The following is a 144,179-nucleotide window of genomic DNA, read 5'->3' as shown; positions in this document are numbered from 1 at the left end:
TTTATAAAACAAAGGGTGGACTCAATCAATGAAGGTTTATTAAAAATAATTTAAAGATCAGGGGATCACAGGATGGAATGCAGAAATAATGTGATTATATTACAAATATATGAAATGGTCTTTCCACTGGGTAAGGAAAAAAACTACTGCTCATCAGGGTTACTTTGGAAATCAGTGGAATCTGGAACAGTGAATATAAACATACTATACATAATAATTACTCTCTAAAGTTGTTTCCCATAGAGTATGAATTAACAATCATTAAACATGTATATTGGTAATTGAACAATTAAATATGTGGATGGAAAATAAGTTTCTAAATTTTGAAGTGGGAGGTTAGAAATGAACAAAGGATGGAGCCTAGAATGATCTATGTAATAATGATATAGAATTTTGGACATCCGTATGAACTTATATTTAGCTTAATATTGATACAGCTGTGTATATATATATATGCATATGTTAATAGAAATAAATTATTAATTGACAGAGAATAGACAAATATCCTCCTGTGCAAAACAATTCCAAACAGTATGTCTGTATACTCCGCCTTCAAAGTAGTAGGCAATAATGCTCCTCTCATTTCAAAGAGTACATTTTGAAAAGCTATAAAAAAAGAGGGACTTTGCAATGGAGAAATTTGAAAACCACTACCTGGGCCAGATCAAAGTCAATACACCCATGAAGAATCCTATTGATAACTTACACCCTTGACATGATGTGATGCAAATGGCACTTAATCTTGATGTATTTCCTCACCAAATCCAATAATTGTAGTCTAATCATGAGGAAAACATTAGACAAATCTAAGACCTGAGGCCATTTTATAAAGTACCTAACCGGTACTTCTCAAAACCTTCAAGGTCATAAAAACCAAGGAGAATCTGAGAAATGGCACAGCCAAAATTAACTATTTGTGATATGGGTCTTTTGTGTTATAAGGCTTACATGCATTATATAACAATAGCATGCATTTAATCTTTTAAATAATGATATTTGGAACATTAAAAATTTTGTCTATGAAGCTTAAAAATTACTGCAATGCAGGAAACCCAAGTTCAACCCCTACATTGGGAAGATCTCCAGATCCCCTGGAGAAGAGCTTGGCAACCCACTCCAGTATTCTTGCCTGGAGAATTCCATGGACAGAGGAGCCTGGAGGGCTACAGTTCATGGGGTCATAAAGTGTTGGACACAACTGAGCAACTAACACACACAGATAAATTATCTGTTCTTATGCACTGGAAAATAGGTTGAATTTTTCTCCTCTTTATATAAATCTCCTGATTCCCTGGTTGCTCACTGATGAAGAATCTGTCCGCAATGCAGGAGACACAGGTTCAGTCCCTGGGTTGGGAAGATCCCCTGCAGAAGGGAATTTCAATCCACTCTAGTATTCTTGCCTGGAGAATTCTACAGACAGAGGAGCCTGGAGGAGTACAATCCATGGAGTTTCAAAGAGTCGAACATGACTGAGAGACTGTTCCTGTCATCTGTTTCATTAGGAGTTATGTAATTTTAGTATTTTTATGGCTTTTTTGAAGATAGATTTCAAAGAGTTTACTTATTTCTCAAAATCATGTTTTTTTTTTTCTTTTCCCCTCCTTGGGATTTACTTATCCATTAAGTTACCATATATTAATGTATTTACTTGGAGAAGGAAATGGCAACCCACTCCAGTACTCTTGCCTGGAAAATTCCATGGACTGAGGAGCCTGGTAGGCTACCGTCTATGGGGTCAAAAAGAGTCAGGCATGACTGAGCGCTTTCACTTTCACTTTCTTTCAATGTATCTACTGAACATCTACCACGTACTAAGCACTGGGCAAGGCCCTGTGAAGACACAAATGTAGAGTTCCAATGTGGCCCCATGTTCTTTTGAATATTAGACACTGTTGGAGAAAATAGATATTAAACAGATACTTAAAACCATGGCAGATGACACAGTGAAGAAACAGCATTCTCTTTTGTGGAGTCAGAAAGTCTTTCTGAATTAAAAGTGATATTAATGTGTAACATAAGAGAATGAACAAGATTTGACAAGGGTAAGTAATTTAAAACACATCAGACAGAACGTAATGAAAGAAAACCAGCAACCAAAAATATTTGAAGTTGCTGGTGTGACTTAAGGAGTTCGAAGTGATTCAGGGAAAGTTAGGGTGCTAGGGCTCAGATTCTAATGGGAAGAGAATAAGAGCATGCTAGATGAGATAGAGATTAGAACTTGGAGTCTTGGAAGCCATAGCAGTGCTGTTGGAGTTTTCAAAAATCAAAGAAAAACAAAAAAAACAGAGGAAACCACTGATGGATTTCAAATAATAAAGTGAAAGCATTAAAACTAAATATTTAAGCAGATCAACTTAGATATCCTTGATGAATGGAATGAAGGAATATAATTTGGATACAAATTGATAATTACTCATCCTTTCAGAGCAAGGGTGTGTCTTTTCCAGAGATCCTTAGGCATCAGGTGGTTCTATTATAATCATGTGTGCAGTGAATTATAAGTGCTGACCTGTGGATCAGGGTAATATTTTGTTTCTTATCCCTTTGATAGAACAAGATGGAAGTCCTTAAAGCTCATATGCTGTCAAATTAAGTTTATTCCTTTTTTTTTTTTTTTACAATCACAGGTCACAAAACATATTTCTGAATAATTTTTTAAATAGCAGACATCAATCCCATAACAGAGACAGCTAAACAAATAGCAACTGTGGTGCCTGGAGGGAGAATCAGAAAGTGTACAGATGAAGACTGTGCACTATCCATCAAATGCTTCTACTGAAAAATCATGTTGCTCACTGAAGAATGCCTCAAGTGCCCTTCAGCACAATCCAAAGCTCTAGGATATAAAAATATAGCTTAGTTTGGTAATTAATGGACAGAATATCCATAGTCTTTGGGGGAAAGTTATAATTAAAAGCACAATGAATGTGACCACTGACATAACTACTTAAAAAAAATTCACTTTGCAATACCTTTGAAAAGGAATCTAGTTCATACTTTATAATTGCTTGGATTCTCCATGTGTGAATTTTCACTCAACTGTCTCATATCATGTATGAAATTCTGTATATTATAACAGTATATGTAATACTTTTAATAATAATAGTTGTCAATGTTATGTGGGTTATAGTGTTATCTGAAAGAGATCACATGGTTTTTTAACGTGGCTTTTATTTAGTTATTTTGGCTGAAGATACAGAACTTGAAAGAATGGTAACTCTGTAGGTAAAAACAGACTATTTCTTCGTATAATTGTTCTCTTCCCCTTGGTTCCCTTGACAGGATATTGCTTTAAGATTACATTGTCATATTCTTCCTATGTCACTGTACTTTAATATTGATGACTCTGTACTCTATTTAAAATAATGTTTATAAATATTAAGATTTTCTGGTTTTGAAACAATCTCTATGGAAGTTAGCTAATTGAGGTAAAAAAACAGAGGCACCACTAAGTTATCCATGAACAGTATTCCTGCCTCCTGGTTTCAAGTCATATCCCACTCTTTGTGACTTCATAGACTGTAGTGCACCAGGCTCATCTGTCCTCCACTATCTCCCAGAGTTTGCTCAAATTCATGTCCATTGAGTCAGTGATGCTATTTAATCATCTCATCCTCTGCCACTCCTTCTCCTTTTGCTTTCCATCTGATCACAGTCCATTTCCCTATGCTGTGTCCCTAGCTCTTGGTTTGTAACTATATTCAACCGACAAAAATTAATACTAATAATTACTTTCTATATTTGATCACCAATCAATTTCTGCCTATTGTCCTTAGTGGATTTTACTTAGCCTATTTTATATTATTGCCCCTTTTAAAACATTATCATGGAATCATGAGGTTTCACTGATTAAGCTTTCTTAAAAGATTCTAATTATTGTTACATATACAAACATCTTACATGGATGTTTACAGCACGTTTATTCATAATTGCTTACACTTGGAAGCATCCAAGTTAACCTTCAGTAGATAGATAAATTAAGATGCTCTGGTTGATACTTCCTCTTAGTGCTATCAAGCTGTTTAAAGTACATGGAGACAACGTAAGCGCAAATTGCAAAATGAAAGCGGCCAGTCTGCAAAGTCTATGTACTGTATGAGTCCAGCTGCATGATGTTCTGGAAAAGGCACAACTAAATAAACAGTAAAAGTATCCGTAGTTTCCAGGGATTGGAGGGTGTAGGGATGAATAGGTGGTACTCAGTGGTATTTAGGGCAGTGAAACTATTCTGCATGATATTATAATGGCGAATACATATCATTACACATTTGTCTAAATCCATAGAATATACAAAACCAAGAGTGAATCGTAATATAAACTATGGAGTTTAAGTGAAAATTAGGTGTCAGAGTAAGTTCATCAATTATAATGTACCATTCTGGTGCATGACAGTGATGAGGGGAGGCTATGCATGAGTGGAGGCAGGCAGCATATATAAAAATCTCAATGCCTGCTCAATTTGCTGTAAACTGGAACTAAAAGACAAATTCTATTAGGAAAAAGTGAATTAGAGAAAAATGTTAGTCTCACCAATACTCTAGAATTCAATAAAGGTTTTACTTTCTCAACTTTAATGATTTTTATACAAAGAACTTACAAATATATATACTAATGCATATAATAATATTAATATTAATAGAATCAGTTATGAAACAGCAAATGATAGAATGGTCTTGTGTGTATTTTAACAATAACCATATTCAGCATATTTACTTAATGGGTTCCTTTTAAGCAATAAAAATGAATGTGTTAGAGCCATTTGTTTTTATAAGTTTATAATTGGATGTTTTTTACAGTGACAACTGTAAAATATTTTAAAAGAAGGAGACAGAATAATTAGATACATACACATGCTTTGATAATCATTTGAAAGAGTAATCATTCATAAGAAAATGTGAAGAAATGCAAGGAGAATGATAATATGTTTTTAGGAAATCAGGAGGGTTATGTAATTGGAAAGGGATTAATAGTATTGCTAATAGTTTATATTATGTTGGCTGTATGACATAGTTGTTTTTGTTATATTATATCTTGCGTCTTATATAGTTAATCAGTGTTGTACACTATGTTTTAAGGTAGATGTTTTTAGTTTTATTATGTTTCTTTTAATGTGGATTGGCTTAACTATAAATCATGTCTAAAAGATTTAAAAATCAGAAACAAATATAGAAATTACAAAGTGAAAAGCATATAAAAATTCAAAGAGAATGATGAAGAAGACAGTGGAAGAGAAAGAAAAAAAGAGAGGAAAAAAAGGCAGAGAGTGAATCCTGAAAGATTAAGTAGTAGTTTCCTTCACATGAATGACAGAGAAAGACAGTTTACTACTTGAAAAGATTTCCTTAAGAGAAGTCTTGTGTGAAAAAAAACATGTTTAATTGAAATTGCCAGAATCAATGTAAGAAGCTAAAACAGTTGCAATACTGACAGAACCAAAATTGCAGAGCTAGAGTTAAATTCCTTAGCTATGAAATAGTTCAGTATTCAGCCATTATACAAAGACTATGTTTTTCTGAAGCAATGGAATGGGAAATTGGTGCAAGGAAATACTAAAAGGATCATTGCATACAACCTATTCTGGCTTTGAAGTCACCATTAAAGTACTCCTGCAAAACATCTAAATAAAAATATAAAATTTAAAATCTAAACAGTTTTAAAATGGAAAACAAATCCAAACTCAGCAGAAGTATCTAAAATGGTAATATAGTGGGTCAGGTCAAATAATATTTCAACTCCTGAATGCATTTGAAATGGTATGCATTAAAATAAATCTTGATATGCAGTTACAGTTTTAACAATGCCCCTGTTCTAATACAAGAGGATTGAGTTTAGCTTTAGGCTACCCTAGAATTGAAGGTTGGATTGAGGCTATAGAAAGCATGTCCTCTGGAATATGCTCTTATTCATTGCTGGTAACTCCAAGAAGTTGAGATCTTTTCAGAGTGAAAACTGTATATAACTGAAATAGAAAATTGGGGATCATGTAACCCTGAATCTCAACTCACACTTCATACAATCTTAATAAAAGGATGATCTTAGGATCAGCTTTCTAGGATGGATAATTTGTGTAGCAGGGGATTCCTTAGTGGCTTAAACAGTAAAGATCAGCCTGCAACACAAAAGACCAGGGTTCTACCCACTCCTGCCTGGAGAATTCCATGGACAGAGGAGCTTGGCATGTTACAATCAATGGGCTTGCGAAGAGTTGGCCATGACTTATGTGTGTCTAAATTTGTGTGTCTAGTTTATGATTCAGTTCAGTCAGTTCAGTTGTTCAGTCAGTTCAGTTGTTCAGTCATGTCTAACTTTTTGCGACCCCATGAATTGCAGCACATCAGGCCTCTCTGTCCATCACCAACTCCTGGAGTTCACCCAGACTCATGTACATCGAGTCCGTGATGCCATCCATCCATCTCATCCTCTGCTGTCCCCTTCTCTTCCTGCCCCCAATCCCTCCCAGCATTAGAGTCTTTTCCAATGAGTTAGCTATTCGCATGAGGTGGCCAAATTATTGGAGTTTCAGCTTTAGCATTAGTCCTTCCAAAGAACACCCAGGACTGATCTTTAGAATGAACTGGTTGGATCATCTTGCAGTCCAAGGGACTTTCAAGAGTTTTCTCCAACACAGCAGTTCAAAAGTATCAATTCTTCAGCACTCAGCTTTCTTCACTCTCCAACTCTCACATCCATACATGACCACAGGAAAAACCATAGCCTTGACTAGATGGACTTTGTTGGCAAAGTAATGTCTCTGCCTTTGAATATGCTATCTAGGTTGGTCATAACTTTTCTTCCAAGGAGTAAGCATCTTTTAATTTCATGGCTGCTTTCACCATCTGCAGTGAGTTTGGAGCCCAGAAAAATAAAATCTGACACTATTTCCATTGTTTCCCCATTTATCTGCCATGAAGTGGTGGGACCAGATGCCATGATCTTAGTTTTCTGAATGTTGAGCTTTAAGCCAACTTTTTCACTCTCCTCTTTCACTTTCATCAAGAAGCTCTTTAGTCCTTCTTCACTTTCTGCCATAAGGGTGGTATCATCTGCATATCTGAGGTTATTGATATTTCTCCCGGCAATCTTGATTCCAGCTTGTGTTTCTTCGAGCCCAGCGTTTCTCATGATGTACTTTGCATATAAGTTAAATAAGCAGGGTGACAATATACAGCCTTGACGTACTCCTTTTTCTATTTGGAACCAGTCTGTTGTTCCATGTCCAGTTCTAGCTGTTGCTTCCTGACCTGCATACAGATTTCTTAAGAGGCAGGTCAGGTGGTCTGGCATTCCCATCTCTTTAAGAATTTTACAGTTTATTGTGATCCACACAGTCAAAGGTTTTGGCATAGTCAATAAAGCAGAAATAGATGTTTTTCTGGAACTCTCTTGCTTTTTCGATGATCCAGCAGATGTTGGCAATTTGATCTCTGGTTCCTCTGCCTTTTCTAAAACCAGCTTGAACATCTGGAAGTTCACAGTTCACATTTTGCTGAAGCCTGGCTTGGAGAATTTTGAGCATTACTCTACTAGTGTGTGAGATGAGTGCAATTGTGTGATAGTTTGAGCATTCTTTGGCATTGCCTTTGTTTGAGATTAGAATGAAAACTGACCTTTTCCAGTCCTGTTGCCACTGCTGAGTTTTCCACATTTGCTGGCATATTGAGTGCAACACTTTGACAGCATCATCTTTCAGGATTTGAAATAGCTCAACTGGAATTCTATCACCTCCATTAGCTTTGTTCGTAGTGATGCTTTCTAAGGCCCACTTGACTTCACATTCTAGGATGTCTGGCTCTAGGTGAGTGATCACACCATCGTGATTATCTTGTGTGTGAAGATCTTTTTTATACAGTTCTTCTGTGTATTCTTGCCACCTCTTCTTAATATCTTTTACTTCTGTTAGGTCCGTACCATTTCTGTCCTTCATCAAGCCCATCTTTGCATGAAATGTTCCCTTGGTATCTCTAATTTTCTTGAAGAGATCTCTAGTCTTTCCCATTCTATTGTTTTCCTCTATTTCTTTGCATTGATTGCTGACACATCGAATTTACACTTGTTTGTGTGTGTCTAAATTTGAACTAAATGAATTGAACTCATATCATGCAAGGACAAATCAGTTTAAAAATATAAGTACCTTAGTTCTCCATGTTGAAGAAAAAGGACAAGACCTTATTTCCCCCTTTTCTAGAGCATCTGGCTTGGAAGATTGTGTTTTATACATTTTTCTTTCCCTATAGCTTCAAAATGTATATAAATCTTTTTAGGAGCTAAATTAGCCAGTTTTCAGTTTTAAGAAATGTCTTCCTCAAGGACTTGGGACCTGTCTTTTTTTGGGGGGTGGGGGTAGGTGGAAAATATAATCATAAGGAAGCTAATGTCTCATCTCCTACTTTCTGTGAAAGAGTAGGAGCCTACTTTGGTGGGACCTCACTCCAAATTGCAAACCCTCCTCTTGTCATAACAAAAGATAAGTTAATTTTTCTTTAGGATGAATTCAGTTAGCTAACACAGATAGTCACTGCAATTATCAAATGAAGGATGAGCTATCTGTGACAAATGGTGCTTTATGCCCTGTTACTTGAGATCAACTAGATGACAGGTTATATCTACTTAGATGTATAAACAGTGGACTTCCCAGGTGGCTCAGTGGTATAGAATCTGCCTGCCAAGCAGGTGACATAGTTTGAATCCCTGCGTTAGAAGATTTCCTGGAGAAGGAAATGGCAATCTAGCCAGTATTTTCTTGCCTAGGAAATTCCTTACACAGATGAACCTGGTGGATTATGATCCCTGGGGTCTCAAAGAGTTGGGCATAATTTAGTGACTAAACAACACCAATGAACTTTTTTTTTTTTGCAATCTCTTAGCAGATTGTCTGTGATGCATATCACCTAATAGTTTAGTGCTTATTTAGTAATAAATTTATTTTATTTCTCTTCTGCCTCTGTGGAGAGATTTCCTGGTTTGAGTAAAGATTTGATTTTTAATTATATTTCCACAGAGGTCATCACTATCAAGTATGTCTTCTGAAACTAATTGAAAAATTAAAAAACAAATACCTCCAATAGTCAAATTGCTAGTTCTAATACTTATTGTGGAGAGACTTCCCTGGCTCAGACAGTAAAAGCATCTGCCTACAATGTGGGAGACCCAGGTTCGATCCCTGGGTAGGGAAGATCCCCTGGAGAAGGAAATGGCAATCCACTCCAGTACTGTGGCCTGGAAAATCCCATGGACGGAGAAGCCTGGTAGGCTACAGTCTGTGGGGTCACAAAGAGTCAGACATGACTGAGTGACTTCACTTCACTTCAATACTTATTGTAGACCTTTAGAATGAAATAAAATTTAAGCATGGCTTACTTCTAATAATACCACAGGGCATTGACATAGGAGGTACTTGTTAAAAAGCCGTCTATCTTTTATTTAAATCCATCTTATAAAAACTTCTACTCTGTGAAAATTACAAATTTCTATTTAAAAAATTAAGTCACATAATATTTCAAAAAGGTTAGTTGCAGTTTCTAACCAAAAGCCAGTGTTCTCCTTTCACAGTATCCATGGCAGGAAAATAACTAGGACTAAAGCTGATGTGTAAGTTTTTATTCTCAGGCTTTCTTCAGAATGGCCACTAACTATTAACATGCTATTCTAATACAGCCGAATTGTAGGCTGATGCCTATTTGATGGTAGCTATGTTTATCCTTCTGGGTATAAGCTGCGTAAAAGAAGAATATTATTCCTCATCACTGTGAGAATTTGGAAAGAAAATGGAAGAGCAGACATGAATACTCTACCACAGAATGAAAGGGATGTAGAGTGATGCTTCAACTCTTTACAGAGAATGGCTACAAGGATTAGAAAAATTTTCAAAGATAATGTATCTGGATGCCCAAATTACATCTAAATGTAGTTTGGTTGCTTAAATTTAAGGTATTCTATCAAATACTAATGCAATATAAACTATCAAAGTATAAATGAAAACATTTGAACTCGCTGCCATTCCCTTGCTAATTCTCCCTATTTAAATGATTTTTAAATGATTTCACCCATTTCTAATTGTTTCAGTGTCTGAATAATAAAACTAGCAAAACCATAGATTTGTGGTGCAAAAATGATTTTTATACTTTATTTCTTGAATGTGAAAATTAGTCTTTCTTCATATGAAAATGGCAAGAATAAAGAAGCAAGTATAAATGTACCATGATATACAATTATTTTTAATTTTCATACATATTTTACGAAATCTCAGGAGAAGGTATACTTATGCACAGGAATCTGAGACATTGATTTTTTAAACAAATTTTCTGCAGCACAGCTGTGCGACTAGAATATTTGTATTCAAAAATCATGAAACACCTAAAATAATATTTAAAATGAGAAGCTATATCAAATCACCCCTGCTCCTTTAACCTTATGTATTTTGTCTTATCAAACCACATATTAAAACCATATGCCTCTCATTTCTATTACCTTATGATATAGCAAGTTCTCTAAACTATATTCTAAATATTACTTATTTTGCTATTTTATCCCCATGCAATTGTATCAGTTCAGAATGAAGTACTATTTCTGATATATATCTACATGGGAACAGCTGTACAACTTAGGTGCTAAATTGTTGCATTTATTTTTAGCCATGTAGTAAAATGAATAGCTTTTGTATATTTTTTATGAGTTTTTCTCTTGACCTCATCTAAGAATACCTTTATACAAAATAAAAGTGTTGATCAAAGTATAAAAATAAATTAGTATAAATATATTTACTTTTAAATTGCAAGGTAGGTTTAGTTAAGATGAGAAAAAATATATAAAAAAACAAAATAACAATCTTCAATTTAAAAGCTCATTTGTCATTAATTTTGCCAATACTAAATATGTATTAAAGAAGAATTAAATCAGCATTTTTTTAATTAAATGATTATATGTTCTAAATCTCAGAAAATTTAGTGGTCATAAAAGTTAAAAACTTGTTAAAGAGTCTGATCATTTTGTATAAGACACAATAGCTTCTAGAACAGTTATTTTCATTATTACTATTACTTTATATAAACATACATGTGCTTATATATATTGCTGTTTATTTTGATATATAATGCATATATTTGTGGTAAAATTAATACATCCTATGCATTCAAGCACTGTGTTAGATACTAAGCCTGCAATTTTATTTGAAAATGTACTTTAAAACATTAATATTGAGACTCAGAGCACATGGAGCTTTTTTAGTTGTTTTTTGAATTATAGTTTCTTAGTTTTCTTTACCTCTCTGATTCTCATACCCTTTGCGTTTGAAGATACTCTCTGTTAGGAAATTCTGTGAATATTAGAATTTTAAATCTGTCACAGAGATCCTATTTACCAAATATCTCCTCATAATATAGCAATGTTTTCATTCATCAATTTATCAATTATAAATAAAATAAAAACTTCTAGACACACTGAGTCTGAGCCCTGCCAAAGGAATTTTTTTTTAAATTCTTCCCTCAAATAATTAAAAATCTACCATCTGTGGTTTAGTGAATCTATTAAGAGCAACAAAAAACCTAGTTTAAAATACAGACTAGGCTGACAGAAGACGAAGCATGCCTTTTACTAAAGTAATAATTACTTCAGTCGCTATGCACTATATTTTATTTACATGCATTTGCTAATATTTATTTTTTTTAAAAAAAAACTTGCAAAACATGGAAGAGGCAAGAGAACTTGATACGTTGTCAAGAGGTTAAAATATTTGAAAGAACTAGACTCAGAGATCTTGCATATGTTGGAAGGATCAGAGGAGGATTTTTGCTTTAGTGGAAAAATATTTCTAGCTGATGTAATGGAAGATGCATGAAAAATATGTGAACAAGTGGAGAGCATCAAAGAAAGACAGAAGCTATTAAAAGAAGCCCAATAGAAATGGAGAAATTGTGGTAGCAGAAATAAAGGTATGATGGATGTATCAGAAGACTGGAGGGTACAGAGAAAATAATTAGTTTGAAGACAGGTCAGTGGAATTTATCCACACTGATTTGTGAAGAAAATAAAAACTTTAAAAAGAAGAAAGAAAAAAAATTTAAAAATAAATAAATAAAAAGAAGAAGGAAACCAGGACATGCAACATTTAAAACAAGGTAAAATGGTCAAACGTATATATAATTTGAGAAGAGAGGAGAAAAAGATAAAAATATAAGGGAGAATGAATGGTGGAGCATGAATATTAATATTTTAAAAGATAATATTTTTATAATAGTTGAATAAGTTCCTTTTATACTGATTCACAGATAGCAACCATAAACTTTGGATTGATATACAATCAATAAATCAATAAAATGAATTTTTAAAAGAAACTTTGCAATAATCAGAAATTCTTAATGTTAATAGAGTCTCATTTACCAATATTTACCCTTAAGTCATTGCTTTTTTGTGTTGTTCAGGAAATTTTTCTACCATCTAGATTATAAAAATATTGTCATATAATATTTGTCACTGCTTTATTAATATTCAGCCTTATGAAAGTTGAGTCTATAATTTTATATACAGATGCTTTTTGTCTCAACTATTATTTGCCAAAATGTGCATATTTTGCTAATTGTCCTTTTCAGTTATTTTATCATAAATTTATGTTTATATATTCACAAAGTTCTTTTTAGATTTTCAGTGTAGTTTCATTGTTTGCTTGTCTCATATATTATGCCAGTACTGCACAATTTTAAATATTGTCCTTATATATATCTTTGTATTTCCATATGAATTATATAGGCAATTCAGTGCTGTCAGTTTTAACAAGAACCAAAAAAAGAATGATGGGATTTTGATTTAGATTGCTCTGCATCTAATAATATAGATGACTGATATCTCTACAACACTGAGAACAGACTCTGGATAGGTTAATAAGGGGGAAAAGCAGATGGAATTACTCACTGGAGGGATTTTAAATTGTATAAAAGTGGAAGAGATGTTTAAATTTTAGACCGACGATTTGGAACAACTATCAGTGACGACACATCCTGGATATGGCTGTTGGAATGAGTGGATAAGATGAAATTCAGGTAAAAGTAGTTCAAATTCAAAGCTATCAAAAAGAGGGAAAAGGGAAGAGTGAAAGAGAATTTGAGACACTCAGTGGAATATGCATTAAGAATACTTTCATCAAGGCAGATAGAAGACCTGGTTTGGAAGCACATGAGCCAGTTGCAAAATCTTCAGCAAATACAAGACTGGATTGGGTCTTATCTATCCCATGTAGTTACAGAAGTGTTAGAGGACTAATGCCCAGCAGGGTGAGTACAGTTCTTCCACAAAAATATGTTCTTAAGTCATAAAGGACTGCCTGTATTATAAAATTATTGCTTTATTACTACCATGCTGAGATGTTCGATGTCACATGGTGAAGGATTTTTACACATTAGTCACAAGAAATAAAAAAGTAACACCTGAAAAAAAAAAAAGAAAAAGAAAAGAAAGAGAATATGGTTAGTCTCAAAGCACAGTGATGTTTCAGACAAAGGGAAAGAACATTTTGGATGTAAGAAGGGAAGTGAGTATCAGTGAAATATACAGTGTGGGAGATAAACTAACAATTCCTTCAAAACCTGATTCCTGTTCAGAAGGCAAAAAAATGAAGGGCGTTCTCAGTCACACATTCCAAGAGGTAGAATAGATTAACCATGAAGTAAAGGGAACCATGGAAGATTTTGTAGAGGGTGGAGTAGTATGAGAGTGAGTCAGAAGACTATAAGCAGTTGATAATAAGTGTGAGGCAAGGGAGAGGATAACTTGAGCTAGAGAACAAAATACCAGGAAATTTAGATTTCTAGGGTTGAATTGACCTGAACTTTCTAGGCCTTATGGGTTCTGTTGTGGCTGGGTTTGTGTGTAGTTCTGAGAAAGCTGTATTTTCAGTGAGCAGGTGAGAAACTAGATAAGTTATGCCCTAGGAATAATATCAAATTAAAAGAAAACCTGGAGTTGTTATGCTAAATTTAAGTTGTGAGTCTTGCAATGTCATTTTTAAAAGCAAGATTGCTATGTTTATACATTTTCTAAAGGTGAAATACTAAATAAAAATGCATATATATGTGTGTATATATATATATATATATATATATGAATATGTGAGAATTTTACTATAAAAACTTAGATTCCAAGCTGAGGTTTCATATGGTAAAACAACATATTCAAACTATTTATTGCTTACCATAATTGAAAATTATAAAGTGTTTTTTCAATGGCTGTTAACAACTCTTACTAGAACAAGCAATCCCTTCTCCTCACAAACTTGAAGAGGTTAAAATCCAAACCAAAAATAAAACTAGTGTATCATTGTACAAACTGAAAAATAAAAAGACATAAGGAAGAACTAAAGAGATAAGTAAATTAACTATATTTTAACTCTAAGCCTTTTATTGAACAATAGAATAATTAAAATTATTTGGGAATAAAATATACTAGAGGGAAATAATAAATAAGCATGAAAGAGGGATGTTTAGAAGAAAGAATGAAAATCTGGTGGGGATAGGTTTTGAAATAGGCCACTGTTACCAAAGGAGAGGAAAAACTAACAGAACAAAACATAACTTTTTTGATGAAAAAAAGTGAAGTTGCTCAGTCATGTCCAACTCTTCGCAGCCTCATGGACTGTAGCCTACCAGGCTCCTCTGTTCATGGAGTTTTCCAGGCAAGAGTACTGGAGTGGGTTGCCTTTTCCTTCTCCAGGGGATCTTCCCGACCCAGGGATCAAACCCGGGTCTTCAGCATTGCAGGCAGATGCTTTACCATCTGAGCCACCAGGGAAGCCCATTTGATGAAAGTGTTGTTTTAAAAACAGGGAGTCATTAATTGAATCTGTAAAAGAAGATTATGTTGGAGAGGTGATAATTAGAAATAGACTGCTCATTATTTCCCTGTTAATTCAGATATTAGTATTGTCCTCATTTGCATGTTTATGACTCTGTAGTCATTTAATCTAAGTTCTGCCTCAGTTCAATTCAGTCACTCAGTCGTGTCCGACTTTTTCAATCCCATGGACCCCAAGACCGCCAGTCTTCCCCATCCATCATCAACTGCCAAGGGTTGCTCAAACTCATGTCCATCGCATCAGTGATGCCATCCAACCATCTCATCCTTTGTTATCCCGTTCTCCTCCCACCTTCAATCTTTCCCAGCATCAGGGTCTCTTACAATGAGTCAATTCTTCACATCAGGTAGCCAAAGTATTGGAGTTTCAGCTTCAGCATCCGTCCTTCCAATGAATATTCAGAACTGATTTCCTTTAGAATTGATGAAATATATCTGGAGATCTGATTGGATCTTCTTGCAGTCCAAGGACTCTCAAGAGTCTTCTCCAACACCACAGTTCAAAAGCATCAATTCTTCGGCACTCAGCTTTCTTTAAAGTCCAACTGTCACATCCATATATGACTACTGGAAAAACCATAGCTTTGGCTAGATGGACTTTTGTCGGCAAAGTAATGTCTCTGCTTTTTAATATGCTGTCCAAGTTTGTCATAGTTTTTCTTCCAAGGAGCAAGCGTCTTTTAATTTTGTGGCTGCAGTCACCAACTGCAGTGATTTTGGAGCCCAAGAAAATAAAGTCTCTCACTGTTTCCACTGTTTCCCCATCTATTTGCTATGAAGTGATGGGAATGGATGCCATGATCTTAGTTTTCTGAATGTTGAGTTTTAAGCCAAGTTTTTCACCCTCCTCTTTCACTTTCATCAAGAGGCTCTTTAGTTCTTTGCTTTCTGCCGTAAGGATGGTGTCACCTGCCTATCTGAGATTATTGATATTTCTCCCAGCAATCTTGATTCCAGCTTGTGCTTTATCCAGCCTGGCATTTTGCATGATGTCCTCTGCATATAAGTTAAAAAAACAGGGTGACAATATACATCCTTGATGTACTCCTTTCCTGATTTGGAAACAGTCTGTTGTTCATTAGAGGTATAGGGATAGACTATATGGGCATATATAGACTAATATAGGCATTTTGTCATTTATTTTTCAATGTAGAAGAATAATTATCTCCATTAAAGAGCTCGTATATAGGGTATGTATTTTAAGATAATCCTGTTTATGTAAGCTTAACTAGACGGTAATTGAAGCCATGAAATTAAAAGATCCTTATTCCTTGGAAGGAAAGTTATGACCAAGCTAGATAGCATATTAAAAAGCAGAGACATTACTTTGCCAACAAAGGTCTGTCTAGTCAAGGGTATGGTTTTTCCAGTGGTCATGGATGTGAGAGTTGGACTGTGAAGAACGCTGAGTGCCAAAGAATTGATGCTTTTGAACTGTGGTGTTGGAGAAGACTCTTGAGAGTCCCTTGGACTGCAAGGAGATCCAACCAGTCCATTCTAAAGGAGATCAGTCCTGGGTGTTCATTGGAAGGACTGATGCTGAAGCTGAAACTCCAATACTTTGGCCACCTCATGCAAAGAGTTGACTCATTGGAAAAGACTCTGATGATGGGAGGGATTGGGGGCAGGAGGAGAAGGGGATGACAGAGGGTGAGATGGCTGGATGGCATCACTGACTCAATGGATATGAGCTTGAGTAAACTCCAGGAGTTGGTGATGGACAGGGAGGCCTGGCGTGCTGCGATTCATGGGGTCGCAAAGACTCAGACAGGACTGAGCGACTGAACAGAACTGAACTGAACCATGCACTTGAAAAAGAAAGAAAATATGACAGATGGAGAAAAAGGTTAATTTAAAGTATGTAAGATGACAATGTTTAACTCAGTAAATTTATGTTCAAATGGAATATGAGGTGACACCTGGAAGTGACACCCTTACTACTAGTCTCAATTGGTTTATTCTGCTAACATCATGCTACTGAAGACTCTGCTATCTAAATATGTCTAGTTTCAGTACAAGAGATTCTTAAATGCAAGACAACTTCATCTGGCACTCAGTCAAAGAAACAGGGTGCCTGCTTCTTGCAGAGTACTTCCTCTTTCAAGTTTTATATTTATTTTATTTCCAATTTTGTTTTTTTTGGAGGATTTTTTCTGCATAACATTAAAAGTGAAAAAATGGAAAGAACAGCAGGCATACATTTAATTAGGCCTATTTTTCTTTTCTTTTTTTTTTAGTTCCACTCCAGATTTCCTAAATGTATAGATTTTCTATGTTTTTTTAAGTTTAGAAGTGAATAAACAAGTGATTTTGTTACTCTCACGTATAACTTCAAGTTTGTTTGTAAGTAATGTGAGAGTAACTTTTTGTATTCCTTTAACTTATTTTTTCAAAGGTTTAATATGTACTTTTATCTACATGTAAGTTGGAAAACTTCTGTAATACTTGAATCTCTCTCTCTTTCCTCACACTGTCATAAAGCAGATACTTGTCTTTCCTGGCCAGGTCTGTACCTGGCCTTTGTTTCAGGGATCCGACCTGTTCAGTTTCAAAAAATCAAAGAGCTCTAGATTAATTATTTCATTTTCCCAGGATTTTGGCCTCTTTCCTTTTTTTTGTTTTTGTTTTCTTTCTCCTATAAATTCATGGAGACCTTGACTTTATCTTTTTAATATATTACCAACATATTCCCATTTGTGTGTGTGTGTGCACGTGCAACCCTTTGGGACCCTATGGACTGTGGCCCGCCAGGCTCCTCTGTCCATGGAATTTTTCAGGTAAGAATATATACTGGAGAGGGTTGCCATTTCCTCCTCCAGGGGCTCTTCCTGACCCAGGGATCTAAGCCACATCTCCTGTGTCTACTGCATTGCAGGCCAACTCTTTACCACTGAGCCACCAGGGATGCCCATTTTAATAGCTTTACCCTTACTTCATTGTCTAATTTCTAAATTTATCGTATTGGTAAAGGCTCCAATCTTTGTTGAATGCAGTATATTAACAATGAATTTCATTCCTTTAAGTTCATCTTGAAAAGCTGACTAGGTTCTTGCACTATATCCTTGCAGCATTTTATGCGCATCCCTGTTACTCATTGTTAAGGCTTGCTTTACTGCTGCTTTCACTGTCTGCCTGTTAATGTCCTTACCGACTGTTGTTCCTAACATTTTCTGCTTGCAAGTACCAAGAATAAATGTGAGTCCAATAACAGGAGAATGTTATACTCTGCCAGCTATCTGGATAACATACTTTGAAAATCTATACAGAACACTACTCTCTCTCCAACTTTAATCTCTTACCAACTAGACCTAACCTGCCATTTATGTTTGTGCCTGAATTACTATAATAGCCTCTTAAAGGGTAAAGCTCAGTCTTACTTCTTCTGTATAAGAGGAAAATGCAATTCTTTATCCTGTGAATCTTTATTCTCAGAACACTTCACTTCTAGTCACCATATGTGTTTGGATTTTTCATCACAATAACAATCAATATCTGACATCAGCTGGGTGTCTACAATTTAATTCAGTTTTGATATCATCTACCCAGAGATAGTATCAGGTCCCATAGCTAAAGACTCAGTCTCACAGACTGCAGCCCAAGCCCCATTGACCCTCCCATAGCAAACCCAGATTATCTTTCACCTGTGCTTCTGATCAACTGGCTACAGATGGGAGGGTCCAACGACTCCGCCTCAGGTTCTGTTAACTTGTTTAGTTCAGTTCAGTCGCTCAGTCATGTCTGACTCTTTGAGACCCCATGAATTGCAGCACGTCAGGCCTCCCTGTCCATTACCAACTCCCAGAGTTCACTCAAACTGACATCCATCGAGTTGGTGATGCCATCCAGCCATCTCATCCTCTGTCGTCCCCTTCTCCTCCAGCCCCCGATCCCTCCCAGCATCAGAGTCTTTTCCAATGAGTCAACTCTTCCCATGAGGTGGCCAAAGTATTGGAGTTTCAGCTTTAGCATCAGTCCTTCCAAAGAGCATCCAAGACTGATCTCCTTTAGAATGGACTGGTTGCATCATTAACTTGTTAGGGCAGCTCAGAAATCAGTGAAACACTGAAGTTTACCAGTTTGCTAGAGAATATGACAAAGGATACAGAAGAACAACCAGATGAAAAGATACATAAGGTGAGGACTGGGAAGGTCCCAAGTGCAAGAGCTTCTGTCCCTGTAGAGTTGAGGGATGTCATTTTCCTCTGTGAATATATTCACCAACCTGGAAGTTCTCAGAATCCCATACTTCTGGGATTTTATAGAAATTTCTCATATAAACATGATCAGTTATTAATTCCACTGCCAGCCACTCTCCTCTCCCATTATAGTCTGCTCCTTCTGGTGATCAACTATCATATGGGAGCCACCCAGGAGCACACCCAGAGGCATCTCATTAGGATAAAAGACGCCCCTAGTGCTCCTATACCTTAGAAAATGACAAAGCATTTTAGAAGTTCCATGCTAGAAACCGAGGGCAAGTATATGTATAAACACACACACACACAGATAGATAGATAGATATAGATTGATATATACTTTTATGCATGTTTATGCATACATATATACATAATTATATATATATATATGTACTTTCTATGATCTCATACCTCCTAACTGGTCTTCCTGCTTCTACTTTTGCTCCAGAAATTTTTCGGAGAACAATCTCTAGAAAGATCCCATTATAAACCAGTTTGTTCTGCTTTTCTGTGTAAAACTCTCTAGCATCTCTCATCTTACTCCAAGTCCGAGATCCCTAAAGTTATTTACAGCCTGTTGCCTCTCTGAAGTCATTCTCCCATCTCCTAGCCTCAGCCACTTGGCACAGACACACTGGCCTGCTCACTTTTCCCTAAATCTGCCAGTCACACTCTTCAGTAAGTTCCTTGACTGGTAAAAAGTTAAGATATCTTTATATTGCTTTAAAATGTGCATCTTACAAGATCATTATATGGCTAAGTTGACTAAATTTTCCTGCACATGACTCATACACTTTCAGTGTTATGTGAGAAAACTAAAAATGATTCCTGCTTAAGACCACATGCTATGAACTTTTGACCTTCAATTTTCTCCTGTCAGTTGACAAGTGTTTGGAGTATTAAAATTAATGTTTAAATTAATTTAATTTTCACTAGCAAATTAATTTATTGAAGTTAATTTAATTTGTGTTAGCAAAGTGTAATTAAAGTAGTAAGTCTGTTGCTGCAGAAAAAAAATCACAAATCCGTTTCATAGAAATTATTTTTGTATTACCTGCTGTCAGATTAATTCCAGTCACTCATTTGAATTGAAGATAGGAGTGAATTACACATATGATTACTTTAATGCTCTATTTTATTATATCCATATGGATAAAATCAGTATTAGATTGCAGTAACTAGTAACTGACTTTGTTAACATTTATAGATAAGACACTAATTTTCCACCTTCAGTGTTATTCAACTAAGATGTAAATGAAAGTAGAGCGTTCACAAGCTTTGTGTAAAATCTAATTCTTTTGAGAAAATAATGATTCTGTTCCATTATAAATGAAGAGAATTACTTTTGTCAAAATGAAACATCCTTTGTGTGTTTCCTACATGGGATTTCAGTGTTACTGCACTTATAGAATTATCCACTTATAAAATAGCAGGAAATTTATCTCATCAGAAGGTTAGTAATCAGTTTAGTTCAGTTCAGTCGCTCAGTTGTGTTGGACTCTGCGACCCCAGGGACTGCAGGACACAAGGCTTCCCTGTCCATCATTAACTCCCGGAGCCTACTCAAACTCATGTCTATTGCATCAGTGATGCCACCCAACCATCTCATCCTCCATCGTCCCGTTCTCCTCCTGCCTTCAGTCTTGCCCAGCAGCAAGGTCTTTTCCAGTGTAGGAATACTTTGTAAGTAAAAAGGTTAGTAATAATTTTATTTAAAAAGTATTCCTACATTTTGTGAGTTGCTTTCACAAAGTATTTAAGCTATATTTAGAAATTCATATTTAGACATATAAGTATTATTTTATGAAATACTTTTCTTCCTAAAATTTCTATCCTGTTGCTCCAGGGGGATAATGAAGAGTTTCAGATGGCAAAGGAAATCTTTTATAGATGCTGTGTTATCTAAATGACCAAGAAAAAATGCATTCCAACCAACAATGAAAGCTTTTACTCTATAGCAGTGTTATACTTCTTATGACCCATCACATGATACCTTGAATTAATTAAAGATATGGTACTTATTATTTTAACATCCCATAAGTACCTTATATATATGTATATATATATATAATCTATAATTTCATAGTGACACAATATTTACTATATAAATATACCCTTATTCATTTAAAACCATGAATAATTACTCTACTCCCTATATTTCTCCTTTGTAAATTTTTCTGCATTGAGTATCCATTTATATATATATAAACATACTTGCACAGTATTTTGTAGTTTATAGTTTTACATTCAGCATTACAAATCAGAGATAATACAGATTTTATATTTTAATACCTATGTCTTAAATTGTCTTCCTAAAGGATGTAGTATTTATAGTTTCTTGAGCAGTGGGTGGTATGAGCTTCTGGTTCACTGGAACTTTAAGTTTTATATTTTTATGGATTATTCTTAGCATGAATATCTTCTTATATATATATATATAGATTTCATTGGGACTTTAAGTTTTATATTTTTATGGATTATTCTTAGCGTGACTATCTTCATATATATATGTAGACTTCATTAATACGTTTATCGTTTTTTAATCATCTCTCAAAAATTAATCATTGGTATTAAAAAAAGTTGTTATTGTATATACTAACACTTTTTGTTACATGTATTGTAAATATTTAATCTAGTAACCAACTGTTATTAAAAAATGTTTATTGTGTCTTCCATCTTACATTTTTATTATGTCTCATACCTTATAGTTTACTAATTTATGCAATTCTGTATAATAAATTGTGTCAAAATTTAGTTGTTTAAAATAAGGCAAAAAAGCTGTTAGTTTTCATAGGTCAGGAATTTGGACACAACTCAATTGGGTCTACTGACTCAGAATATTATACAATGTTGAAATCATGTTGACAATTAGGGCTACAGTCTTGTTTTCAAGAAAAAAACTAATAGAGAACTCATTTCCAAGCTCTTTTGTGAGGTCGTTAGCAAGACTCAGTTCTCCCGAGGTTGTTGGCTCACAGGTCTGTTTCTCCCTGGCTATTGACTGGAGGCTCTGGCTCTACAATCTCTCCCCAGAGAGCAGCTCACTATATGGCAGCTGGCTTCCCTTTGAGTGTGCAAGTGATGAAGCAAGAGATCAGGAGTAGTAGAAGCCAGGGTCTTTTTGTAACCTAATCTCAAAGATGATAGTTTCTCCAGTTTTGCCATATTCTATTCCTTTGAGCAAGGACTCATACACTTCCCTTGTGTAGGGGACTATTCAAGGAGATGAATAAGAGAAAGCATCAGAATAAGGGAATCTTTTTGAGAGGCATCAGAAGCAGTGTACCATGGATATTGAAGTTTTTCTTTAGACAAATGTATCTGAGTTTTCCTTTACTGTTTATGTGTCTGTGCCCAGTCGCTCAGTCATGTCACACTCTTTGTGACCCCTTGGACTGTAGCCCACTAGGCTCCTATGTCCATGAGGTTTTCCCAGAAATACTGTAGTGGTTGCCATTTCTTCCTCCAGGGTGTCTTTCCCACCCAAGCATCAAACCCACGTCTTCATCTCCTGTGTCTCCTGCATTAGCAGGCAGATTCCTTACAACTGTGTTACCTATAGCTTTGACATGAAAATGATTGTGGCTTGTTTACAATTGCTTTAATGTGGCTGGAGACCTTGAAAATTTATCTTTGGTCTAGTAAAATATGTCACATAGTTGATTATTCTGGAATAATATTGTCAGTCAACCAATGAGATCTTTCAGCAGCTCCAATAATAGAAGTCATATTCTTTCTTTCACTATCTTCCATGTTCATTAATTTCCCTCCAATCATTTTTCTTCTTGATGCTATATTCTCTTTTTTTTTGCCTTTAAAAAATATTCTTTGTTTATTTTTTATTTAAATCTACTCTACATTGGTTTACTTAGAATATTTATGAGATAATTTTCATATTTTCTTTCATTTCTTTTTCTTTTATTGTCCATTTATACTTTAAATTTCTGATTGGTGGCATTTCATATCTCAATTTTTTTTGCACTATATAAACTTTTTGGAACATGTTAAGTTTTCTTGATTGGTATATCTTTTATATTTTGTAAAATGTGTAGGATCCATCTTTTTGCATTGCTATTTTAATTGATGTATAATTGATGTACAATATTGTATAAGTTAGGCTTCCCAGGTGGCTCAGTGTTAAAGAACAGCCTGCTATTTCAGAAGACCTAAGAGACGTGAGTTCAATCCCTTGGTTGGGAAGATCCCTTGGAGTAGGAAATGGCAACCCACTCCACTATTCTTGTCTGGAAAACCCCATGTACAGAGGAGCTTGGCGGGGGCTGCAGTCCATGGAATCTCAAGAGTTAGAGCCCACTGAACAACTGAGCATGAACATGAGCACATGATATAAGGTACAGGTGTACAATATAGTGATTCACAATTTAAAGGTTATCCTTCATATATAGTTATTATTAAATATTGGCTATATTCTCTGTGTAGTACAATATATCCTTGTGGCTTATTTCTTACCTAATAGTTTGTACCTCTTAATCCCCTACCCCTAGATTGCCCTTGCCCTCCCTTTTCTTCTCCACACTGGTAACCACTAGATTATTCTCTATTTCTTTGAGTCTGTGTATTTTTTTGTTATTGTTATATTCACTAGTTTGTTGTGTTCTTTCAATTTTCACATGTGATTTTATACAATATTTGCCTTTCTTTGCCTGACTTATTTCATTAATATCCTCCAAGTCCATCCATGCTGTTGTAAATGGCAAAATTTCCTCTTTCTTATGGCTGAATAGTAACCCACTGTGTCTATGTGCATGTTTTCTTAATCCATTCATTTGGACATTTGTAAATAATGCTGCTGTGAATATTCGAGTACATTGATGATAGCCATTCTAACAGATGTGAGGTGATGTCTCAGTGTGATTTCAATTAGTGATATTGAGTATCTTTTCATATGCCTGTTTGCTTTATACATGCCCTTTTTAGAACAATGACTATTCAGATCTTCTGTCTATTCATTTTTCAATCAGGTTGTTTTATTTTATTTTTTTATGTTGAGTTGTATGAGCTGTTTATATATTTCAGATAAAATGCCATGACCAATAGGATCAATTTGTTCAATGTACAAGTGTAAAATTTTGTTTCATGATTTCCTAAAACAATTTGCTAATGACTTTTGCTTCTGTTTGCTGATTTTATGATATTGTGATAATTTAAATGAATTTATTTAATTCTGTCCAATTATACCTCCTTTTACACACAATTATTTTGGCTCCACTGTCTTCAAATAGTATTTATGATGTAATTTTATATAGAATTTCCATTGATGTGAGGCTTTTTTTTATCATTTGAGAAGGAAATTTTGGAAGTTGTTTATACAACACTAATATTGTCTACAACTACACAGAATTCCTACCTCAAAGATTTCAGATTTATTTTTTGACTTTTTTATTCTTCTAGTTAAATCAGAGTTTATTATAATCAATGTTCTCAATTACAAAAACAAAATAAATTTGTTTTCAGTATATAGGGCCATTATTTATATACTTGAAAATGTAAGGAACAGTATGACATCCCGAAAACTTTGCTAGAACTTTAGGAAATACCAGATATTTTACTAGATATAGATGTCTAAAATTTAGGTTATTAGGGGGAAAATCTTGTTTAAGGTTTAAAAGTAAGTGAATATTACCACCTTGCTGAAATGAAAGCAGATACTCCTTTAAAAAGCAAAAACAATAAGAAAATCAAGTTAAATATTAAAAATTATGAAATCATCAGTCTGGAAATAGCAATGTGATATATATCAAAATATGATTTCCAGATTGAAATACTACCAAGTAATATGTACTTTTAACATACAATTTATGAACTCATGTACCAAAACTCTTAAAATATAAATGTACTTTCAAATATTTTACCTAAAATTTTACTGTGAGATTTAAAGGAACTTTAAGATATATTGTAATATTGAGGGAAATATTATTCTAATTAATGTTTAAATTAAAAAATATTTAGGTATATTATAATACCTTGTGCATAGTGAGGGAAAAGTAAATATGGTAGGTGGTATTTTACTTTCTTTAAACAAAGAAAGTGATCAATAGAAAGAAATAGAAGAAAACAATAGAATGGGAACGACTAGAGATCTCTTCAAGAAAATTAGAGATACCAAGGGAACATTTCATGCAAAGATGGGCCAATAAAGGACAGAAATAGTATGGATCTAACAGAAACAGAAGATATTAAAAAGAGGTGGCAAGAATACACAGAAGAACTGTACAAAAAAGATTTCCACAACCCAGATGATCACGATGATGTGATCACTCACCTAGAGCCAGACATCCTGGAGTGCAAAGTCAAGTGGGCCTGAGGAAGATTCACTGCAAACAAAGCTAGTGGAGGTGATGGAAGTTCAGTTGAGCTATTTCAAATCCTAAAAGATGATGCTGTGAAAGTGCTGCACTCAATATGCTAGCAAATTTGGAAAACTAAGCAGTGGCCTCAGGACTGGAAAAGGTCAGTTTTCATTACAATCCCAGAGAAAGGCAATGCCAAAGAATGCAAAAACTATTGCACAGTTGCACTCATCTCACATGCTAGTAAAGTAATGCTCAAAATTCTCCAGGAGAGGCTTCAACAGTATGTGAACTATGAATTTCCAGATGTTCAAGCTGGATTTAGAATAAGCAGGGGAATCAGAGATCAAATTGCCAACATCTGTGGATGATCAAAAAAGCAAGAGAGTTCCAGGAAAACATCTATTTCTGCTTTATTGACTATGCCAAAGCCTTTGACTGTGTGGATCACAAGAAACTGGAAAATTGTTAAAGAGATGGCAATATCAGACCATCTGTCCTGCCTCCTGAGAAATGTGTATGCAGGTCAAGAAGCAATAGTTAGAACTGGACATGGAACAAGACTGGTTCCAAATTGGGAAGGGAGTACATCAGGCTGTATATTGTCACCTTGCTCATTTAACTTATATGTGGGGTACATCGTGAAAAATGCTTGACTGGATGAGATGCAAGCTGGAATCAAGATTGCTGGGAAAAATATCAATAACCTCAGATATGCAGATGAAACCAGCCTTATGGCAGACAATGAAGAAGAACTAAAGAGCCTCTTGATGAAAGTGAAAGTGGAGAGTGAAAACGTTGGCTTAAATCTCAACATTCAGACAACTAGGATCATAGCATCCATTCCCATCATTTCACGGCAAATAGCTGGGGATACAATGGAAACAGTGACAGACTTTATTTTTTGTCTCCCAAATCACAGCAGATGGTGGCTGCAGCCATGAAATTGAAAAACGCTTACTCCTTGGAAGAAAAGTTATCACCAGCCTAGGCAGCATATTAAAAAGCAGAGATATTACTTTGCCAACAAAGGTCGTGTAGTCAAAGCTATTATTTTTCCAGTAGCCATGTAAGTATGTGAGAGTTGGAGTATAAAGAAAGCTGAGTGCCAAAAAATTGATGCTTTTGAACTGTGGTGTTGGAGAATACTCTTGAGAGTCCCTTGAACAGTAAGGAGATCCAACCAGTCCATCCTAAAGGAAATCAGTCCTGAATATTCGTTGGAAGGTCTGATGCTGAGGCTGAAACTCCAATCCTCTGCAGACCTGATGCAAAGAACTAACTCATTTGAAAAGACCCTGATGCTGGGAAAGATTGAAGGCAGCTGGAGAAGGGGAAAACAGAGAATGAGATGGTTGGATGGCATCACTGACTCCATGGACATGAGTTTGAGTAAACCCTGGGAGTTTCTGATCAACAGGGAAGCCTGGCATGCTGCAGTCCATGGGGTCACAAAGAGTCGGACACGATTGAGCAACTGAACTGAGCTGATTTTACTTTCTTTAGTGTTAGTGTTAGTTGCTCAGTCATACCCGACTCTTTGAGACCCCATGGACTACAGCCCTCTGTCCATGAGAATTTCCAGGCAAGGATACTGGAGTGGGTTGCCACTTCCTTCTCCAGGGCATCTTCCCAACCCAGGAATCGAACCCAGGTCTCCTGCACTGCAGGCAGATTCTTTACCAACTGAGCTACTTTCTTAAAAAGCAAAAAAATTGTAAAGTACTTAGCGTCCATTAAAAAAAAAAAAAAAAAGGTGAAAAACACCTGAAAATAAACCAAGGAAAATATCTCTCATTCCTAAAAAAAAAAAAAAAAAAAAAAAAGTAAAGCACTCTATTTGTTAAATGAAGTCATGATCCCATGAATAGACAACTTTATATTATAACAATCTAAAATATGTAGATTGGATTGTGGTTCCCTGATATTAAACATTGTATCTGACTTATTAATTATTTTCAGGGATGTAGCATATATGGGCACACTGTGAGTTCTCAGCACATTTGTTCATCAGATAATGGGGGCAGTAATCACATTTTGAGGCTACAAAATATAAGCAAGTCACACTGGAGAAGATTTAAGATATTGTTCAAATTGGATCATGAAAAATAGGTTGGGGATTAGAGAAAGAAAGGGATAGGAAGAACATGCCTGGTATGAGAAATAATGTGTCTGTGGTAGAGAACACATTTCTTTCAACATCGTTGTATTTTTTTCTCAATAAGATAGAACTATAGGTAGCCATAAAGACACCCATATTGAATGTACTCTTTAAGCCTTTCTTTCAGGGTAAATGCAGCCATATTACTAACTTCTTGTCAATCAATAAACAGAAGTGAGATGTGTCATTATCAGTTTTAGCCTATTGATAGGTATGGGCTCCTCCGTATTTGCATCTTTTTCTGTAACGAAGATGCTATAAACTCTGATGTGATCTTGATGATAAAGACCAAAACCCTAGGAAAATGTAGAGGTCCAAGGTGGAAGGAACCTGAATCACTAAGTGACTCTCTAGATTAGTCTCTCCAGACTTTTTAACCTTGAGACATTTATAAAAGAAATAGATTTTTAGCATCTTTAAGCCACTGTGATTTGAGGTTTTCATTTTTATAGTGTTTTAAACTCTTAACAAATGTTAACTAATCTTAGCTAATACAGTGAACTCAAGTACATAAGACAGAAAGCACCATAAGGCTTAATGGTCAAAGACTAGATTAGTTAATCATAATTTAAAGAAAAAAAGAATGTGACCAAGGTGAATATATGCAAATAATGTCTTCCATCACTTCTAAGAAGGATCCTTAGAAAACAGAGATGTGCAGTTTGACTTTTCTAGTTATTTTCTAGTTTTAGGAGTGGGAAATTAAGATGACATATAAATTACAAAACATAAAATGTCTTAATACAAGAAAACAAGTTCTGGAATCCACACCTTCAGACTTTAGTGGATAAACCTGCAGGCATAAATGAGGAAGATGAAGTGTAGTTTGCTGATTAGATAGATGGACTCCACCTTCATTTCTACAAATTAACAAATGTGGCGGATTTGTTTAAATGTTAACATTATCATCCAACCTGATTTTCTTCATCTTAGAGGAAATGCTTTCAGTTTGTCACCATTGAGAATCTTTGCTTTGGGTTTGTCATCAGTTCAGTTCAGTTCAGTTCAGTCACTCAGTCATGTCTGACTCTGCGAACCCATGAACCACAGCACACCAGGCCTCCGTGTCTATCACCAACTCCCAGAGTCCACTAAAACCTATGTCCATCCAGTTGGTGATGCCATCCAACCATCTCATCCTCTGTCGTCCCCTCCTTCTTCTGCCCTCAATCTTTTCCAGCATCAGGGTCTTTTCAAATGAGTCAGCTCTCTGCATCAGGTGGCCAAAGTATTGGAGTTTCAGCTGCAACATCAGTTCCTCCAATGAATACCCAGGACTGATCTCCTTTAGGATGGATTAGTTGGAACCCCTTGCAGTCCAAGAGACTCTCAAGACTCTTCTCCAACACCACAGTTCAAAAGCATCAATTCTTTGGTGCTCAGCTTTCTTTATAGTCCAACTCTCACATCCATACATAACCACTGGAAAGACCATAGCATGATATATGGCCTTTATTATGTTGAAGTATGTTCCTCTAGTCCTACTTTCGGGAGAGTTTTATCATAAATGGGTGTTAAATTTTTTTCAAAGTCTTTCTCTGCATCTATTGAGATCATCATATGATTTTTATCTATCAAATTTCTTAACATTGTGTATCACACTGACTTATTTGTGTATGTTGAAGAAGCTTTGCATCCCTGGGATAAAGCCTACTTGATCTTGATGATCTTTTATCTTTCAAATGTGCTTTATTGACTATACCAAAGTCTTTGACTGTGTAGATCAAAATAAACTGTGGAAAATTCTGAAAGAGATGGGAATACCAGACCACCTGACCTGCTTCTTGAGAAACCTGTATGCAGGTCAGGAAGCAACAGTCAGAACTGGACATGGAACCACAGACTGGTTCCAAATAGGAAAAGGCTGTATATTGTCACCCTACTTATTTAACTTCTATGCAGAGTACATCATGAGAAACGCTGGGCTGGAGGAAGCACAAGCTGGAAGCACAAGCTGAGGGGAGAAATAGCAGTAACCTCATCTATGCAGATGACACCACCCTTATGGCAGAAAGTGAAGAAGAGCTAAGGAGCCTCTTGATGAAAGTGAAAATGGAGAGTGAAAAAGTTGGCTTAAAGCTCAACATTCAAAAAACTAAGATCATAGCATCCATTCCCATCATTTCATGGCCAATAGCTGGGCTAACATCGGAAACAGTGGCTGACTTTATTTTTCTTGACTCCAAAATCACTGCAGATGGTGACTGCAGTCGTGAAATTAAAAGATGCTTACTCCTTGGAGGGAAAGTTATGACCAACGTAGACTGCCGGGAGCCAGCACGGGCCATCCCACCCATGACAAGGTCATGCGGAAGAGATCTGATAAGCAAGGCTTCAGGACTTGAGGGAGCCCTCTGGACCAGCTTGAGCATCTGCCCCCAAACCAGAATCGTCTGTCATACTATTTTATGCCTTTCACCAACTCTTCTGGCATTAACAGGGGGCTATCCCTGACCACCTTTCTCTGGAGAAAATCAACTTAGGGCTCTAGCTAATAGGTCTCCTGGACATGAGAGGAATATTTCAAATCAAACCCCCTCTGTTAGCATTCTAGCTTGCTTGGCAGGTTTATCCAGACTCTTGCAGCTACACATACGATTGTTCACGGCCTCTCAACTGTGAGAGGCATGGGAAGCCTAAAACATAGAGCCTTTCAAAGAGTTAAAAGTTATTAGAATAGTGCTGGTGTAAGATTTCATTGTTGAGCCAATGCTTGCTGCTAAGTTTCCGTATCTGTTATCCATTGTGCACCTGGGAGTGCATTAGTTAACGTAGTTGGAATTTAAGAAAAACAAGCAGTAACCTTGGAATTAACCACATCAGACCTTTGAGCTAATTGGTTCTTTCTTTGTTGTAACTCACTGCACCTTTGCTCCGTGAGAAGTGTAACTCTGTTTGATACTTTCAGAGGCTGACATAGATTAGAAATATAAAGAAAAAACATTTCAAGGGAAAATAAGTTTTCTGGTTGAGCAGCCTTTATTAAAAGAGGGCCATAAAATGTTCACAGGCTTCCAAGGCCGGAAGATAATGTACACAACATTGTTTATGGGAAGGGTATGCAGAAAAAATACTGGTTTCAATAAGGGCAAAGCTGCTGGAGTGTTTGGGCTGATTCTGCATGACCTTGCATCTTTCATTTCCCTCTATGTACAAATCAAGGTATAAAAATCCCTTTTGAAAATAAAATTACTGGCCTCACTCACCGAAGAAGCTTGGTTTCCTCGTGTTTTTCTTTCTTTCTCTCTTTCTTTCTTTTTCTCTCAGCCTCTTTTTCTCCTCTATTTTCTTATCTGCAACATTGTTTCTTTATCTCTCTCTAAATCATTCTCTTCACCAACACTGTTTCTCCTGAGGGTTCCCCTGGATCCTATGGGGGCAAGACCCTGGCAGTAGACAGCATATTAAAAAGCAGAGACATTACTTTGTCAACAAAGGTCCATCTAGTCAAGGCTATGGTTTTTCCAGTAGTCATGTATGGATGTGGGAGTTGGACTATAAAGAACGCTGAGCACCGAAGAATTGATGCTTTTAAAGTGTGATGTTGGAGAAGACTCTTGAGAGTCCCTTGGACTGCAAGGAGATCCAACCCAGTCCATCCTAAAGAGATCAGTCTTGGGTGTTCATTGGTAGGACTGATGTTGAAGCTGAAACTCCAATACTTTGGCCACCTCATGTGAAGAGTTGACTCATTGGAAAAGACTCATGCTGGGAGGGATTGGGGGCTGGAGGAAAGGGGGACGACAGAGGACAAGATGACTAGATGGCATTACTGACTCGATGGATGTGAGTTTGAGTGAACTCCAGGAGTTGGTGATGCCAGAGAGGCCTGGTGTGCTCCAATTCATGGAGTTGCAAAGAGTCGGACACGAGTGAGTGACTGCACTAAACTGGACTGAACTCAGATCTGTTACAGAGATTTACGTGGTCTCCCTGTTACTTTGTTCACATTTTACTACTTAAAATGTAGACAGTGTAGTACTTTTGGTCCACTTAAAAACTAGATGATTATTTTAGTTTCTTGAGTTTCAGATTATTGTGTTCTTAGAAATAGCTTTCAAAAAGCTCCATCCCAAGTTTTGATTATGAGACCCATGAAAAAAAGTAAAATAATACTGAATATGTCAGAGGGAAAGCGAGAGACAGACAGACTCAGAGACACAGGGAATTGTAGCTTAGTAAAACATACTGGCGGAGAAGGCAATGGCAACCCACTCCAGTACCCTTGCCTGGAAAATCCCATGAATGGAGGAGCCTGGTAGGCTGCAGTCCATGGAGTCGCTGAGTGACTTCACTTTCACGCATTGGAGAAGGAAATGGCACCCCACTCCAGTGTTGTTGCCTGGAGAATCCCAGTGACAGTGGAGCCTGGAGGGTTGCCCTCTAGGGGGTCAAACAGAGTCGGACATGACTGAAGCAACTTAGTAGCAGCAGCAGAGCATATTGGAATGTCACTTCTGAAAAGAAAGTTACATATGTGGAGGTGGATTTCCCAGAGAAGCACTTTACACCACACTCTGCAAAGTATTTATCTGTCAGTGGTTAAATGGCCACAATGATGGTGATCTGTTGGACCTTTAGAGGCCCTGGAGGAACTATCAAGCCTGACTGACAAGCTGAGGGGAAAAAACGGTGAGAAATAGAATTAAGCCTGTGAGATCTCTACTTGATAAACTTCCCAAAGCTGAGAGTCCATGAAAAAAAATTGAAATTACTGTTGAGTATTGATTGTAGATGCCAAATAATCCCAGAATTCCTAAATTTTTACCATCCTGTTAAATAGATAATGGCCTGATGAACACTTAACTTTCTGCTTCTCAAAATACTTATAGTTATTTAAGAAATAATAAGAAAAAATCTGCCAAAAGCCACATAAAATGTTACCAAAGTAAAATGACCAAGTCACTACTTATTAAGACATGACATAATAAGTTGTTTTAAAACAATGATGGTAGATGAAAACATAAAAACACAAAGCCAAGGTTCCTGGAAGAATGGAAAACAAGGTTAAGTTAGGATTGATGGTACCAATCTTTACATGTCAGGACGGAAATTATGACCTGACACTTTATCCTAAGGTTTGCCATCAGAGCTACCCAGAGATAGGTTACCCTCCCTAGTGTGAGACCTCGTCCCTCTGCAACTCAAAGAGCGCTACATTAAATTCAGCAGCTCAATGGAAAGAAAAGGAAAATTCTCACAAAACCAAATCATACAGAACTTCACTAGGGAAAAGAAAGTGAAAAAAGTTCAGGATAAGGCAAAGAGCTCAGAGAACATAGTTGAGAAGAGTTTCATCTATAAATAAAAGCAGAAATGCTACATTGCCCCAATTTATTTTTGAAGAAACTATCCTTTGAAGATTGTCCATACAGCACTACCTAGGTTTGACTCCTAACAGATTTACAGAGCATTCTTTTGCACTTGTTCTATTTTCTGTTTAATGCTGAATTTCAAGCTGCTGGATAACCTAGAGGAGTGTATTGCCATGGATACAGTGAGGTATGACTGTTAAAATAGACTTGGCATGTTTATTTTTCCAAGTATTCATTTTGAACACTTGTTTACAGTTCTTCTATTTTAAATTTGCTCATAGAATACCATTTTGGCTCTCTGTTTTCCTTTGGTTTTACCACTTACACAGAAGCAGCGGCTAATCTATTACAACTGAAATTGCCACACTCAAACTGGATGTTTAAGTACTACCCCTGACATTAGCCACTGTCATTGTTAAAAGACTCTCATCTCAGTTTAAATTAACATTGACCTTAGATTTAATAAGGACGTTGACAATTACTGTCGAAGCAGCTATATCAAGTCGAGGAAAGGCATGCATCATGAAACACATTAAAGTATTTTAATACATTAAGTATTTTAATACTTTTATTATTATGTTATAATAGTGCACTAATTATACAAATGTAGACCTCTGTAGCAAGATGATAGAATTAGGTATGCTTAAAATTCTTTGGAAAATATAGCCTCAAGGTAGCTTCCTCTAAATTCCCCAGGCCTGGTACAAGTGCTGAAATATTAGATGAACAGGTGCTTAATAACAAAGGACTGTAAACTTGTTAAAATTTTCCACCAAAATATTTTCAAAATTGTTTGTTTGTTTTTTTTTTAATTTTTTGTCAAATTAATCTTAACAGAGGCTGAACCTCTGTCTTCTTGTGAAATGTGAAAAATCAAAGCACATGGTAAAAGGTCAGTGTCAGTCTCTTGCAGGAAAGAATGTTTAAATGGCTATCTATGTGCCTGCTTGGCTGGATGACTGCAGCTTTGGATAACAGAGGCTGAATCTCTGTCTTTCTTGTGTAACGTGTGAAAAATCAAAGCACATGGTAAAAGGTCAGTGTCAATCTCTTGAATGAAAGAATGTTTAAATGGCTATCTATGTGCCTGCTTGGCTGGATGGCTGCAGCTTTTCTTTGTGTTTTAGAATCTTCATGTTTGAAAATATTATTGGATTGTGTAAAATGAACAATGAAAAATAAGGAATTCTTCACTTTATCTATAGCAGTGATACTCAAATTTCAGAATGTATAAGTCATCTAGATTGACAGTTAAATTACCCATTTCTCAACTCCTCATATAAGGATTAAGTATGTATAAGTTGGGACCTAGGAATCTACATTTTAACACATTCAAATTTGTACTAATGCAGGCTGTCTGTGGATTGTGTTTTGAGACATACTTTTATACAATATATAGTTTTGATCAGAACAGACCCAGTTATTATAAAAACTCTTGAGCAAATATACGTTAAGATGGCCATACTTCAGAGTAATACTAAGTAGATCTCTGAACCTCTGGCTAAAGTCTCGCCAAGCCAATAAATATTGCTGTAGACACAATAAAAATAAGAAATCTGAGTTGAACATTTGACAGGTGCAGGGTTTTGGAGTGTTAGTATAGCTCTTGATTCAGTTACCTAGGTTAAGGTCTTGGCTGTCACCTTTAGAAGCTGGATCTCCTTAAATGCATTACTTAACTTCTCTCTTCTATAGTAGTTTCATCTGTACAAGTGGAAAAAACTAGCATTCCTTTTTTAACTAACATAAAGCATTTAAAAGGATAGCCGACACTTTATAAGCTCTTAATCAATAACATTTTCTCCTCAAAAATCAGTGTTCTTCTCTTTCATTTTCCTAGTATCTTTGGAATCCTGTCATGAGAGATTCATAGAAAATGTAAATCTTAGTAGGATGTTAGGATCAAATAACAGTCCCTCTTCATTTTATAAATAAAATAAAATCAACTAGGGAGGTTGGGAGCTTTGTCAAGATCACACGGCTAGCCTGAGAGAAATGGGACTAAAGCTCTAGACTTTTTATGATTCCTCTTTCATGTGTATTTTTCAGAATACCTTCGTCAATTGTACAGAGTACATGGGCTCAACCTGAGAGCTATAAGATTTTATTTTCTCCCCTTGGGATGAGGGGGATGATTATAGAATCCACGTATTCATTGTTTGAGGGTTTTTGTTTGTTTTCATATTTTATTTTTTTTTCATTGGAGTATAATTGCCATGTTGTATTATTTCCAGGTGTACAGCAAAGTGAATCAGTTTTAAGTAGACATATATCAGCTCTTTTTAAAGATTCTTTTCCTGTATAGGTCATCAGAGAGTATTAAGTAGAGTTTCCTGTGCTATACAATAGGTCTTTGTTCGCCATTTTATATATAGTGGTGTGAATATGTCAATCCAAGTCTCCCATCCTCTGGTAACCGTAAGTTTGTTTTCTACATATGTTACTCCTGTTTTGTAAGTAAGTTCGTTTGTACTTTCTTTAAGACTTCACATGTAAGCAGTATCATATATTTGGTTTTCAATGTCTGACTTACTTCAACTTGTATGAAAATCTCTAGGTCTATCCATGTTGCTGCAAATGGCATTATTGTGTGCTTTTTGATGACTGAGAAATATTGCCTTGTACATATGTACCATATCTTCATTCCTCCGTCGGTGCTTCCATGTCCTGGCTGTTGTAAACAGTACTGCAGGGATCACTATTTACATTTGATGGTACCTTTTTGAATCATGGTTTTCTCTAGGTATATGTCTAGGAGTGGGATTGCTATGTATGATAGCTCTATTTTTAGGTTTTTTAAGGAATCCCCATACCCTTCTCCATAACAGTTGCAGCAATTTACATTCCTACTCACAGTGTAGGAGGATTCCCTTTTGTCCACACCCTCTCTATCATTTGTTGTTTGTAGATTGTTTTTTTTGAAGATGTCCATTCTAAAGTGTATAGTGATACTTCATTTTAGTTTGATTTGTATTTCTCTATGGAGAAGGCAATGGCACCCCACTCCAGTACTCTTGCCTGGAAAATCCCATGGACAGAGGAGCCTGGTAGGCTGCAGTCCATGGGGTTGCCAAGAGTCGGACATGACTGAGTGATTTCACTTTCACTTTTCACTTTCATGCATTGGAGAAGGAAATGGCAACCCACTCCAGTGCTCTTGCTTGGAAAATCCCAAGGACAGGGGAGCCAGGTGGGCTGCTGTCTATGGGGTCACACAGAGTCGGACATGACTGAAACAACTTAGCAGCAGCAGTATTTCTCTAAAAATTAGTGATGTTGACCCTCCTATGCTTCTCGGCCATCTGTATGTCTTCTTTGGAGAAATGCCTATTTAGATCTTCCAGCTATTTTTTGATTGAGTTGTTTGTTTTTTAATATTGGGCTCCATGAGCTGTTTGTATTTTTTTGGAGATTAATCCCTTGTAAGTTGCTTTATTTGTAAATATTTTCTCCCAATCAAGAGGGCTGACTTTTTGTTTTGTTCGTGGCTTCCTTTGCTGTGCAAAAGTCATTGAGTTTTTAAGGACATGAAACCTAAAAATGCACCAGAAGCTAACATTTCTATTTTCTTCAATGAACAGATATCATTTATTGTGCACATATTTATTAGGTGAACAATAATTCATAGGACATACTTCAGCCACTTTACCAAGGACAAAAATATACTTGTCTGTTTCCTTGATTGGAATGATGATACAGTACAAAAATAACTGACTTAAAATATTCTCATGTGTAAAAATGAATGACTATACAGTACTGAAAAGCCTCTTGATGAAAGTGAAAGAGGAGAAGGAAAAAGTTGGCTTAAAGCTCAACATTCAGAAAACGAAGATCATGGCATCCAGTCCCATCACTTCATGAGAAATAGATGGAGAAACAGCGGAAACAGTGTCAGACTTTATTTTTTGGGGCTCCAAAATCACTGCAGATGGTGTTTGCGGCCATGAAATTAAAAGACGCTTACTCCTTGGAAGGAAAGTTATGACCAACCTAGATAGCATATTCAAAAGCAGAGACATTACTTTGCCGACTAAGGTCTGTCTAGTCAAGGCTGTAGTTTTTCCAGTAGTCATGTATGGATGTGACAGTTGGACTGTGAAGAAGGCTGAGCACTGAAGAATTGATGTTTTTGAACTGTGGTGTTGGAGAAGACTCTTGAGAGTCCCTTGGACTGCAAGGAGATCCAACCAGTCCATTCTGAAGGAGATAGCCCTGGGATTTCTTTGGAAGGAATGATGCTAAAGCTGAAACTCCAGTACTTTGGCCACCTCATGTAAAGAGTTGACTCATTGGAAAAGACTCTGATGCTGGGAGGGATTGGGGGCAGGAGGAGAAGGGGACGACAGAGGATGAGATGGCTGGATGGCATCACTGACTCGATGGACATGAGTCTGAGTGAACTCCGGGAGTTGGTGATGGACAGGGAGGCCTGGCGTGCTGCGATTCATGGGGTTGCAAATAGTTGGACACGACTGAGCGACTGAACTGAACTGAACTGATACAGTGTCCATCATGTAGAATAAAGAAAAGTACAGAAATAACAATTTTCTTTTTTTTGTTCTATATTATTTCTGTCATTGATTATTTTAAAATCACTGAAATCAAATGTATGTCATTGATTATCAATGGAAAGGAGAGCCCTGGGCATAGAGCACTTGAGTAAGGGAACCCAGGAGAATCGCTCTGCCAGCTGGCTTGCAGTCTCAGGTTTTATGGCAATGGGGTTAGTTTCCAGGTTGGCTCTGGCCAGTCATCTTGCTTGGACCATATGCAGTCTGATTCAGGATCCTTCCTCTCTCATCCAAAATGGATTCTAGCACAAAGGTATCTGGTAGTTAGAAGGAAAGTAGTTAGAAGGCTATATTATAGACTGGAATGTCTTCCCTCTTTTTGGCCCATCCCAAATTCATCTGGCTGGCTATAGACTGTTAGTTCTGTGCTCCTTATTGGGACCTCCTGTTGTGAAATAACTCACAATTGTGCCTTGCCAGGGCAAGTGGTTTCAGACAATGGTTCCTTAATAGACTGTTAATATTATTTGATTGAGACAAATACAGAATTTATCTTTAACCAGTAATTAACAGGATAATATTACTATTAATATTAAATCTTTGCACTTTTCAACATGACTGTTTCTCCTTTTCAAAATTTAATAATGACTTATTCTAAAGTTTATAGTTAAAGTTATTGAAAAGTGAAGGAGCAGTAATAAAAAACAGAAGATTAATAGAGAAAGCAAAAGAAAAGCATATGACTGACGCTACTGAACTTCAAGTCTTACTATAAAGCTGCATGAAGCTGCAGTGATCAAGATATGATAGTATTACCAAAAATATACACAAATAATTAATGGAACAAAATAGCTCAGAAATAGATCCATATAAATAAAAGCAGCTGATCTTTGACATAGTAAGTGAAAGTGAAGTGACTCAGTCATGTCCGACTCTTTGTGACCCCGTGGACTGTAGCCCACCAGGCTCCTCCATCCATGGGATTCTCCAGGCAAGAATACTGGAGTGAGTTGCCATTTCCTTCTCCAATGCATGAAAGTGAAAAGTGAAAGTGAAGTCGCTCAGTCGTGTCCGCCTCTTAGCGACCCCAGGGACTGCAGCCCACCAGGCTCCTCCATCCATGGGATTTTCCAGGCAAGAGTACTGGAGTGGGGTGCCATTGCCTTCTCCATAGGGGAAATTTAAATGTGTAGGACTAAGTGAAACAATCCTGTAAGAAAAACTGCATTCTGTGATTTGAACTATCTCACATTCTGGAAAACACAAAACTATAGAGTCAGGGGAAAAAAAAGAATCAGTGATTGCCAAGGGTTTGGGAGAAGGAGGAAGCACTGGGAATTTTTTAGACAGGGAAACTATTCTGCATGATATTTAAATGGTGGGTGTGTCCTCATAGATTTATCCATACCTTTAGAGTGTATAACACAGAGTGAACCCTAATGAAAACTATGACCGCTAGTTAGTAATAATGTTTCATATAATGTAACACTTGCTCCTCTATTGTAAGATATGTTCCACATTGAGGAACCAATGTTAAAAATAGGGGAAACTGAGGGAGAGGTGGAGTAAGGGAGTATATATGAACTCTGTACTTTCCACTCATTTTTCCATAAACTTAAAATTGCTCTAAAGTTACTAAGAAAATAAACAGCAAAAATGTAATCTAAGACCCATTTTATCCATTATAAAGAAAAGCAAACCAAAAAATTTGAATCATAAATTACCCTTTTATTAAATTTATTTAATCATCATTAAAATAAAGCAGAAAAATGTTATAGAAAGCAAAAAAATATTATTACCAGAACCTCTTGAAAACTACAGTAAAGAATTTTAGAAAAATTGAGAGGATCATATACACAAAGGCATACAAACTAAGTATAATAACACTGAAGAGTTACACATTTGGGGAATTTTTACACTTTATTTAGATAGAAAATATTAAATACATTCTTAACATCAGTAGAATAGTTTGAAAGGATTAGTATAATTAATCATGCTTACTCAGTGTTGGAAACTTAATATTCACCATGCCTCCAAAGACCTGACTAAAGTGAGATATGATTTTTTTTTTCCTTAAATAAAAATCTATTTTTATAAAAAGCAAATTTTTAAGGCATTGCTAGTCTTAGTTAAGTTGAATTAATGAAGATTTATCTTACTCTGGGCAAACAAAATATACCTTTATTTCTAGGATAAGATTCACATTGGATATGATCCATCCAAAAATGCCAGTAAAAGTAACTTCTAAAAACGTTCTTTCCCCATCTATGTTTTTATTTAAAACTAACTTCTTTGCATTTAAAGTTCACCACTTTCATTCCAGTTCTTTGGAAATCCACGATGTTAGTTTCCTCTGGTTTATATTTTTGAATTCTGGTCCAAGTAGGCTCTTTACCAGCTTCAGTATTTTGGTGGGTTGAATGTTTGTTGACCTGAGGGTCATGATGATGTGGTTTTATTTCTTTACAGACAAATATGTAACACAATTATAATGCCTTTAGAGCAGAAAGTAAACAATGTATATCTAGTTCACTGCTTTTATTGTTTGAAAATATAGCTCAACTGGCTTTGAAGTCATTAATTTTCTGTGCCTCTTCAATGAAATGGTGTCTTATATAACACCTGAACAAGAGTGAATTATTTTACCTCAGAAGATGCAGCAAAAGACTTATGCACTATTGAACTTTTAATACAAACCAACTGCTCCTTGAAATGCTTCATGATTACAGAGAAGACCTATAGGGAGCTTCCAGACTCAATCGCTCCTAGAAGAATAAATAAAAAAGACAGGTAATTAAAAGCAAATTCAGTTCTTGTTTTCACTGTTCAGTATGTGTGCTCACTAAGGGTTAGCAGGTCAGAAGTAGGAATGCAGAATACTAAACTGTTGGTAGACTTCACTACAAGAAATCTACACTGTGCTTTTCATTGTGAAAATCAGCAATGGAAAGTCTTCAACTTTAACTGACAGTCCAATACCAATTTTTTAATACATGTGAATTAAAATGATATGGAACTGTGTGACAATGAGTATGTTTGTATGTTAAGCTGCTTTTTATTTGCAAACTGTAAACCATATATATAGGAAACATTAATGTTAGATATTTCCTAGGGGCAAATTTAAAAGATTAGCTTTCTTCTTTTTCATTTTTTTTTCCTGTAATTATATCTACTGGGAATTTAAAATTTAAACTTGCAGACTATAAATGGAAAACTGAACTAGAAGCTTTATTTGTTATTCTCCATTCCAGTCTGGAAGCTTGAGAAAGTAAATATTTTGCTTTCTGAAAATATTTATATAGCAAAATGTTCTTTGTATTACCTGTCAGAATTTCACATTCCAGTAGTTTAATAAAACAGCTGATTTATTTCTAATTATGCAAATCCTTTTCCACATACTGTAGTTTTGATAAATGCATACAGCAGGTTGTAACACATTTTTTTTTAAATTGAACAGATGCTAAGATCACAAAACTTGCCAATACTAAAATATTTGGGAAAAACATGGACTATGCTAACTGAGTCTGCAACAAAGACTGTTCCAAAGCTGAAAGGCCCATGTATACCAAAGTGTTTAAGAATATAAGAACATATTTAAGAAGATAAAGTTTGATGTATTCTGAGATTTCCTTCCTAAACAATACCTCTGAGAATGTTGTTATATACACTCAATTTTAAGTGAGGAGTAAATAAATGTAACAACTATACTATAATGATTCAGGAATGGCACAAGCTGTGAAGAGGGGAATTGAGTTATAAAAAGTGAAAAGGAAACTTTACAACATTTACAAATCTACTTGCTGGTAGAAACAGCTTCTATTTTTATTTTCCTTTTGCCATTTTCAGATGGTAATGCCTTTTGAATATTGTGAATATTTGGCAGATAATAAAAAAATAACTAAAATTTAATGCAGGACCATATTCCAACTGCATAAGGAAATGATCTATGCTTTAATTTAGTTTTCACGACTCACTGTTCACATATGTGCAGACTTGGAGGCTGCTTTTTCTCAGTAAAAATATTTGGAGTACAGTAGTATCAAACCAGACTGCACTACCACCTGAAAATCCTTTGAAGCCCCCAACTGTGGTTGATTTTCTATTCCAAATACTTTTCCAATCCCATTAAATGCTATCTAATCCTCTCACTTTCAGATGATCATTCTTCTCATTTCAGAGAGAAAATAAAATGCATCAGATAGGAACTAGATCACATTCCTCTAAAAAACAAAAGCAGGTAGGAGAAGGAAGGAAGGGAAAGGGAATAAGAGAGATGGAGAAAAGGAAAGAGGAAAAAAGAAAATAAAATGTAGATGGATAACAGCTTCTCCCACAACCAAAATCTAATTTCCTCATCTCTGCCAGATTCTATGCTCTTCTGTCTTTCTAGAGATTTCTTTAACCACAGGCTCTCTTCTTTACCCACTTCTCTTCTGGATTTATCCATAAGTATTTGAAAATATGCTGCAGTGTTAAGCAGTAAATAAACTCTGTCCCCGTTCTAGGTAACTACCTCCCCACCCACTCCTTACATCAGGCACCTTATGGTAACCTACCAGTGCTCCCTCCTTCATTTTATGGCTACAAAAGCACATTATAATTTACTATACTGGCCATGTTTCCCAAACTTCAGTTTGTATTCCTTATATGTCTCTCCGAAGTCTTCATCTTTCCTAATGTTACAAATTTCCTCCTTGGCTGTCTCACTGACCTCCATGGCTTCAATTTTCATCCATCTTCTAACTCTTCCAAAACCTACCTTTGCATCCTAGCTTCTCCTAGACTTTGGAATGGAATATTGAACAAAACAGTAGACACAACTGCTTGGATATAAGACAGGAAACTCACACTCAACATATTCACAACTGAAATCTGCAACCTTCTTCCCCAGGCCCATTCTCCTTTGCCTCCTAGCTTAATACAGAGTCTTGCAAAAATCTGCCCTGATATTATTGCTGATAGAATACCCAGTCACTGATTTAGGAAAAACAAACAAACAAACGTAATATTTGATCAGTGTGATACTCTCTTTTCTGGTGTTCTATCAGTTTAATTACTTAATTATTATTATTTTTAATTATCTCATTTTAGCTAAAATGAAAGAAACTTTCATTAGTCTTGTGGTGGAATAAACATAATTTTCCCATGTTAGTAGAGCTAATGTTTAGTTGACCTGTCATCTTTTTTTCTTTAATATACCAATAATAGAATACTTCAGATATTTTTTTGTAAAGAAACTCTCATAGCAGTACAAATCATGCTGTTTATATGTATAATTCCACTCATTATTCTATAAACCAATAAACATATTTTAATTTTGATCATGCATCACTTCATACACATGTAACTTGCATGTACATATGAAATAAATAACATTAATATCCATGAATCCACCCTAAAACTATTATCCGCAATACAGTTTTATCATCTGTGAAATGTCTGTCCTTTTGCCTAATCTTATATTGGCTGTTTGTATTCCTTTACTTATCAGTTTATACATTGGTTCTAAATACTACATTTTCGTGAATTATTTTCATGGCTTATTATTTCTTCCAGTTTTTTCCTTGCCTTCAACTTTTTCAAGATGTTTCTAGTAAACATAACTTTTATTCACTGAACATTAATATTGCTTTAAACTATTTTTTATTCTATAGTAAAAAAGCAAAAAATATCTATCATCTCTCAATTAATCAATTCTAGCTGATTAGTTTCCTTAACTCCTGACTCCTCTTGTATTAAAGGTGTATTTGTGATGATAATGTGTGGCAAGACTGACTTGTGTTCTGTAAAAGTCTAGTTAGTTGATTAAAGCAAATTTCTACTTATTATGTTCCATTATTTTTTGTAAGGGTCTTGATGTCCCATAACAATTGAAAAGGGAATAAAATGTGGGATACAGCATCAAAGAAAAGCTGGGGAATAGATAAGTAACCCCTTCAAAAATAAAAAAGAAGTGAAAGAATGATTAATAGAAACATTTCTATATTCTTGCTTATAGAAAGACCAGAATATTGATGTGAACTAGTAAACAACTTCTTTTTATATTTCATAGGGATTAAATACTCTGTACTCGGATGACCCTTTGTGGTGAATTTGCACAGATACATACATGTAAAACTTTATTAAACTTTATTGAATTTTGATTTAACAGTAGTAGCCTCCATGGGCTTCCCTGGTGGCTCAGATGGTAAAGAATCTGCCTGCAATGTGGAAGACCTGGGTTTGATCCCTGGGTTGGGAAGATGCCCTGGAGAAAGGCATGGCAAACCACACCAGCATGCTTGTCTGGATAATCCCATGGACAGAGGAGCCTGGTGAACTACAGTCCATGGAGTCAAAAAGAGTCAGATATGACTGAGCAACTAACACAAACACATACACACATTGCTTTGAGTATTTAAAACAATACTCAACTGAGCAACTAAGCACAATCATCATATATCTTGCAATTTATCTTATCTGATTTATAATAAGAACCTAAATAAGACATTATATTTTGCATCAGACATGCTAAGGTATATTTCCTAAAATAAGATGTAATCACCATTACTGTGTTAACAATATAATCATATAAATTGTTCAATCAGATTTATAGAAAAGATTGCACTAAAAAATATTAGCAGTACTGATTCTCCTCTGTTATGATATCCTTCAAAATTTCCAACAAGCGATCTTGCTATCTCAAAGTGAACAATTACAAAAATTAATAAAGCATTTCCTCGAAAGCAATCATGAATAAATATTATTCATTGATTTTTGCCATACTTCAACTCTTTGAAGTCTGTTTTAATGCATTTCAGGGGGAAAATCACATAATCTCTCCAACTGTGAAGAGTCCTACAATTTTTCATCAATACCCATGCCTGAAGTGAGTAATTATTTTCTGTCCATATGTGTTTTGTTTCAAATATGAAATATAGCTACTATTTTTGGCTTCACTTTCATAAACATAGATGGAAAGACTACAAGAAATATTGTTTGGAGTTTTTCACTAAGTATATTTTGCATGTGTCGGAATAAACTTGAGAAAAATTACCAAAAAATTATGTATCTATATGACAAAAATAATTCCCAAAATTAAAATTAAGATGATGCCCAGTATATTAATGTTAATGTACTTATGAGACTGCTTGAACTTTACATATTCCTCATTTGATGAGGCCACAGTTATTTGATTAGTTTTTTAAAATTTATTTGAACTTATTGTTTTGATTGGCCCAGATGGTAAAGAATCTGCCTGTGATGCAGGAGACCTGGGTTCAATCCCTTTGTTGGGAAGATTCCCTAGAGAAAGGCATGGCAATCCACTTCAGTATGCTTACCTGGAGAATCCCATGGACAGAGGAGCCTAGCGGACTACAGTCCATGGAGTCACAAAGAGTCAGACATGACTGAGCAACTAATACAAACACACACACCAAACACACACACATTGTTGTTGTTTTTTTTTTAATTTTATTTTTTTTAGTTTTTTATTTTTTTAATTTTAAAATCTTTAATTCTTACATGTGTTCCCAAACATGAACCCCCCTCCCACCTCCCTCCCCACAGCATCTCTCTGGGTCGTCCCCATGCACCAGCCCCAAGCATGCTGTATCCTGCGTCAGACATAGACTGGCGATTCAATTCTTACATGAAGGTATACATGTTAGAATGCCATTCTCCCAAATCATCCCACCCTCTCCCTCTCCCTCTGAGTCCAAAAGTCCGTTATACACAGCTGTGTCTTTTTTCCTGTCTTGCATACAGGGTCGTCATTATCATCTTTCTAAATTCCATATATATGTATTAGTATACTGTATTGGTGTTTTTCTTTCTGGCTTTCTTCACTCTGTATAATCGGCTCCAGTTTCATCCATCTCATCAGAACTGATTCAAATGAATTCTTTTTAACAGCTGAGTAATACTCCATTGTGTATATGTACCACAGCTTTCTTATCCATTCATCTGCTGATGGACATCTAGGTTGTTTCCATGTCCTGGCTATTATAAACAGTGGTGCGATAAACATTGGGGTACATGTGTCTCTTTCAATTCTGGTTTCCTTGGTGTGTATGCCCAGAAGTGGGATTGCTGGGTCATAAGGTAGTTCTATTTGCAACTTTTTAAGGCATCTCCACACTGTTTTCCATAGTGGCTGTACTAGTTTGCATTCCCACCAACAGTGTAGGAGGGTTCCCTTTTCTCCACACCCTCTCCAGCATTTATTGCTTGCAGATTTTTGGATCGCAGCCATTCTGACTGGTGTGAAGTGGTACCTCATTGTGGTTTTGATTTGCATTTCTCTGATAATGAGTGATGTTGAGCATCTTTTCACGTGTTTGTTAGCGAGTATTTAGACATCACTATTTAATTTTTATGCATTAATAAATTTTTGTGCATTAAAAATTATTGAGTTGTGTGAATAATAAAACTAGTAACATATTTCATCTTTATTAGTAATTTGATATAAGTTGTTCAAATGTCTTGGATAAATGTTTTGCTCTCTGTGCTTTGTCGCTCAGTCATATCTGACTCTCTGCGACCTCATAGACTGTAGCCTACCAGGTTTATCTATCCATAGGGATTCTCCAGGCAAGACAACTGGAGTGGGTTACCATGCCCTCCTCAAGGGGAGCTTTCTAATCCTGGGATCAAACCCAGGTCTCCCACATTGCAGGCGGATTCTTTACCATCTGAGCCACCAGGGAAACCCAAGAAAGAATACTAGAGTGGTAGCCTATCCCTTTTCCAGGGGATCTTCCCAACCTAGGAATTGAACCAGGGTCTCCAGTATTGCAGATGGATTCTTTACCAGCTGAGCTTCCAGGGAAGCCCCAATGTGTATTTTTCCTTAGTAAAAGAACAATAAAAATCATTTAGCACTTTTTTTATTCCAAGGACTCTTCTATAGCTTTCACCTATGAAAATCCACTTAATTCTGACAAGAAATGTCTAAGGTAGGTAGTATTATTTTCATGCTTTATAGACTAGAAGCTGAGACAGAGAGCTAAATGACTTGCCTTTAGGTGATTTAACTCATACAGGGAGACTTGTAGCAGCTCACTTTAACACCTAAACTATAATCTCTTCAGTATAGCAAAAGGTTTTACATTGATTTCTGTAAACAAACAAACAAACATGACATGACCATTGTATAGTTTCTTCCCTTTCTCTTTGTAATTATTTTAAATTCAAAGGTAATTTGTTGGATAAGTTAATTTGATATTTTTTTTATAAATGGGCACTTCCAAATTAATAATTCCTCAAAATAGAAAACCTTCTATGCAAACATAGCCTGTATATCATGAACTGTTTATTTACCTGCTATTTTCTCCCACAGTGTTTGTCACATAAACTGTAAATAAATACCTTGTGCCATGATAGATCTGTTTGACAGTCTCAAAGAAAGATGAATGTGTTTCTAACAGTGAGAACACAGGAGAGGCATGAGCATATTCTCTTCTAAGTACCAAGTTTAAAAGGTAAATATTTCTAAAACTACAGTGGATCTGTATTATTTAGATTGAAATCAAGAAGAATGTTCTAACAATGAATTCCCAAATCTGATTGAAGATTTTAGAAAATAAAGATAATAGATATTGACACTATTCAGTTCAGTTCAGTTTAGTTACTCAGTCATGTCCAACTCTTTGCAACCCCATGGACTGCAGCCTACCAGGCTTCTCCGTCCATGGGGTTTTCCAGGCAAGAGTACTGGAGTGGGGTGCCATTGCCTTCTGGAGCCGCAAAATAAAGTATGTCACCATTTCCACTGTTTGCCCATCTATTTGCCATTTTACTGTTAGTGGAATAAAAAATAAGGCCAAGTATTGTTAAAAATGAACTATTTTTTTAAACCAAATATTTCAGATGTAGTCCCTAGATCTGCTAACACATTCAAAATATCTGAATTTGTTGAAACTATATTGATAAGGTTTGAAGATTTCAGATATATCAGATATGCTATAAGCATATTTTAAAACTTTTTTCCTGTTTTGAAAATTTCCTAAAATTTTCCTGTTCTGTTTTTATTCCACTAACAATATTTTATTCCTCTTAGATTATTTTAACATCTCATTTGCTTCCTTTCCCCCACAAAAAATCTCAGTATTTTATGTTAAAAATTACTCTCTAAATTAATTCAAGAAGAAAATTGCCTGGAAGTTACAGTATTAATAACATGGTATTATCACAAAATACAGGATTATCCTCCTTAAAATATAGTATTATATTTACTGTTAAATATACCTTTACTTCAGCTGTCTTTCTGTGCTCTTCAACAAGTTTCTAGTAGAAATAACATATTCTCATTTCCTGATTATAAAATATTTCAACTCCAAATCATGGTGACATATCAAAAATGTTTTTTCTTTAATACTCGATGAAAAGCAGTATCTTATGTACAGAAAAATTAACATATAATTATATTTGAAGACAACAATTAACATTTTTTATAAGAAACTCAATTAACACATAAATAAAGGCTTAGGATATGTTTCTTTTTGGCAGGTGGATGTATACTTAAAATCTGAATTTGCCTTGTTAAAACTATTAGTGCACCAGGTACTGAATATTTGAATTTTACACATCTGCATTTCAGAATAGATATACGATTATAGTGAAAACTCTGCAGTTCTGGTAAAATAGTACAATATAAGTCTTTAAAACAGAAGTATAAAAAGATTGAAATGAAACACAATTTTTTTTCCTGTAGCTCTCAATTCATTATGCATTCATGTGTGTGTTTACATGTAGATATACATAGACAAAACCGCACAGGCACATGCAAGATGTACATTCAAGGGTTTTATGGTATCAGGGTAATAATAAAAATAGAAACATTTGCTTTGAAGTACTTAGTTAAGATATATCTTTTTAACAATTTTATAAGGTTATTTACATTCAGCAATATTAAAGAACATGAAATATTTAAAGTTAATAAACAATATTGAAGAATGAAAAAGATAGCATTCATTAATTTTAAGTTATGCATCTGAATTTACGTATTAACCTCCATATTTAGTAAATTACAGCAGGTATGTATTTATAAGTAGCATGTGTGACTGGGTCAATTATAAAGTCTTTCTTCTAGCTATTACATTGCTGAAAGCTGCCTGATGAGCCTTGGCAAATCCATACACACCATGGAGGGGAAGGGCAGCAGTTTAGTTGGAAGGAGGGCACAGTAGTTGATTTGTCCTAAAACTGTAATTGTAGAGCAAACACTTTTTAAATAAGGTTTCCAGGTTATTTGTACTGACTTTAGAATGCAAAGCAGGATACAGTTCCAACTGGGGATCTGTAACATCTACCATCAGCACCACTCTTGTCTCTATGTAAAAGCCATCCACTCTGAAGCTTTTACAGACAAGTGGAGCCAGAGATTTTTCTCATTTTGATTAAAGTTCTCTTTTTCTTAGTTCTCACACTTTACCATTTTCGTCTCAGTTCAGTTCAGTTCAGTCGCTCAGTCGTGTCCAACTCTTTGCGACCCCATGAATCGCAGCACGCCAAGCCTCCCTGTCCATCACCAACTCCCGGAGTTCACTCAGACTCACGTCCATCGAGTCAGTGATGCCATCCAGCCATCTCATCCTCTGTCGTCCCCTTCTCCTCCAGCCCCCGATCCCTCCCAGCATCAGAGTCTTTTCCAATGAGTCAACTCTTCTCATGAGGTGGCCAAAGTACTGGAGTTTCAGCTTTAGCATCATTCCTTCCAAAGAAATCCCAGGGCTATCTCCTTCAGAATGGACTGGTTGGATCTGCTTGCAGTCCAAGGGACTCTCAAGAGTCTTCTCCAACACCACAGTTCAGAAGCATCAGTTCTGCACTCAGCCTTCTTCACATTCCAACTCTCACATCCATACATGACCACTGGAAAAACCATAGCCTCGACTAGACGGACTTTTGTTGGCAAAGTAATGTCTCTGCTTTTCAATATGCTATCTAGGTTGGTCGTAACTTTTCTTCCAAGGAGTAAGAGTCTTTTAATTTCATGGCTGCAATCACCATCTGCAGTGATTTTGGAGTCCAAAAAATAAAGTCTGACACTGTTTCCGCTGTTTCCCCATCTATTTCCCATGAAGTGATGGGACCAGATGCCATGATCTTCATTTTCTGAATGTTAAGCTTTAAGCCAACTTTTTCACTCTCCTCTTTCACTTTCATCAAGAGTCTTTTTAGTTCCTCTTCACTTTCTGCCATAAGGGTGATGTCATCTGCATATCTGAGGTTATTGATACTTCTCCAGGCAATCTTGATTCCAGCTTGTGCTTCTTCCAGCCCAGCATTTTTCATGATGTACTCTGCATATAAGTTAAATAAGCAAGGTGACAATATACAGCCTTGACATACTCCTTTTCCCATTTGGAATCAGTCTGTTCCATATCCAGTTCTAACTGTTGCTTCATGACCTGCATATAGGTTTCTCAAGAGGCAGGTCAGGTGGTCTGGTATTCCTTCTAGATGCATCCATTTCCTTCTAGATGATCGTTCCTCATCCTAACAGTAATATTTTGCATTGTTCTCTATTTACATCTATAACACTTCTGAGTTTAATCTCTAAAGTATTACAAACTTCAGTAATCATAGTTATATTTATAATGCCATAGCTATTTCAGTTTTTCAATTTAGATATTTTACAAATCTTTGAAACAGCAACTTCAAAATCTTTATTTTAAACTCAACAAGTGCTTGTTGATCTGTTTTATATTATTTCATTTAGTCTTCATATCAACTCTATGATGCAGGCCTTGATCAACCACATTTCTCATAATTGATGTGGACCCTACTGCCTTGGATTCTAACTTCATCTGAAAATTTGTGAGTACTCATGTGCTGTTGTACTTATATGACTTTATAATTGAAAATGGGATTCTAACTTAACCACTACACAAAAATAGCTACTCTGTTACTAGAATGCTTCTTTCCAGATAGTTTGCAAATAGCTCTTGCAAAAAATTGTTCTAATGTAAATGAATTGTTTACCCTGGGGCTATTTTAATTCCTAACACCAGTACTGTACTAATAACACTAAGCATTATGAGGGAGGCCTATGAGTTTCTAGGCTTCCCTCTGTTAATGTTCTGCTAGATTTTTCTACTTAATTATGATATGCTCACCATGCATGGAAATGTTTTGCTCTTGTATGTATGCACAAATATCCACACACATGAAAGGACATGCACGTACATGTACACACACACACAAACTTTTTTTGATCAATATACAATAGAATGAACTGGATTAGAACTTGGCAGGTACTCAAAGATACATTCAAATTGTTTTTGAGAAAGTAAGCGCTGGTGAAGAGAAAGGTTGATAAATATTGTAATAAAATTTAAGTCAACATTTTGTTTAAAATGGAACACATTGCATAAAGTTGGAGCTTATATACAACAGAGCCACAGTTAACCATATTCCAGATTTCTGACCAACTACAATTTAGCTGGTATCTTGTAGGGGGAAAAAGTAAATAATTTATATAAACCTTACTGATTTCAAACCAGAGAAAAGGCATCATTGATTAAAGCGCTGGGAAATTGATAGTGATGATGATGATAAGCAAATGGATAATAGTGTCGAATTTTGGAGGCCTTCCGTCAACACTTTCTGCATGAGTAAAGAAAAAGAAAGCATCTGGCATACCAGATGGCTTATATTTGTGACGCCCAAGGGAAAAAAAGGAAAGAGTATGGAAGACAGAAAGACATGTTCCTACTGATACTAATAGTTTAGTTTTCAAATTATGCTGCAATCATTTTTTCTCTATAGGAGATAAATGTGCCTATGCATCAAAAAGACATTTTACGAACGAACTCGTAAGGAAAGAGGCAGACTGAATTCAAATATCTTTTTCTTGTAGAAAATTGAATCCCCAGTCATCTAAGGTGTTTTACCAATTCTAACAGTGTTATTTTCCCCAGCTTCTGGCTTAGTCTTCACCCTGTAGGTGTTTCTTTCTGATTCAGAATATTTTTCATACCTGTTTCCCTTCACAATTGCAATGTTAGGAAAAGAAAGACTTAGACCACACATGCAACACCCTTGTGATTTTTTGGACATCAAAGTCTAAAAGGACTATCATGGTGCTATTTAATCTTCCTGTAAGTGACTTGTGGTTCCTAAGTATCAACTCTTCCTGGAGCACCATTTCTTATTCCTGGGTTCCTTGACTGTTCATGACACCTTATAGCCTTCATGGAAGGGACACCTCTCCCCCCTCATCAGCTCTCTCCATGGAGATCTCAACAGAATCTCTGTTCATTTTCATTCTCCTTGATTAAAACTGGCAAGTGTTTTGAAGATGGGTGCATTGAGAACAGAAAGTTTACATTCAGTTCACTTGTTTCCAGGTTTCACAATCCTTTTGTTTTCTGTTGTTTATAAGAAGTTTGACAGTTCCTTGAAAGTGTTTTCTTCTTGTTAATAATTATAGTTTAAAGGACTGTTCATGCATTAGTAAGTGAGAGTCACATATACCAAATGTTTGATTACATAAATAAATTAATAGGATAACATGCTAATTGTTTTGAACTGAGAGGAGAAAATGTGGTCATGTCATAAATCATATTTTTGAGTCAATAATTCTCTGAGTTTCTTTGCCTTGTAAAAATATATGTATGCTAATTTTAATAGAATGAATTGTTGGTAATTGAAGAAGTTTTCACAATGTTATCAAAGGTCTTAAAGATAACAACGAAGTTTAAGACATTGAAAGAGGAAAGATAAAGATAAGTAACAAAATAAAGTAAAATAAAATCCATCTGCAGCACTGATTTGTACAAAGATGGTTAGTATTCAGTTTATTACACTTTTTAATTTGTCATATTAATGTAAAGCTGTTTTTAATGAAATGCCGGACTTCTAACATAATAGATTTTTGCTTTTTTAAATGAAGTTCCAAAAGCTTTTATAATTTGAATAAATTTTTATGAGAATAGACACACTATTTTACTTGTGCAAAATAAAGAGATAAATATTTATCAGATTTTAATTAGCTACAATGAATCACTTTATAGAGTGACAGAATAGTTCAAGGCTTTTGTCTTTGACTTACCAATTAATTACTAATTTTATGTTGTCAATAAATACATTGACATTATGGAGTAACACAGAATTACAATGAGCATTAAAAGTCATTTAGTAACTTTTTAAATGTTTCAGTGTTAGCTTGTTATTTTAATTATTTAAGTGTACAGATTTTAATAGATTAAGGCTGTACAGGTAGTATTGTTTAGTCAGTAGTAATACATTTCATGATCCTATACTAAGCCTTACAGATATTTCTAAGGAATAGATACAATGACCTAACATAGACCAAAGTAAGTAAGTTAGTACAAATTCACTGCAGATGGGAATGTGATATCCTATAGGCTGTTTCTTGGTTATTTATTTCTAGTATTTTATCTATTTCAAGTTAGATTATATGATTTTTCGGGGGGGGGGGTAGTAATTATTATACTATACATTTTTTGCTTCCCAACCTACACTTCTGTTCCCTGAAAATAGTATAACCTTTTAAAGCAGGCTGAATAAAGACCCCCAAAGACACACAAGTCCTAATCCACAGAATTGGGGGAAGATACTTCACATATTTTATTAAGATAATGGGGTTTTATCTGAGTGGGCCCGGAATGTAATCATAAATCTTAAAAAAGGGAAGCAAAGAAAGATTTGAATATAGTAGAGAAGTCATATACAGAAACAGAAGCATTGTCAGAGAGCAAAGATGACTCTGAGGATGGGGGAAGGAGCCCTAGCCAGGGAATACCAGTGAGGCCACTACAGGCTGGAAAAGGCAAGGAGACAGAGTCATCCGTAAAGACTCCAGGAAGAGTGCAGTCTTGTTAATATCTTGTTTTGGTCCAACGAAATCTATTTAGACTTCTGACCTCTAGAACTGTAAGAGAATAAATGGTGTTGTTAAGGCCGTCAAGTTTGTGGTAATTTGTTACAGCAGCAATAGGAAGCTAATGAAGGGCTATCAACATATGTTGTTGAAATAGTCACTGGAATTAATAAATTATATCATGTTCCTAAATAACACAAACTTCCTTGTCAGCTCAGATTGCCTTTACAGCTGCTACTTGCATCTGAGTAGTTCTGAGGCCTTGTCCTAAGGACCAAGCTCTACAGAAGCTCTTCATTTTGTGTGTGTGTGTGTTAGTTGATCAGTTGTGTCTGACTCTCTGTGACTCTACGGGCTATAGTCCACCAGGCTTCCCTGTTTTGGGGATTCTCCAGGCAAGGATACTGGAGTGGTTGCCATTTCTTCTCCAACAGATATTCCGGACCCAGGGATCGAATTTTATCCCATGCGAATCCCCTTCAGTTTAAACTGTCAGTGTTTCTGCTGTATAAATGTGTAGGCTCTTTATTGAGTGAAAATCCAGCAGCATCCTTAATGTTCTCTTTGGAGCACATTTTATCTTCTGAAATTTAGAGAGGTTAAGAATTTTCCAAATCTTCAAGTTCTGGTTCTTTATTTGTTTAGTAATTCCCTTTCAATTAATTCCTCTCCTCTTACATTTTACTAAATGCAGTTCAGGAAGAGTCAAGCCATTCCTTCAATATTTTGCTTAGAAATCTCCTAGCTAAATATCCAGTTTCATTATTTGAAAGGTCTACCCTCCACAAAAAATGGTAAAACACAGTTCAGCCACATTTTTTTGCCATTTTATAACAAAGACTACCTTTCTTTCAATTCCCAATAACATGCCCCTCCTTTCCATCCATCGCTATGATGACCTTTAGTGTCCATTAACAAACATTACTTATGTATTGTCTAAGAAGATAGACGCTTTCCATTGAGCTCCCCTCCTTTCTTTCTGAGACCTCATCAAAATCCCCTTTAACTCTATATTGCCACCAACAGTCCCTTCATAGCAATAAAAGAGTTTTAGCTCTTCAAAATTCTTCCAGCATTTACCCATTATGCAGTTTCAAAGTTGCTTCCACACTTTCAGCATTTGTTACAGTAGCACTCCTGTGTAGGTATTAAAATCTTTCTCAGTCATCTCATGCTGCTGTAAAATAATACCAGACACAGTCTGCCTTAATCAACATTTTTTTTTTATTCTTACATTTCTAAGGGTTAAAAAGTCCAAAATCAAGGTTTTTTTAGGGTTCAGTTTCTGGTGAAAACTCTCTTCCTGGTTTGGAGAAGGACTTTCTCAGTGTGTCCAGTTATGGCAAAGAGAGTGTGTTCTGATGTCTTTTCCTCTTTTTATAAGGAAATTATTGTATTAGGTCCCATATTATCTCCTTTGTTTAATCTTAATTACCAACATCATGAGATCATAGAGAAAGCAAGGGAATTCCAGAAAGGCATTTACTTCTGCTTTTGGCTATGCTAAAACTTTTGACTGTGTGGATCACAACAAACTCTGGAAAATTCATAAGGAGATGGGAGTAACAGATCACCTTATTGACTCCTGAAGAACCTGCATGTGGGTCAAGAAACAAGAGTTAGAATCAGACATAGAACAACTGACTGGTTCAAAATTGGGAAAGGAATGCATCAAGGCTGTATATTGCTGCCTTGCTTATATAAGTTATATGCAGAGTACATTATGTGAAGTGCCAGGCTGGATTAATCACAAGTTGGAATCAAGATTGCCGAAACATCAACAACCTTAGATGCAGATGATACCACTCTAAAGGTAGAAGGTTAAGAGGAACTAAAAGAGTCTCTTGATGAAGGTAAAAGAGGAGAGTGAAAAAGTTGGCTTGAAACTCATAATTAAAGGAACTAACATGGCATCCAATCCCATCACTTCATGGAAATAGATGGGGAAAAAGTGAAAGCAATGACAGATTTATTTTCTTGAGCTCCAAAATCACTGCAAATGGTGATTAAAAGATGCTTGCTTCTCATAAGGAAAGTTATGACAAACCTAGACAGCATATTAATAAGCAGAGACATCAGTTTGCTGACAAAGATCCACATAGTTGAGGCTCTGCTTTTTCCAGTAATCATGTACAGATGTGAGAGTTGAACTATAAAGACTGAGCACAAAAGATTCGATGCTTTAAAATTATGGTGCTGGAGAAGACTCTTGAAAGTCCCTGGGACTGCAAGGAGGTCAAACCAGTCAATCCTAAAGGAGATCAATCCTGTATATTCGTTGGAAGGACTGTTGCTGAAGCTGAAGCTTCAATACTTTGACCACCTGATGTGAAAAGCTGACTCACTGGAAAAAGACCCTGATGCTGGGTAAGATTAAAAGCCAAAAGATAAGGAGGTGGTAGAAAATGAGATGTTTAGATAACATCGCTGACTCAATGGACATGAATTTATGCAAACTTGTGGAGCGACCAGGTTTGCTGCAGTCTATGGGGTCACAAAGACTCAGATATGACTTAGCAGTTGAACAACAACAATAACCTCCTTGTAGGGTCAATAACTCAATATAGTCATATGAGTGTTAGGGCATATACATATATATATATGTATGTACATATATATGTATGTATATATATATATGTATATACATATATATATATATTAGGGGTCATAATTTAATCCTTAGCAGTCCTCAAATTACATGCCAGAGATATTAAAGACAGACTGACTATACAATTTCCAAAATTAGAGTATATATATGTACTTTAAGGGTTTGTTTTAAAGTGAACGCTAACTGATTTTATACATAAACATGAGCATAGATTTTGAATAAGGGTCATGGTCAGTTACTGCAATACATTAAGAAGACCTGTATTAGTATATGGGCAGACTTCTCTGTATAAAAGATTGCTACATACATTTAATAGAAAAAACCTACATGCATTTTATCACATTTTAAGATAATTCATTTTATTTTTTTATTTTTTATTTTTTTATATTTTAATTTTAATTTTTACTTTATTTTACTTTACAACACTGCATTGGTTTTGCCATACATTGACATGAATCCACCATGGGTGTACATGAGTTCCCAAACATGAATCCCCCTCCCACTTCCCACCTCCCATCCCATATCATCTCTCTGGATCATCCCTGTGCACCAGCCCCAAGCATCCTGTGTCCTGCATCAAACATAGACTGGCGATTCGATTCTTACATGATATTATACATATTTCAATGCCATTCTCCTGAATCATCCCACCCTCTCCTTCTCCCACAGAGTCCAAAAGTCCGCTCTACACATCTGTGTCTCTTTTGCTGTCTCACATACAGGGTCATCATTACCATCTTTCTAAATTCCATATATATGTGTTAGTATACTATATTGGTGTTTTTCTTTCTGGCTTTCTTCACTCTGTATAATTGGCTCCAGTTTCACCCATCTCATTAGAACTGATTCAAATGAATTCTTTTTAACAGCTGAGTAATACTCCATTGTGTATATGTACCTCAGCTTTCTTATCCATTCATCTGCTGATGGACATCTAGGTTGTTTCCATGTCCTGGCTATTATAAACAGTGCTGCGATGAACATTGGGGTACATGTGTCTCTTTCTATTCTGGTTTCCTTGGTGTGTATGCCCAGCAGTGGGATTGATGGGTCATAAGGCAGTTCTATTTGCAATTTTTTAAGGAATCTCCACACTGTTCTCTATCGTGGCTGTACTAGTTTGCATTCCCACCAACAGTGTAAGAGGTTTCCCTTTTCTCCACACCCTCTCCAGAATTTATTGCTTGTGGACTTTTGGATCGCAGCCATTCTGACTGGTGTGAAATGGTACCTTATTGTGGTCTTGATTTGCATTTCTCTGATAATGAGTGATGTTGAGCATCTTTTCATGTGTTTGTTAGCCATCTGTATGTCTTCTTTGGAGAAATGTCTATTTAGTTCTTTGGCCCATTTTTGGATTGGATTGTTTATTTTTCTGGAATTGAGCTACATAAGTTGCTTGTATATCTTTGAGATTAGTTGTTTGTCAGTTGCTTCATTTGCTATTATTTTCTCCCATTCGGAAGGCTGAGACACATGTACCCCAATGTTCATTGCAGCACTGTTTATAATAGCCAGGACATGGAAACAACCTAGATGTCCATCAGCAGATGAATGGATAAGAAAGCTGTGGTACATATACACAATGGAATATTACTCAGCCATTAAAAAGAATACATTTGAATCATGTATGGATGAGATGGATGAAACTGGAGCCGATTATACAGAGTGAAGTAAGCCAGAAAGAAAAACACCAATACAGTATATTAACACATATATATGGAATTTAGAAAGATGATAATGATGACCCTGTATGTGAGACAGCAAAAGAGACACAGATGTGTAGAGCAGACTTTTGGACTCTGAGGGAGAAAGAGAGAGTGGGACGATTTGGAAGAATGGCACTGAAACATGTATACTTTCATGTAAGAAACGAATCACCAGTCTATGTTCGATACAGGATGCTTGGGGCTGGTGTGCAAGGATGATCCAGAGAGATGATATGGGGTGGGAAGTGGGAGGGGGGTTCAGGATGGGAACTTATGTACACCTGTGGAGGATTCATGTCAATGTATGGCAAAACCAATACAGTGTTGTAAAATAAAATAAAGTAAAAATAAAAATAAAAATAAATAAAAGAACTGGATTTTAAGATAGTACATATAGTTTAAATCTTTAATAAAATATTTATTGAATTTTGAAATGAAACATCATAAAGAAATCAAAGCTATAATAAAGAAAATGTTTTTGATTATTTTTAGTTTGTTAACTCAAAATTATTGTCCCTATTTATTTTCACTTCTTCACAATGAAAACATCTTTGCATCAGTTCTGATTTCTCTGGGCCTAAAGGCCTAAGTATCAGTAGAACCAATGGTGTAACTCTCCTTTGAAAGCGGGCAGGCTGCAGAGCCAAGAAGAGCCGCTGTTTCGGTTGGAATCTAAAGGCAAGGAGAGTGCAGTGTCCTCAGTGCAGTCAGGCAGCTCCGTCCAGTCCAGTCAGCTCAGTGCAGTCATACAGCAGTTGCTGCCGCTGCTGCTAAGTCACTTCAGTCATGTCTGTGCGACCCCATAGACAGCAGCCCGCCAGGCTCCCCCGTCCCTGGGATTCTCTAGGCAAGAATACTGGAATGGGTTTCCATTTCCTTCTCCAATTCATGAAAGTGAAAAGTCAAAGTGAAGTTGCTTAGTCGTGTCCGACTCTTAGCGACCCTATGGACTGCAGCCCACCAGGCTCCTCCATCCATGGGATTTTCCAGGCAAGAGTACTGGAGTGGGGTGCCATTGCCTTCTCCAACAGTAATTCCCTCCTAATCAGCACTTTTGTTCAATTCAGGTTTTCAAATGATTAGATAAGGCCCACTCACATTACAGAGGGCAATCTTCTTCAGTGTATGGATTCAAAGGTTAATCTCATCCAGAAACACTCTCACCTATTTACTCAAAAATAATATTTGAGCAAATGATCATGCACTCTGTGGCCCAGTGAAACTGACTATAAAATCAAATATCATAGTCCTATTCTCAGTTTTTAAATGATGTGTACTTATTATGAAATAAAAATAATGAGAATAAATAAGGGGAAAAATGGAAATCTGCCAATCAATAATAAATATTTTTGACATCTTAATTTATTTTGATAAGTATGTATAAATACATATAGATATAATTTTATTAACTACATTATCTTCCTTTTGCTGTTTTTTTCTATAGCATTTTAAATTATCATTATAGTATAACACCTGTTTGACGTTTTAAAAAATAAACATAATTCTTTTTAAGTACTCCATAGTACTATTTACCATCATTTAGTTACTTTGTGAAGACCTAAATGTTAAGATGATATTTATATCAGGAAAGAAAAATGAGCTATATTTAAGATTCTGAGAGGTAAAGCTCAGGCCAAAGACATTATCAGTGGTTTTGGTAATAATTGTTTTCTAGTGTTGTTATTCAGTGGCTCAGTCATGTCCAACTTTTTGTGACCCCATAGACTGCAGCATGCCAGGCTTCCCTGTCCTTCGCCATCTCTCAGAGCATGCTCAAACTCATGTCCATTCAATTGGTGATGCCATCTAACCATCTCATTGCCTGTCGTCCCCTTCTCCTCCTGACTTTAATCTTTCCCAATATCAGGGACTTTTCTAATGAGTTGGCTCTCCACATCAGGTGGCCAAAGTATTGGAGCTTCAGCTTCAGCATCCAGTGGATATTCAGGACTGATTTCCTTTAAGACTGACTGGTTTGATTTCCTTGCAGTCCTAGGGACTCTCAAGAGTCTTCTCCAACACCACAGTTCAAAAGCATAAATTCTTGAGTGCTCAGCTTTCTTTATGGTCCAACACTCCCATCCATACATGACTACGGGAAAAACCATAGCCTTGACTATGCAGAACTTTGTTGGCTAAGTGATGTCTCTGCTTTTTAATAAACTATCTAGGTTTGTCATAGCTTTTATTCCATGGAGCAAAGCAATTCAGTTCAGTGGGCTGATAGTAAAAGAGCTTGGGTGAGAAATTAAAGTTAAAGATAGATTTATTATGAAGTTGCTGCTGCTACTGCAAAGTCGCTTCAGTCGTGTCTGACTCTGTGCGACCCCATAGACAGAAGCCCACCAGGCTCCCCCGTCCCTGGGATTCTCCAGGCAAGAACACTGGAGTGGGTTGCCATTTCCTTCTCCAATGCAGGAAAGTGAAAAGTGAAATTGAAGTCGCTCAGTCATGTCCAACTCTTAGCGACCCCATGGACTGTGGCCTACCAGGCTCCTCCGTCCATGGGATTTTCCAGGCAAGAGTACTGGAGTGGGTTGCCATTGCCTATTATGAACATAATGAAGCTTAAATTGTAGTGTTCTATTCATGGGTGGGCCATGGATAGCTGTCTTTAGACTCCAAAAGAGGAAAAAAAAAAAAATCCATGTCTCTTTTGGATAGCTTATAATACTAATCAAATAAAATTGCTAACACTGCAGCATCAGGTAAACTGCCAAAAGTTGTTTTAGTCCTTAATGCTTTTACCAGTAAAACTTTAAAGGTAAGATTTTTTAGAGAGTGACATTTGTTTAAATACATGTAGTCAAGTAATATAGCATAACTCCCATTTTTAACACCCTGAGTTGTAAGACTAGTGTGTATTTTTATATGTTTTTTTCAATGATATTAACAGTTGGCCCTGAAAGCCTGGTTAATGACCTATAAGTCTTTCTGAGAAAAATTGTAAATTATGAGATGAAAACTGCTAAGTTGTTTTGAAATTTTGAAATTCTATTTTGTTTTATGAATAAACCTATTGAAATAACCTCCATATCCCACGTAAAATGTATCCAGTAATTAAAATATATTCAATTATAATGTAATAGACAAAGGTAACATGATTTATTTAATAGTGCCAGTTAGTAAAAGTGTCTTATCTTCCTGGAAAGTCTCTGACCATACTAGCTGTGGTTATCCTTGCCTCCAGATACTCTAAAACTAGTGATACGATATATTGTACATTGTTGTCTCATATAAAGTATAATAAAGCCCATATAGAGTTTGAGCAAGCTCTTTGAGTTCTTGAAGAAGTGAATCTGTAGGAAAAGAAAATAAGAGAAAGAGAAGAATACAATATGATCCATTCATGTTTTATTCAGTGTAATACAAACACCATTTATCCAGTGTGACTGAATATATGGCATTATCTGAAATGCTTTGGTGTTGATGTACCAGCTTTTTTCTCAATGAAAGAAAACCAGTGACAGCCACAGCTTGTTTTTTTCCCATTAGTGTATTAAACTTGGTAGAATGAAGTATTTTGTGGTTCTTCTACCCATGGATCTGTTTGCCTTTTTCAGGACAATTCTAAAACTAAAAGTAAAGAAAATACAGAAAATTTAGGATTGTGGAGCCATTTGAAGAAATCATGTTCAACATAAATATATGTATACATACATGAATACATAAATTATGATTTTAATATTTTCTTATTCTTTTAATACAGAATATGTGAGAAAAATAATGATTTCCAAGGAAGAACATATGTCTTTTATTTCTAAAGCCAGGGTGGGTTTATTAGACATATGAGTGTTGAGGTCCTTTAATGGACCAGAACCTGGTGGTCCAGAGTCGACCGATAAGAAAGTGAAGGAGAGAGAAAGAGGCTGATATTCCTTGGTTTATGCAGAAAGCCAATAAAGCCCCTGCACAGGGCTTGCTCTGTTCACGGAGGCCTCAGGCACCCTCTCAATGGGGTGAAGGCATAAAAGGCCTTCTCAAGAGGGTCTTAGAAGCTTAGGCAGGAAAGTGAACTCAGAGAAGCCTCTGTGCTCCAAAGAAATAGCCTGAGAGAGAGAGAGAGAGAGAAAGCAAGACACGGGGACCAAAGCTCTGATGGAGCAAAGGTGTTTTAACCAACACAGTGTGGGCATATATACTATAGTTATCCTCAGCAAAGATGAAGATTAAAATTCCAGACTTACAAAACATAGGCGATCCATATTAAAGAGAGAGTTGTAAATAATCACTTTTATCATATGGTTCATAAAAAGGAAGAGGGTACGGAGAGGCTTGCTTCTCCTCTTAATTCCTGAACATTCAGGAATTAATAAGGAGCAGAGAAATCCTGACAGATCCAAAACAGCACACAGGGAGCCTCCTGTTAAACGCTTCCTGACAATTCCCCCTATTTTATTATATTTATTAAAAAAAAAAAAAATTCCTGACCAAATGAGTTTGGCTAGTATTAACCAACCTTATAGAAAGGCGATGGTATACAACAAATATAATTATCAAGACAATCACCAAAGTTACAGTTCCAGACCTGATACTGTGGTAATACTTTGAAACCATCCTCATGGGTCTAGCCCGGATAATTTGTTCAGCTAAAGTTTCCAAATTAGGGGAAGAGGGCAGATTTTTAGAAAAAGTTTTAAAGATTTCCTTTTGCAGTAATTGTACATTCAGAGATGCATTTTCATGTGTATTTTGTAAATGAAATTTTATTTGTTCTCAGTTGTAGGCACTATGATTGAATTGTACAGGAGTAACACAAAATTGAGTAGCTTAAAGAAACAGAGGAGTTAAGACAAGTATATAGTTTGCAATTATTGCAAGTTACAGAACTTACAGTCTTATTAAATTGTAAATTTCCTATGACTATAACAAAAGGGAGTGAGACACAAGCCTGTATAAAATATGACCGATTATAGTGAAAGAAATAGTTACCATGACCACGACAGGTCTCTGTGAAATGTCCAGTCCAGGTTCCAAAATTTTTGGTGTTTGCAGCAAGTTTCCAAATGTCCCATTTTTCAGGCCCACTGTTTACCTAGGATGATCCTAGGATGAGGTGGGGCTAATCCACTGTCAAGCCACCCAAGAAGTCCTTTGTCATGGTAATATTCCATCCTAGGGTCAGTGACCTTCTCTATCACACACAGTGCTGTTAGTATCATCTGAGTAGTCAGATAACCACATACCATGGGGTCCCCAATCAACAACTGTATGATTAGCCACAAACATTTGGTTTGACATTTGTCCCAATGAACAGGAGTATAAGTAAAATTTTTATAAGTAAACTCTTTACATAATGTTCTTTGGTCTTTCCCTAACTCTTTTCCTAAAGTCTCAGTAGCATAAACATGGTTCACAGATAAAGAAAGGGTAGTAAATAGTCTAAGCAATGTCTGAAAATCCTTTTTAGGAGGCAGGGTGAAAGCCCAAGTTTGTTGGCTGACGTTTATGCACAATTTTGCTGGGCCCATGCACAAGGGAAGGACTTCATATCCTAAAGAAATGTTAATTAGTTTTCTTTCCTCCCCAGGGTGTGAGGGCCCTTTCACGTTCCAGGAAGCGGGTATATGTGTGGAGTCTTTGGCTGATACCATCGATCTTTTCTGGGTCCATTTTATGACCTATAATAGAGGGGGGTTGGGTAAGTCAGAGCTTGAGCAGGGGGAGGCAGTGTGTGGTGGCTGGGCATTGCCAGGAAAATGTATTCAGAACTCCGAAGCATTCCCTGTTGAAAGACCAAATTTTCAGCTCGATTAGTAAGGATTTTTATTTGTCCCCAAGTAGGGAGTTCATAAGGTTGATGTCGCTGAGGGCGGTGCTTTCTGGAGATCTTTAGAGCGGACATAGCCTGTATTGTAATTTCTTCTTCCTGGGGTTCTTGTTGTTTCATCTCCATTTTGAATGCTGGGGGCCCCCTTGGGTCGAATCTTCCAAAGAGGTAAAAAAAAATTAAAACGGTTTAGAAAATATCTTCTGTTGGAATCTAGTAAAGTCTGCTTTAGATAAGGAAGACAGTAGTGTACCTGTGTATTCTCCCTTTTTAAATTTTTTAATTTGTAACTTTAGTTTGTGATGTGTTTGTTTGACTATGTCTTGTGCCTGTGGATTATAAGGAATATCTGTAATATGTCTAATAGAAAAAGATTGTAAAAATTGTTTAAAGTGTCTAGAAATATAGGCAGGGTATAACATGTTGTGTAGCTTCATCATGAAGACATGTGGCCCAGAGAAAAGAGGAATTTGTGTCTATACAGACGTGTAGGAAAGAAAATGGAGAAAGTTCAGGGCAATGAGTTACATCCATTTGTCATAGTTTATTAGATTGTAAACCACGAGGATTAATACCTTGTGTGATGGGTAGAGGTCTACAAATAGAGCAATTACTAATCATTTCTTTAGCCTGGCGGTATGGGATTTTCCATAGCTGGTGTAGGGAGCCAGCATTGTTATGCAACAGAGCATGCTGTTCCTCTGGAGTAGCAAAGGAAACTAGTTTATCTTCTTGTTCATTTCAAATATGTGTAATATAAATTGGAGAACTGTGGTTTCTAACAACAGATTATAGTTTGAAAAAGAGTTGTTGAATAATAGGTTGATTGGAGTTTATAGTGGAGGTTTCTATATATTTTTAACACGAAAACAGAATATATAGAGCCAGAGACTATATTAATGGGGTAAGGATGTAGGCAAATAAAGAGCAAATAATCCATTTTGTTGAGCAGAATGAAATTTAATATAAAAGACTTTATATCCCTTAAGAGACCAGAATGAAGCTTTGGCGTTTTTAGTCCCATCTACATAAAAAACCTCGGCCTGTGGTATAGGCTGTGAGCTGATAATGTGAAAAATAATAAATTCAGTATTTTTTAAGAAATTCTGCAGCTTACCAGAAGGATAATGAAATGAAATTTCTCCAAAATATTCCAGATATACCAATATTGAGGAATAATGGTAAGTGATGGGATTCCTGGTTACAATGCACCCATAGGTTTCATAGATACATTAACTTTTCTAAGGTCTGTTAGGAGATGCCATTTGTTAGATTTCTTATTTATAACAAAAATAGGAGAGGTCCAAGGAGAACAAGATTCTTCAATATGCTTTAATTCGAGTTGTGTATCTATAAGTTTCTTATCAGCCTGTAATTTCTCTTTCATGAGGGGCCACTGCTCTGTCCAAATAGACTCGTCATTCTTCCAAGTTATTTTAATAATCGTATTGTATGTTAAATGAGCAGTGGCCCTTAGGAAAAATGTGGAATGTATATCTGAGTTCTCCATATCTTATATCTTTTTTTAAAAATTATATAACATACCGTTTTTAGCAACTATGAAGTGTCTTGTATATTAACATTTTATAGATTGGTGGGTATATTTATTATATCATATTATAATACATATATTCATTATATATATTCACATATAAATATATATAAATATATTATACCTTCTATATTTATTAATAGTTTAAAATCTCTTTAGTTTTTCTGTAAGAAAATCTGTTTGTAAGAGGAAGTTAATGTTTAGTAATTAATGCTTTAAAATCCTATTTTATTTAGAAATGACTTAGCTATTTAATAAACTTTTATTTTTTAGTTTAGTACAGCTCTAGGAATTTTAAGTTATCCCAATCCTGAGATTATTTTAGATTATAATAATAGATTATTATATTAAAAATATATTTATCTTTAATAGAGTAATCACATATGGCTTTCATAAGTGGTTTTTAACTAAAGGCATAGAATCTTAATACTTCTTTTACTGCAAAATAATTTATTTTGCCATCTTTAAAGTAGTATTATGGTAATAGCTATAGTTCTCTTCCAATATCTCCATTATTTAATATAAATAGAAGAATTTTATTAAAATCTACCTTTAAAATACAAAACTATAAAACAATATAAAAAAGCTTAAAAGAACCAAAACAAAATAATGTACATTGTATATTTGAACACCACGCATTAATACCACATGATATCACTTGCACATAACTATATGGTATTAAAGTAATATGCATGCTCTAATCCATTATAAGAATATGCATGATTTTAATCCATAGCTTCTAACTATTTTTGTGTTTCAGAAGAAATCTAGTATCGTTAATATTGCATTATATAAATAATATAGTATTATATGTAAGGAAAAACCATATATGATGTTAGAAGTCTAAAGATCTCTGTTTGAAACATCTGATTAGCAAAATTACTTCCTCATTACCTTCTTTCAAAGGAGTTTTACATATGACTGACATGGAACAACAGACTGGTTCCAAATAGGAAAAGGAGTATGTAAAGGCTGTATATTGTCACCCTGTTTATTTAACTTATATGCAGAGTACATCATGAGAAACACTGGGCTGGAAGAAGCACAAGCTGGAATCAAGATTGCCGGGAGAAATATCAATCACCTCAGATATGCAGATGACACCACCCTTATGGCAGAAAGTGAAGAGGAACTGAAAAGCCTCTTGATGAAAGTGAAAGTGGAGAGTGAAAAAGTTGTCTTAAAGCTCAACATTCAGAAAGCGAAGATCATAGCATCCGGTCCCATCACTTCATGGGAAATAGATGGGGAAACAGGGGAAACAGTTTCAGACTTTATTTTTTTAGGCTCCAAAATCACTGCAGATGGTGATTGCAGCCATGAAATTAAAAGACTCTTACTCCTTGGAAAAAAAGTTATGACCAACGTAGATAGCATATTCAAAAGCAGAGACAAAAACTTTGCCAACTAAGGTCCGTCTAGTCAAGGCTATGGTTTTTCCTGTGGTCATGTATGCATGTGAGAGTTGGACTGTGAAGAAGGCTGAGCACCAAAGAATTGATGCTTTTGAACTGTGGTGTTGGAGAAGAATCTTGAGAGTCCCTTGGACTGCAAGGAGATCCAACCAGTCCATTCTGAAGATCAGCCCTGGGATTTCTTTGGATGGAATGATGCTAAAGCTGAAGCTCCAGTACTTTGACCACCTCATGCGAAGGGTTGACTCATTGGAAAAGACTCTGATGCTGGGAGGGATTGAGGGCAGGAGGAGAAGGGGATGACAGAGGATGAGATGGCTGCATGGCGTCACTGACTCGATGGACGTGAATCTGAGTGAACTCCGGGAGTTGGTGATGGACAGGGAGGCCTGGCGTGCTGTGATTCATGGGGTCGCAAAAAGTCGGACCCGACTGAGCAACTGAACTGAACTGAGTATTCCTTTTCTTCTACTTTTTATACAACCTCTGTCTGACTCTTTGGTGACCCTATGGATTGTTGCCCACCAGGTTCCTCTGTCCATGGGATTCTCCAGGCAAGAATAGTGGAGCTGGTTGCCATGCCATCCTCCAGGGGATTTTCCCAACCTAGGGATCGAACCTGTGTCTCTGAGGTCTTCTGCATTGACAAGTGAGTTCTAGAACCACCTGGGAAGCCCATGCAACCTCTACACCTTCAATATTAGAATTAAAGTCTTCACACTTTGCTTCTAATAGAAACCCCCACACCCCCACAATATAGACCAAATCTCTCTTGCATATGCTTTTGTGTGGAGTTCCAAATGACAACTGGCTTTTGTTGTCCTTTAGTTGCTCAGTTGAGTCTGAATTTTTGTGACCTCATCAATGCCAGGTTCCTCCATCCATGGGATTCTCCAGGCAAGAATACTGGAGTGGGTTGCCATTTCTTTTTCCAGGGAATCTTCCTGACCAAGAGATAAAACCATCTCTTGCAAGTTGCAAGTCTCCTGCATTGCAAGTGGATTCTTTATCACTAAGCCACCAAGAAGCCCATGGGCTTTTAAGCATCCTCATTAACACATATTTAATACTCATTCACGCTATACAAGACTTAATACTGAAGAACAATGGCATTATATGTACTTCAGTTAGAATGCATAAAATTGTTTTTTTCAGCCAGGTTATGCAAGAATACCATTAAAGGCAATGATCAATAGGATTAAGAACCATGCCAAAATCAGTGAAATGTTCAGTTCAGTTCATTTCATTTCAGTCACTCAGTCGTGTCTGACTCTTTGTGACCCCATGAATTGCAGTGCGCCAGGCCTCCTTGTCCATCACCAACTCCTGGAGTTCACTCAAACTCACGTCCATAGAATTGGTGATGCCATCCAGCTATCTCATTCTCTGCTGTCCCTTTCTCCTCCATCCCAATCCCTCCCAGCATCAGAGTCTTTTCCAATGAGTCAACTCTTTGCATGAGGTGGCCAAAGTACTGGAGTTTCAGCTTTAGCATCATTCCTTCCAAAGAAATCCCAGGGCTGATCTCCTTCAGAATGGACCGGTTGGATCTCCTTGCAGTCCGAGGGACTCTCAAGAGTCTTCCCCAACACCACAGTTCAAAAGCATTCTTAGGCGCTCAGCTTTCTTCACAGTCCAACTCTCACATCCATACATGACTACTGGAAAAACCATAGCTTTGACTAGACGGACCTTTGTTGGCAAAGTTTTTGTCTCTGCTTTTGAATATGCTATCTAGATTGGTCATAACTTTCCTTCCAAGGAGTAAGCGTCTTTTAATTTCATGGCTGCAATCACCATCTGCAGTGATTTTGGAGCCCCCCAAAATAAAGTCTGACACTGTTTCCACATCTATTTCCCATGAAGTGATGGGACCAGATGCCATGATCTTCGTTTTCTGAATGTTGAGCTTTAAGCCAACTTTTTCACTCCTCTTTCACTTTCATCAAGAGGCTTTTTAGTGAAGTGTGGCTTCTGTGTAATGCAATAGTTAAGATTTCTCTTCACTGTCCTAGTATTTTGTTTCCTATTTTACATTTTTTTAATAGTTGCAGCACCACTGGCCTTTCTGTGGAAATGATGGGAATCCAAATTTGAAGTTCTTTTATTTTTACTGCTTGATGAAGAATCTCAGAGAAGGCAATGGCAGCCCATTCCAGTACTCTTGCTTGGAAAATCCCATGGATGGAGGAGCCTGGTGTGCTGTGGTCCATGGGATCGCTACGAGTCGGGCACGACTGAGTGACTTCACTTTCACTTTTCACTTTCCTGCATTGGAGAAGGAAATGGCAACCCACTCCTGTGTTCTTGCCTGGAGAATCCCAGGGACGGGGGAGCCGGGTGGTCTTCCATCTATGGGGTCACACATAGTCAGACACGACTGAAGTGACTTAGCAGCAGCAGCAGCAGATGAAAAATCTAGGTCTTAAAAACACCAGAAATAAAAATATGACTGTTAGTGCATTAACTTGAACTACTTCTCAATGTAGTTAAAGGTGATTATTTATTTGGAGCCTCAGTTAAGAAAAATTGATTTGTTTTAATAAGTCTTGGTGAATACTTTGTCTTGTTGTTGTTATTGTTCAGTCGTTAAGTCAAGTCTGACTCTTTTGTAAACCCATGGACTATAGCCCTCCAGGCTTTTCTGTCATGGGATTTCCCAGGCAAGAACAGTGGGGTGAGTTGCCATTTCCTTCTCCAGGGGATCATCCCGACCCAGGGGCCCATACCGTGTCTCCTTCTTGGCAGGCAGATCCTTTACCACTCAGCCACCAAGACTGGTAAATGCTTGGTATACTGTGTCTTATATGCTTCTTACAGATCAAAAATTGTGCTGCATCACATTGCCACTGGCATCTAGGTACAGTTTAGGAATAGATTCCAATATCTTTTGTATGTAGCCAGAGTCAAGGTAGCAGTTACTGATAAGCCCAGCAGGACTGCAGAGCATTTCGTTATTTCGTTTCTCACATGATTTTAACTTTTCCATCAGATCCCAATAGCAAACACACACACACATGTGCACACGTACTTTCAAATTATATGCCATCATAGGGAAAATTAAACAAAGCTAATTTCTCCTTCTTGTTTTTTCTTGTTTCTCCATTCTATAATTTGCTTGTTACCTTCTTGACTCATCTAAGGCATTATAATATATTACTTCCAAAAAATCTAAAGAAATCTCTAAGACTTGTATTCCTCCTATATATTCTTACTTTTTGGAATCTGGGTGTTAGTGTTGATCACCGCCTCAACATTTGTTGTGTGTTATCATTTATTCTCTCACATTCAGAGTTTACTCAGAAACTGAAATATCATTAATTCACTACTAACAAATTGTTGAGTACTAATATCTATATTCTAATGGATAAAAGATGATTTCAATAAAAATGCCAAATATACTCTGCTGCTGGTTTGTGTTTATGTTTTTCTTTAAGTCTGCTTCAGATACTACCACAACAAAAGCAAGACAGATAAAAATTTTCAATGCTTCATAGAAGACATAGTTTTTAAATGTGTACAGAAGTCACTATATTAGAACACAGATGGTCTTCACCTTCTCTAGAATTCTTGAAAACTGATTTTTATTGCTTCTTCAATGTTTACTGACTTCTCATTTTTATCTCTAGAATCACCTTTTCTTGGTCATATTTTAAAGACAAAACAGTTTTGTCTTTATGTGCTTTTTAAAGATTCTTCACTGAAATAGCACAATTAGCTCAGTGTAGTAGCTATTCTACTTATCCTCCTTACTCACAGAGAGAATAATGGGGAGGCCTAACCCCTATACTCTGACATTTTAGAACGCGAGCCAGAATAATAGATTTAGTGTACTAAAGCCGTGTGGTCATGGTTTCTTTTACCAGCATGCATACTGAGTATATGAGGAAACCAGACAATTGTTTCTATAGAGATCTAAGGTTGCTAACTTAGCAAGTGTGTTTCTAATTCAATACTGTTATAGTGTGTGTGTGTATGTGTATGCGTAAATTTAACAAGGCTTATAGTAATGGAAATGCTAGGCAGAAATACTTTACAGCTTCATACACCTCCCTCTAGGTACTAACTCATTTTACTAATCCCATTAGGTTAAGCCAACATTTGGATCATCTTGCAAAGCAAATTGATTAAAAAAAAAAAAAGAATGTTGATCCTTTTATATTTAGGCTATATCTCATGCACATGTACTGTCTCACTTCCTGCGGTACTTCTGTAGAGCATGGAACCAACATCAGTATGACACTGACTGAAAACTTTAAAATAATCTACTCACTTTCTCATAGTGATTTCTCATGGATTTCGTAACCTGCTTAGATCCCCTATAAATCCTTATCTCTTAAGGCTTCAAACTAGTCTTGAAGTTAGCCCCCTCAGTCTCTGCTATAAATCAGACCCAAAGCTACATTTCCCCATTCCTTATTGAAAATGAATATCCTAAAGCCATGGGAAGAGAAAGTCCTTTTTGTCTTTGATTCCTGAGTATGTCTTTAGTATCTCTAAAAGAGAAACAAAAGTTTAAAGAAAATCATGTCTACCCTGTGCTGAGTATTCCTTGACCCTAAGTGGGAAACAAAGTATAATGTGCAGGTTGTTCTTATTCATGACTACTCATCTTATAGTTTAAAAATCCTTTTCCATAAGGTGTCTGTACACAAAATGCATAAATAAATTACACAACTCAACAACAACAAAACAAACAACCTGATCTGAAAAATCATTTTTCCAAAGAAGACTTGAAGATAAACAATAGGCATCTGAAAATATGTTCAACATCTAATTATTAGGGAACTGAAGATCAACACCAAAATAAGATATTACCTCACCTATTTAGAATAACTTGACAAAAACGCAAGAAATAACAAGTATGGTTGAGGATGTGGGGGGAAAGAAACACTCATACACTGTCACTGGAAGTGTAAATTGGTGCAGCCACTAAGGAAAATGGTGTGGGAATTTCTCAAAAAATTGAGAGAATGACAGCATGATCCAACTATCCCAACTCTAGGTATATATGTAAAGGATAGGAAAAAATCATTCAAAAAAATAAATGCACCTTTATGTTTATCACAGAAATCTTAACAATAGGCAAGATTTGAAAATCACTTAAGTACATATCCTGGAGAAGGAAATGGCAAACCACTCCAGTACTCTTACCTGGAGATTCTCATGGAGGGAGGAGCCTGGTAAGCTACAGTCCATGGGGTTGCAAAGAGTCAGACACAACTGAGTGACTTCACTTCACTTAAGTACATATCCAGTTAGAACTGGACATGGAACAACAGAGTTATTCCAAATAGGAAAAGGAGTACATCAAGGTTGTATATTGTCACCCTGCTTATTTAACTTATATGCGGAGTACATCATGAGAAACGCTGGGCTGGAAGAAGCACAAGCTGGAATCAAGATTTCCAGGAGAAATATCAATAACCTCAGATATGCGGATGACACCACCCTTATGGCAGAAAGAGAAGAGGAACTAAAAAACTTCTTGATGAAAGTGAAAGAGGAGAGTGAAAAAGTTGGCTTCAAGCTCAACATTCAGAAAACGAAGATCATGGCATCTGGTTCATGGGAAATAGATGGGGAAACAGTGTCAGACTTTATTTTTTTGGGCTCCAAAATCACTGCAGATGGTGATTGCAGCCATGAAATTAAAAGATGCTTACTCCTTGGAAGAAAAGTTATGACCAACCTAGATAGCATATTCAAAAGCAGAGACATTACTTTGCCAAGAAAGGTCCGTCTAGTCAAAGCTATGGTGTTTCCAGTGGTCATGTATGGACGTGAGAGTTCAACTGTGAAGAAAGCTGAGTGCTGAAGAATTGATGCTTTTGAACTGTGGTGTTGGAGAAGACTCTTGAGAGTCCCTTGGACTGCAAGGAGATCCAAACAGTCCATTCTAACAGAGATCAGTCCTGGATATTCATTGGAAGGACTGATGCTAAAGCTGAAACTCCAGTACTTTGGCCACCTCATGCAAAGAGTTGACTCATTGGAAAAGACTCTGATGCTGGGAGGGATTGAGGGCAGGAGGAGAAGGGGATGACAGAGGATGAGATGGCTGGATGGCATCACCCACTCGATGGACATGAGTTTGAGTGAACTCCGGGAGTTGATGATGGACAGGGAGACCTGCTGTGCTGCGGTTCATGGGGTTGCAAAGAGTTGGACACGACTGAGCGACTGAATGGAACTAAGTACATATCAACAGATGAATGAATAAAGAAGATGGAGAAGGCAATGGCACCCCACTCCAGTACTCTTGCCTGGAAAATCCCATGGATGGAGGAGCCTGGTAGGCTGCAGTCCATGGGGTCGCTAAGAGTCGGACATGACTTAGCGACTTCACTTTGACTTTTCACTTTCATGAATTGGAGAAGGAGATGGCAACCCACTCCAGTGTTCTTGCCTGATGAATCCCAGGGACAGAGGAGCCTGGTGGGCTCCCATCTATGGGGTCGCACAGAGTCAGACATGACTGAATCGACTTAGCAGCAGCAGCAGTATATATATGGGCTTCCTAGGTGGCTTCATGGTAAAGAATTCAGTTGCCAATGCAGAGGATACGGGTTCAGTCTCTCAGTTGAGAAGATGCCCTGTAGAAGTAAATGGCAACTCACTCCAGTAGTCTTGCCTGGGAAATCCTATGAATCGAGAAGCTTGGTGGGATACAGTTCATGGGGCTACAGAAAAGAGGGACATGATTTAGAAACTAAAAAGAACAAAGAATATACATATAGTAGTCCACAATAGACTACAACTCAGCCATGTTATTGTTCAGTCACTAAGCTGTTTCTGACTCTTTTCTGTCCCCATGGACTGCGGCCCAGCAGGCTCTTCTGTCCATGGGATTTCCAAGCAAGAATACTGGATTGGGTTGTCATTTCCCCCTCCAGGGGATCTTCCCAACCCAGAGATGGAAATCACATCTCCTGCAGGTCTCCTGCATGGCAGGTGGATTATTTACCACTGAGCCACCTGGGGAGCCAGAATCATGCCCATTTACAAGAGCACAAATGGATCTTGAAGGTATTATGCTAAGTGAAATAAACCAGATTAAAAAAAAAAGACAAATTGTTTGATGTCAGTATTGTGTGGACTATTAAAAACAAACAAGACAGGGAAAGAGACACAGATGTGTATAATGGACTTTTGGACTCAGAGGGAGGGAGAGGGTGGGATGATTTGGGAGAATGACATTCTAACATGTATACTATCATGTAAGAATTGAATCGCCAGTCTATGTCTGATGCAGGATACAGCATGCTTGGAGCTGGTGCATGGGGATGACCCAGAGAGATGTTATGGGGAGGGAGGTGGGAGGGGGGTTCATGTTTGGGAACGCATGTAAGAATTAAAGATTTTAAAATTAAAAAAATAAATAAAATTTAAAAAATATATATATATATAAAATAAATAAATAAATAAAAAAGAAAAAAAATAAAAACAAACAAATTAACTAACTATCAAAATAAATTAACAAACTGAGCCAAATAAAAACAGTCATGTAGCTACAGAGAACAGGCTTGGGGAGAGCAGGAGAAGAGGTGGGAAAGGGAGAAGTGGATAAAGAGATGAACTGTATGGTGACAGATGAAGACTATTTTAGCTGGTGAACACACTGTAGGGTATACAGAAATGGAAATATGATGCTGCACACATGAAATTAATGTAAGATTATGTACCAATATTTCCTGAATAATTTTAAATTAATTCTAAAATTATAACAAAGAATAAAAAGAATAGAGGATGAAACTCTCCTGTCCTCATTACCCAAACATACACTACTTGTAGGGAAAGGAGTAAAAGCAATAGCAGTCTGCAACTTTTGGAAAGACACAAAATGTTCTTGAGCCCAGGTTTCCTCCCTGAAAGAATAGATTTGCTACCACTAAAGGTGGGCATTAAAATCTTTCCAAAAAGCAAAAGGATATGATAATTATAAGCTTGTATACATATGATCAAAATATATGAAGTAATGACAGAGAAAACTACAAGGAGAAATAGTTCTAAATAATAGTTGAAGATTTCAGTATCCCACTTTCAGTAATGAATGGAACAAACAAGATAAATTTTAAAAATAGAGAACTTAAACAACATAATGAATCATCCAACAGACATATATAAAACATTTTAATCCCAAACAGCAGTATTTACATTTTTCTCAAATACTCATTGGAAATTTTTCATAATAAGATTATATATTAGATTTAAATAGATTTAAAATGATATATATTATGCAAAGTATACTTTCTGACTACAACTAATTAAATATAAATAAACTTAAAAAGATATATATTATGCAAAGTATATTTTCTGGCCACAGTAGAATGAAGTTAGAAATCAGTAACAGAAGCAAAACTAGAAACTTCACTTCAACTTTCTTTGGAAATTAAAGAGCACACTTGTTAAAAAAATACTATTTTTATTAATACAGTTATAATGTATTTATTATTATTAAAGCAAGAAAAAACATTTAATTTTCAGATTATTTATTCCAGATATTTTTTAGGAATTTAGCTTGGTTGTTATATATAGAATATACAATCATTTCAACTTACAAATTACTCCACTCTGAATGCTCTAAGTTTTGATTATTTTTTTGCAGTATAGTTGCTTTACAATGTTGGTTAGCAAAATGAATCAGCTGGACGTGTACATATTAATATATCCCCTCTCTTTGGGGTTCCCTCCTTAATTCATCTCTAAATATTTCTGATTTTCCAGGGCGTGATTTCTTCCTTGACATATTGGTTGTTTAAGAGTGTGTTTTTTTTCACCAGGAAATATAAAGGACACACTCTTAAACAACCAGTGTGTCAAGGAAGAAATCACATCCAGAAAATTAAAAGAAACAGTTAGAACCAGACATGGAACAACAGACTGGTTCAAGATTGGGAAAGGAATATATTAAGGATGTATATTGTCACTCTGCTTATTTAACTTATATGCAGAATACATCATATGAAATGCTGGGCAGGATGAGCACAAGCTGGTATCAAGATTGCTGGGAGAAATATTAATAATCTGAGACATGCAGATGACACCACTTTTATGGCAAAAGGTGAAGAGGAACTAAAGAGCCTCTTGATGAAGGTGAAAGAGGAGAGTGAGAAAGCTGGCTTAAAACTTAAACTTTCAGAAAACTAAGATCATGGCATCCAGTCCCATCACTTCATGGCAAATAGATGGGGAATCAATGGAAACACTGAGAGACTTTATATTCTTGGGCTCCAAAATCACTGCAGATGGTGACTGCAGCCACAAAATTAAAAGATGCTTGCTCCTTGTGGAAAAACAAAACAAAACAAACAAACAAACAAAACACAAAAAACAGAAAATGATGACAAAGCAAGACAGCATGTGAAAAAGAAGAGACATTAGATCTTTGCCTACAAAAATCTGTCTAGTCAAAGCTATGGTTTTTCCAGTGGTTATATATGAATATGAAAGTTGGGCCATAAAGAAGTCTGAGCCCTGAAGAATTGATGCTTTTGAATTGTGGTATTGGAGAAGACTCTTGAGAGTTCCTTGGACAGCAAGGAGATCAAATGAGTCAATCCTAAAGGAAATCAGTCCTGAATATTCATTGGAAGAACTGATGCTGAAGGTGAAACTCCAATACTTGCCACCTGATGGGAAAAACCAACTCATTAGAGAAGACCCTGATGCTGGGAAAGATTGAAATAAGGGGCTCATGGATGATGGGATAGTTGGATGGCATCACTGACTCTATGGAAATGAGCTTGAGCAGGTTCTGGGAGATGGTGAAGGATAGAAAGGCCTGACGTGCTGCAGACCATGGGGTCACAGAGTCAGACAGGACCGAGTGACTGAACAACAGTAACTACTAAGAAGAAAAGAAGACTTTTTTTTTTTTTTTACTAAATTACTAAAATCAAACAATAAGTATTGCTGAGGATGTGAAAATACTTTGTAGTTTGTAGAATTCTAAAGTATTTATAAAATTATTTCTGTTATCAATCTTGAAACTCTGCTCAATGTTATGTGGCAGCCTGGATGACAAAGGAGTGTATATATAAGGCTGAGTTAGTCTGCTTTGCACTAGAAGGTATTACAGCATTGTTAAACAGCTATGATCCAGTGTAAAACAAAAAGTCAAAGAGACTTTTTTAAAAAGAAAATAAGTTTTGAATTACATACATCTATGTGGTTTGTTGGAGAAGGCAATGGCACCCCACACGAGTACTCCAGTAGTCTTGCCTGGAAAATCCCATGGGCAGAGGAGCCTGATAGGCTGCAGTCCATGGGGTCGCACAGAGTTGGACACGACTGAAGTGACTTAGCCACAGCATGTAGTTTGTTGTTCCATGTCCAATTCTAACTGTTCCTTCCTGACCTGCATATAGGTTTCTTAAGAGGCAGGTCAGGTGGTCTGATATTCCCATCTCTTTCAGAATTTTCCACAGTTTATTGTGATCCACACGGTCAAAGGCTTCGGCATAGTCAATAAAGCAGAAACAGATGTTTTTCTGGAACTCTCTTCCTTTTTCCATGACCCAGTGGATGTTGGCAATTTGATCTCTGGTTCCTCTGCCTTTTCTAAAACCAGCTTGAACATCAGGAAGTTCATGGTTCACTTATTGCTGAAGCCTGGCTTGGAGAATTTTGAGCATTACTTTACTAGTGTGTGAGATGAGTGCAATTGTGCAGCAGTTTGAGCATTCTTTGGCATTGCCTTTCTTTGGGATTGGAATGAAAACTGACCTTTTCCAGTCCTGTGGCCACTGCTGACTTTTCCAAATTTGGTGGCATACTGAGTGCAGCACTTTCACAGGATCATCTTTCAGAATTTGAAATAGCTCAACTGGAATGCCATCACCTCCACTAGCTTTGTTCGTAGTGATGCTTTCTAAGGCCCACTTGACTTCACATTCCAGGATGTTTGGCTCTAGGTGAGTGATCACACCATCGTGATTATCTGGGTGGTGAAGATCTTTTTTGTACAGTTCTTCTGTGTATTCTTGCCATCTCTTCTTAATATCTTCTGCTTCTGTTAGGTCCATACCATTTCTGTCCTTTATTGAGCCCATCTCTGCATGAAATATTCTCTTGGTATCTCTAATTTTCTTGAAGAGATCTCTAGTCTTTCCCATTCTGTTTTTTTCCCTCTATTTCTTCGCATTGATCGCTGAAGAAAGCTTTCTTATCTCTTCTTGCTATTCTTTGAAACTCTGCATTCAGATGCTTGCATCTTTCCTTTTATCCTTTGCTTTTTGCTTCTCTTCTTTTCACAGCTATTTGTATATGCAGGTCAGGAAGCAACAGTTAGAACTGGACATGGAACAACAGAGTGGTTCCAAATAGGAAAAGGAGTACATTAAGGTTGTATATTGTCACCCTGCTTATTTAACTTCTATGAAGAGTACATCATGAGAAACGCTGGGCTGGAAGAAGCACAAGCTGGAATCAAGATTGCCGGGAGAAATATCAATAACCTCAGATATGCAGATGACACCACCCTTATGGTAGAAAGTGAAGAGGAACTAAAGAGCCTCTGATGAAAGTGAAAGAGGAGGCTTAAAGCTTAACATTCGGAAAACGAAGATCATGGCATCTGGTCCCATCACTTCTGGGAAATAGATGGGGAAACAGTGGAAACAGTGTCAGACTTTATTTTAGGGGGCTCCAAAATCACTGCAGATGGTGACTGCAGCCATGAAGTTAATAGACACTTACTCCTTGGAAGAAAAGTTATGACCAACCTAGATAGCATGTTGGAAAGCAGAGACATTACTTTGCCAACAAAGATCCGTCTAGTCAAGGCTATGGTTTTTGCAGTGGTCATGTATGGATGTGAGAGTTGGACTGTGAAGAAGGCTGAGCACCGAAAAATTGATGCTTTTGAACTGTGGTGTTGGAGAAGACTCTTGAGAGTTCCTTGGACTGCAAGGAGATCAGCCCTGGGATTTCTTTGGAAGGAATGATGCTAAAGCTGAAACTTCAATACTTTGGCCACCTCATGCAAAGAGTTGACTCATTGGAAAAAACTCTGATGCTGGGAGAGATTGCAGGCAGAAAGAAAAGGGGACGACAGAGGATGAGATGGCTGGATGGCATCACCAATTCGAAAGACGTGAGTTTGAGTGAACTCCGGGAGATGGTGATGGGCAGCGAGGCCTGGCGTGCTGCGATTCATGGGGTTGCCAAGAGTTGAACACGACTGAGCGACTCAACTGATGTGGTTTGTATGTCATGATTTTTCCTTGTATCCCAGTGCTTTTTCTAGTTGTTTTGTTTATTTATTTATTTCTGCATTCTGAATTTATTTCTGAATTTTATACTCTGGAACTAGTTTCAGCAAATAACAATAAATATTTTAGTGCATATTTCTGAAAAATACATTTATTTTACCCTCATTCTTGACTTGCAGTGCATGTAGGTATAAACATCTATGGTGGTAGTTATTTTCCTTACATGATTTTTTCCTATTACATACTACTTTGTATCCTCAAGTCTATTGTATTGCACATTTTCTTTATGTGTAATAAATAATCTGGTTTTTCAACATTATAACTTTCGTATTTTTCAATCAACTTTTTCTTTGACTTACACCAGTGCATTCCCAGTCTTTGACCATGTGAAGTCTGTAGTTTATCCCTTTCCAAGTATGTTTTATTCCAATTATTGTAAATGTTCTGTTACTTAGATGGTTTCAAATAGCCTCTTTTTCATACCACCGGTAAAGCATCTGCCTACAAGGCAAGAGACCTGGGTTCAATCCCTGGGTCAGGAAGATCCCCTGGAGAAGGAAATGGCAACCCACTCCAGTACTCTTGCCTGGAAAATCCCATGGATGGAGGAGCCTGGTAGACTACAGTCCATGGGATCGCAAAGAGTCTGACACGACTGAGAGACTACACTTCACTTCACTTCACTTCTCTTATTTTATATCTGCTTGTTATTGTTTCACATTTTTTTCTTCATTTTAGAGCTGACATTCTCGCTTTATTTCTTTGAAAAATTCCAATTACTCATTTATTATTTTTTTATGACTCCATCTCTCATTATTTTTTGGCTGTGATGTTTGTATCAGATTTCCACAAAGATTTCCAGGTATTGGCTAGTTGATTTGTTTTCACTGTTTTCTCTTCTCTATTCATCTCTCCATAACTAGTTATTTTATAGGAACTTCAAACTGGAAAGTTCCAAAAGCAGAATCAAGTCTTACACTGGTGGCTTAGGAATGGATACTTCCTTAATGTGATCCGACACTTGACAGTCACTTGGTCTAGGTCTTTTCTGCAACCTGTTGTTTGGTTACATTCTTTTCACCAGATAGAAAGCTTCAAGTGTGTTATATGTCCTTCTGATCCAAGTTCATTCATGGATAAACAAGCCTCAACAAATTATCTGTGTTTGGCCAGCAAGACTGACACATGCCTTCAGTCTGAGTACCCATCTTTAGTCCTCATTTACCCAGAGAGTAAGTGTTCCATGCCATGCTGCCTCTGATTTTTTGTTTCTTTTATGTGTTTGGTCTATGATTTTTATTTCTATTTATTTACATATATATAAACTTAATTTTTCTTTTAATATTTTTCTGTCAGTAGTATGAGCTCAGAGCAAAAGAATACCTTTTAAAATATAGACTTGAAATGCCTACCTAGTTAAAATATCTTATTTTCTTAAACATTTCTGTAAGTTACCGATATAGAATAAAAAATACTATCTCTCCAGATAATTCATCCCATTTTCCAAAAATCAGAATGTGGCAAGGCAGTTGTTTAATTATCAAATACCTCTGGGAAAATCAGGACTATTTTCCCCTTATCCTTCACTGTATGTTATACAGTTACTGTTATTAAAACAAACAACAACAAAAAACTATTTCCATACTATGCAATATATAATATGTATTTAAGGAGTTGCGGGATATGATGCTGTTCAATTCTGGTTTTTTCCCCATCTGTTTTTCTGTATTTTATATACATTTCCTTTTCTCCTGGGTTTCTTGCACACAATAGTAACTAGAGATTCCATAAAATTTTAAGCATGGCTTATAATGCCATTTATTATCAGAATATTTTACTGTGTTCTCTACTGTTATGTCCAACAGAAAAACACTTCCAGATTAACATATGCCATAATTTTCAGTTTTTACACAGCCCTTTGCCTAAATATTTTTAGTTGGCAATTTTTTTTTAAGATAGCGTTTAATTTTTCAGAACCCCTTGAAATCCCATCATGAAGGCTGTCTTCACTCTTTATCTGTGTTCCTAAACCAGTTTTGCCTTTTGGCTACATCTTCAGTTGGATTTTTTTTTTTTTTTAATACAGCTTGATCTTGGCCTTTCATATGTTCCCAGCAGAAGTCCCCATCGAACCTGATATTATTGACCCATAAGAGGCTGCATATACAGATATTTTGGTTTTCATGTGAATAAAGGTACATTCAAATTGTACTGGACATACATGATATGAGCTCACATCCTCCCTGCCTCAAAATCACTGAGTAGTAATGTCAATGGGATATACTCTGTAGAACTGACAGTGATTTCCCAAACCACTACTATGAGTATACAGGAAAGCGGCGTTTCCTAGTCTTTAGCATTTGAGTGTGATCATGATGTACGTCTTCTGAAGGACTAACATTAAAAGCTTCTGCTCAATTTTTCACACTTGTGACTAAGTAAAGGATTCCCATGTAGTGGAATAACATGGAAAAAAATAAACAGAGCCCCCAATCTATATTTAAAAAACTCATCTAGGAGTGCTGCTTGAACTGCAAGAGCTTATAACTTGCAAGAACTGCAAGAGCTCAAACAGAATTTTTTGTTTGAGTCATGGATATTTGCTCATTATTTGTTAGCTTATGTCATAAATAAACCATCATTAATTTTCACACTACTATATTGATAAATATTGCATATCTTACATCATCAGGCAAAAGGCAGTCATGGATCATAAATTAAACTCTTATTAGCATTATCGATTTTTAATGGGAGCAGTATTTCCCAAACACTATATATTAAGTGTGTCTAATTCACCTTTTGTTTGCTGAATCAAATAATTATGAAGAAGTAAAAGTCTAACCACTGATGTCTATTCCATGGCCTTCACTCAGAAAAATCACTGCAAAGTCTTTCTGAATCCTGATTTTGAGACTAATTATTTGTCTGGTCCTCTGATTTAATATGCAATGTAATATGCAAAACATGCAATTTAATATATGAATTAAACTTTATGACTGACTACTGACCTTACTCTCTTTATATACTGAAAACTTTCTTAAGTATTCCATTTGGCAATATGTTAGCATTCTCCTGAAATACTGCTTTTTAACCTTACCATAGATATAAAGTTATTTTTTAAAGATATAACTGGTACAAATTATGAAGTTTCTAAGATATGCTATTTTTCAAACTAAAAATGCAGTTATGAATTTTATTGTGTTTTTCTGAAAATGTAGCCTCAATGTCATATCTTAGTTGCCAAATATTTTCAAATATGCTTTTGCTCTTAGCTTTTTTATATATATCTTTGAAGTATATAGTTGAATAATCACTACTTAGTGTATTGTTCTCTATGCTGTCTTGCCTTAACTGAATTATTCCATTGTGAAAGAGAAATAGTTGAAAAAGTCACTTTGCCTGAAGAAATACAATTTGTAGGGCAGTTGGGGTTCAAGATTGACGCTACTAAAAGAGCAGCAAGCAAAACATTAAAGAATACTTCTTGTCAAATGTTCCTTGAAAATAAACTCTATAGGATGTGTGGAAATGTAGTTAAACAAAGAGATGCTAAGGGTAATTTAGCAGATTTCTTTGAAGGAATGAGAAGTAGGCACCATACTTGCTTTGTCAATTGTGTGGAGGAACATTTAACTTGAACCCCTGCTGAAAATAAAACTATTTAATTACATTTGAGAAAAAGAAAAGTTCTTCCTTTGAAGTTTTAGATTTCTTAGTTTGTTGAGAAGACTAAAATTGAGGACAGTGGTAAGATGAAGAAAAGCAAAACATTTTTAAAACAAAACAGATCAGGTGAAAAAAAATGTTTAATTAAATAGTTTGTAAGAATAATCGATAAATAGTATAAAAATAGGAAAGAGAAAAACCCACTATGGAAAATTGTTTTAAACTAAAATGATAAAATATTGTCAATTCTAACTCTTACCTAAAATCTACTAGATTTTGATAGCATTTTAACTTTTTAAACATTTTTTAAAATTTTCTAAACTTATGATACCACTCAATTGGTTATAAAATAAAATTCACATTTTTTTGTCTTGGGCAGTAGGATTCTGACACGTACAATTTGTAGCAGTAATTTTATCTTATGTTTTTCATTATATTACAGAACCCCTGTGCTAGAACTATTTAGTGCAGTCAATAAGACCAAATAGAGCTTATATTTTACCACCTCTACATTTTGGCTCAAGCTTCCAACTTTCCTTGAATACCTATGCATTTAATGTATATACATACTTGGCATTCAGTACACTTAGTCCTCATGTAATTATTTTAATTCATTTTTCATTATGTTGATGCTAAATTTAGACACGTTAAATGAAAAAATAATTTATATGTTTTCACTAATTTTAATGGAAAAATACTCTCATTTTCATAACAAAACAAGATAAACAAGCAATTTCACAAATAGAAAAGGATGTCTATTGGTTAAGAAAAACAATCATCTTAATTAAAAACAGTTTATTTGTAAAACAATGTAATAAAAGCTTGCTGTATTTGCAAGAAGAGTGGATGATGATTGATGGATGGTGGGCATGTGAGTTATTTTGTATAAGATGCAGTCTGATAAGGGTTATGGTTTTCTTGTACTCAAACTGTACTTTAAAATGTTTCAAGTTCTGGACTTTAAAATATTCTAGTATTTAAATGTGTTGAACAGAATAATGTCCTAATGAAAGGAGTTATGAAGAAATTGCCATTAACCATGGAGTGCCATGTAACCAGGAGTGCAGGGGAAATAAAAAAAGATATAACTGTTTCTAAAGAGGACTTGTAGGAAACCCAAGGTAATAAATTATCTTGGTGAGATTAGTTTTGTTTTCATATATCTAACTTTACACAGAATGAAGAAAAATAAGAGACATAAGATAAATTTTAAATAATCTTTAAAAGAATTTTGCTTCTATAAAAATGCAATGTCAAAATAATACATCTTATAATGTGTGTCTTCTAAGTTGCTTCAGTAGCGTCCAACTCTGTGGGACCCCATAGACGGCAGCCCACCAGGCTCCGCCGTCCCTGGGATTCTCCAAGCAAGAACACTGGGGTGGGAATGTGTGTCTTAGTGAACTGTTATTCATTTAAAATTAGTTGATCATTTTCCAGTTTTCCTTCTGTTACTGATATCTAGTTTCAGTCCATAATGGTCAGAAAGATACTTGATTTCAGTCTTGTAAATTCAGTCTTAAATTTGTTAAGACCTGTTTTGTGACCTAATGTGATATATCCTAGATAATGGTCTGTGTGTGCTTGAGAAGAATGTATATTCTGCTGCTGTTGGATGGAATGTCCTATATTATGACAATTATGAAAATTAAAAATTATAAAAAAATGTATTAAACTTAAAAACCACACTTCTGAACAACCAATGAGTAAAAGAAAGATTCAAAAGAAAAATTAGAAAATATGTTGGTTCAAACACAAAACACAGCATACCAAAATTTATGAAATGCAGGAAAAGTAGTACAAAGACGGATGTTTCTGTCAATAAACACCTATGCTAATGAAGAATAAAGATTTCATATAATAAAATATAACTTTATACCTCAAAGAAATTTGAAAAATTTAAAACAATATAAATCCTTCTTAGCAGAAGAAAAGGAGGAGTATGTATTATAGCACAAATAAACAAAACATAAAATTTTTAAATATAAAAACATCAATAAAACTAAACAAAGCTGAAAAACTTTTAACCAAAAGAACTAAAAAAAATGGACACGACTCAAATAACTAAAACTAGAAACAAAAGTGGCATCATTATGAATGTTGGCGCAGAATAAGCAAAGACTATAAGGAGATGTTATGGTTAATTACATACCAACAAATTAAATAACCTTGAACAAGTAGATAAATTACTAGAAACATGCAATTTACCAAGACTGGACAGGGAAGAAATAGAAAGCGTGAATAGAGGTATAATTAGCATGGAGATTGAATCAGAATCAAAAACGTCCTAACAAGTAAAACCCCAGGAATAAGTGACTTCACTGGATTTTACTCAACATTTAAAGAAGAATTAATGCCAATCATTCTCATTTTTTTGCCCAAAAGTAAATAAATAAATTGAAGAAGAGAGAATAGTCCCAAATGCATTTTATGAGGTCTGTGTTATTTCCCAGTTACTAAGCCAGAAAAAGACACTACAAGAAAGACCTACAGACCAGTGTTCTTGGTAAACAGAAATGCAAAAATACTTAACAAAATACCAGCAAACTGAATTCAACACCACCAACAACAAAACACCATGACCGAGTGGTAATAGATATCTTTTAATTGAAATGTTTCATCCATTTATTTATCTTTTGAGCACTTATTTACTGAACACAGACTGGGTTCTGTGGTAAATTCTAATACATAGATGGCCATGACAAGTGCATTCTCCACTTGATCTTATAGGCGAAATGAAATCATGGCAAACAATAAGAGATAAAGTGACAAATCCTAAAGTCAAGAACAGATATAAGAACTGAGTCCCAGAATCCATAAGAAAATAATGGAGGAAATATGCAGTACATAGGCCACCAATTTAATGGAAGGGTAGAAGGAACGAAAACCAAGACAGTGTAACGCCCAGAGATCAGAAGCTCCTCATATCCCTGGGATGAGCCTATACCTGCCACTGTGCTGCTAGCGTTGATTTGGGAACTACTGAACAGAGGCTGCCTTTTCTGCCACTGAAACCACTGAAAAAAGAGACGGTTCCTGCTGGGTCACTGGAGTCTGGAGTCATTCCCTGCTGACACTTCAGAAAGAGCCAGCGGCTACCAGCATCTCTGATCTGCCTGAACCTCTTCTGATTTTGAAGTACCTCTGAAAAGCAAAAATTAATATCAAAACCATAAGTGAGGAATCTGGGAAAAGTTTGCAAACTGACATCCTTTGACATATATATTGGAGAAGTGTAAGTATAGAGCTGAGGGATAACAGGAAAATTATCAGTATGAAATCAGTTCTCTAGAATAAGACTTAAAGTGCAAGTCCCGGGTTCAATTCCTGGGTTGGGAAGATCGTGTGGAGAAGGGAATGGCAACCCACTCCAGTATTCTGGCCTGGAGAATCCCATGGAAAAGTTGTGTAGTTTGCCAAGCCCTTTACTAGAGGAAAAGCTTCATCCTAAGCCAATAATTAGATAACTGCACATTTTGGTGAAAAAGTAGATGGTGAGAATTGTATTTAATTGCAAAATGAAGACTAAAGGATGGGGCTATAGGTAGAGGAATACTGTGTAAATGTTTTCTGTTCTAACAAATTAGAAATCTGCAATTAAATACATGGGATAGAGAAACTGGAAGTGGAATGAAATCACTGGTACAAGGTGGTATAAATAATAATGAGAATTCAAAGTATATCATTTAAAATATATGAACCAGATAGTACAAGATTATATATTTTAAATCGAGAGAAATAAAGAAGAACATAAACAGAATTATTGATATATTGTACTGTATATATACATGCTCAGTATCCGACTCTGTGATCTCATGGATTGTAGCCTTCCAGGCTCCTCTGTCCGCAGGATTTCGCAGACAAGAATACTGGAGTGGGTTGCCATTTCATCCTCCAGGAGATTGCCCTTGATATAAATACTAGAATAAAATTAACTTCTATCTAAAGATATTAAAATATTAAAATCATATAAAAACTTATGGAACATCTAATGGGCAATACTCTATTGAAAATAAATCAGGTTTAAAGGTAATATTTCATAGTGATTTTGTGTTTTGTTAGCTGGGTGACTTCGTAACCATTTGATAAAATAATTGAAACACATGAACTCTTTTCTTTTTTCTTTCTGTTATCTTTAAACACTCCTTTCTCTATTCTCAGGGTTATTCCCACAGTTCCCTTAATATAAATCAGTTGAATTAGGGTGTTTAAATATATATTTGGGCAATGAAAGTAAAGAATCAGAGTATACTTGACATTTCTGTACAGAATAGCATATGACTGAACTTGAATTAAAATGCAACATCTAAAAAGTATAACTTCAAAATAGCTGTGAATATTCATTCATCTCTATCTGAACACCGAGGATCACAAAGTACCTCAGCAAGATTTTCATTTTATAGATATACAAAGATCAATAGATGGAAATAAAAAAGAAATGAATTCCTTCCCAGGGATATTTAATGAATATGAAAGATAATTTTTGCTGTTAACAGCTATTAAAGTTTATTAAAATTTCTTCAAACACATTTCTGCTGCTGCTGCTGCTAAGTCACTTCAATTGTGTCCAACTCTGTGTGACCTGAGAGACAGCAGCCCACCAGCCTCCCCTGTCCCTGGGATTTTCCAAGCAAGAACACTGGAGTGGGTTGCCATTTCCTTCTCCAATGCATGAAAGTGAAAAGTGAAAGTGAAGTCACTCAGTCCTGTCCGACTCTTTGCGACCCTGTGGACTGTAGCCTACCAGGCTCCTCCATCCATGGGATTTTCTAGGCAAGAGTACTGGAGTGGGTTGCCATTGCCTTCTCCACAAAGATATTTCTACTCTTCCTTCAGTTCAGTTCAATTCAGTCACTCAGTCGTTTCCGATTCTTTGTGACCCCATGAATCTCAGCACGCCAGGCCTCCCTGTCCATCACCATCTCCTGGAGTTCACTCAGACTCACGTCCATTGAGTCCGTGATGCCATCCAGCCATCTCATCCTCTGTCGTCCCCTTCTCCTCCTGCCCTCAATCCCTCCCAGCATGAGAGTCTTTTCCAATGAGTCAGCTCTTCGCATGAGGTGGCCAAAGTACTGGAGCTTCAGCTTTAGCATCATTCCTTCCAAAGAAATCCCAGAGTTTATCTCCTTCAGAATGGACTTGTTGGGTCTCCTTGCAATCAAAGGGATTCTCAAGAGTCTTCTCCAACACCACAGTTCAAAAGCATCAATTCTTCGGCACTTAGCCTTCTTCCCTAAAGGTCCCTTGACTACTAGAAATAAAATGTTTTTCAAGAGCTTCACCCAAACAATCACATACTTGGAGAAGAAATCTAATGTGGCATATACAAATTATTGAATAACTATCTGGTGTCAATATTTATACACATTTAATGTTTCAGTGTCCACTGATCAAAATTCTATTTTATCATATATAAAAATATCCTCAGTTGCATAAAATGATAACTAGTATATCATAGCTTTATATAGACTGCCTATGTGAATATATTCTTTTAGAATACAGAATACTCAACATGCATACATAATAAGAGAGTCTAAAAATAATTTAAGCCAATGTTGTTGAGATTTATTCAAATAAATAATCCATTAATGTAAGTCAATATGGCTCACAGATGACTGAGATAAGTGTTAAACCTAAAAAGCCCCCATTTTTTGTCCAACCCAATATTTCAGATATGCTCTTGGACAGTCTTAGAGAGTTTTAGTTAAAAGTCTACCTTTTCCCCGTAGAAAAATCAGACACTGATGAAATAAAATCCATTCAATGTTATGCAGCTATTCTGAGTCAGGGTCATACGTATTAATAACATTTTATTTTTGTGTAGAAATCTGTTACTTATAAAATATCTTCATGTCATTAAACCTGGGCCTCCCAACAAGTCTGTTCAATATCTAGAACTTTTAAGAAACTTTCCATAGTCAGAGACTCTATAATTTAGAAAGATCAAATAACTTGGAATAAGTGGCCTGACAACATTAAAGTACCAGTATTTAAACACTGGTATTCGAGATCAATGTTCTGGTCTTTAAGAAGCATTCTGATGTCTTGACACAAAAAGGACATTAAATTGAGTTTTCTGTTAGACAAATGCAGATTCTGTTTAAAAATGACCTTGAGAAGAAGTATGTCAATAATGACACAGGAGTTGTGCTAGTGTCAATGTTGACACAGATAATTCCATAGGTTATATGGTAATGGTAGGAAATGGTAACCCATTCCAGTATTCTTGCCTAGGAAATCCCATGGACAAAGTCTGAGCCTGGTGGGTTATAATCCATGGGGTTGCAAAGAGTCAAACATGACTTAGCAACTGAGCACTATTCAGTTCAGTTCAGTCTCTCAGTCGTGTCCAACTCTTTATGACACCATGAGCCACAGCACACCAGGCCTCCCTGTCCATCCCCAACTCCCAGAGTTCACCCAAACCCATGTCCATTGAGTCGGTGATGCCATCCAACCATCTCATTCTCTGTTGTCCCCTTCTCCTCCTGCCCTCAATCTTTCCCAGCATCAGGTCTTTTCCAATGAAATGGCTCTTTGCACCAGGTGGCCAAAGTACTGGAGTTTCAGCTTCAGTATCAGTCCTTCCAATGAATATTCAGGACTGATTTCCTTTAGTATTTAACATTAAAAATAACAATTATTCAAGTAAATAGTTCATTATTCATTTCCTTTCCCCACTGAACAGATTATCTGTGGCCCCCTGCCTCCCAAGCAGTAGTCTTTTTAAAAAAAAATTATATATTTTTAATTGGAGGATAATTACTTGACAGTATTGTATTTGTTTCTGCCATGCATCAACATGAATCATCCATAGTTATACATATGTCTCCTCTCTCTTGAACCTCCCTCCTACCTCCCACTCAATCCCACCCCTCTAGGTTATCACAGAGCATCAGATTTGAGCTCCCAGCATCAGGCAACCAATTCCCACTGGCTATCTCTTTTACGTACGTTTACATATACATCTCAATGCTACTCTCTTTTTAATTTGTCCCAACTTCTTCTTCTGCCACTGTGTTCACAAGTCTGTTCTCTATGTTTGTGTCATCTTTTCTGCCCTGCAAATAGATTCATACACATATGTGTATATATGTATGTGTGTGTAAGTATATATATGTATGCAATCTAGAAAGATGGTACTGAAGAATCATATATATATGTATATATATTTGTGTATATATATATATATGTATGTGTGTATGTGTGTTAATATACAGATTTTTTTTCTTTCTGATTTACTTCACTCTGCATAATAGGCTCTAGGATCACCCTCATTAGAACTGACTCAAATAAGTTCTTTTTTATGACTGATATTCCATTGCATATATGTACTGCAACTTTATTCATTTATCTGTCGATGGACATCTAGATTGCTTCCATGTCCTAGCTATTGTAAATAGTGCTACAATGAACATTGGGGCACCAATGTCCTTTTCAATTCTGGTTTCCTCAGGGTATATGCCCAGTAGTGGGATCACTGGGTCATATGGTAATCTTATTCTTAGGTTTTAAGGAATCTCCATACTGTTCTCCGTAATGGCTGTATTGATTTACATTTCCCCAACAGTTCAACAGGGCTCCCTTTCCTCCACACCTTCTCCAGCATTTATTGGTTGTAGGTTTTTGGATGCTGGCCCTTCTGACTGGGAGTAGGGTGATACCTCATTGGAGTTTTTATTTGCATTTCTCTAACACTAAGAGATGTTTATTAGCCATCTGTATCTCTTCTTTGGAGAAATGTCTATTTAGGTCTTTTGCCCACTTTTTGATTGGGTTATTTGTTTTCTTTGTGCTGAGCTATTTGAGCTGCTTGTATATTTTTGAGGTTAGTTCTTTGTCACTGTTTCATTTCCTGTTATTTTCCCACATTCTGAAGGTTGTCTTTTCACCTTTATAGTTTCCTTTGCTATACAAAAGCTTTAAAGTTTAATTAAGTCCCATTTATTTATTTTTATTTCTGTTACTCTAGGAGGTGGGTCATAGAGGATCTTACTGTTATTTATGTCAAAAAATGTTCTACCTATTTTCCTTTAAGAGTTTTATAGTTTCTGGTCTTATGTTTAGGTCTTTAATCTATTTTGAGTTTATTTTTGTGTATGGTTTTAGGAGGGTAGTTTAGCTGGCAAAGAATCCGTCTGCATTGCAGGAAACCCTGGTTTGATTCCTGGGTCAGGAAGATGCCCTGGAAAAGGGATAAGCTACCCACTCCAGTATTTTTGGGCTTTCCTGATGGCTCAGCTGGTAAAGAATCTGCCTGAAATGTGGGAGACCTGGGTTGGATCCCTGGGTTGGGAAGATCCCCTGGAGGAGTGCATGGCAACCTACTCCAGTATTCTTGCCTGGAGAATCCCCATGGACAGAGGCACCTGGCAGGCTACAGTCCATGGGGTTGCAAAGAGTTGGCCAGGACTGAGCGACTAAGCACAACACAACATATGGTGTTAGGAAGTGTTCTAATTTCATTATTTCATTCTTTTACTCATAGCTGTGCAGTTCTCCCAGCACCATTTATCAGGGGTAGAGCATTTGACAGCAGTTTAAACATATAAATAAAAGCTATTTTAAATTCCACGTATGATTATTTCAATGTCTGTTTCGTATCTGACTTGATTTTGGTGATTTATTTGTCTCTACAAATATGTTTTACTTGTTTTTCATATATGTATGATTTTTTTTTTAAGTCCTACATCTTATGTAGGACAGTAGAGACTGCAATAAATATATTTCTTGCCTTGAAATAGACATGTCATTTCTTCAGCTAGTACTTAATTTCAGGGGTTAAGTTAATCCAATTAATAGTTGAATTGAATTTGAGATGTGATATTGGATTTGAGATATGATAGCTGTCTTCAGCTGGAGAAGGCAATGGCAACCCACTCCAGTACTCTTGCCTGGAAAATCCCATGGATGGAGGAGCCTGGTAGGCTGCAGCTCATGGGGTCGCTAAGAGTCGGACACAACTGAGCAACTTCACTTTCACTTTTCATTTTCATGCATTGGAGCAGGAAATGGCAACTCACTCCAGTGTTCTTGCCTGGAGAATTCCAGGGACGGGGGAGCCTAGTGGGCTTCCGTCTATGAGGTCACACAGAGTTGGACACGACTGAAGCGACTCAGCAGCAGCAGCAGCAGCAGCAGCAGCAGCAGGCTTCAGCATTACTGTGCTGCTGTGCATGCTTAGTAGCTCAGTCATACCCAACCCTTTGTGACCCATTGGACTGTAACCTGCCAGGCTCCTCTGTCCATGGGATTTTTCAGGCAAGAATACTCATCATTGTTGTTCAGTTGCTCAGTCATGTCCAACTCTTTACCACCCCATGGACTACAGCACACCAGGCTTTCCTGTCTTTCACTATCTCCCAGAGTTTGCTCAAACTCATGTCCATTGAGTTGGTGATGGCATCCAACCATTTCATCTTCTGTCATCCCCTTCCCCTCCTGCCCTCAATCTTTCCCATCTTCAGGGCCTTTTCCAATATATCTCCCAGTTTCTGTGGAAGAGTTGGATCCTAACTTCACAGAGTGCCTAATTTAAGTTTCAAAACTTCTCCCAGTCATAAAGACATTAGATGTTTATTTTTCCTTTAAATGAAGCTATATAGCTAGCATATACAATCAAGTACTAAGTGACTTTAGGATGGACTATGCATGATAAATTGTGTTTCATGTTCTATACTTGCGGACTGATTGGTTATTATTTACCTTTTTTTAATGCTTCTTTTTATTTCAAGGTTTATTCATTTTATGTTCTTCCCTAGATTTCAATGCAATATAATCTTTTTTCCAACTTTGGTGAGTACGGCTAGATGTCTAACTTTAGTTAGAGAACAGTCATTCACCTACCTATTTTAGACTGCCTTAGATGTAAATTAAGAGGGTAGGCTTTATCTTTTTTATTGAAGATATCCATCAGAAAGATAAGATTAACTTTAGTTCATTAAAGTGTCTTTATGTTTAATGAAATAAAACACAAACATATTCTCATAGTTTGAAGGGAATCATCCTAAGACACCTTGATTTTGGTTTTAAAGTAGTTCCAGCCTGACTTCCAAGCCCTCTTCCAATTCTAGAGCTACTAATTATTTTGAAGACATTTGTATAATGGGTTGTATCTACTTGACTTTATAAAATAGTGAGTTTCCTTTCTATTTTGCAGCCTCTTAGTGGATTGCCTGTTAGGCACATCACATTCTGGCGTAATCCTCTTTCAATAATAAAAATTGTCTTCTTCCTTTCTACCTTTGTGGAAAGGTTTCTGAGTTTGAGGAAGATTTCGTTTTTAATTATTTTCCTCAACAAATTCAGGGCTTATGTCTAGTATTCCCTGCAGGCAATTATCTTTCATCGGCCTTTGGGCAGTTGCCCTGTGACCTCAATATTAGAATATGAACAGGAAACATAATGAACTTACAGTTTGTCTGACTTTTCTTGTAATATTAGGAGCATTGTTCTTTATAATCCATGCCCCAGGCCCACCCTTCAAGGACATGGAAAATACTCTGACGGCTTTCAGATTCAATTTGTGGAGAGAGAAAGGAAGGGGAGTTTTGTTTTGTTGTTTTAGTTTTAAAAAACAGAAGCTTCTGCAGTCTAGTAATGGGATTTTATAATAAAAACTTAGGTATAAAGCAAATGGAAATCTTAGCACCAAAGTTCAGACAATACAACCAAGCCCCACAGAAGAAAGGCCTCTTATAGACATTGGTCCCAGGAGATTGTTAATGATCTGAAGTGGTTTAAGGGAGAGGGATTTCTTTATGGAACCCCAGCATCAGGGATTTATTGACCACCTATTTTCACTTGATTCCATTTCCAACTGTCTCTGTTTTTAACTTCTCCTGTAAAACCACATAGTCTACTGGGTAGTATATTTATTTATTTCAAAAGAAAAAAATTATATATAAACCAGCCTACTCTTATTTTCCAGTGGATGTTAGTTCTAGAAGGTCTTGTAAGTCTTCATAGAACCATTCAACTTCAGGTTCTTCAGCATTACTGGTCGGGGCATAGATTTGGATTACTGTGATATTGAATGGTTTGCCTTGGAAACAAACAGAGATCATTCTCTCATTTTCAGATTGCATCTAAGTACTGCATTTCGTACTCTTTTGCTGACTATGATGACTACTCCGTTTCTTCTAAAGGATTCTTGCCCACAGTAGTAGATGTAATGGTCATCTAAGTTAATTTCACCAATGCCAGTCCTCTTTAGTTCACTGATTCCTGAAATGTTGATGTTCACTCTTGTCATCTTCTATTTGACCACTTCCAATTTGCCTTGATGAACCTAACATTCCAGGTTCCTATGCAATATTGCTCTTTATAGCATCAGACCTTGCTTCCATCATCAGTCACATCCACAACTGAGTGTTGCTTTTCCTCTGGTTCTGTCTCTTCATTCTTTAAGGAGTTATTTCTCCACTGATCTCCAGTAGCATATTGGGGACTTACTGACCTGGGGAGTTCGTCTTTCACTGTCCTATCTTTTTGCCTTTTCATACTGTTTATGGGGTTCTCAAGGCAAGAATATTGAAGTGGTTTGTCATTCCCTTCTCCACTGGACCACATTTTGTCAGAACTCTCCACCATGACCCATCCATCTTAGGTGGCCCTACACAGCATGGCTCCTAGTTTCATTGAGTTAGACAAGACTGTGATCCATGTAATTAGATTGGTTAGTTTTCTATGATTGTAGGTTTTAGTCTGTCTTCCCTCTGCTGGAAAAGAATAAGAGGCTTATGGAAGTTTCCTGATGGAAGGGACAGACTAGGAGGGGAAACTGGGTCTTGTTCTGATGGGCGGGGCCATGCTCAGTAAATCTTTAATACAATTTTCTGTTGATGGGCGGAGCTGTGTTATCTCCCTGCTATTTACCAGGGGCCAAACTATGGTGGAAGTAATGAAGATAATGGTGACCTCCCTCTAAAGATCCCACGTATGGGATCACACTCAGTGCCCCCAACCCCACAGCAAGCTCTGCAACAACCCACACCTCTGCTGGAGACTCCTGCACCCCCACAGGCAAGTCTGAGTCAGTCTCCTGTGGGATCACTGCTACTTTCTCCTGGGTCCTGGTGCATAAGGTTCTGTTGTACCCTCCAAGAGACTGTTTCCGAGTCCTATGTAAGTTCTGCCAGCTCTATGGTGGGGTTAATGGTGACATCCTCCAAGAGAGCTTATGTCATACCCAAGCCTGCTGCACTCAGAGCCCCGTCCCTGTGGCAGACCACTACTGACCCATACCTCCGCAGGAGATGCTCAAACACAGTTCTGTCTCAGTCTCTGGAACGCGAAAGTAGGAAGTCAGGAAACACCTGGAGTAATAGACAAATTTGGCCTTGGAGTACAGAATGAAGCAGGGCAAAGGATAATAAAGTTTTGCCAAGAGAACGCACAGGTCATAGCAAACAACCACTTCCAACAATACAAGAAAAGACTCTACACATGGACATCATCAGATAGTCAACACTGAAATCAGATTGATTATATTCTTTGCAGCCAAAGATGGAGAAGCTCTATACAGTCAGCAAAAATAAGACCAGGAGCTGACTGTGGCTGAGATCATGAACTCCTTATTGCCAAATTCAGACTTAAATTGAAGAAAGTAGGGTAAAACCAATAGACCATTCACGTATGACCTAAATCAAATTCCCAAAGATTATACAGTGGAAGTGAGAAGTAGATTTAAGGGACTAGGTCTGATAGACAGAGTGCCTGATGAACTATGGACATAGGTTCATGATATTGTACAGGAGATAGGGATCAAGACCATCCCCAAAGAAAAGAAATGCAAAAAAGCAAAATGACTGTCTGAGGAGGCCTTACAAATAGCTGTGAAAAGAAGAGAAGCCGAAAGCAAAGAAGAAAAAGTAAGATATACCCCTTTGAATGCAGAGTTCCAAAGAATAGCAAGGAGAGATAAGAAAAAGCCTTTTTCAGTGATCAATACAAAGAAATAGAAGAAAACAATAGAATGGGTAAGACTAGAGATATCTTGAGGAAAATTAGAGATACCAAGGGAACATTTCACACAAAGATGGGCTCAATAAAGGACAGAAAAAGTATGGACCTAACAGAAATAGAATATATTAAGAACAGGTGATAAGAATACACAGAAGAACTGTACAGAAAAGATCTTTACAACTCAGACAATCACGATGGTGTGATCACTCACTTAGAGCCAGGCATCATGGAATGTGAAGTCAAGTGGGGCCTTGTGAAACATCACTGCGAACAAAGCTAGTGGAGATGATGGAATTCCAGTTGAGCTATTTCAAATCCTAAAAGATGATGTTGTGAAAGTGCTGCACTCAATATGCAAGCAAATTTGGTAAACTCAGCAAAGGATTAGAAGACGTCAGTTTTCATTCCAGAAAGGCAATGCCAAAGAATGCTCAAAGTACCACACAATTGCACTCATCTCACACACTAGTAAAGTAATGCTCAAAATTCTCCAAGCAGGGCTTCAACAATACGTGAGCCCTGAGATTCCAGATGTTCTAGCTGGATTTAGATAATGCAAAGGAACCAGAGATCAAATAACCATCATCTGCTGGATCATCGAAAAAGCAAGTGAGTTCCAGGAAAACATCTATTTCTGTTTTATTGACTATGCCAAAACCTTTGACTGCGTGGATCACAATAAACTGGAAAACTCTCAAAGAGATGGGAGTACCAGAACACCTGACCTGCCTCTTGAGAAATCTGAATGCAGGTGAGGAAGCAACAGTTAGAACTGGACATGGAACAATAGACTGGTTCCAAATAGGAAAAGGAGTATCTCAAGGCTGTATATTGTCACCCTGCTTATTTAACTTATATGCAGTGTACATTATGAGAAACTCTTGGCTGGAAAAAACACAAGCTGGAATCAAGATTGCCAGGAGAAATATCAATAACCTCAGATATGCAGATGACATCACCCTTATGGCAGAAAGTGAAGAACTAAAGAGCCTCTTGATAAAAGTGAAACAGGAGAGTGAAAAAAGTTGGCTTAAAACTCAACATTCAGAAAACAAAGATCATGGCACCTGGTTCCTTCACTTTATGGCGAATAGATGGAGAAACAGTGGAAACAGTGGCAGACTTTATTTTGGGGGGCTCCAAAATCACTGCAGATGTTGACAGTAGCCATGAAATTAAAAGATGCTTATTCCTTGGAAGGGAATTTATGACCAACCTAGACAGCATATTAAAAAGCAGAGACATTACTTTGTCAACAGAGGTCCATCTAGTCAGGGCTATGTTTTTTCCAGTAGTCATGTATGGATGTGAGAGTTGGAGTATAAAGTAAGCTGAGCACCGAAGAATTGATGCTTTTGAACTGTGGTGTTGGAGAAGACGCTTGAGAGTCCCTTGGACTGCAAGGAGCTCCAACCAGTCCATCCTAAAGGAGATCAGTCCTGAATATTCTTTGGAGGAATATTCTTTGGAGGAATATTCTTTGGATGTTGAAGTTGAAGCACCAATACTTTGGCCATGTGATGTGACAAACTGACTCATTTGAAAAGACCCTAATGCTGGGAAAGATTGAAGGTGGGAGGAGACGTGGACAACAGAGGATTAGATGGTTGGATGGCATCATCGACTCAATGGATATGAGTTTGGGTAATCTTCAGGAGTTATTGATGGATAGGGAGGCCTGGAGTGCTGCAGTCCATGGGGTTGCAGAGAGTCGGACACGACTGAGTGACTGAACTGATATGAACTGATTCTTCAGGGAACTTTGTTCTGATAGCACTGTAAACAAAAGAATCATCTTCATGGCACATCAAGAGTTTAGATTTCCAGAGGTTAAGAGAATATGATTGGCACAGCTAATCACATTAGCCTGTTTAGAAAAAGTTTTCTCCACACAATAGAAAAATATACTCTACTGTTATAGTTCAGTTAGGGCTTTCATCTCAAAAAGCATAAATTTGGCCATATCTCATGAAACTGATCTGAGAACAGTAAACAAATTAAGTGTCTTCTAATATGTGCATCAAAAAAGTGTGTTTAATAATGCATTTTAGTTACAACAAACTGCTACAACCCCATCAAGAATTAGCTCATATCTTCTGCCATCTCTGTATTTGCAGTCAGGTTGCAAAGCATTATCAGAAAATAACAGTGTCTCATACCTTGACATCTGTCTCAAAGCAGTCATTTCTCTGTTTTCCTACACCAACACCCTTTTTTACATAATGTCTATTTCAGACTTTTACAATCATCTCAATGCTATTCATACCAAGTTGCTGTCATTTTGAAAAGATTTCATCTCCTCTACACAGCTCATAGACACAATCACATGGGAAATTGCTCAAAACCTTGATATTATACCTAAATGTTTTGAATCTGAATGTATTCTTTCCTTATTGCTTCATATTAAAATAGAATATATAACTTTTGTAGTCCTGCCCCTGACCTTCCATTTAAGCTTCATATACCTTTTCCTTCTCTGACCATGATTAATTGTTTTTCCCCTTTTTAGTTATTTTTAAATTGTATTATCATTTATGCAAACAAATCTTTCCTGATAAAAGGAAAATTTCACTTGACCACAGGTCTGCCTAGCCTCCAGTATTGCCTTGTCTCTTTCCAAAACTCATAGACAACTTTCTAAATGACTTACATTTCAATCTGTGTTCACAAATCTTGGCTGCCTCAACCTTCTGTTGTTGTTGCTCAGTCACTAGGTTGTGTCCGACTCTTTGCGACCCCAGGAACTGCAGCACATTAGGCTTCCCTATCCTTCACCATCTCCCAGAGTTTGCTCAAACTCATTCCATTGAGTTGGTGATGCCATCCAACCATCTCGTCCTCTGTCATCCCCTTCTCCATCTGCTTTCAATCTTTCCCACCATCAGGGTCTTTTCTAATGAGTTGAGTTTTTGCATCAGGTGGCCAAAGTATTGGAGCTTCAGCCTCCTCTAATGTGGATAATTTCCAGGGAAATACCTCTCATGAAGATTACTGCCCTCTTTCTTTCGACTAAATACAGTGGGTGTTTCTTTACTATTATGCTAGTAAAATTCTTAGGTCTATCTGATACTGTTGAATACTTTTGTTTTGTTTTTAATCTGGTTTGTCACAGTTTTTTGATATTGCTTCCCAGTTTTTTTTTTATAATTATTTTGAGAATTCCCTTTCTAACCTATTTTTTTATAATTGTATATTTTCTAAGAATCTGCCCTAGAATTTAATTTTCTGTTGCTCTAAACAGGTTTCATGAGAAATCTCATCCATACCTTTATCTCTAACATGCTATGTTCTGATTAATTTCAAGATAATATTCCATTCTGAATTTTTATTTTCTGGCATTCACAACACTTGCAGCTCCATACTGGACATAGTTTTGGGGGATGTCTTATAGGCTATAGGCTATACTCATACCTAAACTTTGGATATTTCTCCTAAATCTCTTTCTAAATTTTATAGATGATGCTTCTAATTCATAGGATGGTTTTGATATACAAACCAGTACATAAAGCTATGTATGTATCTCATCTATTTGCTTTCTAGATTTTACTATAGAAAGACAATTTGCATTTTTTCTTCAATATCATATAACAAACCCTATGATTTAAGGTTATTCTTTCAAAGTCTACTCAAAGATACACACTTCCAAGGAAAATTTTAGGAATATTTTTATTTAGAATATTTTATTTCAGTATTTCTAAACAATGTATAAAATATTTCTACTGATAAAATAGGGCTTCCCTGTAGCTCAGCTGGTAAAGAATCTGCCTGCAATGCAGGAGACCCTGGTTTAATTCCTGGGTAGGGAAGATCCTCTGGTGAAGGGATAGGCTACCCACTACAGTATTCATGGGCTTCCCTGATGGCTCAGCTGGTAAAGAATCTTCCTGCAATGCGACAGGCCTGGACTGGGAAGATCCCCTGGAGAAGGGAATAGCTACCCTCTGCAATATTCTGGCCTGGTGAATTCCAGGGACTGTATATTTTAAATAGTTGGACACGACCGAGTGACTTTCACTTTCACTTTTGTCATTGATAAAATAATTTTCTCATTAGTACACATGTTTCAACACTATAACATCTTATTAAAAATCATGGGCAACTAATAAGTAAAAATACTAAATATCATAAATGCTTAGATGAAAAAACATAGCATGCTACTGCATAGGCATGCATATAAATTGTTAGACAAGTGACACAAATGTGTAAAAATGATCTGAGTTTGATAACATATTTTACTGTTTAATTCTCCCATAATGGTTGAAATACTTGCATTTATAGGAAAAGAGTAACTGCATATGTCCAAGTAAAATGTATTATTAGCATACTCAATTTATCCTACAAAGCAGGCCAATTTGTTTTGTACATTCTTCTTCCAACATAATATTTGATTCAAAGACACTGCAAAGGGTGTTTATTCCTTTGAATTTTAAAAGAGATTCTATAGATGAAATGTGTGTGTGTATATATATATATATGTATATATATATATATTTTTTTTTTTCAGGAATCAGATTTGCTTTTACATGTAACTTTCTTTGGATTTTTTGGTTCATGTTAGCAATGTTCATTTGATATAACCTCACAAGCTCATTTTATGTATCTTGTCTTTGAGACTGATATGCTCTGAATTACAGATACCTGCCAATAGGCAAGACTAAAAAGTCCCGTTTGGGCCTGTCTTTCACTGTAAAATTTGGTTTGTTACCCATTGGCCTAAATCAGAAGAGTTCTCTCTTCTGAGTCTGGAGAATTTCCCTTTAAAAACTGTAATAAATTTTTACAGTTTTATTATAGTATAAAAATAGAAATTAGATATATTTAAAATATATTATTTTATAAACTGTGATGTTTGATATTTGTATATATACATTGTAAAATAATTGCCAAAATCAAATTACATTAAGATAGCCTCACTCTTCTGGGAGAAAACCTTCAAAACAACAACAAAAACAGAGAACACTTTTCAAATGTATAAAAGTATCTGAAGTATTGATGAAAATCTAACACTATCACTTTGAGTTGTATCTTGAGTAAAACATCATCTCTCTATACAACTACCAGATACCTTCCCTCCTTTCAGAAATTTCCTGAGGTTTTTAACCATAGCTTCATTCCAGGTATCATATCCTCTTCCCAACATACTGAGTGTTCTAACTCTTATACCTATTTTGTGAATCAGGAGATGCACATATTTATAGTTATACAATTCATTGATCTTTTAGTAGGAAGAACAGTCTAAATATTCTAATTTCAATTAATAAAAGAGTATTTCTCCCAGAAATCTTGATTCTAGTTTGTGCTTCATCCAGCCCTACATTTTGTATGATGTATTCTGCATATAAGTTAAATAAGCATGAGGACAATATACAGCCTTGATGTACTCCTTTCCCAATTTGGACCCAGGCTGTTGTTCCATGTCTGGTTCAAACTCTTGCTTCTTCACCTGCATACAGATTTCTCAGGAGGCAGGTAAGGTGGTCTGGTATTCCCATCTCTTTAAGAAATTTCCAGTTTGTTGTGATACACACAGTCAAACACTTTGGCATAGTCAATAAAATAGAAGTAGATGTTTTTCTGGAACTCTCTTGCTTTTCCTATGATCAAATGGATGTTGGCAATTTGCTCTCTGGTTCTTCTGCCTTTTCTAAATCCAGCTTGAATATCAGGAAGTTCATGATTCACATATTGTTGAAGCCTGGCTTGGAGAATTTTGAGCATTACTTTACTAGCGTGTGAGATGAGTGCAGTTGTGTGGCAGTTTGAACATTCTTTGAGATTAGCATGAAAACAGACCTTTTCCAGTCCTGTGGCCATTGCTGGGTTTCCAAATTTGCTGGCATATTGAGTGCAGCACTTTCACAGCATCATCTTTTAGGATTTGGAATAGATAAACTGGAATCCCATCACCTCTACTAGCTTTCTTCGTAGTGATGCTTCCTAAGGCCCACTTGACTTTGCATTCCAGGATGTCTGGCTCTAGGTGAGTGATCACACCATCATGATTATCTGGGTCATGAAGATCTTTTTTGTACAGTTCTTCTGTGTATTCTTATAACCTCTTCTTAATATTTTCTGTTTCTGTTATGTCCATGTCCATACCATTTCTGTCCTTTATTGTGTTAATCTTTGCATGAAAATTTCCGTTGGTATTGCTAATTTTCTTGAAGAGATCTCTAGTCTTTCCACTCTATTTTTTCCTCTATTTCTTTGCATTGACCACTGAGGAAGGCTTTCTTATCTCTCCTTGCTATTCTTTGGAACTTTGGATAATTTGGAAGAGGAAATTTAGGAATATGTATCTTTTAATCTTAAAAGTATAATATTTGAAATGGATTATTCTAACAAGTTAGAATATCTAACATAATTCATGTAATGGAAACAATTGAAAATACTGATGTTTGGCTACATTAGAAATTAAAAGCTTTCTTTATCAAAAACAAATAAGATATTGAAAAGGCAATCCATAGAATGGGAAAGATATGTGTAATACATACAAACAGGAAAAGTCTTGTGTCCAAATTATACAGCAGACTCTCAAGGCTCACTGAAAATTTTCACACTCATAGGAAAATGACCTAAAACTTGAACTGGCATATAACAGCAACAAATGTTGAAATGCCCAACAGATATTGAGGAAGACACTCAAGCTTCATTATTCATCAGGAAAGTACAAATTAAAAACATTGTGACATACCACTACACAGCTCTCATAGTGATCAAAACTGGAAAAGCTGACAGAACGGGTATCAGCAAGGATGCGGAGCACCTTAATTCTCAGGCTCTTCGGGGGCACTTGTAAAGTGCCACAGTTACTGTGGAAAACTGTGTAATGATAAGTTGAAGATATGCATATTCTGTGCTCAAAAATTCACTAGCATGTATATACCCAATGCCAAGTCATTTCAATCCTGTCTGGCTGAAATGCGACCCTATGGACTATAGCCTGCCAGGCTCCTCCATCCATGGGATTTTCCAGGCAAGAATACTGGAGTGGGTTGCTGTGCCCTTCTCCAGGGGATTTTCCTGACCTATGGATCAAACTGGCATCTCTTATGTCTCCTGCATTGTCAAATGGGTTCTTCATCACCACTACCACTACCAGGGAAGTCCATATATCCAATAGGTATGTCCATATATGAAAATTAAAGATATTTACCAAGATGTATATAGCAACATGAGGAGGGCATAGCAACCCACTCCAGTATTCTTGGCTGGAGTATCCCCATGGAAAGAGCACCCTGGCAGGCTGCAGTCTTTGCTGTGCAAAGAATCAGACACAACTGAGCAACTAAGCACAGCACAGCACAGCACATATAGCAACTCTGGACTTCCCAGGTGACTCATTGGTAAAGAATTCACCTTCCAGTGGAAGACACAGGAGACGCGGCTTCAGTTCCTGTGTTGGGAGGATCCCAAGGAGGAGGAAATGGCAACCCACTCCAGTATTCTTGCCAGGAAAATCCCACCAACAAAGGAGACTGGCAGGCTACAGTCCATAGGGTTGCAAAGAGCGGACAGGACTGAAATGACTTGGCATTGGATACATACATATAAGACACACACATGCACACAAACATACAGAGAAACTTTAATCATAACAGCCTCAAATTAGAGAAAACTGTATGTCCAGTAATAGTGACAGTGATGAATAAACTTTGACTTATTTTAAGAACAGAAAAGTAGATAGCAATCAAAATGATTAGACTCCTAAAGAGCATGATGGATATCACAAACATAACACTTTGTAAAAGTAGCCAAACACAAAATAACATATGTGTTATGATTACTTTTATATCAAATTTAAAAAAAATCCATATTAAAGAAGTGAAGTAGTAGCTACAATTAAGAGAAAGATGTGGGTCTTAGAATCCTTTCTGAGAAGGGCTTTAGAATTGTTTGAACATTTTTTATATTGAGATTGTTTCTGGTAAAATAGGCATGTTCATCTTGTGCTAATTCCCAAATGATTCAACTTGTACACTCCATATTCAAAAGCAGAGATATTACTTTGCCAACAAAGGTCTGTCTAGTCAAGGCTATGGTTTTCCCAGTGGTCATGAATGGATGTGAGAGTTGGACTGTGAAGAAGGCTGAGCGCCTAAGAATTGATGCTTTTGAACTGTGGTGTTGGAGAAGACTATTGAGAGTCCCTTGGACTGCAAGGAGATCCAACTATTCCATTCTAAAGGAGATCATCCCTGTTTGTTCTTTGGAAGCAATGATGCTAAAGCTGAAACTCCAGTACTTTGGCCACCTCATGCGAAGAGTTGACTCGTTGGAAAAGACTCTGATGCTGGGAGGGATTGCGGGCAGGAGGAGAAGGGGACAACAGAGGATGAGATGGCTGGATGGCATCACCGACTCGATGGACATGAGTTTGAGTGAACTCTGGGAGTTGGTGATGGACAGGGAGGCCTGGCGTGCTGTGATTCATGGGGTCGCAAAGAGTCAGATAGGACTGAGCAACTGAACTGAACTGAAACTGCATAAACAAAATTTATAAATAAAATGAATCAGATTACCTTGATATCTATATAAAACAGATAGATATGAATTACTGGTTATAAAATACTGAATAAGTATTTCTCCCAATCTAATTGAATATTACAGATTTTGTAGAACTGGACACATACACTAATGTTACTATCATCTTTTTAAAAAATTCAGGAAATATGTGAACAATATTGAACAATTCTATATATTTTCCATCCTTACATTTGGTGCTAAAGTATTCATCCCAAGTTAAGCCAATTATAAAAGATATTATGGGGAAAATATAATTGGAGTATCATAATTATATTTTTGATATAACGGCTTATAGTAGAATTGTATTGCTGATCTTAGTAAAGATTCTAATAATGATATTCAGATCAAATATTCTTTCAGTTAAAAAGAAATAAAATCCACGTCTTGTTAACTAGCAACACATTACCCTGTTTTCTAAGGCATCCCTAACATCTAACATACATTATACTTCCAAATTAATGCAATATTGTGACAAGATTACTTGAAAATTACTTGTGGGATCATCAAAGTTAAACTCCAGTTTGTCATATGAAGCAATATATATTTTCTCTGACAAACTCAATTTGTTCTAAAATTAAACAGCTCTTGACATATCTTCATCAAGTGAAGAACAAATATTCTGTTTTCAATATAGACACAGGTCTTAGATGCATAATTTATAAAGAGTCACAGTCCTTTAGATGGAAGCAAAATACAACGTGCCTTTTAAAAAACACTTCATTGAGATATAATTGACATATAAAAGCCATGCATATTTATTTAATGTATACAATCTAATAAGCTGGAGATGAGTTTTCATCACTACAATCTATGCCATAAACATATACACCCCTTCCAAAAAATTCCTTCCTCTCACTTTTATTACCTTTATTACTTTGTGCCTTCAGAGTGCTTAACATATAACTTATGCTCTTAGTAAATTTTTAAGTACAAAACTGTTGTTAACTATAATCCTTGTGTTGTACCATAGATCTCTAGGAGTTATTCATCTTGCATAACTAAAACTTTGTTTACTTTCACTAATATGTCTCCATTTCCTACTCCCCCAGGTCCCAGGAATGACCATTTTAATCTCAGTTTCTATGCTGCTACCACTGCTGCTAAGTAGCTTCAGTCATGTCCGACTCTGTGTGACCCCATGGACTGCAGCCCACCAGGCTCCTCGGTCCATGGGATTTTCCACGCAAGTACTGGAGTGGGTTGCCATTGCAGCTTCTATGACTTTACTGTTTTAGAGTCTTCAGAAAAATGGTATTGTGTAATATTTGTCCTTCTGTGTCTGACTTATTTCAGTCTAATGTCCTCCAGGATTATCCATGATAATTCAAATCATAGAATTTTCTGCTTGTTAAATGCTGAATAATATCCCAATTTTCTTAAATGTGATGACAAAATTAGAAATAAAAAAATAGTATTTTGGTAGGTACTTGGACTGAGAGTTTATTTTTAGGTACCTCTTTATCTATAAATTATAAAAGAAAGTCTGTGAGATACTTAGGAATAATTGTTAAATTGGTTATCAAAGGTTAATTCTATACACTTTCATAAAAAATAAGAATTTTCATTTATGAAGTAAAAATTTTAAGAGGGGATATTGCATAGTATTCATGACATGAGAATACTGATTCCCTTTTCTGCGATTCATGTTTTATACTTGAAGTGGCAGTAGAATAAATATAGGGACTTGGAAGTCACCACCCCATCTAAACTTTGGTATCTTCCTGTCACCTAAAGAGAAAATTTATGTTTAAATTATTTAATTTGTTCCTTTTTATATGTTGAAGCAGTGGAAAATTACGAAGTGCATACATGCTGTACATGTTAAAGCATATATTCATAAAGTAAAATTTGGAACAATTTTAATTTGTACTTTTTTAAAAATGTCCACAAATGCTCGAATATACATAATCAGACAATGCACAGTAATAGTGGAACATGGATATCATTAATTCAAGGTAATTACAAATGAACACATTTAAAAATTACTCAAGAAACATATTACATGTTTTATAGGAATAATCTATCATATTCTTTTTTACAGAGAAAGTAAGATTGCTGCATAAAATGTATAAATTCATGAAAAATTATTATTTTTCTTAAGAGCCTCTGGTTACCTGGAAACGCAATAAACTCCCTTAATTTGTTGACATAGAACTAATATCCATGTTTAAGTGCAGTGAAACAATATACTAATTCAGTTCAATTCAGTTGCTCAGTCGTGTCGGACTCTTTGCGATCCCATGAATTGCAGCACGCCAGGCCTCCCTGTCTATCAACAACTCCCGGAATTCACTCATTCACGTCCATCGAGTTGGTGATGCCATCCAGACATCTCATCCTCTGTCGTCCCCTTCTCCTCCTGCCCCCAATCCCTCCCAGCATCAGAGTCTTTTCCAATGAGTCAACACTTCGCATGAGGTCGCCAAAGTACCGGAGTTTCAGCTTTAGCATCATTCCTTCCAAAGAACACCCAGGGCTGATGTCCTTTAGAATGGACTAGTTGGATCTCCTTGCAGTCCAAGGACTCTCAAGAGTCTTCTCCAACACCACAGTTCAAAAGCATCAATTCTTCAGCGCTCAGCCTTCTTCACATTCCAACTCTCACATCCATACAAGACTACTGGAAAAACCATAGCCTTGACTAGACGGACCTTAGTCTTCAAAGTAATGTCTCTGCTTTTGAATATGCTGTCCAAGTTTGTCATAGTTTTTCTTCCAAAGAGTAAGTGACTTTTAATTTTATGGCTGCAGTCACCATCTGCAGTGATTTTGGAGACCTCAAAAATAAAGTCTGACACTATTTCCACTGTTTCCCCATCTATTTCCCATGAAGTGATGGGACTGGATACCATGATCTTAGTTTTCTGAATGTTGAGCTTAAAGCCAGCTTTTTCACTCAACTCTTTCACTTTCACCAAGAGGCTCTTTAGTTCCTCTTCACTTTCTGCCATAAGGGTAGTGTCATTTGCATATCTGAGGTTATTGATATTTCTCCCAGCAATCTTGATTTCAGTCCAGCGTGTCTCATGATGTACTCTGCATATAAGTTAAATAAGCGGGGTGACAATATACAGCCTTGACATACTCCTCTTTCTATTTGGAACCAGTCTGTTGTCCCATGTTCAAGTCTAACTGTTCCTTCCTGACCTGCACACAGGTTTCTCAAGAGGCAGGTCAGGTGGCCTGGTATTCCCATCTCTCTCAGAATTTTCCACAGTTTATTGTGATCCACACAGTCAAAGGCTTTGGCATAGTCAATAAAGCAGAAATAGATGTTTTTCTGGAACTCTCTTGCTTTTTCGATGATCTAGTGGATGTTGGCAATTTGATCTCTGGTTCCTCTGCCTTTTCTAAAACCAACTTGAACATCAGGAAGTTCACAGTTCACTTATTGCTGAAGCCTGGCTTGGAGAATTTTGAGCATTACTTTACTAGTGTGTGAGATGAGTGCAATTGTGCAGCAGTTTGAGCATTCTTTGTCATTGCCTTTCTTTGGGATTGGAGTGAAAACTGACCTTTTCCAGTCCTGTGGCCATTGCTGAGTTTTCCAAATTTGCTGGCATATTGAGTGCAGCACTTTCACAGCATCATCTTTCAGGATTTGCTATAGCTCAACTGGAATGCCATCACCTCCACTAGCTTTGTTCGTAGTGATGCTTTCTAAGGCCCACTTGACTTCACATTCCAGGATGTCTGGCTCTAGATGAGTGAACACACCATCGTGATTATCCAGATCATGAAGAACCTTTTTTTTTTTTAATTTTTATTTTTACTTTAATTTGCTTTACAATACTGTATTGCTTTTGCCATACATTGACATGTGTCCGCCATGGGTGTACATGAGTTCCCAATCCTGAGCCCGCCTCCCACCTCCCACCCCATGTCATCTCTCTGGATCTTCCCTGTGCACCAGCCCCAGTCATCCTGTATCCTGTATCGAACATAGACTGGCGATTTGTTTCTTATATGATAGTATACATGTTTCAATGCCATTCTCCCAAATCATCCCACCCTCTCCCTCTCACTGAGTCCAAAAGTCCATTCTATGCATCTGTCTCTTGCTGTCTCACATACAAGGTTATCATTACCATCTTTCTAAATTCCATATATATGTGTTAGTATACTGTATTGGTGTTTTTCTTTCTGGCTTACTTTACTCTGTATATTAGGCTCCAGTTTCTTCCACCTCATTAGAACTGATTGAAATGTATTCTTTTTAATGGCTGAGTAATGAAGATCTTTTTTGTACAGTTCTGTGTATTCTTGCCACCTCTTCTTAATATCTTCTGCTTCTGTTAGGCCTATACAATTTGTGTCCTTTATTGAACCCATCTTTGCATGAAATGTTCCCTTGCTATCTCTAATTTTCTTGAAGAGATCTCTAGTCTTTCCCATTCTGTTCTTTTCCTCTATTTCTTTGCATTGATCGCTGAAGAAGGCTTTCTTATCTCTTCTTGCTATTATTTGGAACTCTGCATTCAGATGCTTATATCTTTCCTTTTCTCCTTTGCTTTTTGCTTCTCTTTTCACAGCTATTTGTAAGGGCTCCCCAGACAGCCATTTTGCTTTTCTGCATTTCTTTTCCATGGGGATGGTTTTCATCCCTGTCTCCTGTACAATGTCACGACCTCATTCCATAGTTCATCAGGCACTCTGTCTATCAGATCTAGGCCCTTAAATCTATTTCTCACTTCCACTGTATAATCATAAGGGATTTGATTTAGGTCATACCTGAATGGTCTAGTGGTTTTCCCTACTTTCTTCAATTTAAGTCTGAATTTGGCAATAAGGAGTTCATGATCTGAGCCACAGTCAGCTCATGATCTTGATTTTGTTGACTGTATAGAGCTTCTCCATCTTTGGCTACAAAGAAAATAATCAATCTGATTTTGGTGTTGACCATCTGGTGATGTCCATGTGTAGAGTCTTCTCTTGTGCTGTTGGAAGAGGGTGTTTGCTATGACCAGTGCATCTTCTTGGTAAAATTCTATTAGTCTTTGCCCTGCTTCATTCTGCATTCCAAGGCCAAATTTGTCTATTACTCCAGGTGTTTCTTGACTTCCTACTTTTGCATTCCAGTCCCCTATAATGAAAAGGGCATCTTTTTTGGGTGTTAGTCCTGCAAGGTCTTGTAGGTCTTCATAGAACCGTTCAACTTCAGCTTCTTCAGTATTACTGGTTGGGGCATAGACTTGGATTACTGTGATATTGAATGGTTTGCCTTGGAGATGAACAGAGATCATTCTGTCATTTTTGAGATTGCATCCAAGTACTGCATTTTGGACTCTTTTGTTGACCAAGATGGCTACTCCATTTCTTCTAAGGGATTCCTGCCTGCAGTACTAGATATAATGGTCATCTGAGTTAAATTCACCCATTCCAGTCCATTTTAGTTTGCTGATTCCAAGAATGTCAACGTTTACTCTTGCCATCTCTTGTTTGACCACTTCTAATTTGCCTTGATTCATGGACCTGACATTCCAGGTTCCTATGCAATATTGCTCCTTACAGCATCAGACCTTGTGTCTATCATTAGTCATATCCACAGCTGGGTATTGTTTTGGCTTTGGCTCCATCCCTTCATTCTTCTGGAGTTATTTCTCCGCTAATCTTCAGTAGCATATTGGGTACCTACTGACCTAGGGAGTTCCTCTTTCAGTATCCTATCATTTTGCTTTTCCATGCTGTTCATAGGGTTCTCAAGGCAAGAATATTGAAGTGGTTTGCCATTCCCTTCTCCAGTGGACCACATTCTGTCTTAGAAGAGTCTAAAGATCTGTTTCTGTCATATTTCTATCACTTGAGAATATTTATTGTGGGCCTGGTATGTTCCAGCCACATTACCCATGCATGGAATATATTAGGAATTCATGGGCTGTGCATTTATATGCTCAGAATCTAGCGAGTGAACAAAAAAAAGAAAAAAGAGAGAGAGAGAGAGAGAAGAGGTATTGTTAGTAACATCCTAATTGTAGGTAATAATAAAGAAACACATTGAAGATACAACATTTAACAAGATGACAGTGAAATTAGTAACTGACTATTTTATAAACTGTTTTGAAAAAATATAAAGACGTGCCAAAGTTGGCATATATTTTAAGTCAAAGCTATTGAACAGGAACCTTGGTACTCTGTTGTCACCTAAAATGGGAGGGAATCCAAAAATATATGTGAGTATGTATATGTGTATATATATATATGCATATGTGTGGCTGACTCACTTTGCTGTACAGCAGATTCTAATACAACATTGTAAAGTAACTATACTCCAATTTAAAAAAAAAAAGCTATTGACAGTAAACATGGTTGTAATGAGTAAGTAATTTAATGGGATATGAAATTATGGTTAGATCTTGATATGTAAGTGATTTTTGCTATGACAATAAAAGTGAATGATTAAAGTCAAGTGACGGCACATATCCATTAAAATGAGAGAAAAAAATCCCAGTTATCAATAGATAATCTGTATGCAAATTAACAAAATGTGGGATAAATGCAGATATTGGGCAAATAGTAAAAATAAATAAAATCTGAGACCGATGCCACAGTTTATAATAAAATTATTTAAACAATACTTTTGAGAGTAAAAAAGTTTGCAATTATTTAAAAATAACTAGCATAAACAGAATTTCCTAGGCAAATTAAAGCTTATATTTACTGTGTAATGCACAAAGCGATGAAATATTTGAAAGTATCTGAGATGATAAGTGTAGGGGGTTAGTACAAATTAATAGCATGAACCTTAAAGGAGAAGGGTTATTGGTAAGACAAAAAAATATGATCAGGGTGTCTCTCTCTTGTGAGAATGAAGGATACCATCCTTACCTAAGTAGCTTACTTCAGTTAGAATTAGCTCTTTCATTGCTATTGGACCCAGATTTTAATCAGGAACCAAAAGTAGAGGAGGTGTTTGATGAAGGGAATGATGATAGAATGGAATTTAGTTTTCATGGAAGAGAAGCCAGGTTTCACACTACAGGGAGAATGACCAGAATGGAAGAATTTTCCCAAATGAATAAATTTCCCAGATCATTGAATTTTCAGAGCTAAAATGGGAAGTGTCCTGATTAGCAAAGTTGGTCATCCTAAATCAAAAGAGAAAGTGAAGGAAATATTCAGTAAAGAGGGCAACAGAATTTTGAGGAAAGGAGATGTGGGTTTTTTTGGCCTGTTTTTTGTTGTTTGTTTCTCTCTCTTTTTTTTTAAACTATTTAAAAATGCTAACTGAATGCTTTTATTTATTTTTTAATTGATTTCTTTGGGATTATAGTTGCTTTGCAATGTTGCGTTAGTTTCTGCTGTACGCAAAATGAATATGATACACACCTGTGTGTGTGTGTATGTATGCAAAAACAAAGAAGAAGGGAGTTTGTAAGGGAAAATTAGAGATAAGCAGAGGCCAGGTACTAAACCTGACTTTATGTCATGATAATCAGTTAAAATGGAGGCACTCTTATTATTTTTAGAAGAAGAGAGAAATATTCCAAAATATTTATTTATTTTATTTATTTTTTGGTGAACATGCTTTTAATGGCTTAGGGAACCTCAACTTTATATATTTATAAATTTTATATATATTTATATCTTGCATTTTTATTTTTATAAATTTATATATATTTATATTTTAATGAATTATTTTATATTAAAGCAGGGGACCACACACATATTTTAATAACCAAATAATGGAATCAAATAATACAATGCTTATGCAACCTTTATATAACTGTAAAAGAACAGAATGGGAAAGACTAGAGATCTCTTCAAGAAAATTAGAGATATCAAGGGAATATTTCATGGAAAGATGGGCTTGATAAAGGACAGAAATGGTATGGACCTAACAGAAGCAGAAGATATTAAGAAGAGGCAGCAAGAATACAGAGAACTGTACAAAAAAGATCTTCACAACCCAGATAATCACGATGGTGTGATCACTCATCTAGAGACAGACATCCTGGAATTTGAAGTCAAGTGGGGCCTTGTGAAACATCACTACGAACAAAGCTAGTGGAGGTGATGGCATTCCAGTTGAGCTATAGCAAATCCTGAAAGATGATGCTGTGAATGTGCTGCACTCAATATGCCAGCAAATTTGGAAAACTCAGCAGTGGCCACAGGACTGGAAAAGGTCAGTTTTCACTCCAATCCCAAAGAAAGGCAATGTCAAAGAGTGCTCAAACTGCTGCACAATTTCACTCATCTCACACACTAGTAAAGTAATGCTCAAAATTCTCCAAGCCAGGCTTCAGCAATAAGTGAACTGTGAACTTCCTGATGTTCAAGTTGGTTTTAGAAAAGGCAGAGGAACCAGAGATCAAATTGCCAACATCCACTAGATCATCGAAAAAGCAAGAGAGTTCCAGAAAAACATCTATTTCTGCTTTATTGACTATGCCAAAGCCTTTGACTGTGTGGATCACAATAAACTGTGGAAAATTCTGAGAGAGATGGGGATACCAGACCATCTGACCTGCCTCTTGAGAAATCTGTATGCAGGTCAGGAAGGAACAGTTAGAACTGGACATGGAACAACAGACTGGTTCCAAATAGGAAGAGGAGTATGTCAAGGCTGTATATTGTCACCCTGCTTATTTAACTTCTATGCAGAGTACATCATGAGACACGCTGGACTGGAAGAAACACAAGCTGGAATCAAGATTGCCAGGAGAAATATCAATAACCTCAGATATGCAGATGGCACTACCCTATGGCAGAAAGTGAAGAGGAACTAAAAAGCCTCTTGATGAAAGTGAAAGAGGAGAGAGAAAAAGTTGGCTTAAAGCTCAACATTCAGAAAACGAAGATCATGGCATCCAGTCCCATCACTTCATGGGAAATAGATGGAGAAACAGTAGAAACAGTGTCAGACTATATTTTGGGGGGCTCCAAAATCACTGCAGATGGTGACTGCAGCCATAAAATTAAAAGATGCTTACTCCTTGGAAGAAAAGTTATGATCAACCTAGATAGCATATTCAAAAGCAGAGACATTACTTTGCCGACTAAGGTCCGTCTAGTCAAGGCTATGGTTTTTGCAGTGGTCATGTATGGATGTGAGAGTTGGACTGTGAAGAAGGCTGAGCGCCAAAGAACTGATGCTTTTGAACTGTGGTGTTGGAGAAGACTCTTGAGAGTCCCTTGGACTGCAAGGAGATCCAACCATTCCATTCTGAAAGAGATCAGCCCTGGGATAACTTTGGAGGAATGATGCTAAAGCTGAAGCTCCAGTACTTTGGCCACCTCATGCGAAGAGTTGACTCCTTGGAAAGGACTCTGATGCTGGGAGGGATTGGGGGCAAGAGGAGAAGGGGACGACAGAGGATGAGATGGCTGGATGGCATCACTGACTCGACGGATGTGAATCTGAGTGAACTCTGGGGGTTGGTAATGGACAGGGAGGCCTGGCGTGCTGCAAATCATGGGGTCGCAAAGAGTCGGACATGACTGAGCGACTGAACTGAACTGAACTGAAACTGAGTAAACAGTTTACTTCTTGGGAGCCCAGATGATTGTCTTTGACTATCAGCCAAGATAAGGGCATTGGAATTTATGATATGCATATCAAAGTCCAAAGCTCTCTTGGTGATCCACAGAGCCAAAACCACTCTTGTTGGGAAATATATCCTTAAACTCTCCTTCAGTAAGATACCTCACATATCAGTGGTTCAATCTAAAGATGAGTGAGTTCATGTGTGGATAAGGACCTGCAGAGCTTTGAAATTATGTGTGAATATGCAGGGGATTTTAAAGTACCAGATATTCCTTGGACTTTCACTGCTTGTGTACACTGTTTCTTCACCCATACTGTGTCTTTTTCCTCTAAGTAAAGGCTGTATATGAATATGTTCTGCGGTGTCTTGTGAGTACTCTGAAATATTTGATGTGGTAAAATCTCTACACTCATTCTATGAAAAAAATAATTGTATTTTCATGATATACTTTTAAGGAGATATATAACTTCTGTAAATTTTCTTTTGTGTTTCATTCATAAAACACCTCTTTTTCTCAGGAATTAAGGAGAGAAGACAGAGGGAAGAAATGATAGAATTAGGATTTATTTGTGACATATTACAATTCATTTCCTAAATCGGAAAACTGAAGTATAGAATAGTTGAAAAATTTTCCTAAAAATGTCCTTAATCTCTACTCTTCCTAAAAATACCTTGAATTAATTATTGTATTCTTAGAATATCATAAATCATCAATGCTAGTAACATGGAGTGATCTCAGAATATATATATATTATGCTGAGGACAGAATTAGTATGTAGCTTTACAAGCAAGGCTTCTGTGTATATTTTATGAGAAAATATAGATATTTTGTTGAGAAATTAGATAGCTTATATAGTATTATGAAATGAAATTTCATTATTAAATATTCATGAAATATTCATGAATTTTATTCATGAAATATTAATAATTCATTAGATTTTAAATTTTAAACTTTTAACAAAAAATGTTCAAATAACTGCTCCTACAAAAAATTGTAGGAGTACATGAGTTTTGCATTTGGAAAATTATTAGTATTATTTTAAACAGAAAAACATTGCTATAATAACAGTGGGACACCATTCAAGTATATTAAGGTGTAGAGAAGCATGATCAACCTTGTGTTTGAAAGCATTTATCTGGTTGAAAGTAAAAGAATGGATAGATGGGGACAGACCTGAAGTCAGGGACAGTGAATTGGAGTTTAATGAAGTAAGAAATCAGAGGAGATGTAACATGGCTTAAAGCATATGAGTTTAAGGAAAACAGAAAAATGATTTTGAGGCAGAAATATGAAAGCAAGAAAGAGAAAGAAAGAATACTTGGGAAACATAAGTAAATTTAATCCTCTTTGTAATTTTGTGAAAGATTGAACTGTTAAAAGTCTAGAGCACCTTGCTAAATAAAAGCCCACAAGGTGGCCTCGGGCTCTTGTGAGTGAAGTTTTACTGAAAAACAGCCAGACCCATTGGTCCCTGTGTTGTCTATGGATGCTGAAAGCTGTAACAACAGAGATGAGTAGTTGGGACAAAAATCACATGCCTGTAACATCAAAAACCTACAATATAGTCTTTTATAGAAAAAAGTTACCAAGAATCAGTACAGTAGAGTTCATTTCAGTCACTCAGTCACGTTCAGCTCTTGGCAACCCCATGAACCTTAGCAGGCCTCACTGTCCATCACCAACCCCCTGAGTACACCCAAATCCATGTCCATTGAGTCGGTGATGGCTTCCAACCATCACATACTCTGTTGTCCCCTTCTCCTACTGCCCTCAATCTTTCCCAGCATCGGAGTCTTTTCAAACGAGTCAGCTATTTGCATCAGGTGGCCAAAGTATTGGAGTTTCAGTCTCAGCATCAGTCCTTCCAATGAATATTCAGGACTGATTTCCTTTAGAATGGACTCGTTGGATCTCCTTGTAGTCCCAGGGACTCTCAAGAGTCTTCTCCAAAACCAGAGCTCAAAAGCATCAATTCTTTGGTGCTCAGCTTTCTTTATAGACAAACTCTCACATCCATACATGACCACTGGCAAAACCATAGCCTCAACTAGATGGACCTTTTTTGGCAAAGTAATGTCTCTGCTTTTTAATATGCTGTCTATGTTGGTCATAACTTTCCTTCCAAGGAGTAAGCACCTTTTAGTGTCATGGCTGTAATCACCATCTGCAGTGATTTTGAAGCCCCAAAAATAAAGTCAGAGACATTGTTTCCACTGTTTCCTCATCTATTTCCCATGGAGTGATGGGACCAGATGCCATGATCTTCGTTTTCTGAAAGTTGAGCTTTAAGCCAACTTCTTCACTCTCCTTTTTACTTTCATCAAGAGGCCCTTTAGTTCTTCTTCACTTTCTGCCATAAGGGTGATATCATCTGCATATCTGAGGTTATTGATATTTCTCCCAGCAATCTTGATTCCAGCTTGTGCTTCCCCTAGCCCAGCATTTCTCATGATGCACACTGCATATAAGTTAAATAAGCCAGGTGACAATATACAGCCCTGGTGTACTCCTTTACCTATTTGGAACCAGTCTGTTGTTCCATGTCCAGTTCTAACTGTGGCTTCCTGACCTGCATACAGGTTTCTCAAGAGGCAGGTCAGGTGGTTTGGTATTCCCATCTCTTTCAGAATTTTCCACAGTTTATTGTGATCCACACAGTCAAAGGCTTTGGCATAGTCAATAAAGCAGAAATAGATGTTTTTCTGGAACTCTCTTGCTTTTTCCATGATCCAGTGCATGTTGGCAATTTGCTGTCTGGTTCCCGGCCCTTTTTTAAAACCAGATTGAACATCTGGAAGTCCATAGTTCACGTGCTGCTGAAACCTGGCTTGGAGAATTTTGAGCATTACTTTACTAGCATGTGAGATGAGTGCAACTGAGCAGTAGTTTGAGCATTCTTTGGCATTGCCTTTCTTTGTAACTGGAATGAATACTGACCTCTTCCATTCTTGTGGCTACTGCTGAGTTTTCCAAATTTGCTGACATATTGAGTGCAGCACTTTGACAGCATCATCTTTTAGGATTTGAAGTAGCTCAACTGGAATTCCATCACCTCCACCAGCTTTCTTCATAGTGATGCTTTCTAAGGCGCACTTGACTTCACATTCCAGGATGTCTGGCTCTAGGTGAGTGTGAATGATCACACCATCATGATTATCTGGATTGTGAAGATCTTTTTTGGACAGTTCTTCTGTGTATTCTTGCCACCTCTTCTTAATATCTTCTGCTTCTGTTAGGTCCATACCCATTTCTTTCCTTTACTGAGCCTATCTTTGCATGAAGTGTTCCCTTAGTATCTCTAATTTTCTTGACGAGATCTCCAGTCTTTCCCATTCTATTGTTTTCTTCTATTTCTTTGCATTGATCGCTGAGGAAGGCTTTCTTATCTCTCCTAGGTATTCTTTGGAACACTTCATTCAAATGGGGATATCTTTCCTTTTCTCCTTTGCTTTTCACTTCTCTTCTTTTCACAGCTATTTGTAAGGCCTCTTCAAACAGCCGTTTTGCTTTTTTGTATTTCTTTTTCTTGGGGATGGCCTTGATCCCTGTCTCCTGTACAATGTCAAGAACCTTAGTTGATAGTTCATCAGGCACTTTGTCTATCAGATCTAGTCCCTTAAATCTACTTCTCATTTCCACTGTACAGTCATAAAGGATTTGATTTAGGTCATACCTGAATGGTCTAGTGAGATGCATGAATTTCTGGAAATATTTTGGTGAGGTTTCACTTTTTTTTTTTCTGATTTTAGGTTGGACTATTCTGATTCCTTTGTATGTAAGCTAATATGAATCAGGAGAAGGAAATGGAAACCCACTCCAGTATTCCTGCCTGGAGAATCCCATGGACAGAGTAGCCTGTTGTGCTACAATCCATGGGATTGCAAAGAATCAGATATGACTGAAGCAACTGAGCACAGTCTGAATCAATGTATCTTTTAAAACTGAATGAGCCAAGAAAACATATGTTTTACCTTACTTATACAGCACTCTGAGTACCTTTTCTCACAAGACTGGATTTATTAAATTTTGAAAAGTACTAAAAATCATAATTTTTTAAAACACCCCAGAGCATTCTCAGTTGTTTAAACTTTGTCTCTGTTACATAAGATTCTGCCAGTTGGGGCTGGAGCAGCAGTGGCATGGCACTGGAGCGACTGTGAGGAGACACCCCACATCTAAGCGCAGAGAAGCCCCAGCAAGACTGTAGGTGTTGGCGTGGCAGTTGCATGGTGATGGAGCAATTTTGAGGATATATCCCATGTCCAAGGGCAAAGGAGAAGCCCCAGTGAGACAGTAGGAGTGGCAAAATCATGTTTAGAATCAAATGCCATACCCTCCAGAAATGCTCAGGGGGCTGCCAACAAGAGATTGACCCAGACTTACCCGTGAGTGTCGAGGAATCTCTGGCAGAGGAGTGGGTTGGTGGTGGCCTACTGCAGGGCTGGGGGCACTGAGTGTAGCAGTGCCTCCATGGGAACCTTCTGAAGAATGTCACCATTATCTTCATTACCTCCACCATAGTTTGGCCCCAGGTCAAAAAACAGGGAGGGAACACAGCCCTGCTCTTCAATAGAAAATTGGATTAAAGATTCACTAAGCATGACCCTGCCTATAAGAATAAGATCGAGTTTCCCCCTCAGTCAGTCAGTCTCTCCCATCAGAAAGCTTCCATAAGCATCTTATCCTAATCCAGCAGAGGGCAGACAGACTAAAACCCACAATCACAGAAAAATAACCAATCTGATCACATGGACCACAACCTTGTCTAACTCAGTGAAATTATGAGCCATTTAGGGCCACCCAAGATGGACGGGTCATGGTGGAGAGTTCTGACAAAACATGGTCCACTGGAGAAGGGAATGAAAACCCCCTTAGCATTCTTGCCTTGAGAACCCCATGAACAGCATGAAAAGGCAAAAAGATAGGACACTGAAAGATGAACTCCCCAGGTCAGTAGGTCTCCAATATGCTACTGGAGATCTGCTGGTGTCCAGCCTCAGCAGAGTCCAGGGATACCCTCAGGATGAAGGGCGTTGGCGAACGAAAGAATGACATGGGGAGACCAAGCTTCGGTGAGCGAGGCCCGTAACTTTATTTTCAAAAAGAGATTTTATACCCTGACTTGTACATAGAGGAAAATGAAAGATGCAAAGTCATGCAGAGTCAGCTCAAACATTCCAGCAGTTTTGCCTTTATCGAAACCAGGATTTTTTCTGCATATCTTTCCCATAAACAAGGGTCTTATGTTGTGTACATTATCTTCTGGCCTTGGAGGTCTGTTGACATTTTGTGACACTTTTTTGATAAAGGTTGATCAACCAGAAAACTTATTTTCACTTGAAGTATTTTTTTCTTTATACCTCTAATCTGTGTCAGCCTCAGAAAGTACTAAACAGAGTTACATTCTCATGGAGCAAAGATGAAGTGGGTTACAACAAAAAAAAGAACTTATTAGCTCAAAGGTCTGATGTGGTTAATACCAAGGCTACTACTTGATTTTTTGTTTTGTTTCTTTTTTACATTCCAACTATATTAACTAATGCACTCCCAGGCACACAATGGATAAGGGATATGGGAACTTGGCAGCAAGCATTGGCTAAACAATGAAAACCTTCACCAGTATTATTTTGATAAAACTTTTTCACCCCTCGAAGGATTCTATATTTTTAGAATGCTTAGGCTTCCCATGTCATGGTGTGTGAACAATCATATGCGTAGTTGCAAGAGTCTGGATAAACCTGCCAAGCAAGCTAGAATGCTAGCAGGGGAGTTTGAATTGAAATGCTCCTTTCATGCCCAGGAGACTTATCAGCTAGAGCCCTAAGTTGATTTTCTCCAGAGAAAGGTGATCAGGGATAGCCCCCTGTTAATGTCAGAACAGTTGGTGAAAGACATAATATAGTATACAGTAGACAGACAGATTTTGGTTTGGGGTAGATGCTCAAGCAGGTCCATGGAGTCCCTGGAGTCCTGATCTGCCTTGCCTGTCAGATCTCCTCCGCATGACCTTGTCATGGGTGGGATCTTTCGTGCTGGTTCCCAGCAGAGATCAGTGGAGAAATAACTCCAGAAAGAATGAAGAGATAGAGTCAAATCAAAGAAGAACACCCAGTTGTGGATGTGATTGATGATGGAAGTAAAGTCCGATTCCATAAAAAGCAATACTCCATAGGAACCTGGGATGTTAGGTCCATGAGTCAAGGCAAATTGGAAGTGGTCAAACAGGAGATGACAGGCATGAATATCAACATTTTAGGAATCAAGGAACTAAAATGGACTGGTGGGTGAATTTAATTCAGATGACCATTATATCTAATACTGTGGGAAAGTATCCCTTAGAAGAAATGGAGTAGCCATCATAGTTGGCAAAAAAAAAAGAGTCTAAAATGCAGTACTTGGAAGCAATCTCAAAAACGACAGAATGGTCTCTATTTGGTTCCAAGGCAAACCATTGAATATTACAGTAATCCAAGTCTATGCCCCGAATAGTAATCCTGAAGAAGCTGAAGTTGAACAGTTCTATGAAGACCTACAGGACCTTCTATAACTAACACCCAAATAAGATGTCCTTTTCATTCTAGGGGACTGGAATGCAAAAGTAGATAGTCAAGAAATACCCAGAGTAACGGGCAAATTTGGCCTTGGAGTACAGAATGAAGTAGGGCAAATGCTAACAGAGTTTTGCCAAGAGAATGCACTGGTCACAGCAAGCACTCTCTTCCAACAGCACAAGAGAAGACTACACATGGACATCACCAGATGGTCAATACTGAAATCAGATTGATTATATTCTTTGCAGCCAAAGATGGAAAAGCTCTGTACAGTCAGCAAAAACAAAACCAGGAGCTGACTGTGGCTGAGATCATGAACTCCTTATTGTCAAATTCAGACTTAAATTGATGAAAGTAGGGAAAACCACTAGATCATTCAGGGAATGACCCAAATCAAATCCCTTACAACTATACAGTGGAAGTGACAAATAGATTTAACGGGTTAGATCTGATAGAGTGCCTGAAGAACTATGGACAGAGGTTCATGACATTATACAGGAGACAGGGATCAAGATCATCCTCAAGAAAAAGAAAAGTAAAAATGTCTGAGGAGGCCTTACAAACAGCTATGAAAAGATGAGAAGTGAAAGGCAGAGGAGAAAAGGAAAGATATGCCCGTTTGAATGCAGAGTTCCAAAGAATATCTAGGAAAGATAAGAAAGCCTTCATCAGTGATCAATGTACAGAAATTGAGAAAATGATAGAATGGTAAGGACTAGAGATTTCTTCAAGAAAATTGAAGATACCAAGGGAACATTTCATGCAAAGATAAGCTCAATAAATGACAGAAACGGTATGGATGTAACAGAAGCAGGAGATATTGAGAAGAGGTGGGAAGAATATACAGAAGAGCTGTCCAAAAAAAATCTTCAAGACCTAGATAATCATGATGGTGTGATCACTCACCTAGAGCCAAACATCCTATATGTGAAGTCAAGTGGGCCTTAGGAAGCATCACTATGAACAAAGCTAGTGGAAGTAATGGAATTTCAGTTGAGCTATTTCAAATCCTAAAAGAGGATGCTGTGAAAGTGCTACACTCAATATGTCAGCAAATTTGGAAAACTCAGCAGTGGCCACAGGACTGGAAGAGGTCAGTTTTCATTCCAATCCCAAAAAAAGGCAATGCCAAATAATGCTCAAACTATTGCACAGTTGCAGTCATCTCACACGCTAACAAACAATGCTCAAAATTCTCCAAGCCAGGCTTTAACAGTACATGAACCATGAACTTCCTGATATTCAAACTAGATTTAGAAAAGGCAGAGGAACCAAAGATCAAATTGCCAACATCCATTAGATCTTTGAAAAAGCAAGGGAGTTCCAGAAAAACATCTACTTCTGCTTTATTGACTATGCCAAAGCCTGATTGTGTGTATCACAGCAAACTGGAAATTTCTTAAAGAGAAGGAAATACCTACCGCCTGACCTGCCTCTTGAAAAACCTGTATGCAGGTCAAGAAGCAACAGTTAGAGCTGGACATGGGACAGCAGACTGGTTCCAAATAGGGAAAGGAGTACCTCAAAGCTGTATATTGTCACCCTGCTTATTTAACTTATATGCAGAATACATCATGAGAAATGCTGGGCTGAATGAAGCACAAGCTGGTATCAAGATTGCCAGAGAAATATCAATAATCTCAGATAGGCAGATGACACCACCCTTATGGCAGAAAGCAAAGAAGAACTAAACAGCCTCTTGATGAAACTGAAAGAGGAGAGCGAAAAAGTTGTCTTAAAACTCAACATTCAGAAAACTAAGATTGGCATCCTGTCCCATCATTTCATGGCAAATAATGAGGAAACAATGGAAACAGTGACAAACTTTATTTTTTTGGTTTCCAAAATCACTGCAGATGGTGACTGCAGCTGTGAAATTAAAAGATGCTTGCTCCTTGGAAGAAAACTTATGATGAACCTAGACAGCATATTAAAAGCAGAGACATTATTGCCAAAAAAGATCCATTTAGTCAAGTCTATGGTTTTTCCAGTAGTCATGTATGGATGTGAGTGTTGGACTATAAAGAAAACTGAGCGCTGAAGAATTGACGGTTTGAACTATGGTGTTGGAGAAGACTCTTTAGATTCCCTTGGACTGCAAGGAGATTCAACCAGTCCATCCTAAAGGAAATCAGTCGTGAGCAGTAACTGGAAGGATTGATACTGAAACTGAAACTCCAATACTTTGACCATGTAATGCGAAGAACTGACTCATTTGAAAATAGTCTGATGTTGGGAAAGATTGAAGGGGGGAAGAGAAGGGGACAACAGACGATAAGATGGTTGGATGGCATCACCAACTCAATGAACACGTGTTTGAGTAAACTCTGAGAGTTGGTGATGGACAGGGAGGCCTGGCGTGCTGCATTCCATGGGGCTGCAATGAGTCGGACACAACTGAGTGACTGAACTGAATTGAACATATGATTATCTGAAAGTTTAACTAGGTATAACTTGGAAGAAAATTTATCAAAGAACACATCAAATAATAGTTTTGGTAGTTAACAATGAATTTATAACTGTGATTCTAATTGAGCTTTATAAAGTTTTTCAGACATTTATAAAGTTACAGTAAATGCATTAAACTACATAAATGCCTCAAGATTCTGGGCTCAATGGAAAAAGTTGAACTTTCCAATTAATTGTCTGCCAGGCACTTTTTGTCTCCCAATCAAATAGAAGGGTAAAACTAAATTCTATTAAAGAATGTAAAAAGAAAGGGAAAGTAATTTAGACAATTTTTTACATGCCCAAATTTATAATCCACAGTCTTAATTCTTGCCCATTGTGATTCTACTTATTCTAAAATTTACAGACTCATTTCTCACTCTGGCTTATCCATTAGGCTGTCAAATCAATAGAAACTTAGATATGTTTGATTTTAGAAATGTTAGCTAACAATTTTTAAATCACTTTTATTGGAAAATGTAGCAAATGTCTAATTGCTGTATAAAAAGAGAGATATACAGTTTAAAAAGAAGGAAGCCAAAACCATTTTTTTTTATATACCCTCTATGAAAGAGAACATTGTTAGTATTATTAAAATCTTAGGAGTCCTGTGTAGATTCAGCCACTTCCTTCTCCATTGGTGATCACTCTTCTGATTTTTGTGTTAAATATTTCTTTAGAGTTCTTTTCTACCAACTTGATTTAATAATTACTGACAGAGGGATATTATAGTCTCCAAGAATAATAGTAGATTTATTTTTTTCTGTTAGTTCTATCATTTTCAGCTTCGTATATTTTGTCACTTTCTTGTTAGATGCAAATTTAAAATTGGTATATCTTCTTGGATAATTGGCTTATGTTTAATTATATAATCTCCTTCTTTGTCACTGGTAATTTTCCTATCTGAAGTCTGCTTTGTCTGAAATTAGTATAGATATTCTGGCTTTCTTCTGATTAATGGGGCATGTTTCTCAATCCCTTTACCTTTACCCTATTTGAATTTTTATACTTAAAATTGATATTATGTAGACTTCGTACAGGTTTTACATTTAAATCTAACTGGACATTGTTTGTCTTTTACCTGGCTTGTTTAGAACATTCATTTGTACAGTGGTCGTTGACATATTTAGATTTAAATCTACCATCTTTGTAGCTGTCTTCTATTGTGCTTTTATTTTGTTATCCCTGTACCCCCACCACCCTTATTCTTTTAGTCTCTTCTGTTTTTACTTAAACACTTTATGATTTCATTTTTCTTCACTGTTGTCACAATATTAGTACTTTTTTACAAGCGTTGTTATAATTTTTCTAGAGTAAGAATCTGCCTGCAATAAAGGAGACCTGTGTTCAATCCCTAGATTGGGAAGATCCCTGGGAGAAGGGAATAGCTGCCCACTTCAGTATTCTTGCCTGGAGAATCCCATGGACTGAGGAACTTGGAGGGCTCCAGTCCATGGGAATGCAAAAAGTTGGACACAACCGAGTGACTAACACTTGCACTTTACAATATACATTTCTAAGTAATCTCAGTTCTCTTTAGTAAAAGTATATCACTGTGTGTAGCACAGTACCAATAGCAGAGTATCCTCATTTCCTTTCTCCTGCTCCTTGTGACATTACTGTCAAATATTTTATTTCTGTGTAATCTATAATCATCCAATATTTTGTTGCTATAATTGCTTAAAATTATCTTTTAGGTCAAAGACCAAAAAAAATTTTTTTTTTACTTAGCTTTATTCTTTTTGTGACACTCTTCTTTATGTAAATCCAAAATACTTTCCTTTCATTGGAAGAACTTCTTTTAACATTTCTTGTGAAACATTCTTCACAAGAACATTGAGAGGTTTCTACTCTATCTTTAAATTCACAGATCCTTTTATATGCTATGTCAAGTCTGTGTCAAGAATGTCAAAAGTGTTGTTTTGTTTTGTTTCCTTGTCTTTTATTTCTAACTTTTAATTTTCTTTCTTTCTTATGGCTTCCATCTGGCTGATGACATTACCCATCTGGTCTTGCATGTTGCTAGCTTTTCCATTAGAACTCTTTGAATTTCGCTAATTTTGATTTCTTCAAATTTCTTCAAATATCTGTCTGGCTCCACCAGGAGACAGAAACAAATCAGTTATCTTTAATAAACAATGTAATATGCATATGCTAACTAGATAATCAAGAGCTAAACTTATGAAAAGAAAGCCTTGCATTACAATAAAGGACAAAGTAGTTACCACCTGAGACCTCAGAAAACAAAAAGGAGATTAGAATCATTAAAGATTTGAAGATAGAAAAAGGGTTTGCCTAGGAGGAGGCTTCACTGATTGGCTGGTGTCAGTTTCTCTGAGTTCAGATGAGAGACGCTGAGGGACTAGAGCACAGAGCTCTGAGAAAAAGGTACTGATGGGCCGATGCTAAAAATCTTTGAGCGGGTGCAAGAAACCTAGATTTGTGATGGCTGAAAATCTGCAAACTAGGATCAACAGCTGCTACTCTAGTAAATGTTAGCTGTCAAGGTTAACTCACTTCTAGAGTAATACTGACAGATACTGGAATTAAAAGCCAAAAGGGAGGTAAACAGGGAAGCACATATCTTCTCTTTGCCCTTTGTCTCCCAGAACTCCAGAAGCACAGAAGTTTCTATCGGCCAAGCATGACAAGGAGACAAATGACAATGAAAACAGTTTACAGATTCCCTGCTCTTACATCACTAAGTGAAGTACAGGGTGGGATGAATTGGAAGATAGGACTTGACAGTCCAATTATTGACAATCCAATATATATTGGAATATATACACTATTGATGCTATATATAAAATAGGTAACTAATGAGAACCTACCTTATAGCTCAGGGAACCCTACTCAGCGCTCTGTGGTGACCTAAATGGGAAGGAAATCCAAAAAAGAGGGAGTCTCTCTCCCTCCCTATCTCTCTATAGCTGGCTTACTTTGCTATACAGTAGAAACTAACACAACACTGTAAAGCAGTTATATTACAATAAAAATTAAACAAAAAATAAAATGAAGTATAGGAAGGTAGATGTGAAGCTAAGAGACCATAGTTACATAATTGACACTGTCCTTTCATAGTTCTATCATTTACTTAAATTGACTCCCATTTCATATTGAACTATAAACCTGAGGTATTCACCTGTTGTACATGCTTGTCTTTCTGGTATATTTCATTTCCAAAAGTAGAGTTATTTACCTCATGTAGAAAATGAGGACTCCTTCTTCTATCGGACCTTATAATTCACAAAATTCACTTTCTCAGCTGTTCTCCCAGTTTATAACTTAATGGTCTCTTTTGTTTCCACTAACATCTTCGTCCTGACCAATTTAAATTCAGTCCTCAGTGGTTTGTCATTCCTGTAAATCTTTGTCCTGGAAAAGGTGCTCTTTTTGACATTTTGACCAAAAAGTTGGTCAAATGGCTCAAGCTACCTCTCACTATGGTCATCTCTCATTAACCCTCAAACTTTGAATCTCAGTTTCAATTGTGACGTCTTCTCCAGGTTTTATTGGCTGTTCTTATATTTAGGAGCCAAGCTTTCCAAGCAGAGTGAATACCTCCCAACATGAAAGCAGTTGTATGTTAGTGATTTGATTCCTGAGTTCTTTGACTGTCAGGGACTTCATTTAGTCTCTCTGCTATCTGTTTGTTGACCTGAGTGATAATTACTTTCTCTTTTCACTTTGGGTTAATTAATCAAGTTGTAAAATTGTGTGTGTATGTGTTATGGTTCCATCAAAAACATTACACATAATTGTCAAACTTTGAGCCAGAGCAAATGGCATTAATAAAGTAGTGGTATTTCATTGAAAAAGGATAGAAAGGGAAATTAGGGTGGAAATGGAGCAGATATTTTTGTTTGAGATGTTAATAAGTTTACAGATGTTAAATATTCAGTGTACAGTCTGAAATATGATACAGAACTAATGAAGACAGATACCTATTTAGGACATGTTAGCATTGAGGTCAGGCTTCTCTGGTGGCTCAGCTAGTAAAGAATCTGCCTGCAAGTCAGGAGTGAAAGTTGGTCAGTCGTGTCCGACTCTTTGTGACCCCATGGACTGAACAGTCCATGGAATTCTCCAGGCCAGAATACTGAAGCAGGTAGCTTTTCCCTTCTCCAGGGGATCTTCCCAACCCAGGGATTGAATCCACATCGCCTTGAAGGCAGATTCTTTACCAGCTGAGCCACAAGGGAAGCCAAGAATACTAGAGTGAGTAACCTATCCCTTCTCCAGTGGATCTTCCCGACCCAGGAATTGAACCGGGGTCACCTACATTGCAGGCGGATTCTTTACCAACTGAGCTATCAGAGAAACCCTAATGCAGGATACCCAGGTTCAGTCCCCAAGGTCAACCCAGGTAAAGGAAGATCCCCTAGAGAAAGAAATGGCAACCCACTCCAGTATTCTTGCCTGGAGGACTCTATGGACAGAGGAGCCTAGTGGGCTACAGTCCATGGGGTCAGAAAGAGTCAGACATGACTGAGTGACTAACACTTTCAGCATTGATGTCATAATTGAAATTAGAGGGTGGGTGGCAAGGAAGATATTTTATAAGTAAAATTTGTTAAGAATATAGTGACCATCCTTTAAAATGTTTCTGATTTTTATTTAAAAATTCTACCTTCCATTTTCTGATCCATGCATTCCAGGAGATGAAATTACAATGCACAAAAATGCATAATTTTTCTTGCTTAGTATTAATGAAATCATATGCATGTAGACATACACTACATATGTGTGTGTGTTTGTGCATACATCTACACATATATATATGTATACTGCTGCAAAAACATATATATGGATGCTTCAGTCCTGTACAACTTTTTGCAACTCTATGGTCCATGGCCTGCAAGGCTCTTCTGTCCATGATATTCTCCAAGCAAGAATCCTGGAGTGGGCTGCCATACCCTCCTCCAGGGGTTCTTCCAGACCCAGGGATTGAACCCATGCCTCTTACATCTCCAGCATTGCCAAGCAGGTTCTTTAACCACTAGTGCCACCTGGGAAGCTCATGTATATGCATATTATCTATGAAACTTTTAATAACTTCAGAACTGCTAAGGTCAATTGACACTCTACCACCTCACCCAAATGGAAAGATTTTTTTTGTTTTAATTATTGACATTGCTTCCTGATGGATATTCTTTTTGTTTTCTAATTAGTTGTTTGAATAATTTAAATTAGCTTATAGATTCTTAAAATTCTTCAGTCCAAGGTAGTGATATCATACTCTTACTGAAGAAATCTTAACATGATTTTCTAAGGTCTAAGAGCTGGCTGCTGCTGCTACTAAGTTACTTCAGTCCTGTCCAACTCTGTGTGACCCTATAGACGGCAGCTCACCAGGCTCCCCTGTCCCTGGGATTCTCCAGGCAAGAACACTGGAGTGGGTTGCTATTTCCTTCTCCAATGCATGAAAGTGAAAAGTGAAAGGGAAGTCGCTCAGTCCTGTCGGACTCTCTGCGACCCCATGGACTGCAGCCTACCAGGTTCCTCCGTCCGTGGGAGTTTCCAGGCAAGAGTACTGGAGTGGGTTGCCATTTTCTTCTCTAGTGATCTATAATTATCCAAGAAATCTAACTCTCCCCTTTAGTCTTTACAATTCTGACTTTCCTAAAACTGAACATAAAGTCAGTAGAAGCCACCAGGCTCTTCATTGATTACAGTGGCACCTTTCCCTTCCAGGAATACTAAATTTTCACGGCGCGCATATTCCAAATTTGAAAAAACGTTCTGAAAGATAGGTCACATTTTTCATAGATATATGTTTAACAACTGAGGAGGAAAAAAGGAAACAAATGGAAACTGTGTGTTTTGTCTATGAATAGGAATTATTGCATCGTGAAACTAGCTACTACTATTAATCCCTTGAAAAATGTTCTTATTTCAATTTACAAAATGCTAGTCCTCTATTTCTGTGTTGCATTCCAGAAAGTGACAACTGATTTGTAAGCAATGCTACAAATTCACTGAACTGTGAATTTTATTAATAATATCTGTATGTACACATCTACCAACAATAGAAACACATCTCAAAAAATGTTAACAAGGGTACAATCATAACACAGACAGTTGTGTTAAGTATAATATTTTGAAGTGATAAAAAATATTTTTAAGACTTGTCTTCTGAAAATATTGACCATATAAGACAGAATAGTACCTAAATATTCCCTATTGTTACATAATTAAATAATGCAGATCAAATCTTCTGTAACTGAAAAAAAAATTAGATTTTTGTGGTAATTTCAGTGATTTAAAAATGATTTGAAAAAGGCTACTAAGAAGATGAAATCAAATGATTAGAATTCTTTTTAATATTCCTAAAATATAACTACCTCACTGAAAATGTTTCATAGCACGTTTAAGCCCTTTGCTTCTTTATTCGTGATTCTCAACATTCTTCACCAAAGAGGAGATAATATCTTTATCCACATTACTAACATGGCAGTTAAGGAGAGGCCAACCTCCTACTGTCCACAGCTGCTTTTAATTCACGAGCAATTGGAGTAAGTCAAGCATCACTAGCGAGTCTTTGCTGCTTCTTGCTGTTATTTCAACTAGGATGCCATTATGCAAAGTAAGAACATCTGAACATAGGTACTCCACTTAAAAGTGTTCAGCAGGAGTTCCACTTTTTGTCATTTTTGGAAAATTGCATCATTTAGTTGCATATGTTGTACTGTTGGTAGACATGATTGCCTGGAATTAGTTAACATGCACACATGGTTTGACAAACTTAATTTTTCTTAGTGTCAAAAGTGAACTAAATTTCCAAACATTACTACTGTAGTAAACTCATTTTGCTTTTTGTCATTCAATTATGATAGAAAGTTTAGACCATGTTAGCATATATAGCAATTATCATATAAATTCCAGGTAATAGGTTCTCTATGGTAAATATTTCACTGTGTGTACAGTCTAACCTCAGGGTGAAAAAAAAACTAGAAAAACTCATCTTAACTAAATTATGCAGGGGCTTCTGAGGTGGCAGTAGTGGGTAAAGAACTGGCCTGCCCACACAGGAGACATAAAGATGTGTGTTCAGTTCCTGGGTCTAGAATCATTAAACTAGTCCTGAGACATAAAGATGTGTGTTCAGTTCCTGGGTCTAGAATCATTAAACTAGTCCTGATCCATTAGATTTTAAAATGGATCTGTGAGAATTTGAAGTGAAAATAATTTTTCAGAAGCACTCATCTCACTGGGGCTGGATTATATTTTGTTGTATAACCCCATTGTTCTCCTAGAATCTTCCTTAATATAGGAATTTATCCTTAATATAGGATTTATCTTTAGAGTCATTTTGCCACACCAAACAAAAGTACCCATTTTTCATTCTGTTTTGAAGTTTACACGAAGCAAATATCTAAATAATGTGTGAGAATTGACTTATATCACATGTGATATGTTTCACATGCAGTTACATCCTGTTTACTGATCATTTCCAGTATCATTTTGTCATTACAATGATAATAACTGATAGTTTTAATTAAGATATTGATGTCCTGCACAATATTAATAAATTTTTACTTTATATCATCTTTAGCTTTCATAATAGCTTTGTGAAGTAAGTAATATTATTGTCTCCATCTACTACTGAGCAAACTGAGGTCCAGAGAGATGTTTTAATCAGCTTCAGGTTATGCAGCGAGTGCAGCTGCTCCCCTAAGACTGAAAAGTCTTCTTGAAAAGCCAAAATAGTATGTACGTCTAGCTCTTGAATTGCTTAGCCAGTTCTATATACCATATGCAATAAAACCATGTACTTACTGAGCAAATGGTTGCTAGGAAAAAAAAAGAAAATAAAACATGTATCAAAAATATATCAATTTAACCATTTAACTTATGAATAAAGAAAGGGAGGAAGGCAAGTATCCTACATGGTGCTAACAATTCACATTTTATCTTTTAAAAAGTATCATAAAGTGGGTTATATTTCACTACGAACAAAGTCCTATAATTTTTATCACATTCTGGAAAATACATCATTGTTAGTGCAGTCACACAGTCCAGATGGACCTACCTTCCTTCTAGCTGCCTTGCGGTGCAGAGTGCTCCATGTGTAATAGAAGACAGAGATTCTAGCTCAAACCATAGCACACACATTCTGTCCACGAGGAACAGAGCTGGACCACAGACAGTATGTGCCCTCTATGCAAGGGCATTTCTCACAAATGGTGCGTGAAACTTCTGCTCACAGCTCCCACAGCTTACACCCCTGACTACAAGTAGTTGCCAGAAAAGAAAAGCTGAGGAATTGTAGTCATTAGTTGGAGAAGCCACGTGTTTTAGCTAAAATTCTTGTGTTCTTTCAGTGAAGAGGAAGGCAATAATGGATATTAAAATCAGTCAGTAGGCTTTTGCAAAGGCATACCTCAGTTAAAGAAATGTTTTCTATTCAAAAAATGTGATTTCCAATTTCATTTAGTATATTCATAATTGAATTTGCCACAGGGTAGTCATGGAAACAATGTATACAAAAGTTCTGAAAGTCAGATTTTGTACGATTAGAAATAATTATAAAGATTATGAAATAAAGATGAAATTTAGGAAAAACTATAAATTTGGTATTTGAATATTTAATACATTTGCTGCTTTTATTGACTGTCTGTTTTTATTGACTGTGCCGTGAGTGTTAGCTCAATATTCCAGACTTGCCTAAACAATGTCATCAATGTTTCTACTCCCTCTTGTCAGAGAAAGAGGATATTTTAAATATCTATGGCATGTCATTGCCTTGGATACCAAAGAGGAGACTATTTGTAGTTTTAAGAGAGAAAAAGAATAGGTCAATGTTAGTTAACATTTAGTGAAAAGAGCCTACTGTTTTGACAAAGAAAAACATAGGCTTTTCTTAGAGAGCTATGTGTTGTTTCCCTCTTGTGTGATCGAGAAAGAAAGCAGGCATGGCTGTCTCTGGAAGGAAGATTGAACTAAAGTTGAATGTCCCATTTGCACTTTCGCTGGACTGAAGCCCATATTACCCTGATGAGGTCTGCTAATTGAAGCAGAGGCAAGCCTTATTAACTAAATGCTGAAGTCCTTTTCCAGGCCATGGTGTTCAAAGAACCAAGAGACAAATTATGTACCTGCAATGGTTTGCTGTGTGCTTAGTCATTCTGTCGTATCTGACTCTTTGCAGCCCCATGGACTTTAGCCCACCAGACTCCTCTGTCCATGGGGATTCTCCAGACAAGAATACTGGAGTGCTGTGCCCTCCTCCAGTGTATCTTCCAAACCCAGGGATCAAACCCATGTCTCCCACATTGCAGGCAGATTCTTTACCATCTGAGCCATGAGGGAAGCCCTTCATTGGAGAGAAATATAAATTCCAGATGGTAGGGGTAAATGCAGATGGTTGAAAAATATTAACAGAAGGTTATGGGAGGAAGGAAAGAGGGCTTGAAGGTCTAGATGAGGCAAAGAGATCTTAAGAGGTAGTTGGATTCCACAGAGATCCTATCCTCTTCAACTATGTAGTTATTGTTTGGTAATGTTTGCTTTGTGTGAAATAAGGCAGCCCCTAAACTAAAGAGAGTTATGACCTTTCTTCTTATCACAGTACACGTGCCTGAGAGCTACACAATCCTCCAGTAGGAAACACCAAGCATTCCCAATATGGTTATGTTGGTGTGGTCTGGAAGAGGCTAGAAAGACAGGGTCTCCTGGGACAGACTGTCCTTATGAGTGCTGGAATAATGGGTCTGAAGCTATTATGTTCCTCATCCTCTTCCTCAGGGGACAACAATAGAAAGTCACCACCAACACTATTGCAACAAGAGGAGAGAGTAAGGTAAATGTCTCCAATGCAATTGCAGTTCATAGAGAATCACCCTAAAGGTTGGGGGAAAATAGTCCTGCCCAGATAGGTAGCCCACAACTAATTTTACAATTTCAAAGTCAGACCTGCCTGATGGTAACAACTGATTTTTATAAGACCAGCTTTCTATGAGTGTGTAGCCTGCACATGGCCACTCTTTTCCATGATAAATGTTGATAATCTTTGTGAGATTCTGCTTTTTAGTTAATGTAGTAGCATTATTTCTAAGCAATATCTAATCTGATGTTTTCACTATTTTGTATTGTATATTCCTTGGACTGATAGTCAGCTTCCTTTTGAGAGTTGTGCTTTCACAAACATACTTGAAGGATATTGGTAGTGAGTATTTTATCCTAGAGGTGCATTAGGGGCTCCAAGATATCTGATCTTCTTACTTTCATATCAAACGTGTGTGCACAGTATGTTGTAGATATAGATACACGAAGATGACACTTCACCTGTTCTTAGGTATAGTATTTTAATCTCCCATTGAATATATCATGTGAAACATGCTCCATTCTGTTTATTTCATCATGTCATTTCTTATTACAAAATATGGCCCACAAAATAAAAATATTTTATTATTAAAATCCATACTTTATATAATTCTCTCCAAGTGCTTCTTATCCCCAACTCTTATAGATTAAGAAAAGTAACACTAATGAACCCACAAATAAATTACAGTTCAGTTCAGTTCAGTTGCTCAGTCGTTTCTGACTCTTTGTGACCCCATGAATCACAGCACGCCAGGGCTCCCTGTCCATCACCCTCCCAGAGTTCACTCAGACTCATGTCCATCGAGTCAGTGATGCCATCCAGCCATCCCATCCCCTGTCATCCCCTTTTTCTCCTGCCCCCAATCCCTCCCAGCATCAGAGTCTTTTCCAGTGAGTCAACTCTTCGCATGAGGTGGCCAAAGTACTGGAGTTTGAGCTTCAACATCAGTCCTTCCAAAGAACACCCAGGGCTGATCTCCTTCAGAACGGACTGGTTGGATCTTCTTGCAGTCCAAGGGACTCTCAAGAGTCTTCTCCAACACCACAGTTCAAAAGCATCAATTCTTCAGCACTCAGCTTTCTTCATAGTCCAATTTTCACATCCATACATGACCTCTGGAAAAACAATAGCCTTGACTAGACAGACCTTTGTTGGCAAAGTAATTAATCCACAAATTTAGTCATCTCTTCTTAATCTTTAGCCTTTGGTAACTGTTAGGGTTTCTAATTTTGTTGTTTGCTTATTTCTTTAGATTGCCCAATCCATTTGGAAACTAATTTTGTTCTTTTGCTTTCTATGACAAAAAGAAGTGGTTATTTCATATTTTCTCGTATGTTCTTTTTCCTATCTCCATCATGATTTCTGCCATTTCCTATTGCTTTGAGCAGTCTGTAGAGTTTTGTTCTTAACTGTCTGTCCTTAAGTTCAATATTTTCTTTTCAAATATCTTGTCATAATTGTTATTTTATATTATTATCAATAGGTACTGCCTTCCTTCTGAATTAGAAAAAAAAAACTTTAAAATATTATCACTGGCAAACCTTGCTGATCCTTAAAACAATAGTAGCACTGCCCTATACTGCTTGCCCTGGAAATAGAAATATTCCGTTCTCACGTTGTTTAGTATATATGGAGTCCACTAGCCACAGCTGAATATTAACATGTTGAATTGTGGCTAGAAAAAGACTAAGAAGCTGAATCTTTTAGCTTTATTTTATTGTTAGTAGCCACATGTTACTAGTAGGTACTTTATTGGATTGTGCATCTCTGAAGGTGTAGAATTTGTGAGGGAGAAAGTCTCAGAAATTGTAAATAATCCATCCTATAAATGAGAATGAGTTTCAGGGTGGAGATTACTTCAGTGTTCAGTGAACTCTAATCTCCACCATCTAGAGAGAAGCAGGGAAGCTGAGTAAAACCGCACTACACCAGCAACTGGCTGGATGAACATTGTTCTTAGATTCACTAGTAATATTCAATTTCTAATTCATTCCTTTAGTTTTCTATAATAATCATTCTAATTTTGTGCAACTATCTTGAAAACATATGAGCATATAAGGAAGCACCCCTTGTTTCTCAATAAGAACTGAACAAGGAACTAGACAGTGACAAGATGAAGTGAAAACCTGAACATACTGGATACACATTATCCATTCCTTTGTGTGTATATGTGTGTGTATGAATGTTTTCAAGAAAATCTAAACAAAGCAAAGCATTTAGAAAAACTGAATTGTCTGGGGGGAAAAAAAAGTCATAGGACACAGATTTGGAAATTTTTTCTGACATTCTCTTAAAATCTGAATGCAAGGGTATTTAATATGTTTCAATACACTTAATTTATATTAACTTTAATTTTTCCATTTTCTTAAGGATCTCAGGAAAACCACACAAGGAAAAAGAAATACTATGCTGCTGCTGCTAAGTTGCTACAGTCGTGTCAGACTCTGTGTGACCCAATAGAAGGCAGCCCACTAGGCTCCTCCATCCCTGGGATTCTGCAGGCAAGACCACTGGAGTGGGTTGCCATTTCCTTCTCCAGTGCATGAAAGTGAAAAGTGAATGTGAAGTTGCTCAGTCGTGTCTGACTCTTAGCGAACCCATGGACTGCAGCCCACCAGGCTCCTCTGTCTGTGGGATTTTCCAGGCAAGAGTGTTGGAGTAGGGTAACATTGCCTTCTCCGAAGAAGTACTATACATGAGAAAATTTCTTAGCAAACCATAAGATATTTGTGTCTATGTGCATGTGTGTGCACATATGCAAGTGTGCGGGCGTGTTTGCTAGAGTACATTTTATGAGGGCATTTGCAGACATAATCATGAGCAAATGTACGTTTTTTTATAGCCAAGGCAAATGAAGCATGCCTTCAATTAGAAACTTCTGAAAATACACTGTGATAACCTACTGAGACTGGAATTGCTTTTCTTCACAGCATCACACCCACCTCTCTTTAGATGCCGGTAGTATAGAGTATAAGTGCTGTAAGTGCAATATGCTCTTCTTGAATCATTTTTGTTCATTAAATGCATTTTGTACTTCAAATACTATTTCAAGATTATACTTTTGATAACTCAGAAAGATGCACATGCTGCTTTTAGAGTTCAGGATGTGAAATAAGTGAACTTCAAAAGTTTTAGAACTCACATATTATATAAATGAAAATGTGAAACTTCAGATTATTAAGGCTTTTCTGAAACACTTGATACATTAAAATTCCTCATTACCTAATATGCTATTATTTATTTTCAGCAATTGAATTTTAATTTTATATACCCTTAAGCAAAAATTAAGAAAAGAAGACATCCCTCCTTATGTTAAAAGTAAATATACTTTGGCTTATATATGACACATGTATAGATATAGCTACATATATATATATACACGTACATGTTGATCTATATTTTTATCTGTATTCCTAGGTAAGACAAGCATGATTCTACATGCCTTTGGGTGATTTTAAGGTAACAGAATCAATATCAAACCTTTATACTTACAAATCTTTTTTAGATATTATTGTAAATGTTACTTTTTAAAAGTTTAATGTCCAAATTTTCATTGCTAGCACATAGATATGAAATTAATTTTACATGTTTATTTTTACCTACAACCTTATCAAACTCAGTTCTTAGTTCTTATGCTTTTCTTTTGGCTAAGGAGATCACAGAGATTCACTCCCATTTCCCTCCTTCATTTCTTTGTTATATATTTAATTTTTATATATGTTAAAAACACAATATATTGCTGTTAAGTGACAGCTGGCTCAGTTGTGTCTGACTACCTCCTTTTTTGATAGTTAACATTTAGTTTCATTAAAGATAATAGAAAAGTGATTTTGACATTTCCCTTGATTTTATTTTCAGCACTTTATTTTTTGTGTTTGTAGCAAGAAGATATCCATGTTTTTAGCTAATATCGTATTCCTTTAGCTGGAAGATTTTCTCTAACATTTATTGAGCTACAGATCTGTTGCCACAGAATTCTCTTAATGTTTGATTACTTAAAGAGTTTTTATTTTCTCTTCAGTTTTGAAATACATTCACACTGATGATAGAATACTAGTTTCACATCATTCCATTCTGTTCTGGCTTGCATAATATCTGATAAGAAGTCTGTTTTCATTACTCATTTTGCCCCCTTTACCAAAAAAAAGTTTGTATATGGCTGTAGTGAAGCCCTTTTCTTTCCTTTAAAGTAGTTTCAATATGCCATGACTATGTGTGTATGTGTTTGATATTATCCTGTTTGATATTTTGCAAGCTTCTTAAATCTATGGGAATCTGTCATTAAGTGTGGAAAAAAATTTAGCTGATATTCCATCCAATATTTCTTCGTTGTGTTTGTTCTATCTGCCCCTTTTGGCATTGCAAATTATAAAGATGTTAAACTCTTTTTTTTTTTTAATTTCACAGTTCTTAGATATTATGTTTTGTTGATTTTATTTTTCTCATTTTCTCATTGTTTTGATTAAGCCTAACATTCAGGCAGTCATATTGAATCTAAATCTTGGGGTATGGTTTTGTCAGCCAGGTTTTTTAAATGTCTTCTTGCATTGTTTGTATATCTAACGCCATGGGTTAAAAAAAGATTAAAAACTGCATATCTATGAACATGTAATGAAGCCTAACTTGATTCATATTCTATTAATGGGTTCACTTATCATAGTGTCAACTCAAATGCTTATTTTAATATATTATTTACTTTCTGATTATCTTAGAGTTTCTAGTATTAATTCATCTTTTTACTAGTGAAAATATAACTTCAAGAAAATTTTTCAAGGACTGTATATAAATATATAATTTCCATGTATCAGATACTGGTTTTCTGTAGCCTTATCACTTGCTCACTCTTTTACTCATACATTTTTTTTTTACCCATTCATACAGAAATAATTTATTTTATTGTTTCTTTTAAATAATTTGAGATTAATTTGACATAATACTATTAAGAAATCAAATATTGACAAATTCTTAGCTTATATTCAAATGTTGTTGCTTGTCTTTAAATACCTTTTTCAAATGTCTGATCCATGGTTCAGTTCAGAATAAGTCATTTCGATTAGTCATCATGAAACTAAAGTTTACTTTATTCTGAAATAGTACCTCAGAATGTCAAACCTTTGACATTCATGATCTTGGTGTTTTAGAGTAGGTCGTTAGTCATTTTTAAAAATATTACAATATGTATTTTATTACATATTTTAAATTAATAATGCTTCATTCAGGTTTAAAACATTTCATTGGCCTTTATAAAATGCCTAAACATCAGATATTGTGCCTATAATGTTAAATGTATTTAAAACAAATCCATGAAAACAGTCACCTTTACTTCATTCATCAGTTGAACAAATCTTTACTGAATTCCTCCTTAAGGCCAGACTTTGTCCTGTGCTGGCAGTGAGAGGACAGTGGTGAAAAGTGTATAGCCTAGAGAAACAAATATCATATGAAATGACCTATATGCGAGAAAGGGAGATATAAAAGAACTTATTTGCAAAACATAAACAGACTCACAGACACACAATAAAACAAACATTGTTATCAAAGGGGAAAGGCAGGGGTTGGGGGGTTGGGAAAGATGTGGAGGGATAAGTTAGGAGTTTGGGATTAACAGATGCACACTACTATATATAAAAGTAGACAAACAATCTGGACCTACTGCATTGCATAGGGTATTACATTCAGTATCTTGTAATAATATGTAAAGGAAAATTATCTGGGAAAGAGTATATACCTATGATTTGCAATACCCCTGGAACTAACACAACATTGTAAATCAACTGCACTTCAGTGATGACAATAATAGTTGAAGAAAAAAAAGAAAAAGCATGGTTTCTGCTCCTATGGAGTAAAGAATTGAGTGAGGAGAGACATAAATACTTTTCTGATCTCACAATGACAACCATTATTGCATGCTATGAAGGAATTGGAATGATGTGATGAAAGGGTATAAACAAGTATCTAATTTAGGTTGAATTGGAGTCAGAGAAGTCCTCTGTGGAGGTGACTTTTAACTTGCATCTTAAAGGCTAAATAGTAGCAAACTAGATGAAAAACATCTCAGAAATTAGAACCCATGAGTTAAAGTCCTAGATGGGAAAGTAAGAGAAAGTCAGAGTGGGAGGAGCCCAAAGGGAGAATGAGAGTGGTTTAAAGTGAGGACAAATGTGTAATGTCACCAGAGTGTATGAGTCCCCTCAGGTTTATGAAGAATTTCATTTTTATCATAAGTGCAATTTCAACCACAGAAAGCATAATATAGGAGAGTCACATGATTAGATCTACATTTACTTCCATGAAACCATCTTTACTCTCCCTCCTTTTTCAATATAATTTTCTTAAGCATTTCCTCTGCATATGTTGATCATAATATCAAATGGTAATATAATTTTAGCCTTGGACATAAAATATGATATGGCACACATAAGATGATGGACAATTTATTCTTTCAGTTCTTACCCCAATTTGTTCTTTGTTTTTCTGAAGTTACAAGCCTATTTGCAGAAGTACTTTAGCTTATCATGAAGAATAGTTTTGCTAGCAACAAATTCTGTTTCTTTTCATCTGAATTTGTACTTCTTGTTCATTCCTGATGCATTTCACTGGATATTGAATTTGCGGTGCATCTTTCATTTCTTTCATACCTGAAATGTTGTACCACTTCTTTCTGTCTAAATTTTCAGCAAGGTCTGGTGGACATAAGGGGTAGGGAAGGGAAAGGCTGAGACTACCAACCAGCCCTGCCCTTGACTCTGTTCTGCTTGGTTCCTCAATCTGGTGATGAGTGTACATGTGTGGGTGGAGCAGAGTGGTGACTAGCCCCTCTTTTCCCTGCTTCACTGAGTCTAGTGGGGAAAGCTCAGCTTGTGAGCCTACTAAAACTATCTTAGGGTGAAATCAGTGTGCTGCCTGCCATCTGCATCTGGTGTCTGAAAGATGGAAAACCAGCTCCCTGCTAATTGACACTATCCACCTCCTGCTTCCAGGGTTGGGCAGGGGGCACAGAATTTGAAAATCAGCTGCTAATGTTCCCCAGTGAAGTCACAGAAGTGGGGGGGTGGGGTGGAGGAGGGATGCAGTTTTTCTGTTTCACTGGATTGGGGTCAGTATTGCCAGTAGTTTTCTGTTATTAAGCCACCCATTTTCTGATCCTTTGGCTAGGGAGGACAGTAGATTCTGCTTTGAGATTTTGGTCTGTGCCTGTGGGCAGTTCAGGACAGAGTGTCTGCCCTGCTTCTTGGGAATATACAGGAAGTAACAAAGAGACCAGGGGAACTCACTGCCCTTTGTTAGGAAGGAAGAGGAAGCTTTGAAAAGAGCCTCAGGAGAAGGGTGGGGAATGAGGAGTTTGGTTTGCAGGATAATAAGCCTAAGTTTTCTTCAGGACAGCAATAACATCACAGAGTGGATGAGATGGTTGGTAAAGTACAAATTCAGAAAAAATGAGAGCAGTGTGGAAAGAAAAACATTTATCTGTTTCCCTCTGAAGTTGTATGGTATAAACACTATTATGCTCTTTTTCAAAATCATTTGCTTTCATTATATATAAATGTTAGTCTGAGTCCATTAGAACACATTTGACACCTTGGAAGAAATGAAAGAGATAGATAAAAATAAAATGAGCTATTAGGCAGTACATTTAAATGGTTTGTTTTTCAAAAAGTGTCCCAAAAAGGAGACAAGGTGTCTGACATCTAGTCTTTTAAGTGCCTTGCTCTCCAAAACATATCTGAACATCCAAATGTGAAAGAGGAAATTGGGTACCTCAAAATGACTCTTTTAAGAGCTTTCTCTGGCTCCCAAAGAGATTTGTTTGCTTCTAGGAGATTTATTTTGTTATTATCACATCTGAAATGCACTAGGAAGAAAGAAAAAGACTTCTGTTAGTTTCAAACTATAGTAAATCAGCAATCCTAAGTGCAGTTCTGTCTTAAAAATTTATTTTGTTTGGTTATAATTGAGATGAGTCAAGGAGACAATAGTATGGAAACAGTTTTGATTCTGCATCAGAACAAAGGTCAGTAATTTGACTCAAGTATTCTCATAGTAAAAACACTTTCTAAATATCTCTGATGGGAAGGAAAGCTCTGGTGAGAATTAGATCTGTCAGCATACAGCACAAAGCAGAACACAGCACACCACTAAGAACCTGCTGCCCACCAAAATGTTAGAAGAAGCAAGCATTTTAGGAAATATAGTTTGTACTCCATGCTCTGGGTACCTTCAGCAAAATAACTATAGGGTAGAAATTGCTGTTTCACTGAGATGGTGTGCTTCATGCATATTGAGATAGTTCTATTTCTCTAACAGAACTGCCAACTTTTACACTGTATCAGATGTAGTTTTTGTCAGGGAGGCATCCACCTCACACTGTTAAAATATCTGGCTTTTAGGTTAAGTTGCCTTTTGCCACTCCACATTTTCACACAGAAAATTGTTACAGCAGATAAAAAAAATAAAAACTCAAAAAAAAAAAAAAAAAAGAGAGCAGAGTTCTGATTCCAGCTCTATGACCTGTGATCTGTGCTTGGGGAGAAATGGTAACCTTTTTTTGTCTCGGTTTTTTTTAATCCATGTAACCATAATGATAATGCCTGTCCCGTAGAGTAATGTTAATATACAGTGAACATATGAGTTACAAGACAGTGTGTGCTCTATGAATAGTATTGCTTTATCTTTAGTGTCCAGAATGCACACCATGACTATTGGCAATGAGAGACATATTATAGAAATTAGACAACAGATACTCAGAAGATTCTGGGAAAGTTAAAGTCTGAAAGGTAGGACAGTGGGCGGACGGACACCTGCTTTTCTACCTGAACACGTGAGTGAACAAGTTAGTTTACAGAAATACCCAAGAAGCCAATCTGGTCAGTGAAGTGGGAGCTCATGGAGAGATGGATGAAAACAGTCATTTCATCTGCTGATTTTGTGGGTCTCACCTGAGTGCCTGGTGATAGGCTAAGAGCTTCTGTTGCCAAGTAGAGTTAACAGTTGTGGAGATGTGCTAGACATGGAACAGAGGAGAAAGAAAATACTTAGACCCACCTCTACCTATCACAGGATCTGACCATGGCAACCTTCCAAGAATAATGGCCTTTGCTATGCTCCCAATTTCTAAATGTAACACATTATTTCTCTTGACTTTGATCTATCAAAGTTTTATAACTACTTTATGATATTTGGTACTTTTTACCTGATATGAAGCTTTATTTAGGCCCAGGTTGTGATGGTTAATTTTATATGTCAGTTTGACTGGAAATTCCAGGTATTTCATTGCACATTATCCAGTCTATGAGTGTTTCTGGATGAGATTAATATTTGAGTCTGTAGACTAAGTAAATATATTGTCCTCTTCAGTGTGGATGGACCTCATCCAATCTATTGAAGCCCTGAGTCAAAAAAGACATGATAAGGACAAATTTGCCTCTCTGATTGACTTAAGAGATGGAATATTGTTGTTCAGTCACTAAGTCATGTTGGACTCTTTCACCCCATGAACAGTAGCACACATCTATCCTCCACTGTCTCCCAGAGTCTGCTCAAATTCATATCCATTGAATCGGTGGTGTCATCCAACCATTTCATCTCTATTGCTCCTTTCTCCTTCTGTCTTCAATCTTTCCCTGCAACAGGGTTTTTCCAGTGAGTCAGTTCTTCACATCAGGTGGTCAAAGTACTGGAGCTTCAGCTTTAGCATCAGTCCTTCAAATAAATATTCAGGATTGATTTCCTTTTGGATTGACTGGATTGATCTCCTTGAAGTCCAAAGGACTCTCAAGAGTCTTCTTCAGTACTGAAATTTGAAAGTATCAATTTTTCAGCACTCATCCTTAATTGTCAAACTCTTGTATACCAGCATGCATGACTACTGGAAAATACATAGCTATTGAAGTAAAAAAAAAAAAAAAGACAAGATAAGGACAAGATTGCTGGATAGCAATCTTCAGTGATCAATGCAAAGAAAGAGAGGAAAATAATAGAATGGGAAACATTAGAGATCTCTTCAGGACAATTGGAAATACCAACAGAACATTTCATGCAAAGATGGGCACAACAAAGGACAGAAATGGTATGGACCTAACAGAAGCAGAAGATATTAATAAGAGGTGACAAGAATACACAGGAGAAACATAGATGACATGCAGCTCAGAGGGTGGGCCCAGGCAGCCGAGTGTGACCAGCCAGACAAACACAGCCAGCACAAAGGGCAGGACTGGGGTGCTGATTGAGGGGAGGCATACAAATTTGGGCAGTGCACACAACCCTTCCAGCACAGCTGAAAGAAGAATAACCTCCAAAACAAAGAGTGTAGGCAGTGAGGTACAACAAATTCTTATAAACCCCACAATGCAGAGAGTGGGCACGGTGAGCTGAAACAAATTCACACTAGCCCTGAGATGCAGGGGCCAGCCCGGAAACTGAAACAAGTGCATACCAACCCTGCAACACAGAGTGCATGGCCGGGAAGCTGAGAGAAGTGCACACAAGCCCACAACACAGAGGGTGGACCTCAGGAACTGAGTCAAGTGCACACAAACACCACGACACAGAAGGTGAGCTTAGAGAGATGAGGGAAGCCCACAAGTCACTGTGATGCAGAAGGATCCACACAAGTACCTACCTAGCAAGTTTCGGCCAGCAGCACAGGGCGGGACAGGGGAACAGAAGCACCGGTGATGATCCCAGGGACAAGTAGGGGGCTAGTGGCACTGCAGTTATGAGGGCCACTGCAGCTGACAGGGCCACTTTGAAGCAGCTGTGGAAATAGATGTGCCTAACACCTCGAAAGCTTAGAAACAAGTGCCCAAAGGCATACTGAACCCACAGACACTCCTAAACCTAGTACTGGACACTGCACTGCCCTTAAGAGAGAGGAGATCCAGCTCCATCGGCCAGAACACAAGCAAAAGCTCCGCGAATCAGGAAAACATGATAAGACAACAACTCAACCTCATCCACAGGGGCAGACTCCACAAGCAAGAACTATGACCTTGAGAATCTTTTAAAAATTATTTTTCTATTTTTTTCTCTTATAAATCACACTGTTTATTCACCCAAAATATCTCCACCTTCACACTAGACTTTAGTGGTGTTGTGAAGTTTTCCTGTTTCTTTTTCTTGTTATAAAAATTTTTTTAAAAATCATTTTAAGATTCTTTCTTCTTATAAATCACACTGCTTATTCCCAACATATTTCCACCATCACATTACCTTTTTGTGGTAGTGTGGAGTTTTCCCTATTTAAAAAAAAATAAGATTTTTTTCTTTTTTTTCTTATTAATCACACAGTTTATTTCCCCTACATATTTCCACCTCCATATTAGTCTTTTGTAGTGCTCTGGAATTTTCTTCTTTGTGTTTCTTGTCAAAGAAAAAAAGAAAGAAAAGAATTCATTTTAAGTTTTTTTCTTTTTTTTTCCTCTTTCTCCTTTTTTATGTTTTTTTTTTTTTTTTTTTTTTTAATATTCAACTGCTTTTCCTACTGTTCTTTACTGGCTGTAGCTATTCCTGAATATATATAAATCTGTTCCACATATAACTATTCATCTTTTTCTATTTGTTTCTCTTCTCTCTCTCTTTTTTAATTTTTTAAATCCTCTTCTCCACCCCTTCCTTTTCTAATCCCTTCCTGCCTTACTTTTCTCCCTCTCTTTTTTTTTAATTCTCCCCTTTTTCCCTCACTGTTTCTTGTTTCACCAAGTAAGTTAAATTGTTAAGCTCTCTATGCTATATTCCCCAGTTGGCCCTCAGCTCATGCTCAGATTTCCAGACTGAGCATTAACTGACTCTGCTTTCAGTTGGTTGATATCACCTCTGGTTTCCCTTGCTCACCAAGTCAATCTCCTGTACTCTTTTTTTTAGAATACATTGGTTATTACTGTATGTGTGGAAGTGTGTATATATGCCCCAGTATTTCTGTAATTACCTACTTGATCTCCTCCCACTAGAAGAGAAAGACAAGTCACCCCCAACAAGAAATCAACACAAACCACACAACAAACATTTCCCTCCAAGGGCAAAAATCAAAAGGAAGAAATATTACAACCCTAAAGCCTGGGAAAAGGAGACCTCAAGTGGAGCGAGCTAGAAAGAAAAAGATGAAAATACAGAGAGATGCAGCATAAATGAAAGAGAAAGGTGGAAACTCACAAGACCAAATAAACAAAGAGGAAATAAGTAATCTTTCTGAGAGAGAATTCAGAATAAGGATAATAAAGATGCTCCAAAGACTCAAAAATAGAATAGGGAAACTGCAAGAAGCATTTCA

Source organism: Capra hircus, chromosome 9, assembly GCF_001704415.2.
Source record: "Capra hircus breed San Clemente chromosome 9, ASM170441v1, whole genome shotgun sequence".
NCBI classification, from domain to species: Eukaryota; Metazoa; Chordata; class Mammalia; order Artiodactyla; family Bovidae; genus Capra; species Capra hircus.
Note: the sequence above shows the minus strand (reverse complement) of the source record.